General features: G+C 40.0%; 4 protein-coding genes across 5 annotated transcripts; all 4 read left to right on the top strand.

Moving 5' to 3' along the window:
• The first annotated feature begins 30,470 nt into the window (after positions 1–30,470).
• On the top strand, positions 30,471–33,046 carry LOC121508720. 2 transcript variants are annotated; one of them, XM_041785753.1, is made up of 4 exons: positions 30,471–30,553; positions 31,088–31,128; positions 31,234–31,343; positions 31,771–33,046. In XM_041785753.1, exons 3-4 carry the CDS (start codon positions 31,234–31,236, stop codon positions 32,333–32,335), a joined length of 675 nt encoding a protein of 224 aa, XP_041641687.1. In that variant the 5' UTR covers positions 30,471–30,553; positions 31,088–31,128; the 3' UTR covers positions 32,336–33,046. The 2 variants fall into 2 exon arrangements, with proteins under 2 accessions (XP_041641687.1, XP_041641688.1); XM_041785754.1 differs by having other exon boundaries at positions 30,486–31,128.
• Positions 33,047–42,110: 9,064 nt separating this feature from the next.
• On the top strand, positions 42,111–57,500 carry commd1 (copper metabolism (Murr1) domain containing 1). Its single transcript, XM_041784307.1, has 3 exons — positions 42,111–42,291; positions 47,386–47,676; positions 55,528–57,500. Exons 1-3 carry the CDS (start codon positions 42,118–42,120, stop codon positions 55,633–55,635), a joined length of 573 nt encoding a protein of 190 aa, XP_041640241.1. The 5' UTR covers positions 42,111–42,117; the 3' UTR covers positions 55,636–57,500.
• A 1,824-nt stretch (positions 57,501–59,324) lies between these two features.
• Positions 59,325–73,673, top strand: b3gnt2a (UDP-GlcNAc:betaGal beta-1,3-N-acetylglucosaminyltransferase 2a). Its single transcript, XM_041784521.1, has 3 exons — positions 59,325–59,605; positions 65,513–65,636; positions 71,716–73,673. Exon 3 carries the CDS (start codon positions 71,733–71,735, stop codon positions 72,921–72,923), a length of 1,191 nt encoding a protein of 396 aa, XP_041640455.1. The 5' UTR covers positions 59,325–59,605; positions 65,513–65,636; positions 71,716–71,732; the 3' UTR covers positions 72,924–73,673.
• Positions 73,674–79,148: 5,475 nt separating this feature from the next.
• Positions 79,149–91,220, top strand: zgc:66455 (uncharacterized protein LOC393502 homolog). The gene is made up of 10 exons (XM_041784333.1): positions 79,149–79,341; positions 79,449–79,479; positions 81,702–82,285; positions 83,894–84,296; positions 86,300–86,341; positions 87,799–87,896; positions 88,022–88,083; positions 88,238–88,401; positions 90,424–90,579; positions 90,716–91,220. The coding sequence occupies exons 1-10, from the start codon at positions 79,267–79,269 to the stop codon at positions 91,081–91,083; spliced, it is 1,983 nt and encodes a 660-aa protein (XP_041640267.1). The 5' UTR covers positions 79,149–79,266; the 3' UTR covers positions 91,084–91,220.
• The last annotated feature ends 52,959 nt before the right edge of the window (positions 91,221–144,179 follow it).

Raw genomic sequence — 144,179 nt, 5'->3', positions numbered from 1 at the left:
GTGTCCCCGGCCTGTCCACAATCCCCCCAAGAATCAGAAAAATCCAATCCTTCCCCCCTCTTTCTACACCTTCAGAAATGTGTGCTGAAACAAGCCGTTCTCAGATTTTTCCTCTCATGATGTCAGGTGGGGAGTTAGCCCTGCCCCCAGGTTTGATTGAAAGAAAGCCGTTCTCCTCTCCTGATCCTTCACTCTGTTGGCCACATCCATTAAGCCTCATCCATTTCCTATGAGGAGCGGAGTCAAACAGCTCTTTAACATTTAAAGCCACAGACACAGAGACAGCTCGTTCTGAGCAGGGCTAAAACAGAGGGGATTTTAAACATGCAGAAATCCAATACTGGAGTGTTTTTTTTAAAGCAACAAACTTCAGAGACATGTTTAGGGGACCTCTGAGACCAATGTAAAATTGTCTGAAAGGGGTTAAATATGTGACCTTTAAGGTAATGACAACACAAAATTCTTATAATTCAAAATCTTCATCTACACTCTTCTTCCATTACATTACACTTCAATTGAACTGAATCTTGCAGACATTAATCATGAAACAAGTTATTTTGGATCAAATCACCTTATGATATTTCCATCTGATACTGTTGTCAGTACTGTTGTAATGTTCTTTTTGTTTCCTGGTGTAAAGCAGTAAACATTGTGCTGTTTCTGATTAAAGCTTGGCTTAGCATTAAATCTGGTCTGTCAGTCCATCATTCGTTCTCCTCCTACAGGACCTCCTTTGGGGTGGCGAGACACTGAGAGGGGGTCACCAGATGCCTGAAAAAGAACTAAGAATATTTTTAAATAACACTGTTGCCACTTTACACCAATGTGACCAAATTTGAGTCCTTTTAATCACTTTTTAACACCAATTTAGCCAATTTTAGTACATTTTTGCCACTTAAAACCTATTTTTGTTCAATTTAAACCATTTCCATCACTTTTTTCTGCCTGTTTTTACCACTTCTAAAACAATTCTTGCCACTTTCTGCCTATCGTTGCCTCTCTCATCCATTTTTTTACACTTATTTTCACACATTTTTGCCAGTTAAAATCAATTCTTCATCCCAGTCCACCTAATTTCAATCAATTTTTTGCACTTAAAAGCCATATCAGCCACTTTTCAAGCCCCTTTTACCACTCTTTGTGCCCATTTTTGCCACTTCTATCCAATTTTTGCCACTTTTAAAGCATTTATGTTCTATAAAAATCCAATTTCATCACCTTTACCAACACTTGTTGCCATAATTAACCAATTTCAGCAATATTCAACCCATTTTAATTATATTTTTAACAAATGAATCTAAATAAAGATATTTGTTTCTTTGATAAGAGTGGTTATTATTCAGGTCAAATACAAAATATGGTTTTCGCAGCTTAACTTCACAATGGACCATGGTTTTGCTGACCTCCAAGGGCCCCAAGTTTGGCTGGGTCCCAGAACGCTCCCCCTTTATGGATGACCTTGTCTGCACATGACTATTCTTGAATGTTCACGGCTGTGTTCAACCACCTTCAGGTACAGTGAGGGTCCCCGGTCTCTAGCACCTTTCTTTTGGGGGTTGCGGGCTGAAAAGGTTGAGAACCACTGCTTTAGCATGTCTTTGCATGTTAGCAAATGAATAACTGCTGAGAGAAGCTGCTTAACCCTTAGATGTGTTACACCCCAGTGAAGGGGAGAAGAAAGGCAGACACATTGTTGTTGGCTCTTATTCAACACTGTAATGAATTTCACATGAATAAACATAACGTATGTGCTCACAAAGTTCCAACATTCTACTCAATAGAACATGCAATCTTCCCCATGACTAAAAACTGAAAATATCTGTATTACTCCTAAGCACATAACAATTCACATCTTGTCAGTACAAAACTAAAGAATTGTGATTTTAACTTCATGGCCCTATATAAATACTCTTAGCAGCACTATTGTTAGCAAACAAATTAATACTAAACAGAAAATACACACACTCTTGCAAGGTTGTGCTGAACTGCCACCCTCTGATTAGTTAAGCTAGCAAACACGCTCTGCTCAGATGCTGCCTTCAAATTTCAAACACTAAATAAATGTATTTAAACAATATAACATTGACTTATTTTACTGTTAACATGTTCCTTATATCTACAGTAACCTTGAACACAGTTTAATTTGTGTTTAACTGCATGTTTACCTTATGCAGAAGAAAGACACGCTGTTGCTGAGTCTTACTCGACAGTGTAATGGTTGAGGGACAGGCAACCTGCTCCCCCTAGTGGCAAAACCCGGAAGTACACCAAAAGAAACAAATCTCAAGACAAAACAAATTAAAGCAAAGAAATAAGTTTAAAAAATACAATAACGTTTTTACATGACCAGTTTTAACACATACTGTTATTTCAGCCCCTTTCAATTCAGTTTTAAGGCTTTTAAACCTAAAATACCACTTTTAAATGCTTCTTCACATCTGAGTTAGATTCTTTATTTTAGTGATGGTTTTATATCCACTACAGATGTGTGAGTGACTGGACCCTCCACTCCTCCATAAGTGGGTCAAAAATGACCTGTGTTAGAATCCATGCGTTTTTCTGCCACTTTTGTCATTTTTGGTTCAGAATTATCATCTGTAATATATTTTTGTTTAATTTCTCACTTGTCACACCGCACACACCTTTCTCAGTTCTAAAATGGAGATAATACTTTCATGTATCAGCTCTCCCTGTGTAAAATAATCTTCTTGAGGGCTGAACCTTTTGATATAGTCTGTGTGGTCCACAAAATATATATTCCTGACAGTCGATAAGAGTCAAAGGCTTTTATGTAATTCCATAAGAAATGAATGCGGCTCATTTTGACCCACTTTTTGATTAATAGCTGGAATATAAAATGATAACAACTTTTCATTACAAAGATACTGCAGGAAAAATGAGCGTCAAATAGAGTAATGCCTTGGACAAGGAATGAAAACATTAGATATTTCACGAAAATTAATCCAGATCAATGTATTGTGAAGAAATTTGTGTCTGATTCAGAGCACAGACGGGTTCATGCAGAAAAAGGCATAATGAGGAAGGTTTTTGACAGACAGATTCATCAGATTAAGAGAGCAGATGCTAAAATGTCATTACAAAGCAGCAAACAGGTATTTGAAGCTGCTGGTGCCCCTGGAGTCCCACCAACCTCGAGGTGGAGGATCCAGAGGCTTGCAGTCGTGCATAAAACTACTATTCAGCCCCCCCTAACCAATGCTCACAAGCAGGAACGGTTGCAGTGGGCCCAGAAATACATGAAGACTCATTTTCAAACAGTCTTGTTGACTGATGAGTGCCGTGCAACCCTGGATGGTCCAGATGGAGGAGTAGTGGATGGTTGGTGGATGGCCACCATTTCCCAACAAGACTGTGACATCAGCAAGGAGGGGGCAGAGTCGTGTTCTGGGCTGGATTCATGAGGAGAGAGCTGGTAGGCCCCTTTAGGGTCCCTGAAGGTGTGAAAATGATCTCAACAAAGTATATAGAGTTTCTGACTGACCACTTTCTTCCATGGTACAAAAAGAAGAACTGTGCCTTCTGTAGCAAAATGATCTTCATGCATGACAATGCACCATCTCATGCTGCAAAGAATCCCTCTGAGTCATTGGCTGCTATGGGCATAAAAGGAGAGAAACTCATGGTGTGGCCCCCATCCTCCCCCGACCTTTAACCCTACTGAGAACCTTTGGAGCATCCTCAAGCTAAAGATCTATGAGGGTGGGAGGCAGTTCACATCAGAACAGCAGCTCTGGGAGGATATTCTGACATCCTGACATCCTGACCTCCTAATGCTGCAAATTCAACAAATGACCATTTTCAGTTCTTTACAACCAAAAAATATTTTAAAAATTCTTTTGTTCTTGAAAATGTGGAAAAGTGCATTTTGGGGGTTTTATTTGAAAAAAAAAAAGGTTATCATTATGAAGTTTGTTCAGAAACATTTGAATTATGCTCTAACGGCTGATGACTTGAAAAATATTCTGTCATTTGCATTAACATTTAGGAAAATAAGAGAAAAATGTAATTTGCTTAATAATGTGGAAATGGGTGTAATGTTGTGTTCACACTGAGTAAAATCATTCGCCTTAATTCATTAATTACATGTACAGTCAATGAAAAGCCACAAGTAGACGTGAGTTCGCCTCAGGCAGGGGCCTCCCTCCATGTGTTATGTCTGCACTGACCAGTGTTTCTAACTCTAATTATTATTGTAAAGATGAGTTTAATGAGGGCATGGAGTCGTGGTGGGTTTGACCATGGTAAATCTAACCTCTTACAAAAACCACTACCATCTGTGACTGCAGTCACGGCTCCTTTCACTGAGAACCAAACACAGACGACACCTCCACTGAAGCACCTGCATCCTCTAAAGCAGGTAAGGTTTAGACCGGTTTAGTAAACAGTAGAGCTGTTAATCACATCTACTTCTGTTCTGATTTTGTTTTCCAGTGATCATTAAAGATAGCAGAGGTTAGACTAACTGTCCCACATGCCTTGTGGATCTCTGTTAGTTAGGAGTGTTAAAGGGTTCAGAGTTTGTTGTTTCATTTTGGCCCCTGGGTCCGTCACCACTACCTCAGAAATACAGTCATTATTCTGATTTATACAGCCTTATTTTGTCATCCGATTTTATTTATAGCTTTTGTTTTTTTATTGATGGCTTTTGTTATTGATCTCAGAAATCTGACTAAGACTCAGAGAATGGACCCTGATAATCCCAGAGAATGGACCGTGGTAGACTCAGAGAATGGACCCTGATAATCCCAGAGAACGGACCTTAATAAACCCAGAGACTGGCCCCTGATAAACCCAGAGAATGGACCCTGATAAACCCAGAGAATGGACCCTGATAAACCCAGAGAATGGACCCTGATAAACCCAGAGAACGGACCCTGATAAACCCAGAGACTGGACCCTGATAAACCCAGAGAACGGCCCCTGATAAACCCAGAGAACGGACCCTGATAAACCCAGAGACTGGACCCTGATAAACCCAGAGAATGGACCCTGATAAACCCAGAGAATGGACCCTGATAAACCCAGAGAACGGACCCTGATAAACCCAGAGAACGGCCCCTGATAAACCCAGAGAACGGACTCTGATAAACCCAGAGACTGGACCCTGATAAACCCAGAGAACGGCCCCTGATAAACCCAGAGAATGGACCCTGATAAACCCAGAGAACGGACCCTGATAGACTCAGAGAATGGACCCTGATAAACCCAGAGAATGGACCGTGGTAGACTCAGAGAATGGACCCTGATAATCCCAGAGAATGGACCGTGGTAGACTCAGAGAATGGACCCTGATAAACCCAGAGAATGGACCCTGGTAGACTCAGAGAATGGGACTTGATAATCCCAGAGAATGGACCCTGGTAGGCTCAGAGAATGGGACCTGATAATCCCAGAGAATGGACCCTGGTAGACTCAGAGAATGGACCCTGATAAACCCAGAGAATGGACCCTGGTAGACTCAGAGAATGGACCCTGATAAACCCAGAGAATGGACCCTGGTAGACTCAGAGAATGGACCCTGGTAAACCCAGAGATTGGACCCTGGTAGACTCAGAGAATGGACCCTGGTTAACCCAGAGATTGGACCCTGGTAGACTTAGAGAATGGACCCGTGGCCATTTTTATTTCTTTGTCTTCAATCATCAATCAAATATCAACTGAACTAATGATACATAGATTAGGAATAGTTTAATGTTTATTTGATTTCGTTCCAAAAAACTCAAACAAGGACAAGAGCCAATTTTTCTTTATTTGATTTTAAAAACAAATATTTGAATAACGGGGCCCTTGTCATTTATTTGTTTTTATATTATCAAGGAAGCGTTCTATTTTCATGAATGTATGACCTGCTGCAGGGGTTGAGAAAAAAAAGAATGTTACATCACCAGTGTTCTGTTGTTGATCTTCCTTTTCTGCTCAGAACTCAAAAACAATTTGATTTAATGTCTTGATTTCCAGTTTAACAGGAAGTGCCTGGAGGAGCCAGGGGCAGGTTTTTCATGTTTATTCACCACCTCTTTAACAGTAGTTGGGATACAGCTTGTTTCTTGATTTTGGATTCCTCATCACAAATTAAATATCTTTTAATTCGATATTTCAACGGCACAAATGTCATCGATTTATTTCAGCTTGAATAAAGATGGTTTGACAGTCCTGATTAAGACTAAAGTCCATGAAGCTAGCTGTGGTGTGGTGGTGAACCCTCCCTTTCATAAACATGTTCCAGTTCATATTGATGCCATCATTATATTCCATGATTGTTCTCCTCTATGCTGATGATATCAGTTAAAATCCTCCAGATGGCGTCCCCGTGCTGGATGGCATTAACGCTGACCTTGATGCTCTCTGCTGGAAACTGTTTAGCTGCTATCGACCTCAACAAACTGGCGGACATTGTGATGGAGATCTTGAACATGTGAGTATGTTCTTTAAAATGTTGCTAAAAAGAATGAAGATGTCAGAATTTTAAACTATTTTCATTATAAAGAAAATATTTAGGTTTATCATGACCTAAAAAAACACAATTCTGGTTCAAGAAAAGAGGTTTACATTTAAAAAGGCTGGACTTTTCTTTGATTAGAGTTATTATTCAGCTTAGATATTTAATATGGTTATCACAGCTTAATTCTAATATGGACCAGGGTTTTTTGACCTCCATGAGCCCCAGAAAGCTCTCCTCTTCTCACCTCTTATGGGTGGCCTTGCTCATGTAAGGTCCGTTTCTAAAAAGCAGTTTGGTTCGGTTCAGTCCAGTCTCTCTTTAGAGATCCAGATCATGTGGCTCAGCTCAGTAGAGCTGGTTCTCTTCAGTTTGTCCTTTTAAATGTGGATTAAATAAGAACAGAAGATGGAGGAAAGGAAAATGGCACTCAAACAGGAGCTAGCTACAGTGGCTCACATTAAAGAGTCGTTTTGCAGAACAGACTCGTTCATGAACGACTCATCCTTCGTCACTCTCTCAGCCCACAAGGTTAATTCTGTTGATAGTACATCAGCGTTTACATTAAAGCATGTTTGAGACTAAATCTGGATTTTTAGATGTTAAAGGGGCCAGTGTTAATTTGGCTGACAAAAACTCTGACTAAAAATGTTCACCAACAGCCTTTGTTCCATGACAAAAACAAGACGAAGTCTAACAAAAATAGATCTGTGATGACTAAAACTAGACTAAGACTAACAAAAATAGAACTGTGATGACTAAAAATAGATGAAGACTAACAAAAAAAGATCTGTGATGACTAAAACTAGACTAAGACTGAGAAAACTAGATCTGTGATGACTAAAACTAGACTAAGACTGAGAAAACTAGATCTGTGATGACTAAAACTAGACTAAGACTAACAAAAAAAGATCTGTGATGACTAAAAATAGATGAAGACTAAGAAAAATAGATCTGTGATGACTAAAACTAGATGAAGACTAACAAAAATAGATCTGTGATGACTAAAACTAGACTAAAGCGTAATGTATTTTTTGTCAGACATTCAAAATCTGTGATATTTCTCCACTGTGGGAAAATCTGTCAAAAACAAAAGCTGCCTCTCAGCTGTAGAAAGCAGGGATCCCAGGTTTAGCAGAGTGCAGAGAACACACTACCATGATTTGGTACCAGATTTAGGCAAGAAAATAAATGGAGGGACTAAAAGTAAAGACTAAAATGTGAGGACTTTCTATGGACTAAAACTAAAAAGGATAAAAATGACTAAAATGTGACTAAAACTAAAATGCATTTCATTTAAAGACTAAAACTAAGACTAAAATTAAAAATAGGTGCCAAAATTAACAATGAAAGGGGCTCAGCTAGCTCTTAGCTCAGGACGAGACTCCTCTAGACTCTAGCAGGTCTGCAGGACTAAGGGCCTCGTTAATGTAAACGCTGAAGTCCTATCAACAGAATAATCCTTGTGGCCTGAGAGAGTGACGAATGATGAGCGGTTCATGAACGAGTCTGTTCTACTAAACGGCTCTTTAATGTGAGCCACTGTAGCTAGCTCCTGTTTGAGTACCAGTTTCCTTTCCTCCATCCTCTGTCCTTATTTAATCCACATTTAAAAAGACAAACTGAAGAGAACCAGCTCTACTGAGCTGAGCCACATGATCTGGATCTCTGAAAAGAGATGAGTTTCCCGTCACAGTGAGAGAGACTGGACAGACATCAGCTGAGGAAACACCGGTAAGATCAGAGTTTAAGGAGCTAGACCAGGACAGAACTGGACTGGACCAAACCAGACTGTTCTTTTTTTTCTTGGTGAGGCAAATATGAAAAACCCCAAGCCACCCCTGTCAAAATCTGCTGACGATAAAACGATCATTTTAATGTCTATCATTTCATGAAACGGCCACGTTAGCATGACACGCTTTGGCAGACCTAGGGAAAAATAAAATGCATGATTCTGGCACAGTGCTGTCTCAAGTCTGTTCATTTACTGACCCTGACATGATACCAGCAAAAGGACATTTCAGACAATTTTAAACTTTATGCTGAGTTAGCTAATCATCTGCATATTCACTGTGACTCTTTGTTGAAGTTAAAGTGATCTGAAGGCGCTGTAGTAGAGAAATAGATGATGCTTGGAGGTCTGCAGGACTGAGTATTTTTGATATAGATCTATTTAAATGGCCTCTTTCTAATACGCTGTTGGTCTCTTCATGTTCTTTGATCTATCTAAATAAAACGCTGATACGACAAAAAACTTTTGCGTATATTCATGAATTCGTCTCTGCGTGGACGGGGCCTAGGACGACTGGGTTTAACTTGCGCTGTATGAACTGATAAACTGCAGGTTTTATTTTCTGTCTGCTTCCTTTAACAGGAGATTCCCCATGTTCAGTGTGGCCGTCAGCGTCCCATACGACAGAGAGTAAAATGTTTGACATTAGTGGAGTCACAGACTCTGGGAACGCTGTGAGAGAAAGCATCCTAAAATGCCAAGTGTACAGCAGCTCCAGGGTGGTGGCAGCCACTGTTCTGAGATGGCCCAACGTCACGTACCAGTGTCCGTATGAACACGTACAGTGGCGATTGGTCTGAACAACGTATTCCGCTGCAGAGAGCGTAGAGGGAAAATGACGTGTACGAGCTGTTTGAGTGATAACCAAGTGGCTCACTACTGCGTTTCAGACCAGCTTCAATAAGGACAGGTACCAAAGAATCAACAGGTCTGGTAACAAAGCCAGAGCTCGATAGTCAAACGCTTTATGAATCGGTTAACCAAAACTTTAGTCACCAGAGAAAAGTGTAGGGCTTTGTTCTTAGGTTTTTGAAGAAACAACAAAAATCAAAAATGATTTCTGGCAGTGGTGTATGATTTGTCTTTATCCCAGGTGGACTATGGGGGAGATCAGCTTTTCCCAGATAAAAGTACAAGAAGAAGGCAAGAGTATCTTGCTGCAGACAAGATGGCCAACATACATCCAATCATACCGGAAGTCTTAACCGGAAGTCTGTACGTCTAAAGTTAGGCTTAGGCATTAAAACCCGAGTGGTTAGGTTCAGGGTGAGGCAGTGGGGAAGTTGATATGTTTGAGATCCAGCACCAAGGGTTAGCTGAGTTCAACATGAAGAAGACACTTCCACTTGGGACTTCCGGCATCGATTGGATGTATAGCGACGCCCATGTCGGCCATCTTGACTGCAGTTGGGTCCCTCTTGAAGAAGGGGCGCACAGATGGTCGAGTGGCTTAAAGCCACACCATGTACGCAGGTGGCCCGGGTTCAAATACAGCCTGTGGCCCTTTACCGCATGTCTCTCACCACTCTCTTCCCTGTTTCCGAATCTATCCACTGTCCTCCTCAATCTTGAAAAGGCCCAAAAATAAATCTTAAATTAGAAAAAAAATAAAAAAATAAAAAAAGGGGAAAGAAGAAGTAGAAGACGTGGAAGAGGCTCAGAGAGGCAGAGGGCCACAGAGGTTTACATCTGAGAGTTTAGGTACTCTTTAAGAGGCTTTTACCCTTAGAGCTCCAGCGATACGGATCCACAGACACAACCCTTTGTAAATTGTTTGGTAACTTTTTTGGTAACCTTTCTATATTATGTTTGTCATGCATTCGTAGCTGTTACAGAACATTTTCTAGTGAGCCCTGAACTTGGCTGACTTCCTGGGGTCTCTGAAGAAAGGGTTGTTGTAAACAACAAGAAGTGACACAGCTTAGAAAAACGTTCATAACTTTTGAACCATAAGTCATAGATGCTTACTCTTTTTTTTCTCTGAACGCTGAGCATTTTACCATTCGTTTGCTACCCTTGATGTCTCTGTAGCCCTTAAGAACACCGTTCTAGTGAGCCTGGAACTTTGGTAACATTTCAGGGTCTTTAAAGATTAAATCAATGGCGTTCGATCCGACAATAAGTGTGTTTTTGCCCATTTTTAATCCATTTTCGGTCCTATACTCAGGCTTTTTTCGGTGGGTAGTGCCATATTTGTTGAGGGCAATGTTTACATGCAATGCATTATGGGAGGGGTAGTCAACCAGTTGCTTCTCTACTGCTTAAAGGAATGGCACAAATGAATCTAACTGCAAAAAAGCACACGGACTTTTTTTTTGTATATATGTAGATATTTTGAAAAGTGCTAGTCACAGACTGTTTATTTTTTCTCTGTTTTGTCCCTAAGAGATGGAGAACAAGTCTGTGCAAAGAAAATGCTTAGTCACTACTGTTTACTGTGTGTTATCAATAAAAATCTTTGAGTTTCAAATACCGATTTGTTTTATTCTTTTGTCTTTAGAGTCCAATAACTTTTTAAAAATGTAAGTGGCATTACTGTAGTAGATATATTTTTAAAGCCCAGGTTGTCCTGGAAAAAAAAAAAAGATGTAAATATAGAGCGTGACTGTGCACCACAGAGTTTTTTTGTTTTAAAGCTTTTCAAGATGAAAAGTCCAGACGAGACATGATGGTGAAAAAAATAGCTGTGAGCTCTAAGGGTTAATTGACTCATGTGATTGGGCTGCAGAATGCCACTTGTTTTGTGGAAAGTCAGTTTCTATGGTTTTGATCATGGGAATTGTTGTCAGACTCCAAGTGCACACATCTAAAAGATAGCTGGCTGCCCAAACCTGTGTAAGATCAGCCAATAAGATATGACACACATTCTTCTCCTGGCACAGACTGCAGGAAGTCAGCTCTTCAAACTTGTTGGGGGTTTTTGTTTCTAAATTTTTTGGCCTACTCTCAATTCAGAGAATAAAAATGTTTCTCTACTATAAGAGCAAGAGCGCAGTGTCTTCCTTTATCTGCTGCTATGCTGAATGTTTTTGTTCACATATCCATGTTCTTAGAGTTTATAAAAATCTTGTCTCTGATATCTAAAACGTAATAGCTCCCCTCCCCCCAACCATGATGAGGAAATGCAAATCAGGGACAATTTGTACCAAGATAAATTCCTGGTGTTGGGGGAATGGGTGTGCCGCTGCTCTTTAAAAATGTTGTTTCTCCAGACTGGTCACAGAGTCTTTCTTCCTCCTGAGCCTGAACACAAGATGGATCTAGATTCTCCTGAGCATGTCTCTCAACTCTGAAAGGGTAAAGTTTGACCATTAAAACCAGCAGGATTAGAGATGAACAGATAGTGAAAAAGGTTTAGTGCAGAGTAAATTAGTTTTTTGTCTTCATAGAGTTGACCCACTTTTGAATAAAGAATATGTAAATAAAGAGTAGACCCACCTCTACACCTCCACCTCTTAAAAATTTCTCTCATGTTTGACTGTGAAAACAGATCAGAGTTTATCCTACAGGTGTTTTCCTGTACCCAGTAAAAGACTTTCCTCTATGGATCAGCAGTTTGTTGTGTATGTAAGTCTGACTCTTTTCTGATGTTTTATTTGATCAGATGGACGGACGATGGATGACTGTGACGCTGGTGATCCTCGTGTCTAATGGATGTTCAGCTGTTGTGGACCAGAATAACCTCGCACAGCTGATGAAAGGAATCACAAACCAGTGAGTGTTAATCTACAGTTTCTTTAAAATAGACGCTTATTTCTTTGGGTTTAATGATTTATATATTTTCAGCAGTTAACTTGGCATTAACATGGAAAAGGACAAGGGCAACTTTTTATTTGTTTTTGGAGATGCAACCGTTCTTTTTTGTAAAAAACTTTTAAGACAAAAATCTGAGACTTCTGACTTCTCAGAATTCTGATTTTGATCTCAGAGTTCTGGCTTTGAACCAGAATTCTGACTTTGATTTCAGAATACTGACTTGGATCCCCGAAATCTGAGTTTAATCTCAGAATTCTGACTTTGGACTAGAATTTTGACTTTGTTTTAGAATCCTGATTTTGATCTCCAAATTCTGACTTTGATCTCAGAATTCTGTATTTGATCTAAGAAGAATTCTGACTTAGTTCTCAGAATTCTGACTTTGATCTTAGAATTCTGACTTTAATGTCATAAATGTAAAATTTATTTCAGATTGAAAGAGAGTATTTTGAGTTGTTTTTCCAGTAAGCAGATTATTTTTATAAACCGAAGAGAGTGAAATATTTTAAAATCCAATGAATGATTTCTGTAGTGCAGTGATTTTTTTTCTCTTTATAAACCCAAGCAAGTTTAAAAGAATCCTAATATTATTTATTCCTGCCAACAGTTACAGCATTTGTGGTATGTACAGTCTGGCTCTCAGCATCCAGAGTGAAGACCCAAGAAACCTGCAAAACATCTTCCAATGTAACCCCAAGGAGGAGGTTCAACGCGTGATTTCAGATGAGCAGGTGTACAGAGGATATCGTCTCAGTGTGGCTCAAGTCAAAAAGCCTGAACACGCCGAGTATCGACTTCTGAACGGCCTACAGCTCGACAGCCAAGATGGTGACTTGTTGGTCCTCTTTTCTTATGCCTCCTCTTGTCCCACTACCTGTACCAACAGGGAGAACCGTTACAATATCCTTGGTCTTATCAGAAACCTCATCAACAGTGGCAGATGGAGCAAGCGTGTCTTTGTGTTTGAGAAGATATTCAAGCCTCACAACAGCCCTGGTATTGATAAAAGTAAACTGATACAGGCCATTAGAGAGCTTGGAAATTCTGGCATTGGTCTGGAGAACATATATCGCTGTTATAAACCACAGAAACCCAACAGTAGTTTTCGGTGCACCAGCTGCTCAGTGAAGGGGGAGGTGGCAGAGGAGTGTGTAGATTATAATGAAGAGTGTAGGGCAGAGTACACACCGGCCTGCAGAGTACACCCTTTTATCTTTTAGCCACCATAGAATTTACCTTCCCTACAAAAGAATGTATGATTTTAACTTAGAACCACAACTGCAGACATCACTACACCAATGCAAAATGAACAAACCTGGCCCTCCCATTACTTTATAATAATAATAACCAGCTTCTGTATGACATGGATGCAAATAAAGACATGGTTACTAAAGCTTGCCTCTCTTTACTGTTACTATTGTGGACTAGCGACGTGCAAATAATTAAAGGCCTGATTTTAGCTGATTTTCTCCCACTCAACAGTCAGGGGTGGGAAGGCTGAGCCAAGTTTAACAACAGTATTGAATAGTCTTGAAGACTGTGATATCAATGACAGCATGATACATAAAAAAGACCAAAAAAATAATAAATAAATAAATTATATATATATATATAAATATATATATATATATAAATTTATATATAATATATAATATATATAAATTTGAGCCGGCTCACTGGGCTTCTCTGAGAAGCCAGAAATGAATCAAGCATAACATTCAACCACTAAAACTCATTTTTCTGTTCAGGAATGCAAGTAAATAACTATAATTTGACATATTAATCAAGAAATAATAGTGTGCTTTACTATTTTTTCAGTTTTTTTGTAAATCAGTAAATTTGAAAATTCATGGATAACAATAATAAATATTTTTCAGCATAAAACATCACAATGATGCTCTGGTTTCGTGAATCAAATAGAGTGGTGCAGGAATGAGTCCTAAAAAGCAGAAGTAAATTAGCATTTTAGCACTTCTGGTTCCCTCGTCTGAAAGTCTATGGGAATTTTGAATAGGATGTCGGTTAAATGCCTGAAATAAGGTCTGTGGTGAACACAAGCTCAAGAGAGATTAACGTTTGATCCTACAACATAAAATACATCTTAAACATGCCCCATCTTTGAATTGTGTATCTTTCCACGTCTTAATAAAGGCGGTTGCTAAAAGACAGCTAACAAGGACTACAGCATACTATACGTCATCATCTGAAGCACGGCAACTGAGTCGTTCAGTTGTATCTGCGGGTGATAATGTTAAATTCAGTTGACCATGTTGTAGTTCAATACAGACGTTAGCTTTTTACTTTCGCCAGTTAGATTAACGAACCAGATATGATGCTTATGTTATCAATTTATGAAGATTATCTTTATGAACAAGACGTGTAAATTTCAAAAACTGTTAATGGACACAGAGCTTATCTCAGCGATAATCTAAAAACCTATTGAAAAATCCCATAGGCTCAATGCTAAGGGAACCCATGTGATGCTAACTTCCGGGTTTGCCTACAAAATTATGTCACAACTGCACCACTCTATTAGAAGCACTTATGACATCATCATTAGGAAGGGACCGCCCACTGGGACATCAATGCCAATACCATCATAAAGATCAAAGCACAATGATGTCATAAGATCAAAGCCCGATGACATCATAAGATCAAAGGCATCAAAGCCATCCAGAGTATATATACAGGGCCAGCGTCTGCTTGTCTAAATGACTCTGATCTAGACTTCAGACCAGACTGTCGACTGTCAGAGAGAAAGAGGGACGACCATTTATTGATCCAGAAGGAAATTTAGTGCATTTTATCACTATATTCATTGGAAAGATGTTCACTCTATTCTCTTTCAAATCCGTTGCAATCGGATGTGCTGTGGGCATCGGTGCTGCTGCCATTTTTAAAGCTGCCAAGATGCTCTATGACAAATACATGGCATCAGAAACAAAGACAGGGAGCAAATCCACACATTTAGACCCAAAATGCCAAGCAGACGATGCCACAGCAGGGCCTTCATATCTGTTTATGGACCTTTGTACTGACAAGTGCAGGTTCCTCAATGGATACAACACCTGTTGGTTAAATGCATCCATTCAGGCGATGGTAAACCTGACAAGCGTGCGGCAAAAATTACGAAGCCTACCGATGAACCATCTTATAGGACTGTCAGGGACACCGCTATTAGCAGAGCGGTTCTTGGAAAGACTCCATTACCCAAGGAGGAAATTCTCTTTGGATGAAGATTTTATGGTTTTGGAAGAACTGCGCTACATGCTGCCGCATTTTTATCAGACTGGACAAAATCACCCTTTAGATTTACTGGACTCCTTACTGCTGTGGTTGGACAAGTGTGGGGTCAGTACTCAAATCAGCATCAACCGTGGCAAGTGTATGAGCTGTGGGTACACTACAAACAGCAGGAAAAGCTCAGTCCAGATTTATCGTTTACCACCAGCAGTTGTGTGTGGCACATCTGTCAAGGCTCTCCTTGCATCAGCGATCCATGGCCTGAAGAACACAGAGAGATGTACTCAGTGTGGATCAATGCTTAGAGACAGATACTGGAACACCCCGGACATCCTTGCCTTTCACCTGCCAAGAGCAGCGGCTGATGGATCAGAGCACAGAAAACCTGTGCTTCCGGACGATACTGTAGCTATTCCTATAGAGGATGGGGGATCAGAGATTTACAGCCTGTCCTCAGTCATTTGCCAACAAGGGAACGAATTACGCTGCGGCCACCTATGGACCTACAAAATTCATGGCAAAACTACCATCAGACTTGAGAATCAGAACATGTTTGTTGTTCCAGGGGAAACAGCTGACAAATGGGAAAATGGAATCATGTACTTCTACGAAAGATCTGTAAAAAAAAAAAGGTCCAACAGGGACATTTAAGCCACTCAAGCTCCAAGCTAGTTTTCAACCATTTAGTCGCTCCTGGACTTATTGTCAAAAAAAAAAACAAACATTGTAAAACATCAACCCTGAGCGGGACAGTGGACAGAATCAGAAACAGGGATGAGAAGGAGGGAAAGTGCCATAGGCTGGACTTGAACCCAGGCAGACTGCATACATGGGGCAAGCCTCTAACCACTAGGCGGCCATCTGCGAACCAAACATCCTGTTTATCAAGACAACCTGGGCTTTAGGAATATCTGTGCTCCAGTAATGCCACTGGAATTTTTAAAAAGTTATGGGACTATAAAGAAAAAGAAAAACTAACCTGAACACTAAACTACTAAAAGATGGCTAAAAATGTGTTCAATGGCAGATTTAATGGTGTGGATTTCATCTTTAGATACTCCAGAAAGTCCCCCGAACTCCAGGCTCACTAGAAAAGGCTCTGTAAAGTCTGCAAAGGCATGAATACCATCATTAGGACGGCACAATGGCTAGCTTCAAGATGAAAAAAAAAAAAAGTCTGAGGCCATGATCTATGGTTCAAGAGTCATTGAACTTCAGTGGTGCAGATACCCAGAGGTTAGGTTGTGCCCCGTGTACGCAGCCAGCCCAGGTTCAAGTCAGCACGTCTTTCCCTACTCCTGCATCCCTGTTTCCTGCCCTATCCACTGTCCTATCTCTAGTAAAGACAAAAAACCCCAAAATAAAGCTTAAAAAAAGAAAACAAACTTTTAATAACCTGTGTCTCTTTTTGTTGTGAATGTCAGTGTTGGTCTCTGAGGGTTAAGGTCAGAGCAGACTCTTCACATTTAGCCTGATTTTGACCTGATTGCTTGGTTGATCAAGTTGGACACCTTTACCTGAAGTTAGCTGCACATATCCTATCATGATGTTAACCAGTTAGTAAGTGTGAGTGAGGAGTTTACACTCATTTTACTTTAACTGTAAACCAAATTAAACTACATGAATAATCTAAAAACAAGCACGTTATGGTTGATTTTCACTGATGTACTGCACAATAAATTCATTACAAAAACTAAACAGCTAAATTTTAATACTAGACCAAGATAACCTGAGGCATGTTTCAGATGTAATGTTGTAAGATAAAATATCAAACTCTCTTAAGCTTGTGTTCACCGCAGACCTTATTTCAGGCATTTAACTGAAAACCCATTCAAAAATCCCATAGACTTTCAGATGAGGGAACCAGAAGTGCTAAAATGCTAACTCACTTCCGTGTTTTAGGCATCACTGAGACTTGCCCCATCTTTGAATTGTGTATCTTTTCACGTCTTAATAAAGGTGGTTGCTCAAAGACAGCTAACAAGGACCACAGCGTTTGTCGGGAAGACTTTACGTCATCATCCAAAGCAATGCAACTGAGCTTGCCGTTCACTTGTATCTGTGGGTGATGACGTAAATTCACTTGGCCGTGCTGTAGTTCAATATAGCATGATGTTAGCTTTTTACTTTTGTTAGTTAGATTAACGAACCAGATATGATGCTTATATTATCAATTTGTGAGGATTATCTTAATGAACAAGACGTGTAAATTTCATGATCTTTTAATGGACACAGAGCTTATTTCAGCAATAATCTAAAACCCCACTGAAAAATCCCAAAGGCTCGACGCCGAGGGAACCAATGCAACACTAACTTCCGGGTTTGCCTACAAAATTACGTCACAATTGCACCACTCTATTAGAAGCACTTATGACATCAGCATTAAGAAGGGACTGCCCACTGGGACATCAATGTCAATACAAGCAGCACCACTCAATGAAACAATGACGTCATAAGATCAAAGGCATCAAAGCCAATCAGAGTTCATATAAAGGGCCAGCGGCTGCTTGTCTAAATGACTCTGATCTAGACTTCAGACCAGACTGTCGACGGTCAGAGAGAAAGAGGGACGACTGTTTATTGATCCAGAAGGAAATTTAGTGCATTTTATCACTATCTTCATAGGAAAGATGTTCACTCTATTCTCTTTCAAATCCGTTGCAATCGGATGTGCTGTGGGCATCGGTGCTGCTGCCATTTTTAAAGCTGCCAAGATGCTCTATGAAAAATACATGGCATCAAAAACAAAGACAGGGAGCAAATCCACACATTTAGACCAAAATGCCAAGCAGACAATGCCACAGCAGGGCCTTCATATCTGTTTATGGACCTTTGTACTGACAAGTGCAGGTTCCTCAATGGATACAACACCTGTTGGTTAAATGCGTCCATTCAGGCGATGGTAAACCTGACAAGCGTGCGGCAAAAATTACGAAGCCGACAGGTGGACCATCTTATAGGACTGTCAGGGACACCACTATTAGCAGAACGGTTCTTGGAAAGACTCCATTACCCAAGGAAGAAATTTGTTTTGGATGAAGATAATGTGGTTTATTCATATATATATATATATATTTTTTTTTTTTTCATGTATTATGTATTACATGTTATATTATTATATTAATAATATATAAATATATATATATAGATTATTATATTGTTATATATTATATTATATATTCATATATTTATATATTTATTCATAATATGTTGAGTGTCAAACCTCCTGTCCTCTGCTCTATTCTCCTTTGAACTGTATGGTGGAAATTTCTTCATATGTTTCTAAAACTAATAAAAATACCTTGTTAACCCTTTAAAACCTACCATTGTGCAAGTCCACCAGGACATATTCTTACATTTTTACATACTGAAGTGCCATTTTTGGGAGTATGTGTATTTGTATATGTGTAGTATATGTACTTTTAATAATATGTATTGACTTTTGTCTTAACTACTACAACAAATTGCTTAAAAGTGAAATTAACCTAAAAAATAATGAAAATTGTTTTTTGTTTTTTCACATATATTTCAAAATACAAATATTGCACAGCTGTATCCCTCACATTTGTAAATGTAAAAAAGTTGCACAACATCGTTTGGAACCACAGGAAATTTATTTGGAGTCTGTATATAACTTGCTTTTTGAGATATAGTTAATTTTTTAACCAGTAAAAAAAACCCAAGTCAGATGAGTAGTTGGACTCTATTCAATGCTGAAATAAGTTCGAAAGCTTCGCGCCAGCTCTAAAACTGTTTGGCACGACAAAAACACTCAGACACACAACCCACACACACACCAGACATCCATCACACACACCTTTGACACACTTCCACACACGTAGTTATGGATTCACAAAACACAAAATATGCCATGTCACATTTAATTAATTCATAAATTACACATTTAATTAATTCATGACACATTTAATTAATTCATGTCACATTTAATTAATTCATAAATTACACATTTTATTAATTCATGGCACATTTAATTAATTCATGGCACATTTAATTAATTCATGGCACATTTAATTAATTAATCAATTATATATTTCATTTTGGCACTCTCAGTCCTCCATACATGCCCACAATGTGATGACGTTTATTTCAACGTAGGAAGTGCTGCAAATACCTGTGGTCTCATTTATAAAGATTTTTGTTAGGTGCATTTTCTTGTGTATTTTTACAAACCCATCACTGCAACAAAAAAGTGCTCTGAAACATGTTGAATGTGTGAAATGTTTGTGTAACTCCCCAGATTTTATATGCAAAAAGAATGATCGATTTATCTTACCCGGATTCAAATCTAACGCCGATCAATAAATGGATATGCTTATCGTAGCGCCGGCACTATGCTGGGTTCTATAGGGTTAAATAATAGATGACAGATATTTGGTGCATGAAGCTCACATTTAGAGAACATTAAACAACTGTAATGTCTGATGTTTAATATTAGAAGCAAAAATATCCCTGTTTAGTTGAGTTCTCTTTGACTCCTAAGTGATCAGTTAGTGACTTTTATCCTTCTGTCTGTTTCTCACTGCCTCAGTTAACTGGTTCAAAGTTTCAGAGTTTCTCTAGTCTTTTATATCTGTTAATTATTATATGGCAAATCAAAATACAAACGTACCAGAGGTTTTAAAAACGTTTCGATTATGCACGCATTTGCTGAGGTTTTATCGTTTACAAAGAAAGAATATAAATGGAGTATTAATCCAACAATATTCAGACACACTGCCCGCCCTGGCTCGCATGAGCGACAGAGACAGACAGCTTGAGCACACACACAAACAGCACGGACGCGCTGATCCTCCATGACAGAGAGAAGCTTTAAAGCAGAAGGAGAACGTTCAGGTCTGAGTTTATCCTCAACATTCTGAAACATTTCCCCTAAACAGAAAGAAACCTTCAGTATACATTACCAGCACATTAGCGTGTGTGTCAGTAAATGTGTGAGTGTCGCGTTTGTGTGTCATACTGAATCAAAGCCCTTGGTGCTGCGTAAAAACACACAAATAGATGAAGAGACCAGCTTTTTCAGTTATTTTAGAGGGAAATTTGAGCCTTTATGTGCCGGAAGCCTCTCTGTAACAAGCCTGAATCATAACAGCTAACAGACAAGCACGGTCAGAGTGAAGCATTAGTTGTGACACTGATAAATTCAACCCGCCATCGTGGCTAGTTAGAGTCACACTGCTACCCGTCATGGCCAAAATCCACCCGCATTTGGCTAGTTGGCGTGTATAAAGGCCTTTGCAAACTGGGTCCAATTGTTTCGTCCAAATTTTTCACACGTCAAAAAAGAAAATCAAGCTCACGTTGTTCCAATGACGTTTGCAGACTGACGTCCAAATTTTCGTCCGTCATATTTTTATTCAGAACAGGTTTGATTTTATGCGAAATTTCTCATCAGTCCCAAGTCATTTAAATGGGTGATGATGATTCAAAACAGTGCCCGCTGCTTCCTCCTCGCTCACCTCTGCCAGACCCTTCTCTCTCTCCCCTTATCTCGCACCAACCTCACTTTAAACACCAAAGTTTGCTCATTTATTCTGTGGATATTAACCACTGAAATAAAACAGATAGATGGGTGATTCATGATTCTACGGTGGCGTATTGCATTCACTTGAAAATAAAACCTCCTGTTTTTACAACATAACTATCTCATAATAACAGGATTTTTTAATTTATTTTTGATTTTCCTGTTTTTATGAGACAGTACCTCAATTAAAATCAAGTATGCGGAGGCTACAAGTAGCCTACGATGATGCTCTGAGATTATTACTGAAAAGACCAAGATGGTGCAGTGCAAGTGAGATATTTGTAGGTGCAGGAGTTACTACTCTACATGCTGTATTAAGAAATCTTGTATATAAATTCATGTGTCGACTTGATTCCAGTGTGAATGAAATTATTTTGGCCTTGACGAACATCAAACATAGTGCTGTTAAATACATGTCACCACTATGGAAACACTGGTACAGATGCCTGTTTTTAGTGTAATTTTATTTTTTGTGCTTATATTGAATCTGATTCATTAACTTATTGTGCTGTTACGGTAACATGCATGTATTGTTCTGTCCTTTTTATGTGTTTTGTACTGTATTGTTTTGTTTATGTTCTTTTTTATTCTCTGGACCTAGAATCTGTAATAAAGTTTTGAATTGAATTGAATTGAATTGACCCTTCTTAAACAGACTGACATCTTTTCCGTGACCACAGGATGTGTCTTTCGACATGGTTAAGAAATGAGAAGTTACTCATTGCATCAGCTGGAGTTAAATAACTTGTTGCCAGCTAAAAGATAAATGCCTATGCAGTAATTATCCAATAGGAGGCTCGTACCTATTTGCTTAGTTAAATCAATGTGGCAACTTTTTTTTTTTTTTTTTTGGCCAGGCAGTGTATTATTATTACATCCTATATATTTTATCCTTATATTATTATTATTATTATTATTATATTATCCTCTCTATCTGTACCTGGATAGTTTCTGCCCGCAGCACTGAAGGACTCCGAGAGTGACGTTGGTCTCACCCTGGCAGCACCTGTCTCTCTCCTCTCCTGCTCTCTGGATCGCCTCATCATATTCTGTTTTATGATTCTCAGATGTTTAACGGGGTTTGTGGTGTTGCCACAATACTTAACTGTCTTCACACACACGTCACGTGCCGTATCGTTGCTGTTTGTGGAGCTGAAATGTCCACATTCGACTGCGTTTTAGCGAGCAGCAGCGTGCTGTGAATCTGAGACGCTCTTACAGAGCCGTATGACGCATGTGACAGACAGGCGAAAGAAGAAGTAGTTCCTACCAACTGGGAATGGTTACAACAAGTTCTTTATAGTATTTTTACTTTCTATTGTGTTCCTGATAATGGTAAACCATACATTTGTCCACAGTTATTAAAATATTGATATTTTCAAATAAGAATCAATTCTTGAACATAAATCTCTGGTATTGGAAGGATCAATATATCAGTATCGATCCGCACATCACTACCGGCTTTAACATGTGTGCAGACGGAACTTCCGGTTTTCCCGCAGCCAGCCTCAAGTGGACAGTCGCGGTGTAGCAATTTTTTGCATTGGCTTCATTTTTTAGGACTGGAGGTTGCCGCTTGGTTTTTACGCAGATGCTATTTGTATGGCTCAAGCAATTATAACCAACACAGAGAACTTGTGGGGATTTTTGAGGAAACAATATGCACTGGATCAACATCTTTCAGGATTTAAAAGATTCTGACTTCTTCTTAACCCCGCATCTCTAATTACTGGATGATTAATGCAGCAACCATTCATGCAGGAGAGCATCAGAGGGAATCCTGTTTTTATGAGACAGTTATTTCGTAAAAACAGGAAAATCAAAAATAAATAAATTCCTGTTTTTACGAGATACTTGTCGTAAAAACAGGAAATTAAAAAATTAATATATTCCTGTATTTACGAGACAGTATCTCATGAAAACAGGAAATTAAAAAATAAATATATTCCTGTTCTTACGAGATAGTTATGTCTTAAAAACAGGAGGATTTTTTTATTTTCAAGTGAATGCAACACGCCACCGTTTGGTTCAGATCAGCGCCTGTTGCTTTGTTTCTCTCTCGCTCACTCACCCCCATCCAACTCCTCCCTCTCTCCCACTCACGAACTCTCACTGCAAACACCATAGTTTTCCAGTGTATTATGTTAGTGATAGGAAGTTCGGCTCTTTTGGCTCGGCTCCCAGAGAAGAGCCGGCTCTTTCAACTCCCAAACTGCTCTTTATTTATGATCTTTTGTAGCCCTATATTTTACCTTAACTTCACAAAAATAATGGTTAGTGTGTTGAAAACCCTTTTGCATTCAGTGTTTTTATGAGAAGCCTTAAAATTGCCTAATTTATGCATTTATTCTGTTACAAAACCATTCTTACTTTTGTTTAATATTTTAATCAAACTTTTTGTTGCACAAATGAACAAAAAAGCTGCAAACAAATCCACAGAACAGAACCAGAACCAAACTCAAATAAACAGTATAAATGTCCTCAGTGCAGGTTGGCATTCAGAAAAATCAGTTGCCTCAGCTTGGATGGGTAGATCCAATTTCTTCTCTCCGTGAGTATCAGCCCTGTTTTTGAGAAGATTCTCTCAAAAGGATAAGTCAAAACAAAGTTCTGACCGGAGCTGGGGCTGAGCACTGTGAGAGCTAAGAAGTGAAAGGAAAAAAATACTGGGAGCCGGCTCTTCTGATTCACTACAAGGCATCGGCTCTCAGAGCCGCAGCTTTTGAGCATGACCCATCACTATATTATGTGGATCTCAGCTGTGGAAATATAACAGATAAAGGCATACATTGTAACCTACTCACAGCTCTTAACAGAAACAGAATTATAGAGTTGTTCTCTCCATCTCTCCAGCTTGTCTCAGCACTATTATGCATGAATGCGTGCTGAATGAAGCTCTGTGTCAGGATGGATCCAGCGGGATTTTAAAGGAGTGACAGAGACGCCAGGCTTGCAGTACTAAACTATTTACCACATTCAACAAATTTTCACAATGAAAGCAAAAAAAAAAACCCCCAAAACAAACAAAAAAACGCATTGGATCCAATGGCAAGGTCCAAGTGCGTCACATTTTTTCAGATAACGGATCTGAAAAAAAAAAACGCATCTGAAAAAACGCATCCGAAAATAACGGACCCGGTGTGCAAAGACCTTTAAATATGGGCTTTATTCACAACTTTACGATTTCTGTTAGGCTACGATAAAATGATTTTATTGAGTAACCTTTATGTCTGGGAAATGTTGGGTATTAACTTTCCTTCCCTGAAGGAAATGAGAGGGTATTTCTGACTGAAAGAAGCAGAGAGTAAGGCCATGACCGTTGGTTTTCCTTACACACCAAACAGCAGTTTGGATTACACCTACTTGGAGTCTGGGTGGGGTCCTGGAGAGAGTCCAGCCTCTGGATGGGACAGTCCTAGTGGGGGATGTTAATCCTCATGTGGGCAAAGAAGAAGAAACTTTGTGTGGTGATTTGGAGGAATGCTGATCTGAGTGGCGTTCTGTTCAAGCGGCAACCTCCGGTCCTGAAAAATGAAGCCAATGCGGAAGTGCAAAAAAAAAGCTATACTGCGAGTGTCAACTTGAGGCTGGCTGCAGGAACACCGGAAGTCCCGTCTGCACGCATGTTAAACAGCCGGTTTTGACCCTAGAAATAAACTGGTTTACAGCCTTGTTCAAAACAGCAAACGTGTCTCATTAGCTAGTGTCTTATTGTGCTCCCACTGTACGGGGTGTGAATTTTTTTGTACCATGATCGTTTGGATTATATTTAATTGACAGATAGCTCGGTGGGCAGAGGCTACGTTGCTGTCAACCGGAATGCTAGCTAGCAGGCCGACAGGAAGTAAACATGTTCTCAGCAGGAGTGGAGAAGAGCTGGTCTGGACTGTTGACCCAAAGATCACTTTGAGGAACTCCTTAATCTACCTGGAGAAGTCCTACAATCATGTCCCTCAAGGGATCACGTGGGGAGTACCATGGGAATATGAACCCTGGGGCTGTGAGCCATCCTGTCTCTCATAGTAAAAGTTATGGCTGTGTTTGAAATCAGTCCCTTTTCACTGTATATAGTGTACTACCTATATTTAAAAAAACCAAAAAAAAACCCCACCATGTTGTAGTGGGGTCCGAATTCTGAGTGAGTATTGTTATTCACTATATGGTGCACTCATTTTATCCCACAATGCAATGTGAAAAGTAGTGAATAGCCGATGGTCACTAGCCAAGCAATATTTACCATCAAGCATCGCGGTTGCTGCTCTCAAACATGACGGACAAACGAGAGGAGCGCAGGAACACATATAAAAACTTCTTTTTTGTTTTTTGGTTTAACCAAAACATTTAATCTGTAAGAAAATGTTAAGGATATAAAATGAATTAACTTTTCCCCTATGAGGATTAAAAGACATGAGACCATCATCTTTATGTGAAATAAAGAAATAATACAAAAAAAAATCTACGTTTTTGCCACTAAAGTCACAAAACTTTTGTTCTATTTGTACTTTTATTTTTGTGAACACATGCTGCGTTCAGCATCAGTTTTCAGTGAAATGCTATCTTTAATTTTGATCCTCAGCCGTTGTGATCGAAATCGAAATTTTAATTGTGAGATGGCAATGATGTGATCCACCGCGGTTGGAGTAGTGTCTGGAATCATTTTTGTGTCTGTAGTTGAGTCCACTATATGCTGCTCACTATTTAGTGGATAGGGAGTAGGGCTGGACGATATCTCGAGATTTTAATTTATATCGATATATTTCCATACAAGATATGACACAGGACAAAATCCTTTTTTCGAAATAATTAATTTTACGTTAAATTACGCGAGTTGGCCTACTTCTCTTGACTCTGTGTTGCTGTTTGTCCTTTCCCGCCTCCCTTCCCCTCCGAAACTTCACAAAACTCAATGCCCCACGCCCTCACCACAATAACAGAGAGACAACATGGAGACCGCTAACAAAATGGCTGGTGTGGTTCGTTTGAGGTGTGAAGCAAAGCGGACCAACTTGTGACCCAAAGACAGGAAGAGGGATAAAGCATAATAATACACGGATTTATATGTGATTTAATACACTCAAATACATGTCAGTACCTCACTTGGTGTCTGTGATTAGCCATAACAACACATCGTACTCTGTGCTGATTTATTCGTATCGTGTAAAGAACAACATGCTGGACAGCTCGACGCCTCGCTGGCTGCTCACAATGCCCCAGTGCAAAAGCAGAAACCCTAAGACAGCGTAAATTATGTGTTTTTTCATTGTTTACGTGGAAAAAATAGACTAGCAGAGGCTGAATTTCCGGTTTCGCCTTCCTTTACGCCGTCTTTTCTTTGTGGTCTCCGTTTATTTGTGACAACAGCACCTCTAACAGGCACATATTTCCTGTTTTGTGAGCTCAACACAGAGAGGCATATTTGTTACATTGCCCAAGTCAGTTTATTAAAACAAAATATTTGAATGTTCAGGACTCAAGCCTGTTCACAAGAGAAAGCACTTTTAATAGAAAGAACTACCAATCTCAGAGAAAAGCTACTTTGTCAGATGTAGTAAATGTTATTTGTATTTTGTATTATCTCTTTCTACATTTTGCTTATTTGCACAGGTATATGTATTTGGTTTTGCAGAGAAGAAATGTACTTTATATAAATACTTATTACTTTACTTGACTTATTACATTGATAATATACTTTATTGGTTTAATTTATTTAATTCTTTATTAATTTATAAAAGTTAGTTTCTTTTCATGTAACTAATGTACATGCCAACCTGTGCAACTGCTTCAATAAAAGACAGTTTTCAGTTCATGTGGATTTAACTTAACCTTGCAAAGCAGATGGATATGCCCGTTTACTTGTTTTTCACTGGCGAATCCATCTTGTTAAGCACCCGTCTGAACCGTTTGGGCCCGGTTAGCCAGCAACAGGACCAATCAGTGATGAGGGGCAGTACTTTCGGCTGTGGCATTACGCAAACAAGCAGCAGCAAGAACTGGTGCAGTTATGGAGGAAGAGATTAGCGAGGATGCTGCTAAAGCACCAGTTTTATCAGAACCTGATGACATGTCTTCATGAAAAGAAGAACAAAGATCAGCAGTGAGTTGTTTTCTTTTTAAAAACGACAAAAGTCGAGTACTAACATGGTATGTTTGCCATGTTTTGTGTTAATCCTTGGTAGCAGCTAGATAGCTGCTACGTCACGTATTTTGTTGCTCTGTTTGGCCCGTGGAGATGTGACAGAACGTTCATCCAATCACACTCAGTTTTTTTCAAATCCTCTGCCTTTTCTCAAACGTTTCCTATTGAAGCTTTCCCAGATGGATGTGTGAAACACATCCATCTGGTGTGTCAGGTTAGATTTAACTCACACTGAATCTGTTTTAATTCCTTCTTCACGGACAAATATATCGAGATATATATAGAATATCGAAATATAGCTTAAATATATCAAGATATACATCTTGGTCCATATCGCCCAGCCCTAATAGGGAGTAGCAAATGAGCGAGTGGTTTCAGACACAGCCTATGTCTGCATCCTTGGTACTAGTCAGACACGGTCCTGGTGCGTGTTGGCCCTACCAGGGCTGTCCCATGTCAGTGATTCTGTATGTGATGTTCACTGATCACACCAGAAGATGTGAGTTCAGTACAAATATTTTTGTTGTCAGGTAAGTTTGTCAATAAATAAGTAAATGAATAAACAAATATATAAAATCAGTTCAGTTGATCTTTTTGAATATTCTGTGTGATGTCAGTATAACATCCTTAAACAAAAATGGCCTTTAACCCCGTAAGAACAACATAGTCAGGTGGTGTAACCACCGTTATTCATCAAAATATTAAAATATAGAGAAAAATGAATATGGTATGGAAAGAACTATTCTATCACAAGGGGATCAAATGGTTTTAAACCTAATTTGGAAAATTTGCCACCAGTTATTTAGAATATGGAGATGTTTTTAGGCACATGCCCCCCTTCAGTATTACATAAATGCATTAAATTCAAATTTAATGTTCTTGGATAAAATCTATTTTCATGTGATATTTGAGGATGAGTTACTTGTTTACATGAGTACCTTTGAACACACCATAGGGTTACAAAATATTAAATAATTGCAGTTATTTTATGGTTACACCATTTGACATTTTAAGTTCATTTTAGTCTAACTTTTTGACAAAAAATGTAAAAACTGTATTTTAAAGTACCTGAAACCAACCAAAATACAAAATGTACATTCAAACCAAATGCATGCTTTAAAAACGAGTTTTTGGGAAATTTCTTTTTTTTTTTTTTAATCTTGCGAAACCTTGTTTGTCACTGACCTGCAAACTTCAGCGTTGGTCTCTGAGGGTTAAGGTCAGAGCAGACTCCACACATTAAGCCTGATTTTGACCCGATTGCCGGGTTGATCAAGTCGGACACCTTTACCTGAAATTAGCTGCACGTATGCTGTCATGATGTTAACCAGTTAGTGAGTGTGAGTGAGGAGTTTACACTCATTTTACTTTAACTGTAAACCAACTTAAACTACATAAATAACCTAAAAACTAGCATGTTATGGTTGATTTTCACTGATGTACTGCACAATAAATTCATTACAAAAAGGCAAAAACTAAACAACTAAATTTTAATACTAGACCAAGATAACCTGAGGCATGTTTCAGATGTATGTTATGTTGTAGGATAAAATATCAAACTCTCTTGAGCTTGTGTTCACCACGGACCTTATTTCAGGCATTTAACTGAAAACCCATTCAAAAATCCCATAGACTTTCAGATGAGGGAACCAGAAGTGCTAAAATGCTAACTCACTTCCGTGTTTTAGGCATCACTGAAACGTGCCCCATCTTTGAATTGTGTATCTTTTCACGTCTTAATAAAGGCGGTTGCTCAAAGACAGCTAACAAGGACCCCAGCATTTGTCGGGAAGACTTTACATCATCATCCAAAGTGATGCAACTGAGCTTGCCGTTCACTTGTATCCTTGGGTGATGATGTTAAATTCAGTTGACCGTGTTGTAGTTCAATACAGCATGATGTTAGCTTTTTACTTTCGTTAGTTAGATTAACGGACCAGATATGATGCTTATATTATCAATTTATGAAGATTATCTTTATGAACAAGACATGTTAATTTCACGAACTTTTAATGGACACAGAGCTTATTTCAGCAATAATCCTAAAACCCCACTGAAAAATCCCAAAGGCTCGACGCCGAGGGAACCAATGCAATGCTAACTTTGCCTACAAAATTACGTCACTGCATCACTCTATTATCCTGCATTCAATTGTACGCGGAACTCAGATAAATCTGACCTCCGAATCGGAAAAGTGCAATAGAACCACCGTTGAGGTCAGGACTCCGACTCGGGATTTCAGTTGGATCCAAGCAGCCCGAGTCGGTCGGAATGACATAGCAACATGGCGTTGCACACCGTGAGAGTCACTTTCTCCTCAACTTTTACTTTTATGTGTCGTCTAATTTAGCATTTGTGTTACTACAGTACAGGCCTCTGCACAGCTTGCTTAGAGCATGTGACATTTCTCTTTCTCTCTCTCCCTCAAGTAGCTAATAAATTTCCCCAACAGTAATTTTTGATCCTCGAAAAACATCAAACAAACATTAGCTTGCTGCTGCCAGCCATGTTTTCTGAGCTTACGCAATAAAACGCATTTACCTCGGAAGTCGAAATTTCCAACCTGGATCTTTCTGAGATCCAAGTACAATTGGACGCAGCATTAATGCTGCATTCCAGAAAAGTGGGAAGTTGGAGTTTTCCAATCTCCGACCAGGAAAAGTGCACTGGAATGCCACTCAAACTGGGAGGTACTAGTCGCAAAGTCGGAGAAAAAATATCTACCCCGACTTCACGGAGTGGCTTGAATCTGACATCACTCGACAATGGCGGCGCCCATGGAGACACAGACCGCGAATAGTAAAACAAAATTTGCTAGATTATAAAAATATATATCGTCGTTTTTCCTCCTCTTTTTGACTGATTGCGAGAAGGCAGGTTTGCTGGAGGTCAAAATGTCTTTTGAGAAACAAAACAAAAAACAGCTTATTGTGATCAGCCATCTTTGGTGTTTACATTCGTCTGGAACGCTTTGAGGTCGCAACTGGTACAATCCGAGTGGGATAAGTCCGACTTCCCACTTTTCTGGAATGCAGCATGATTCTACCTTCATCTATCAGCCTCTGAGGAGGGGGAGAGGACACTCCATGATGTCTGCAGCTGCGTCACAGGTAAAGTTATCCTCAGATTTAACACGGCTCTAACCTCTTTATCCGCCAAGATGGGCTGTGAAAAGTTCTCCCAAACTTTGTAGTAGGTCCCACTGGTTAAAAAAGTAATCCAGTGCTGACATATGTGTTGAAATCAGCAGGATATACGCTAATTAGCATACTTAACAAGCTAACACGAGGTTGTATGATGATGTGTTCAAGTTGGCTGGGAAATTTTGGGGTTTAAATAATGGGTGTATTTATCGATATTTTATTCATTTAACACCTTTTTGAAAAAGGGTGCAATGTTATTAATAATTTAAATGTAATTATTAAGCCTATTGACTTATTATAATATAACACCCCCGCCCCTCTCACCCACGATGACGAAGAACAATGATGGTGATGTGTTGGTGGCTTAGCTGTGATGCTGCGTTTTATTAATGCTGTCTGTCCAGCCTGTTCACACTCTCCTTCTGAGCGTGAACACGAGTCGACTCCAGATTCTCCTGAGCATCTGTGTGGGCACAAACAGGTAAAGATTGACCATAAATACCATCAGGATTAGAGATGAGCAGGATGATACTGGTGTGTAATATAATAACTCAGCTGATTACTGGTGCCAGTGTTATAGCTTATTTATGTGGATGACTCCTGGAATATTAAAATCTCTCTTATGTATGCACAGATACTGGTGTTACACTGATGCATTGGTGCATCTCTATCTGGCTGACATTTACGGCCATAACGTCTTTAATGTCCTTCTGGTCTGGCTGTGTGATGGTGGAGAGTATAAATGTTTTATTTTTTCCACACAAATCCTGATGTGAGATTTTGATTGTGATTGTCTCCCATGATTAAAGAGCAAACATCTGAGACAAGTTTAGCTTTCATTCTAACATCCAGGATTTGGTCTAAAGCTGTACATTTGTCTTTGCATGTGCATCATGGAGGTTCTGTAGTTTTCCACATGAATTGGGGGGTCAAGAAGTTTTTAACCTGATTAGGAAACAGACAGAAGTTAATCAGTTGAATTTCTGGTTATGATTGTTTGTCATCTCTTTCATAGGTTCAACATCAGACGAAAATTTTACAGCTCTTGGAACAAAAGTGTGTTTTAATTTCTATGGCATATTGTTCATTATAAAATGAATGAAACCTTTCTTCATCTCTTTAAAGCCAGTCTTTCTCCCTTCTGATGTTTTATTTGATCAGATGGACGGACGATGGATGACAGTGATGCTGGTGATCATCGTGTCTAATGGATGTTCAGCTGTTGTTGACCAGAACCAGCTCGCACAGCTGATGAAAGGAATCACACACCAGTGAGTGTTAATCTACAACACCTCTAAAAGAAGATGCTTATTTCTTTGGATTCAACATTTCATATTTTCAGCAGTTAGCTTGGTATAAACATGAAAAAGAACTAGGGTGACTTTTTATTTGTTTTCAGAGATGCGTCTTTTTAAAAACTTTTATTGAAGACAACAATTAGAGAATTCTGATGTTGAACCAGAATCATGACTTTGATCCCAGAATTCACACTTAATATCATAAATGTGACATTTTTTTCAGATTGAAAGAGAAAATGTTGAGTTGTATTTCCATTAAGCAGATTAGTTTTTAAAAAGTGAAGAGTGAAATATTTTAAAATCCAATTAATGTTTGCTGTTGTGCAGTGAATTATTTTTTTTTCTTTATAAACCCAAGCAAGTTTAAAAGAATCCTAATATTATTTATTCCTGCCAACAGTTACAGTATTCGTGGTATGTACAGTCTGGCTCTCAGCATCAAGAGTGAAGACCCAGTAAACCTGCAAAACATCTTCCAATGTAACCCCAAGGAGGAGGTTCAACGCGTGATTTCAGATGAGCAGGTGTACAGAGGATATCGTCTCAGTGTGGCTCAAGTCAAAAAGCCTGAACACGCCGAGTATCGACTTCTGAACGGCCTACAGCTCGACAGCCAAGATGGTGACTTGTTGGTCCTCTTTTCTTATGCCTCCCCTTGTCCCTCTACCTGTACCAACAGCAGGAACCGTTACAATATTTTTAATCTGATCGGAAACCTCATCAACAGTGGCAGATGGAGCAAGCATGTCTTTGTGTTTGAGAAGATATTCAAGCCTCAAAACAGCCAGGGTATTAATAAAAGTAAACTGATACAGGCCATCGTAAAGCTCGGAAACTCTGGCATCGGTCTGGAGAACATATATCGCTGTTACAAACCACAAACACCCAACAGTAATTTTCAGTGCACCAGCTGCTCAGTGGGAGGGGTGGTGGCAAATGAGTGTGTCAATTATAACGCAAAATAAAGAGTCAGACCATCGCTTTACTGTTAATGATAAAAGCAGCCGCTCCATAAGGGTGATGCAGATAAAGGAATGGTTACCAAAAGCTTGCTTGTCTTTATAGTTAGCATTGTTACGGTGGCCTGGAAGTGACAACACAGAATGACAAAGTCTGAAACACTTAGCTTTAAACAAATCACATTAACCAAAACTTTTTACATTTCATAAAACATATTTACATTAGAAAAACATTTTTACAAAACTGAAACACTTTCACAAAACTTGAAACAATTTTACAATGTCTATAGAAAATAACAACGTCCAAATTTTACTTCTGATGAAAAATGACAAAGTCTGAAACACTTTTAAAAAAACCCACTTTGTGTTAGAAATTGTAAAAATGCTCTACAACTTGAAAATTCATGTGAAGTGTTTTTTAAATTTGTCTAATATAATATTTTTTAAAAAGAACTAAGAAACAAACTGGTTAATTTTAATTTTGTTTCAACCTTTGTTAAAATGTTTCAGATTTTGTTATTTTCTACAGCACTTTGAGGCCACCATACAAACCAACATGAACTGGACTATTTTGTTATCTGATTAAAAATGCTTAAATCCAAACAGCTTTATCAACATTTTAACATTTGCTTTCTTTTAATTTGATGATTATGAGTAATGAAATATTTCTGAACCTCTCTGTAATGTCCTCTTTGAATAAAGCTTTGCCAAGCATCAGTTTTTGTCATGTTGGTTTTCTGTTGATCAGATCACATCCTCTGTGCTTCTAATAGCTGCCTTTTATATGTGTTAGCAGATACTGGGAGGGTAATAGAGAGAATGTTTTAGAACAACTACTAACTTATTTTGATGTTAATGATTTAAGCTCTAGCTATCAACAAGCCTACAGGCCGGGCCATTCTACATGAACAACAGAAATGTAGTAATTGCAGTTATCAGATCTTAGTTCAACATTTCATCTTATGGATCATTCTTTATTTTAAGGGAAGCTGAGCCATTCTGGATTAACTATGACTGATTTAAAATGGAGTGCTAGCTGAAAAACAGGACAGGTTTCTTTGATTGTCAAAAATGAGACACAATAAATGGGGAGTACCTCAAGGTAGCTGTTAGAAAACTCTGTTTTAGCTGTTTAAGAACTAGCAAGAATTTCTCTTCACCAGTTCTACTGACCTTTACTAAAGTTGCCAACTATGGACTGACTACTGTTTGTGAGAAAATGGAGGGAAAAAATGCCCAAAAAAAACAAACAAACAAACAAAAAAAACACATCCCCAGCTTCAACAACATCCCATCTTCTGCCTTTGATAAGCAGGCTAATAAATCTTTCCATCTTTGCTTTTAAAAATGATGTCATCCTTTAAGGATAAAAAACATTCCATATTTACCTTTGATGATGATGTCATCCTTTAAGGCTAAAAAAAATTCCATATTTGCTTTTGATGATGATGTCATCCTTTAAGGATAATTAAACATTCCATCTTTGCCGTTGAAGATGATGTAATCAAAACCGTCCCTCATCAGAACTGAGACTCCTTCCATCCTGATATCTGAACATGTCTGTTGTCCAGGTGGAACAAACAAAATAAAAACTATGCTCAGCGTTGGTGATATATCACTTCTTCCGGCACTAATCAGACATCTGGATTTACTGATCCCTTTTACCACACAGTTGTCTACTATTTCATTGTTCCAGTCCGTCTAAAGAGATCTACTGTTCTGTCATTAGACTGATATGAAGAGATTTGGGGCTTTTTGAGGGACTTGGACCATGGTGCTGGGGCCAGGGGTCCCAACAACAAGTCTACCTCTGATTGTTATGACAGTCTGGATAAGGATCAAATCCACTCTGAGGAGAATGAAGAGGATTTTTATGTCCACTAACACACTGTTGGCCTCTATCAGTATAAGAATCTTGTCTATAATGAATCTTAGTCATGTTAGTGCAGATTGCATCAGCAGACATTCAGTAAACATTTGTCATGAACAGAGGACGGCATATAAAGAAGAAAAGAGGAACGCTCTGGTTTTTCGCTTAATCATCAAGTCACCCATCACACAGGAGTGGTTGTCTTATTTTGGCGTCTTCCTGTTTAAGCTGTGAGGGTGTCAAAGCTATCACTTGATGATGTGTGATAACTGCAGTTGTTTACCTCCACAGAAACACTTCTTGTTAGTTAGCTGATGCTAGCTCTACTGACCTTTCCAAAAGTTGCAACTATGGACTAACTATATATTTAGAAGAAAAAGAAGGCAAAATGACCAAAAAACCCCTGCATCCCCAGCTTCAACAGCATCCCATCCTCTGCATTTTAAAATTATGTTTTCAAACATTCCATCCTCTGCCTTTGAAGATGATTTCCACCTTTTAGGGCAATGAAACATTCCATATTTGCCTTTGATGATGATGTCATCTTTTAAGGTTAATAAAACATTTTTTTATTTGCCTTTGATAATGATGTCATCCTTTAAGGATAATAAAACATTCCATATTTGCCTTTGATGATGATGTCATCCTTGAAGGTGTATAAACATTTTTTATTTGCCATAGATGATGATGTCATCCTTTACGGATAATAAAACATTCCATATTTCCCTTTGATGGTGATGTCATCCTTTGAGCTTTTAAAAAATTCTATCCTCTGCCTTTGAAGATGATGTCATCCTTTTAGGGCAATGACACATTCCATATTTGCCTTTGATGATGATGTCATCCTTTAAGATTAATAAAACATTTTTTTATTTGCCTTTGATGATGATGTCATCCTTTAAGGTTAATAAAACATTTTTTTATCTGCCATAGATGATGATGTCATCCTTTAAGCTTTTAAAAAATTCTATCCTCTGCCTTTGATGATGATGTCATCCTGTAAGGCTAAAAAAAATTCCATCTTTGCTTTTGATGATGATGTCATCCTTTAAGGATAATTAAACATTCCATCTTTGCCGTTGAAGATGATGTAATCAAAACCGTCCCTCATCAGAACTGAGACTCCTTCCATCCTGATATCTGAACATGTCTGTTGTCCAGGTGGAACAAACAAAATAAAAACGATGCACAGCGTTGGTGATATATCACTTCTTCCGGCACTAATCAGACATCTGGATTTACTGATCCCTTTTACCACACAGTTGTCCACTATTTCATTGTTCGAGTCTGTTTAAAGAGATTTACTGTTCTGTCATTAGACTAATATGAAGAGATTTGGGGCTTTTTGAGGGACTTGGACCATGGTGCTGGGGCCAGGGGTCCCAACAACAAGTCCACCTCTGATTGTTATGACAGTCTGGATAAGGATCAAATCCACTCTGAGGAGAATGAAGAGGATTTTTATGTCCACTAACACACTGTTGGCCTCTATCAGTATAAGAATCTTGTCTATAATGAATCTTAGTCATGTTAGTGCAGATTGCATCAGCAGACATTCAGTAAACATTTGTCATGAACAGAGGACGGCATATAAAGAAGAAAAGAGGAACGCTCTGGTTTTTCGCTTAATCATCAAGTCACCCATCACACAGGAGTGGTCGTCTCATTTTGGCGTCTTCCTGTTTAAGCTGTGAGGGTGTCAAAGCTATCACTTGATGATGTGTGATAACTGCAGTTGTTTACCTCCACAGAAACACTTCTTGTTAGTTAGCTGATGCTAGCTCTACTGACCTTTCCAAAAGTTGCAACTATGGACTAACTATATATTTAGAAGAAAAAGAAGGCAAAATGACCAAAAAACCCCTGCATCCCCAGCTTCAACAGCATCCCATCCTCTGCATTTGAAAATTATGTTTTCAAACATTCTATCCTCTGACTTTGAAGATGATTTCAACCTTTTAGGGCAATGAAACATTCCATATTTGCCTTTGATGATGATGTCATCCTTTAAGGTTAATAAAACATTTTTTTATTTCCCTTTGATGATGATGTCATCCTTTAAGGTTAATAAAACATTTTTTTATTTGCCATAGATGATGATGTCATCCTTTAAGCTTTTAAAAAATTCTATCCTCTGCCTTTGATGATGATGTCATCCTTTAAGGCTAAAAAAAATTCCATATTTGCTTTTGATGATGATGTCATCCTTTAAGGATAATTAAACATTCCATCTTTGCTGTTGAAGATGATGTAATCAAAACCGTCCCTCATCAGAACTGAGACTCCTTCCATCCAGATATCTGAACATGTCTGTTGTCCAGGTGGAACAAACAAAAATAAAAACGATGCACAGCGTTGGTGATATATCACTTCTTCCGGCACTAATCAGACATCTGGATTTACTGATCCCTTTTACCACACAGTTGTCCACTATTTCATTGTTCCAGTCCGTCTAAAGAGATCTACTGTTCTGTCATTAGACTGATATGAAGAGATTTGGGGCTTTTTGAGGGACTTGGACCATGGTGCTGGGGCCAGGGGTCCCAACAACAAGTCTACCTCTGATTGTTATGACAGTCTGGATAAGGATCAAATCCACTCTGAGGAGAATGAAGAGGATTTTTATGTCCACTAACACACTGTTGGCCTCTATCAGTATAAGAATCTTGTCTATAATGAATCTTAGTCATGTTAGTGCAGATTGCATCAGCAGACATTCAGTAAACATTTGTCATGAACAGAGGACGGCATATAAAGAAGAAAAGAGGAACACTCTGGTTTTTCGCTTAATCATCAAGTCACCCATCACACAGGAGTGGTTGTCTCATTTTGGCGTCTTCCTGTTTAAGCTGTGAGGGTGTCAAAGCTATCACTTGATGATGTGTGATAACTGCAGTTGTTTACCTCCACAGAAACACTTCTTGTTAGTTAGCTGATGCTAGCTCTACTGACCTTTCCAAAAGTTGCAACAATGGACTAACTATATATTTAGAAGAAAAAGAAGGCAAAATGACCAAAAAACCCCTGCATCCCCAGCTTCAACAGCATCCCATCCTCTGCATTTGAAAATTATGTTTTCAAACATTCTATCCTCTGCCTTTGAAGATGATTTCCACCTTTTAGGGCAATGAAACATTCCATATTTGCCTTTGATGATGATGTCATCCTTTAAGGTTAATAAAACATTTTTTTATTTGCTTTTGATGATGATGTCATCCTTTAAGATTAATAAAACATTTTTTTATTTGCTTTTAATGATGATGTCATCCTTTAAGGTTAATAAAACATTTTTTTATTTGCTTTTAATGATGATGTCATCCTTTAAGGATAATAAAACATTCCATATTTGCCTTTGATGATGATGTCATCCTTTAAGGTTAATAAAACATTCCATATTTCCCTTTGATGATGATGTCATCCTTTGAGCTTTTAAAAAATTCTATCCTCTGCCTTTGATGATGATGTCATCCTGTAAGGCAAAAAAAAATTCCATATTTACCTTTGATGATGATGTCATCCTTTAAGGATAATTAAACATTCCATCTTTGCCGTTGAAGATGATGTAATCAAAACCGTCCCTCATCAGAACTGAGACTCCTTCCATCCTGATATCTGAACATGTCTGTTGTCCAGGTGGAACAAACAAAAATAAAAACGATGCACAGCGTTGGTGATATATCACTTCTTCCGGCACTAATCAGACATCTGGATTTACTGATCCCTTTTACCACACAGTTGTCCACTATTTCATTGTTCCAGTCTGTTTAAAGAGATCTACTGTTCTGTCATTAGACTGACATGAAAAGATTTGGGGCTTTTTGAGGGACTTGGACCATGGTGCTGGGGCCAGGGGTCCCAACAACAAGTCTACCTCTGATTGTTATGACAGTCTGGATAAGGATCAAATCCACTCTGAGGAGAATGAAGAGGATTTTTATGTCCACTAACACACTGTTGGCCTCTATCAGTATAAGAATCTTGTCTATAATGAATCTTAGTCATGTTAGTGCAGATTGCATCAGCAGACATTCAGTAAACATTTGTCATGAACAGAGGACGGCATATAAAGAAGAAAAGAGGAACACTCTGGTTTTTCGCTTAATCATCAAGTCACCCATCACACAGGAGTGGTTGTCTCATTTTGGCGTCTTCCTGTTTAAGCTGTGAGGGTGTCAAAGCTATCACTTGATGATGTGTGATAACTGCAGTTGTTTACCTCCACAGAAACACTTCATGTTAGTTAGCTAAGGCTAGCTCTACTGACCTTTCCAAAAGTTGCAACTATGGACTAACTATATATTTAGAAGAAAAAGAAGGCAAAATGACCAAAAAACCCCTGCATCCCCAGCTTCAACAGCATCCCATCCTCTGCATTTGAAAATTATGTTTTCAAACATTCTATCCTCTGCCTTTGAAGATGATTTCCACCTTTTAGGGCAATGAAACATTCCATATTTGCCTTTGATGATGATGTCATCCTTTAAGATTAATAAAACATTTTTTATTTGCCTTTGATGATGATGTCATCCTTTAAGGTTAATAAAATATTTTTTTATTTGCCATATAAGATGATGTCATCCTTTAAGGTTAATAAAACATTTTTTTATTTGCCATAGATGATGATGTCATCCTTTAAGCTTTTAAAAAATTCTATCCTCTGCCTTTGATGATGATGTCATCCTTTAAGGCTAAAAAAAATTCCATATTTGCTTTTGATGATGATGTCATCCTTTAAGGATAATTAAACATTCCATCTTTGCTGTTGAAGATGATGTAATCAAAACCGTCCCTCATCAGAACTGAGACTCCTTCCATCCTGATATCTGAACATGTCTGTTGTCCAGGTGGAACAAACAAAAATAAAAACGATGCACAGCGTTGGTGATATATCACTTCTTCCGGCACTAATCAGACATCTGGATTTACTGATCCCTTTTACCACACAGTTGTCCACTATTTCATTGTTCCAGTCCGTCTAAAGAGATCTACTGTTCTGTCATTAGACTGATATGAAGAGATTTGGGGCTTTTTGAGGGACTTGGACCATGGTGCTGGGGCCAGGGGTCCCAACAACAAGTCTACCTCTGATTGTTATGACAGTCTGGATAAGGATCAAATCCACTCTGAGGAGAATGAAGAGGATTTTTATGTCCACTAACACACTGTTGGCCTCTATCAGTATAAGAATCTTGTCTATAATGAATCTTAGTCATGTTAGTGCAGATTGCATCAGCAGACATTCAGTAAACATTTGTCATGAACAGAGGACGGCATATAAAGAAGAAAAGAGGAACGCTCTGGTTTTTCGCTTAATCATCAAGTCACCCATCACACAGGAGTGGTCGTCTCATTTTGGCATCTTCCTGTTTAAGCTGTGAGGGTGTCAAAGCTATCACTTGATGATGTGTGATAACTGCAGTTGTTTACCTCCACAGAAACACTTCATGTTAGTTAGCTAAGGCTAGCTCTACTGACCTTTCCAAAAGTTGCAACTATGGACTAACTATATATTTAGAAGAAAAAGAAGGCAAAATGACCAAAAAACCCCTGCATCCCCAGCTTCAACAGCATCCCATCCTCTGCATTTGAAAATTATGTTTTCAAACATTCTATCCTCTGCCTTTGAGGATGATTTCCACCTTTTAGGGCAATGAAACATTCCATATTTGCCTTTGATGATGATGTCATCCTTTAAGGTTAATAAAACATTTTTTTATTTGCTTTTGATGATGATGTCATCCTTTAAGATTAATAAAACATTTTTTTATTTGCTTTTAATGATGATGTCATCCTTTAAGGTTAATAAAACATTTTTTTATTTGCTTTTAATGATGATGTCATCCTTTAAGGATAATAAAACATTCCATATTTGCCTTTGATGATGATGTCATCCTTTAAGGTTAATAAAACATTCCATATTTCCCTTTGATGATGATGTCATCCTTTGAGCTTTTAAAAAATTCTATCCTCTGCCTTTGATGATGATGTCATCCTTTAAGGATAATTAAACATTCCATCTTTGCCGTTGAAGATGATGTAATCAAAACCGTCCCTCATCAGAACTGAGACTCCTTCCATCCTGATATCTGAACATGTCTGTTGTCCAGGTGGAACAAACAAAATAAAAACGATGCACAGCGTTGGTGATATATCACTTCTTCCGGCACTAATCAGACATCTGGATTTACTGATCCCTTTTACCACACAGTTGTCTACTATTTCATTGTTCCAGTCTGTTTAAAGAGATCTACTGTTCTGTCATTAGACTGACATGAAAAGATTTGGGGCTTTTTGAGGGACTTGGACCATGGTGCTGGGGCCAGGGGTCCCAACAACAAGTCTACCTCTGATTGTTATGACAGTCTGGATAAGGATCAAATCCACTCTGAGGAGAATGAAGAGGATTTTTATGTCCACTAACACACTGTTGGCCTCTATCAGTATAAGAATCTTGTCTATAATGAATCTTAGTCATGTTAGTGCAGATTGCATCAGCAGACATTCAGTAAACATTTGTCATGAACAGAGGACGGCATATAAAGAAGAAAAGAGGAACGCTCTGGTTTTTCGCTTAATCATCAAGTCACCCATCACACAGGAGTGGTTGTCTTATTTTGGCGTCTTCCTGTTTAAGCTGTGAGGGTGTCAAAGCTATCACTTGATGATGTCTGATAAGCTATTTACCTTCACAGAAACACTTCATGTTAGTTAGCTGATGCACCAATACCACACATGGTTTCAGTTATTCTCCACATGTGTAATTAGAAGAAGAGTCATGTTAATGATCCTCTATTGCAGGAGTTCTCAAACTTTCAGCCCCTGACCCCCAAAATAAAGGAACCAGAGACAGGGGACCCCCACTGTACCTGAAGGTGGATGAAGCCATAAGGGGGGGATAAAGGGAAGAATTTTCTAGGACCAAGCCAAACTGGGGGCCAGCAAAATGCCACACTGTCATTTAGCAGATGCTTTTATCCAAAAACAACGAACATTTGAGAGCAAGGACAAAAAAATCATGGTCCATTGTACAGTTAAGCTGTGATAGATATATTTTATAGTTAACCTGAAAAATAACTTGTCCTATCAAAGAAGAAATACCTTTTTTTAATCATTTGTGCATAATAATGGCAAAAACATGGTGGAAAAGATGTTGAAATTGGATATTAAAAGTAGCATTTCGGTTAGAAGTGGCAACAACTAGATAAAATGGCAAAATTTGGTTAAAATGGGCTTAAATAGTGATAAACTGGAGTTAAACAGTGGCTGAAATGACTTTAAATTGACAAAAATGGGATGAAAAATTGATATAAACTGGCATAAAGGGTCAACTGGAAAAGAAAACATTGGCAGATAGTGGCAGAAATTGGTTAAACTAGCAAAGATGGGTATATCAAACAGGTAAATGTGGTTTAAATGAGGAAATTGGGTGTTAAAAGGGGTTCATAGTGGCAATAATTGGTCAACAGAGACAACATTAGACTTAAGTGTCAAGAATTGGTTTAGAAGTGGCAAAAACAGGCAAAAAAAGTGGTGGAAAGGGTTTTAAATGAACAAAATTAGGCATTAAATGGTCAAATTGGTGGGAAAATGGTGGAAAGGGGTTATTTTTGGTAAAATTGGTACGAAGTTGCAACAGTGAAATTAAAACATTCTCTTAGTTTTTTTAGGGCATCTGGAGACCCCCTCTTACCGTCTAGCGACCCTCAAGGAGGTCTCGACCCCTCGGTTGAGAACCACTGCTCTGTGGAGGCTGAGCAGAAACATGAAGATGAGACTTAATGTGTCCTTTTAATATTAAACTCTGCAGATGGGCCGGAAACGTCTTAACACCATAGGACTACGACTCCCATAGTCCCGTTCTAGCTTAGGCTTCACGTGATCATGCCCATGCGCGTCATGTGACCAGTCACAAGGAAACATGGCGGATGTGGAAGCGACGAAGTCCCTGAGCGGACTGTTGAATGGAATAGCTCAGAAAGTTTATTACAAGAACCGAGAGATCACCGAGGAGCTGCTAAAGACTGAGCTGTATCCGGATCTACCGGAGGAGGAATTCAGGGCCCTGCATGAGAAAATGAAGAGCCTGTTAAAGGTACAAACACACATTCATGGGAGAGAAGGGGAGGAAGTAAACAATCATAATAGTCCTTCATCATGGACGTTAGCTAGAATATAGCAGAATAAAACAGCTCCGTTACTGTTGAAGCTAGCATATTAACAAACATCCATCATGGATGACTGAAGAGAAAACAGTATAGCTCTACACCATCATAGGAGGTACTGAGCAGAGCTATTCTAACAGGTTCTTTTTAGGAAGGACAAATATTAAAACATTCCTCTAACTATCACGTTTCTATCTATCTATCTATCTATCTATCTATCTATCTATCTATCTATCTATCTATCCATGGACCCTCTGAAATTCTCTATTTTCTGCATTAATGGCTCATCAGATGTGACCTGACCTTCACTGAAGTCAGTGGTTCTCAACATGGGGTCGTGAGACACTGAGAGGGTGTCCCCAGATGGCTTTATAAAACTATGAATATTTTTCAAATAATTTCAAATTGTATTTCTGACCCATTTTTATAAAATAAATAATTAAATTAATTAGATGTAATATAAACATGGCCATTTAGTGAGATTTATGCTGAAATCAAAGTAACCAAAAAAGCTATAAAAAAGTAAATCTGCACCTGATAAACCCAGAGAATGGCCCCTGATAAACCCAGAGAATGGCCCCTGATAAACCCAGAGAATGGCCCTGATAAACCCAGAGAATGGCCCCTGATAAACCAGAGAATGGCCCTGATAAACCCAGAGAATGGCCCTGATAAACCCAGAGAATGGCCCTGATAAACCAGAGAATGGCCCTGATAAACCAGAGAATGGCCCCTGATAAACCAGAGAATGGCCCTGATAAACCAGAGAATGGCCCTGATAAACCCAGAGAATGGCCCTGATAAACCAGAGAATGGCCCTGATAAACCCAGAGAATGGCCCTGATAAACCCAGAGAATGGCCCTGATAAACCCAGAGAATGGCCCTGATAAACCCAGAGAATGGCCCTGATAAACCAGAGAATGGCCCTGATAAACCCAGAGAATGGCCCTGATAAACCCAGAGAATGGCCCCTGATAAACCAGAGAATGGCCCTAATAAACCCAGAGAATGGCCCTGATAAACCCAGAGAATGGCCCTGATAAACCAGAGAATGGCCCTGATAAACCAGAGAATGGCCCTGATAAACCAGAGAATGGCCCCTGATAAACCCAGAGAATGGCCCTGATAAACCCAGAGAATGGCCCTGATAAACCCAGAGAATGGCCCTGATAAACCCAGAGAATGGCCCTGATAAACCCAGAGAATGGCCCTGATAAACCCAGAGAATGGCCCTGATAAACCCAGAGAATGGCCCTGATAAACCCAGAGAATGGCCCTGATAAACCCAGAGAATGGCCCTGATAAACCCAGAGAATGGCCCTGATAAACCAGAGAATGGCCCCTGATAAACCCAGAGAATGGCCCTGATAAACCCAGAGAATGGCCCTGATAAACCCAGAGAATGGCCCTGATAAACCAGAGAATGGCCCCTGATAAACCCAGAGAATGGCCCTGATAAACCAGAGAATGGCCCTGATAAACCAGAGAATGGCCCTGATAAACCCAGAGAATGGCCCTGATAAACCAGAGAATGGCCCTGATAAACCCAGAGAATGGCCCCTGGTACACCCAGAGAATGGCCCCTGATAAACCCAGATTTTGGAGCTGAAAAGTGAGTCCACTAAAACTTCCAAGTAGTGTTGTGTAGTTTCAAGGTGCTGTTTGGCAGACTTCAGGAGTGCAGTGATGTTTTTAGGAAAGCAGCAGCTTCCTCCGTGGACTCCTGTTGGCTGTTCACTCGTCAGCATGTGGTAGACTTATGAACAGAGATGTTGGTTGTTCCAATAATCTCTTTAAGCCTTGAGCTTTTACTCTAGGGTTCTTTTTGGCCTCTCTGAGCATTCTAGGTTGTGCTCTTAGAGTCCACCTGGCTTGGTGTCCACTTCTGGGGAGATTAACCGCGGTACTGTATTGTCTCCATTGGTGGAGACTTTGTCTAACTGCGGTCTAGTGAAGACCTAAAGATGACTTTGGAACCCCTCCAGTCTTATTCCATTTCACTCTGAGTGTTTTTATTGGTCACAGTAGCACTACACCTGGCTCTGACCTCCTTTCATTGATTGGACTTCAGGTGTGCTAACTCCTGACTCAAATGAGCTCCTTTAGAGTCACTAGCATAAAGGTTCACTTCCTTTTTCCAGCAGCTCTGTGCTCAGTAAAGACTTTGAATATTGAATTAGCCTATTTGTTATTAGGTTTAACACATTGGTTTTTAAATTTTGTATATATTATAAATTTTTCAAAGCTTCAGTACATTCTAATATCACTGATCATTAAAGTAACGGATTATGCATTTTTTAAATTTATTTATTTATTTTTAAAGACACATTTGAAAAGATTTGAGAATGTTGACAATCTTTACATAGACTAAGGTGAAAATTCTCATTTAGGCTAATTATCTAAACCAGGATATATTAGAAGCAGCCAGGTATCAGTGAACTCATATCAAGAATATGACAGGTAACAGAAAAAATAGAGAAAATAGAGAATCAGATGCATTTTTGTTTTTAGCTATGTTTACATATATATAACAGAAGGCCAAGACATCTGGAATGGAGTCATTTTTTAGCTTTAATTTTAAAAAATCATTTGCAAAATCCCCAACACAGTTTAAAATGCACTGATCCACTAGTTATGTTTAGTTACTGAAACATTGTTGGACAGTGTTATGGCTAGTAGTCCAGTTTTACCAGCCTGTAAAATCATGCAGCTGCTCTTTGTTTGACTTCAAATATGACTGAAGATGTCGAGTGTTCATGAAGATTTTTTCATTTTTTTTTATCCTGTTAATCAGTCAATGCAATCTAGATTTAATTGTTCCCTTTATGAAAATACTAAAATAGTGAAAATGTGGACACCTGCAGAGAGAAATGTATATTTTTATTCTATGGCTGGTCCTGTATTTTTTATGTTTTGCCAGCAGGGGGCAGCACTGACATATGAATGCTGTTCTCCTGCTGTGCTGCAGCCTGCAGACTGGGACAGATCATTGAGATCAGGTTTGATCATGTAAAGCAAGGCTGGGACATTTACATCACATTTACTAAACAAACAAAGACCTGATTCAAGGGTTTGCCCATGCATCATCACTGTTCAGACTGAAGACGAGGAGGATAAAACAAGTCAAAACATGACCTGCAGAGTCCAGTCAGAGTGAAACTAGAGCACACACTGGCTACTCAGTAATCCTGTTTAAATCCACCTGGGAGTTGACGTGCAAAGGAGGCTCTGGATGTAGAAGTGTTTATGTACTTTTCCCCTACAGAGAAGGTTGACCTCAGCTCACCTGGTCTGCACAGCAGAGTCACAAAAACACTGATATTCTTCAGTGTTAGGGTGGATGATTATTTTGCCAAAGTTTTCCTTTATATTCATAGAACAAGTGAAATTATGATCAAGGTGATCTGGACAATAAATTTAGGCTATAACATTCTGCAGCGCTGCAGAACGTTAAAGCTGAAAACTAGGAAATCCTCATTGGAAATAAAAGTCCTTTTTTAGTAAGAAAACATCCTGAGAATGAAGATGATCAGATCTACAGCTCCTTTAACCAGAACAGGCGTGCATTAGGGCTGGCAATTTAGCAAAATTTGGATGAAATCTAAATGTCTCTACTTGCAATTCAATGCAGCCCACAGGGGGGATAAAGGGGGAGCTCTCTGGGCCCTGCCCGACTGGGGGCTCATGGAGGGCAGCAAAATCCTGGACCATTGTAAATTTGAGCTACTGATAGCCTTATTTTATATTTAAGTCGGGGCAACACTATATTGCCTTTTCCTCTAGATGTCACGGGGGGCTCTGTGCAAAAAAGGCACTTATTTGGCAACAAGAGTCGAAGTCTGTGTTTATGCCATCAATCAGACACTCAGTGGTAAAAACATGGTGAGTAACTGCCAACATGTAGCAACACATAAGCTTTATTCAAGGCGTAGTCCTCATAACTTCATTTATCCTTAAATAAATACCTGATCATTGAAGATCTTGAGCTAACGTCCAGTAAACTCACTCAGGATGAAGAGCTACAAACTATGGAAACCATGGATGTGTAAGATTCACAGAAACAGGGAGAGTGTCAACTTAGGAAGAAGGAGAATGTCCTCTCCTAGCTCTGATTCAGGGGACTTTAAGATTGAGTCCACATGGTTATGGAAGAAGCTGCTCAATTCAGGGACAATGAAGTGTTGCAACTTGGTACTGGTTTGTCTGCAGCTCTGCAGAAATCCCTCTTTGTGGTGCCCCTCCTTATCCTATTCTTAACCTCCCTCACCTAAAGTCAGAATTCTGAGATTAAGTCAGAATTATGACATTAATGTCAGATTTCTGAGAAAAAAAGTCAGGTTAAATCGTGAGGTTAAAATCAGAATTCAAGATCAAGGTCAGAATTTTGAGACAAAATGAAAAGTCTTAGATCAAAGCCAGAATTTTGACATTACAGTCAGATTTCTGTAAAAGTTAGAATTCTGAGATTAAATTAGGAAAGTTTAGATCAAAGTTAATATTCTCAGATCAGAGTCAGAATTCTCAGTCAGAATTCTGAGATCAATGTCAGAAATCTCAGATTGAGAATTCCCAGATCAAAGTCAGAATTCTTAGATCAAAGTCAGAATTCTCAGATCAAAGACAGAATTCTCCGATCAAAGTAAAAAATCTTAGATAAGAGTCAGAATGCTCAAATCAAAGGCACAGTTCTCAGATCAAAGTCACAATGCTTAGATCAAAGTCAGAATTTTTAGATCAGAGTTAGAATTCTCAGATCAGAGTCAGAATTCTGAGATCAAAGTCAGAATTCTCAGATCAATGTCAGAATTCTGAGATCAAAGTCAAAATTCTCAAATCAGTGTCAGAATTCTGATATCAAAGTCAGAATTCTCAGATCAGAGTCAGAATTCTGATATCAAAGTCAGAATTCTCAGATCAGAGTCAGAATTCTGATATTAAAGTCAGATTTCTCAGATCAAATACAGATCGCTGAGTTTTTTTGGGGGGCACCCCTGCTTATTTACTTCTTCTCTCCGTCACTCAGTCCATAGCCACTGCTGATATGGACCACGCCCAGCTGGAGGCCTTCCTTACAGCACAGACGAAGAGGCAGGGCGGCGGTGGGGTCACTGTTGAACAGGCGGCAGCTCTCTCTCGGTTCTGGAAGAGTCAGCGAGCCCGGGTGAGGGAGAGTCTGCTGGCTCAGAGCCGCTGGGAGCCTGGCCTCAGGGGCCTCTCCTGGAGGGTGGACCTACAGACTGCAGCCAGCCGGGGGGACACAGCGCACAGCAGCCCTGTCGCCCTGATGGAACTGGAGTTGGGCAGAACGGGACAGGTGAGACAGACGGCCAGCGTGGCCGCCATTAAAAACCAAACTTTAACTCATGAATGAGGGCAATGAACAGGTCTGTCTCAGTCCTGTGTAACGGTATGTAGAGTGATCGCTGTCATTAAAACACTTACCAGTGTTTCATTCATAGTTTTCAGTCATATGACCAGAACGGAGGCCTGAGGGCAGAAAGAGCTTAGGACAGTAGTAGCTGCTATCGACCATCAAGTAGAGCTGCACCTCTGGGCATTCAGCTTAGAAAACATTTCCTCCTTTAAAGCTTGTAACACATTCCATTCCTGCAGAAGATGATGTCATCTATCAAACCTAGAAAATTATTCCATCTTGCCTTGACAGATGATGTCATCCTTTAAAATCCATTAAACTCCCCATCCTTACCTTTTAAGATTTCATCTTTTTAAGCTTATAAAACATTTCATCCTTGCCTCTAAATTTGATGTCATCTCTTAAAATTTAAAGAACATCCTATGCTTTAAAAAGATGTCATCCTTTGAAGCATAAAAAACATTCCACCTTTTTCTTTAGAGATTTTTTATTCTTTAGAGTGTATAAACCATTCTATCCTTGCCTTTTAAGATGATGCCATGCCTTAAGCTCCTGCAACATTTCATCCTTGCCTTTACCATGATGTAATCTTTTAGAGCTTATAAAGCATTCCATCCTTTACTTTTAAGATTTTCATTCTTTAAAGCGCATAAACCATTCTATCCTTGCCTTATTGGATGATGTCATCCCTTGAAAATAAAACATTCCATCTTTGCATCAAAGCTGTCATCCTTTAAAGCTTATAACATGTACCGTTATTGCCTTTAAAGATGATATCCTTTAAAGCTTTAAAACATTCCTTCATTGTCTCTAAATATAATGCCATTTTTTGAAGTCTAAAAACATTCCACCCTTGCCATTAGATATGAACTCATACTTTAAAGCCTTTAAATATTCCATCCTGGACCTTGATAATGCCATTCATTAAAGTTTATAAAACATTAAATCCTTGCCGTAAAAGATTGACATCCTTAAAAACGTATAAAGCTTTCCATGCTTGTCTTTAAATATAATGCAATTTTTTGAAGTCTATAAAAGTTTCAGATTCAGACAACTTTATTCATCCCAAAGGGCAATTCAGTTTTTGCAGTCTACCCAGACCATACATACAATCACAAACAGCAAACAGAGACAATAATAAATAAAAGTCAGTACATGACAGATGCTCACTGACACATTGACCCTCATGTGACCCTTTTAGTAATGACACACTCAGGGTCAGGCAGATTATAATGCACATTTAAGAATAGCAGCAGATAAAAAAGAACATAAATAAGATACCCAAAGGTGCATTACAGATTACATTATGAGTTTACATTCATAGAATGTACGAGCGAGCCACCAGAATTAGCACACAGTTTTAACCACCAAGTGGTTCGGCACCAAACAAGGAAAAACACAATAATACAAAGCTAGCAGTCCATGAGACTACCATCAAGGTTTAACAGCCTGATGGCAGAAGGAATGAAAGACTTAGAATAACGTTTTGTTCTCCTACAGGGCGCGATAAAGCGGCGGCCTGAGGGCATTAAAGTAAACTCAGAGCCCAGGATGTGGTCATGTTGGGAAGTGATTCCTTTAGCTGTCTTGACCACCTGTCTCTCCTACAAAGAGCGCAGATCCCTCTGCTGGACTGCGATTATTTTGGAGCAGATTTTAACAATACAATACAGACTGTTTTTGTCTTTGACAGGCAGACCATCAAACCAACAGACAAAAGAGAATGTCAAAAGACTTTCAATAAAGGACTGATAGAAAATAGCCAGCATTTGTCACAGACATTTAAGGACTTCAACTTCCCCAGTAAGTGGATTCCCTGTTGACCTCGCTTAACAATACTCTCAATGTTCACATCGAACTTAAGCAGAGAGTCGAACACAGTTCCTAAATACTTGTACGAGTCAACAATCTCAACATCCTTACCATGAATAGAGCTGGCTTTAGGTTTAACACAGTTTCTCCTAAAATCAACAATAAGCTCTTTAGTTTTTGACACATTGAGGTCAAGGAAATTTTCATCACACCAGTCGATAAAAGCAGGAAGGGCACTACCATGGTCTGACTCTGAACCTTGAAGAAGGGATAAAAGTGCTGTATCATCAGAGAATTTGACCAGGTAGCTACCCTCTTTATCAGACCTGCAGCTGTCTGTGGACAGAATAAAAAGAAGAGGAGACAGAACACAGCCCTGAGGAGAGCCTGTGTTAGACACCAGGACATCCGACATGACTCCATTAACAAAGACCTGCTGTTTCCTATCAGTTAAGAAGTTCACAATCAACAGTAAAAACTGATCAGGCACCTTAAAAAAAGTGTAAAGGTGGTCAATTAGAATGTGCGGTTGCATCTTGTTAAAAGCTGAAGAGAAGTCAGCAAATAAGAGTCTAGCATGTGACTTGGGCTTCTCTAAGTGCTTAAAAATTTTGTCAAGGATGAAGAGTTTTGCGTCCTCCACTCCTTTACCAGCTTGATAAGGAAACTGTAAAGGGTCAAGATTTTCAAACACCAAGGAAACAAGTTCATCTTTTAGAATTCTTTCAAAGGTTTTCATTACCAACGACGTTAAGGCAACAGGTCTAAAGTCATTCAGTTCTTTCGGATTTTTGGATTTAGGAACAGAGATTATAGTTGAAGTTTTCCATATCACAGAAAGCTGGCAATGATCAGCACATGTCCGAAAAAGTGTAGAGAAAACTCCACTAAGCTGATCAGCACAGTAACGAAGAGTGCGACCACAGATAGAATCTGGACCAGCTGCCTTCCTCATATTAGTTTTCTTCAGTAATGCTGTCACCTGATCCTGACATATTACAAAATCACATTGAGGTACAAGAGAATCTTTAAGCATGTTAACATTACAAGTGAAGTCAGACCTTTCAAACCGAGAGAAAAAGAGATTGAAAGTGTTTGACAACTCAGCATCAATGACTCCATTAATGCCGATGTGCTGCTTGGTCTCACTGGCATTCTTATTTATAGAAGCCATTGACTTCATACCTTGCCAGGCTGCTCTAAAGTCACCAGAGCTGAACTGCATTTCTATTTTATTTTTATGATTAGTTTTTGCTCTGGCTATTTCTCTCTTCACCTCTCTGGAGACAGCCTTTTTCTCCAGAGGATCTCCTGTGTAAAAAATCCTTTTCTTTTTGTTGATAACCGTTTTAAGTTCCTTAGTTACCCAAGGTTTGTTATTTGGATAAATAACAACCTTTTTTGTTGGTAAAACCGAGTTTACACAAAAAGAAACATAAGAGGAGACAGTGTCACAAAGTTCATCAACATCTTCACAAGAATCATAGAAGCAATGGCAGTCCGTGCTCTCAAAGCATGCCTGAAGAGACGAGATACCGTCCTCAGACCAGGTTTTAACCTCCTTCTCTCCACACTGAAGGCGTCTGAAGGACGGTTTATACACAGGCAATCGAATAACACTATTATGGTAAGATGCACCGAGAGAGGGCATCGGCACAGACTTGTAAGCGTCGCTCAAAGAGCCGTAACATAAGTCAAGGGTGGAATTTTTATTAGTCGTGGCGCAAGTCACGTACTGTTCGTAGGTCCTCAACGTCCTGCTCAGGGTGCAGTGATTAAAATCACCAAGGATGAATTTAGAAGCATCCGGGCAGATCGAATCTAGTCTGTGTGTCACATCCGCGATCAGCTGTGCCGCTGCAGATGCGTTTGCTCGCGGGTGAATGTAAACAAGCGTGAAAAAAAAGTTGTTGAAATTCACGCGGCAAGTAATAAGGGCGCAGTGAGACAGACAACAGTTCAATATCAGGGGTACATAAATTTTCCAACCACAACGGTGTTACAGTACCTCTGGTTAACGTAAAAGCACACTCCTCCTCCTCCTCGGCTCTTCCCCGTAGTCTCCGGGGACCGGTCCAGCCGAAATGGGCTACCGAACCCACTTATGGACAGGTCCTCGTCCCGGTCCGTTTCACTGAGCCAAGTTTCAGTGAACACTAACATGCAGGTTTCCTTGATTTTGTGCTTGAATTTGGCCCATGTCTCCAGCTCGTCCACCTTGTTCCTGATGGACTGGACGTTGGAGAGCAGGACCGTAGGCAGTGGAGGAAGCCGGCGCCGGTTGTCCAGGCTCAGGTGCTTCAATCTCCGACATAACCTTTCCCTCCGTCCTCTTCTGCGTCTGGTCCGGAGAGATGGACACTTTTCTGGGCTGTACGGACTGAAGAGTTCTGCTGGTATTCCCACTGGGACGTCTCCTTTAGCCCAGGTCCGCAGAGAAAGTAGTAACTCTCGGCTGAGAGTGATGCTGCTCCCAGGGCTGCTATGGTGTCTAGCCGCTCAGTGACAAAGAAGCGCCCATGACAGCGTCACGAGGCATGATAGTGCATATAACTGTGCAAATGAGCCCAAAGTCCACATACCGAGACATACACAAATCACCACGCACACACAGGACAGCTTAAAAACATTTAAAACCAGCTAAAATTGGTTAAAAAACGTTAAAAAACAAGCCAGGTACAGCTGCTTCGGGTCGCACGCTGTGAAGCGCCCCGGAACCGGAATAAAAACGGAAAAATCCATCCTTCCCTCAATAATCATTCTGTTACAGGCTTTAGAAAGATATTCTTTAAAACGTATTAAACATTCCATCCTTGCCTTTAAAGAATCATTCCGTTACAGGCTTTAGAAAGATATTCTTTAAAACGTATTAAACATTCCGTCCTTGCCTTTAAAGAATCATTCCGTTACAGGCTTTAGAAAGATATTCTTTAAAGCTTATTAAACATTCCATCCTTGCCTTTTAAGAATCATTCTCTCATAGGCTTTAGAAAGATATTCTTTAAAATGTATTAAATATTCCATCCTTGCCTTTAAAGAAAATATTATCCTGTCATAGGCTTTAGAAAGATATTCTTTAAAACTTCTTTAGGCATTCCATCCTTGCCTTTAAAAGATGATGTCATCCTTTAAAACTTATTAAACATTCCATCCTTGACTTTGATGATGCCATCCATTTAAGCTTATTAACATTAAATCCTTGCCGTAGAAGATTTGCATCCTTGCCTCTAAAGAATGTATCAATCTGTCATAGAATTTAGAAAGATATTCTTCAAAACTTGTTAAACATTCCATCTTTGCCTTTAAATATGAAGTCAGCCTTTAAATATTCCATCTTTGCTTTTAAAGACAATGCCATCCTTTAAAGCCTAAAGCCTTCCATCCTTGCCTTATGCATGTAGGCCAGTCAAGGCCTCCAGTTGTCATCCCAGTCCAACCAGTACACCATAAGGGTCATTGTCTAAACAGTAAATCACTGTGTCCTTGGAAAGCATGTTAATAACATGAGGGAGAAAAGCTGCTGGCTAACTGGCCCCCATTCATTCCTATTGGGGATTGGGATACAGAGGCACAGAGATGATGGAGACAGACTGTTAATGCAGAATTCTGGTACATGGATTTAAGTGGAGCAATGTGATATCTGATTGACCAGAACAGATCCAGAGTAATACGTTGTTTAAAATCCATAGATCTTGTGGCCCCCTTGGAGCCTGCGGGCAGATGCCTGCCTTTGCCTGGTAGTAAACCCCTGATTATCCTGACTGTAGACCAGTGTCACTCAACCCTGCTCAGCCAAAGAGCCAAACTGTTGAAAAATAGCTTTGCGAGAGCCACAGTCTAAGTGGTGAAAAGTGGCAATTAAAATTAGTTAAGTGTGGCAAAAATGGTCAAAAAGCGGCAAACACTGGGAGAAAAAAGGCAAAAATGGGTGGGAAATGACCAAATAATGAGTCAAAAGTGGCAAAAATGTTGCAAAAAATGAGTGGAAAGTGGCTTAAATGGGCAAAAACTAGAAAAAAGGTGAGAAAAATGGGCAAAAAGTGGCATTTAATCGCAAAATGCAGCTTAAATGGGCAAGAAGTGGCAAAAGAGGCAAAAAATTTCAAAAAACAGGATCAAATTGACAAAAAGTGGAGAAAAGTGACAAAAATAGATGGCAAAAATTTGCTTAAAGCAGCAAACACTGGGAGAAAAGTGGCAAAGAAGGGGTGAAAAGTAGCAAAAAAAGAGTAACGGGTGGCTAAAATGGTCCTAAAGTGGCAAAAATGTGGAGAAGAGTGAGTGACAAGTGACCAAAATAGGCAAAAATCAGAAAAAGAAGGTGGGAAAAATGGGCAAAAAAAAGAAAGATTGGCAAAATGGGAAATTTGTGGCATTTAATTGCAAACGGCAGCTTAAATGGGAGAAAAAAGGCAAAAATGGGTGGGAAATGACCAAGTTATGAGTTGAAAGTGTCAAAAATGTTGCAAAAAATGAGTGGAAAGTGGCTTAAACGGGGCAAAAATCTAAAAAAAGTTGAGAAAAATGGGCAAAAAGTGGCATTTAAATGCTAAAGGCAGCTTAAATGGGCGAGAAGTGGCAAAAAGAGGCAAAAATATTCAATAACAGGATCAAAGTGACAAAAAGTGGAGAAAAGTGACAAAAATAGGTGGCAAAAATTTGCTTAAAGCAGCAAACACTGGAAGAAAAGTGGCAAAAAAGGGCAGAAAGTGGCAAAAAATGGGTGAAAAGTGGCAACAATGTGGAGCAAAGTTAGTTAGTTAGTTAATTAGTGACTAAAATGGGCAAAAATCAGTAAAAATGTGGGAAAAATGGGCCAGAAAAAGAAAGATTGGCAAAATGTAAAATTAGTGGCATTCAATTGCAAAAGGCAGCTCAAATGAGTGAAAAGTGGCAGAAAAAGGGCAAAAAATTGCAAGAACCTGGATAAAAGTGTCAAAAATGGGCTAAAAGTAGTTAAAATGGAAAAAAGAAGCAACAAAAATTGCAAATAAGGTCAATGGAAATATACCTACAAAAATAGAGGTTGACAATTAAAGCCTACTGTGTAAGTGTGGGGAAACTGATTAATGTTACTTGCAATGGATAATTTCTGAGTTAAAATTTTCCTTTTTAAGGTTTCCTTGGGGAATAATATTTCAAATTAAGACATGAAAGAGCCACACGTTGAGTATCACTGCTGTAGACGGTGAAAGAGCGGGATCATGGGATGGATTTTATTGAAACTCCTGTATAGGGGCCAGCCTTTAATCATGTTCTATTTTGAATGTTTAGGATGGAGTTAAATCCCTTAATTCCATTTTCCAGGACAAATTTGAGGAACATTGTTTTTTGGTTTGTAAAATGATATGGATGCTATGCAGCCAGATGTTGGCAGTATTATCAGATTTTCTGTTGTTTTTGGTAGAATGTAGGAGCTTGTAGATATTCTAAACATGCTGACCACTAGCAGACCTCCATGCTGACGCTCAGAGGTCAGAGGTCAGATCAGCCTCCTGCTGTCGAAAGTCTGAGCTGAATATCAGGGATTGATTCTAATTCACTCTCAGACGCTCTTTTTCTTCTTACATCCTTGAACATCAGAAACAAAACTGCCTGAATATCTCTAAAGGTCTCTGTGGGTCTGTTCTTGATAGGGACTGGTAGAGTCCGGTAACAGGATGGATGTCTCATGTGCCAGTTTAATGATGCTGGTGTTTTTACATCATTTCTGCAGCTGTAACGCCCCAAAGTGCAAACATTTTATCTTTTACCATGAAAACAGACCGGCGTGTGTCTAACTGGTTACTCCTTCTGCCCTTAAAAGAAGATTAACTATTTAGGCACAGCAGATAACATTGATCACTGATTGATTTGCATATTTGCTCATGTTGGCTCTAATGTTAAACTGATGCATCAGTGCATCCTCTGTCCAGACTTCTCCTTGTTTCATAACATGAAGAGTTAAACGTCTCCCTCCTCTGTCCTTTTCTCTCTCAGGAGTCTGAGTTCGTGTGTCTGGAGTTTGATGAGGCCAAAGTCAACCAGGTGCTGAAAAAGATGGCCGACATCCAGAGGAGCATCGACAGCGTGGTTCAACGTACCTGAGGCTCTGAGAGAGCGTTTATGGCTGAGAGAGACATGCGGTCCTTCATGGAGGGTGTTTCCTCTCTGCGTTCCTGTTCAGCCTGTTCGACAGCTTCTCTCACCACTCAGACTTGTTCAGATCTGAAAACCTCCACATCCAACAGACTCAGAGAGGATCTACCGTGGATGTAGGTCATGTTTAGACCTGTTCCCAGCTGACTCTGATGGCTTTTCTGACTCTTTAATGGACCAGAAACTGTTTTTATAATGGGAACCTTCACTGTCCTCCTTTTTCAATATAAAGTGTCCTGCCTCTCCCTAACAGCGAAAAATACCACTCAGTCTTTTAAAGTGAAAGGGAGGGGAAGATCCAGTTAGAGCAGGAGGTTCTGGATTAAAGGCCTTTGCACACCATTGACAAGTTCATTTCCTGAAATTACTCTCATGTAATTAGCTTTTTTTCATGTTAGCATGTTAATACAAGCCTCTCTTAATGTTGATTTTTCCAAGACAGAACTCACCTGTTTGTGTAAGTAAAGTGACGCACAGCAGTGAGGTCAGACCTCTCAGAGTCTGGAGTGTGTAATAGCAGCAACATGCAGCGAGCGGCTCTGATCGGCTCTGATTGGCTCTGATTGCCCTGTCAGTTTATATTTTAGTTACTAAAGCCTTTCTGTGGCCTGAACAGTCTTGATGTGTGGATGAATTTAACTGAATGTGGGCTCAAACCAGGTTTAGTTAGTTAGTTTGATGTTTTTGGTTGGTGTTCAGGTTTAAGGCTGAAGAGGAGGGTGATGTTCCATCTCATAATTCCTCCTCTGGATGTGCAGGATTATAATCCAGTGGATGTTTATGCTGTGGGATTATTGTGATCTCATATCCAGGATTCTCTTACTAATGGGATTTAAAGCTTGGATGCTGAATCAGAGGTGTGTCTGTGTTTTTAATCTGATGTTTTTATGGTTCTTCTTCATGATTTTGATTTTAAAGGTGCAGTGTGTGATTTTTAGATCTTGGTATGAATGAGTCCGAGTATGTAGAAGTACCCATCCATCCAGCTTCTTGCACCTATCCGGGCTGGGTTGCAGTGACAGCAGGCTAAACGAGTCCTCCCAGACCTCCCTGAGGGGTTCCCAGACCAGACTGGAAAAGTAATCCCTCCAGCATATTCTGGGTCTACCAAGAGGTCTCCTCTCAGCCGGACATCCCCGGAATAACTCCAGAGGAAGGCGCCCAGGAGGATCCTGATTCACCTGAACCACCTCAGCTGGCTCCTTTCTTTGTGATGGAGCAGCTTCATCCTCATGGCCCAGATATTAACAGACCTGTATTTAAGATCATTTCAAAAACCTTTGAGCTCACTCACCAATAGTCAAGAAAAAAATAGCTGTAAAATGTCTTAAGAAAGCATTCTTTATTTAAAATATCAGATTATCAGTGAAATTACCTTGGTTATAAACTCAACCATTTAATCATTATTAATATCCTCATCTATGAAGCTCCAGATCTGTTATTAGCTGATAACTGAGGCTCTTTCACATACTCCACCACTGACCTCTGTGAGTTTGTGCTGATTTTTTTCAGTTTAACAGGAACAATAACCAAACTTCTGCCTTAGTGAGGTCATAATTCTGCCAGATTATAACATCCTGTATAGAGCTGTTAGGTGCATAAACATAAAGATTATTGAATCTTTGTTTAAACCTCCTGTTGTCTCCGGGTTAATTTGACCCAATTGTGAAAATTAAAATATAACTTTGGTTTTATCCAAATAGTTGCCTGGAAATGACATGGATGATTCCACTTTATTCTCTTTGCTAGTAAAAGTTAATTTTTAACATTTCTGTTGAACTGTATGTGTTCAATAAAAGTTTATAGCATCTGTAGTCTTCCTGGGTTTGACCCAGCCACATTTAGTAGTGCAATGGATGACACATTACACTTTCCAGCACAAATACATACAAACACACACACACACACACAGAATGACCTCAGGCAGACACACAACAGGTGTGACTTTTCTCTGGTGTTGAAAAGTTTTAAATGGCTTCAAAACAACATCCTGACTAAACTTTGACATTTACCAGGCTGAGATATTCATCAGCTAGTGTGACTCCGATCATCATAACCATTGTTGAGATAATTCAGAATTTCTGCTTTTTAACTTAAAGAAGAGGTCTATCATACCATAAAGAACAAAAACAAATGTAAAATACATGTTAACCTGTTGGAAACAAGATTACTATAAAGGTGAAACTAAAAAATTGGTGATCATTTTATACCTCCTGCTTTATTAGCATTCAAACAAGACCGGGTCAATTTGACACAGGAGGACAAAAGGAACATAATTTAGTAAATGGGAGGACAGTACGAGGGTTAAGGGTTTGATTTCAGGCAAATAAGTTCTGTAAGATTAAAAAACCAGTCAGAAACTGTGCAGAGGTGCAGCTTTTCTGGCTGATGCTGCACATCCAAACCGATCACATAACGGCTGTGGTAAAAAGACTTCCACGAAGGATGCACTGGTGTGTCCTCGGTCTAAGCTCCTCCAGGAGCCTCCCCTCTTCTCCATCCTCGCCTCCTCTAGGAGCCTCCTCTCCTTCATCTGCGCCTCCTCTCTCCTCCATCCTTGCCTCGTCCAGGAGCCTCCTCTCTCCTTCATCCTCACCTCCTCTCTCCTCCATCCTTGCCTTCTCCATGAGCCTCCTCTGTCCTCCATCCTTGCCTTCTCCATGAGCCTCCTCTCTCCTCCATCCTTACCTTCTCCAGGAGACTCCTCTCTCCTCCATCCTCACCTCCTTCATGAGCCTCCTCTCTCCTCCATCCTTACCTTCTCCAGGAGACTCCTCTCTCCTCCATCCTCACCTCCTTCATGAGCCTCCTCTCTCCTCCATCCTCACTTCCTCCAGGAGCCTTCTCTCTCTTCCACCCTAGCCTCCTCCAGGAGCCTCCTCTCTCCTCCATCCTCCCCTCCTCTCTCCTCCATCCTCGCCTCCTCCTTGTGAATTTAAGTTGTTGGAAGATCCTTCCCCATGGCGGAGGGAGAATGATTTCCAGGTCAGTGGAGGAGAGAGGAGGTGAGGATAGTGAGAAGCACCCTGGGTCTTTGTATGTGGGTGTCAGACCCCTATCAGACCTCCTCCAACTGAGAAAAAACCAACCAGTCTCTATCTAGAGCTGCAGACCAGCTGAGGGATCAGGAGCTCATCAGTTGATTTACTTCCTGTTCCTCTCAGCCGTGTTCCACTCATTCAGTCTCCTCTGGTTTCAGTTCTGACTTCCTGTGATTATTCTTTATTTTTCATAGTTTTATTTACATTTTTATCTTTTGTTTCACGTTTGAAATCAAAATTTAAAAATATCTGAAATTGTATCAGAATCAAATAAATACTGGGGGGCCTCTGCTCCTCCCCTAAAAATATCCAAATGGTATAGTCCAGTGCTGCAAAATAATGCTAGTAAATTCAGCTTAACCATCGTAAAAATATTGCTCATAAATGGAGACATTATGCTTCAAAAATGCATTAAAATTCACAATTATATGTAAGAATGATGCAACATTTGTTGCTTGGCGAGATTTTTTTTTTTTTGGGGGGGGGGGGTAATATTCTTTCTGGGGGACGAAGATCCCTAGCTACACCCCTGGATGTGGGCCCCTGCCCTCCAAAGTCCGCTCCACGTGCCTGGTTCAGACTTTAGGGAGCCTCGGTTTAACCTGAGGGAGGAGTCAGGGCGGTGCAGCACGCCGAGAGACTGACGCTGACAGCGTCCACATTAGCGCACCTTTGGGACACAACGAGACTTTATCTGTCCATGTGGGAGACTTTAGGACTGATGTAGACTCTGCTGAGGTTGTAGAGAAGGTTACTGCGCGTGCAGCTCTCCAGGAAGCGCCGCCAAAGCACGCGGACAGCCGTGGTTCCTCCGTGGTTCCTCCGTGGTTCACCAGGTGTTGGAGCAGCTGCTGGATCACCGAGGGAGGAGCGGAGAGGTGAGGAACTCGGGACAGGGTTTACTGGAGCTGGGTTTGGACTGTAGAGGAAACTCAGAGTCTGAATGACAAGATCCTCTAGAAGTCTGACTGTAGGAGAGGAACGAGCCATGAGGGAGGGCATCCAGGAGACCAGCTTTAGACCAGACCTCCTCGGCGGGGTCAGATCCTATATGAGCCAGATCAGAGGGTCTCAAACAGGGACCAAAGCATTAGTAGCTTTTTTTGTTGCTCTTTATTCGATTTTAAATATGATCAGTTGAAGAAAAGTAAACACAGGAAGAGGAGGTCCAGGGTTCCCTCAGTGGTGGGATCAGGATGTGTGAGGTCAGAAATAATCAGAGCGCACGTGCTGAATGAGCACAGACACTTAGACACCCTGGTTAGTACTTCCTGTGATTACTCTGACACCTCTGTCTGTGCCACACACTCAGCCCAGCTCTGGAGCCTCCTACTGGACCTCAGTAATGGTCCAGTCCAGTTTCCCAGACTTCAACAGCAGACATTAACCCCTTAAAGCCTGTTAATTCAAATAAAAGCTAGAAAATTCTCATGTGTTGTAACTGGAAAATTCATTCAACCTTCTACCCCTCCCCCGAAAAAAAAAAGCCAAAAAACGACATATGTATTTTTTGTATCACATTTGATACATGAAGGCGTTTTTGGCAACGATGATCCACTGTAGGGCTTTTTTTATAATTTATCTGCATGTATTAAAAATATTTTAAAGTAATTTATTGATCATTTTTATTACATAGAGTTCCCATAAAAGTGTTTATCATATATGATACAATAGGCATGTAGGGGTTAAATGTCATTTTATTTTTATTTTCTTCAACCTTTATTTTGTTGTCCACATATTTCCATCAGATTTATGAAAGAGAGAGCATGAATGATAAATATCACTGATTCTACAGGAACAGGTTCAGAATTTGGCGTTGTTATTTTGTTTACTTCAATAATCTTTTTCTCCCAGCTGAATTTTTAACTAGAACAGGTTTTAATTCAAAATTTTTCCAAATTTCTGCCAGTAATATCTGGATTTTTGTCATGTCCATTTGGCACACTAAAATGCATTTAATTTTTATTTCTTCATTTTAAGGTGAATGTAAATTTTTCAGTTAATCTAATACTGGTATTTAGTAATCATATTCAGTAATAGAATGCATTATCTTCACGTCTTCTTTGATTTCACTCATCTAACAAATCTTGAATCTAACTTTAAGTTTTTCTAACCATACCATAAAAATGTTAAACCACAATAAACACACCTTTTTAAATAAAATGGTTGTATATCCATTTTAATTAGCTGGTATTTTGTCAAATATGCAAAAAACAAAACAAAAACAAAAATATAAAAAAAGCTTTTTTTTTTGGGAAAAATAACACAACCATAATCTCATAGAGTTGATTAACATCTGATAGAGTTGACAAACATCTGAAAGAGTTGACAAACATCTGACAGAGTTGACAAACATCTCAAAGAGTTGACAAACATCTGATAAATTTGACAACCATCTGATAGAGTTGACAACCATCTGATAGAGTTGACAACCATCTGATAAAGTTGACAACCATCTGATAGATTTGACAACCATCTGATAAAGTTGACAACCATCTGATAGAGTTGACAACCATCTGATAGAGTTGACAACCATCTGATAGAGTTGACAACCATCTGATAAAGTTGACAACCATCTGATAAAGTTGACAACCATCTGATGGAGTTGACAACCATCTGCCAGAGTTGACAATCATCTGATAGAGTTGACAATCATCTGCCAGAGTTGACAATCATCTGATAGAGTTGACAATCATCTGCCAGAGTTGACAAACATGTGATAGAGTTGACAATCATCTGATAGAGTTGACAACCATCCGATAGAGTTGACAAACATCTGCCAGAGTTGACAAACATGTGATAGAGTTGACAATCATGTGATAGAGTTGACAATCATCTGATAGAGTTGACAATCATCTGATAGAGTTGACAATCATCTGATAGAGTTGACAATCATCTGATAGAGTTGACAATCATCTGCCAGAGTTGACAATCATCTGATAGAGTTGACAATCATCTGCCAGAGTTGACAATCATCTGATAGAGTTGACAATCATCTGATAGAGTTGACAATCATCTGCCAGAGTTGACAATCATGTGATAGAGTTGACAATCATCTGCCAGAGTTGACAATCATCTGATAGAGTTGACAATCATCTGATAGAGTTGACAATCATCTGCCAGAGTTGACAATCATCTGATAGAGTTGACAATCATCTGATAGAGTTGACAATCATCTGATAGAGTTGACAATCATCTGATAGAGTTGACAATCATCTGATAGAGTTGACAATCATGTGATAGAGTTGACAATCATCTGCCAGAGTTGACAATCATCTGATAGAGTTGACAATCATCTGATAGAGTTGACAATCATCTGCCAGAGTTGACAATCATCTGATAGAGTTGACAATCATCTGATAGAGTTGACAATCATCTGATAGAGTTGACAATCATCTGATAGAGTTGACAATCATGTGATAGAGTTGACAATCATCTGCCAGAGTTGACAATCATGTGATAGAGTTGACAATCATCTGCCAGAGTTGACAATCATCTGATAGAGTTGACAATCATCTGCCAGAGTTGACAATCATCTGATAGAGTTGACAATCATGTGATAGAGTTGACAATCATGTGATAGAGTTGACAATCATCTGATAGAGTTGACAATCATCTGATAGAGTTGACAATCATCTGCCAGAGTTGACAATCATCTGCCAGAGTTGACAATCATCTGATAGAGTTGACAATCATCTGATAGAGTTGACAATCATCTGCCAGAGTTGACAATCATCTGATAGAGTTGACAATCATCTGATAGAGTTGACAATCATCTGCCAGAGTTGACAATCATGTGATAGAGTTGACAATCATCTGCCAGAGTTGACAATCATCTGATAGAGTTGACAATCATCTGATAGAGTTGACAATCATCTGCCAGAGTTGACAATCATGTGATAGAGTTGACAATCATCTGCCAGAGTTGACAATCATCTGATAGAGTTGACAATCATCTGATAGAGTTGACAATCATCTGCCAGAGTTGACAATCATGTGATAGAGTTGACAATCATCTGACAGAGTTGACAATCATCTGATAGAGTTGACAATCATCTGATAGAGTTGACAATCATCTGCCAGAGTTGACAATCATCTGATAGAGTTGACAATCATCTGATAGAGTTGACAATCATGTGATAGAGTTGACAATCATCTGATAGAGTTGACAATCATCTGATAGAGTTGACAATCATGTGATAGAGTTGACAATCATCTGATAGAGTTGACAATCATCTGATAGAGTTGACAATCATCTGATAGAGTTGACAATCATGTGATAGAGTTGACAATCATCTGCCAGAGTTGACAATCATCTGATAGAGTTGACAATCATCTGATAGAGTTGACAATCATCTGCCAGAGTTGACAATCATCTGATAGAGTTGACAATCATCTGATAGAGTTGACAATCATCTGCCAGAGTTGACAATCATGTGATAGAGTTGACAATCATGTGATAGAGTTGACAATCATCTGATAGAGTTGACAATCATCTGATAGAGTTGACAATCATCTGCCAGAGTTGACAATCATGTGATAGAGTTGACAATCATCTGATAGAGTTGACAATCATGTGATAGAGTTGACAATCATCTGATAGAGTTGACAATCATGTGATAGAGTTGACAATCATCTGATAGAGTTGACAATCATCTGATAGAGTTGACAATCATCTGCCAGAGTTGACAATCATGTGATAGAGTTGACAATCATCTGATAGAGTTGACAAATGTGATGGATTTGACAATGGGGACTAAACATAATTGCTTTTATTTGTATTCTTAAACCAAAATAATCATTTTCATGATTTTTATAGATTTGTCAGTTATTATTGGATGTTAGATAAACAGTGTTTTGAAGAGCATGGTCAGGTTTGGGACGAAGGCTGAAGTCCATTAAGCTTTAATAGTTTAGCTGTAGACAGAGAGAATTTTAGCTTAGAATAAGTAGAATTAGGGAGAATTAAGAGTCTGCAGCTAACAAAAGCAATTCAACAGGAATCAGTGAAGGAGAGTGATGTGTAACGCTTTAATCCTTCTTCTGAAATGTGTTTAGTTATGGATTTATTCAAATGAAAATAGTCAGCTCCAGCTGAACATGAGGAAAACCATGTTTGACTAATTCAACAGAATCACAAGTTTTAATCTGTTTATTTAAAGGAGATGGAGCAAATTAAGGAACATAAGTCTAAAACACATAAGAAAACATGCTGGAGTTAGCAAAAGTGCTCTTTTCCATCTGTAGTTCTCTAGCATAGTGGTTCTCATATGGTGTGGCAGGGCACACTAGTGTGCCTAGTAGTGGCAAGTCTAGGTGTGTCCTGGGAATTTGTTCAACCATTTGCTATTAGTACAACTTTATGGCAAGTACTGTGACCAGGCTTGAGCACAGATCTGACTTGGCCCGTGAGCAAAGAACAAAACAAAACAAAACAAAACAAAACAAAACAAAACAAAAAAACAGAGAATGGGGCCCTCCCATGTATTTATTGATATCGGTGTATGTGTAGGGGATCAGCAGCATTTTTGCCATTTTTTTCATCACTTTTAGCCTCTTTTTATCAGTTGTTTGCAACTTTTAATCATTTTACCACTCTTTTGCTACTTTAACCAATTTTTGCACATTATGCCAATTTTCACCCATTTGATTCTTACCTTTGTTTGGCCACTTTTTTGTCCTATTTTGCCCTGTTTTTCACTTTTAACCTATTTTTACTCACTTTTTTGCCAGTGGTAACCAATTATTGCAACCTTTTTGATATTTTCACCAGTTTTTGCCACTTTTAACCCATTATAGTTGGGAATTTTTTTGCCCAATTTTTCATCACTCTTAATCCCTTATAACCACCATTTTGCAACTTTGAACCCATTAATGCAATGTTGTGCCATGTTTGCCTATTTTCACCTTTGTTCTGACACGTTTTTTTCCCATTTTTGCCACATTTTTTCATTCAGTCTTTTTACCTTATTGACACTTTCAGTACATTTTTGCCACTACTAACCCCTTTTTTGGACACTTTTTGCCAATTTTTGCCCATTTTTTACTTTGTTTAACCACTTTTTGCCCACTTTTGCCATGTTTTTCCATCACTTTTAACAATATGAATATGGTGCGCCTTGAGATTTTGACTTAACCTTTGGTGTGCCTTGGGCAAAAATGTTTGAAAACCACTGCTCTAGCAGGTACAACATTTACACTGTACAGTACTAAACTTTAACACTCTGACCTCTGACCCTGCCTTTTTACTGTTTACGTTCACTCCATAATACGTAACAAATGCGTCTTTCTTATTCAAGCTTCTAACACAGTTGTTTTCTCCAGTTGCCCTCTTTCAAAATAAAACACCATTTTAATCCAAACATGGGGTGGAGTAGTTATAGCTAAAGGCACAATGAACACAGCAGAGCTACGCGGCTAACGCTACCCTGTTAGTGTGAATACATGTGAGTTTACATCAGGATTAATATGTTCAGAATAAATGCTAGCCTTCTGATCTGTCTGTAAATGTTAACCAGGATGAATGCTGGCGGTGGGTAATTGGTCGTCAAACATTTCTGTCATGAAATGTGGTCTGATCTCTCTCTGGAGTTACAGTATTTGTTGTCACTTTTCAATCAAGGAACTATAAAATCACAACAGAGTCAGAATGTGGACATTTATAGGACAATCAACGGTATGGCGGGCTTACAACATTTGAATGCTACGTTACTTGAACAAGGTCGTGAGGGGATTTGGTCTGTTGAAGCCTCTTCTGTCCTTAATCCTTGTGTTCTTTATTTTAGATGGCTGCAGCAGAAACATCCGTTCTTCATGAGGACGTTCTTCTTCTATCAGCTCCTCCATACGAGTCTCAGTGATGTCACGATATCCAACAACCAAACTGACCAATCATTGCTTCTACTACAGGTAAAATAACAGATCAAAGTTCACAAAATAAAACACATCACCATCAGCCCCTAATCTAAACAAGCCAGAGACACATTGAATCCATCTCTGTCTTTTAAAGTGACACAGAAGTTAAATCTTTCCAGAAAACAATCCTTTAAAAATCCAGTGACACGTTTTTTTAGTGGCTATGAGAGGGTCTGCCCACAGAGTAGGCCAGGTCCCTGATAAACCCAGAGAATGGCCCCTGATAAACCCAGAGAATGGCCCCTGATAAACCCAATGAATGGCCCCTGATAAACCCAGAGAATGGCCCCTGATAAACCCAGAGAATGGCCCCTGATAAACCCAGAGAATGGCCCCTGATAAACCCAATGAATGGCCCCTGATAAACCCAGAGAATGGCCCCTGATAAACCCAGAGAATGGCCCCTGATAAACCCAGAGAATGGCCCCTGATAAACCCAGAGAATGGCCCCTGATAAACCCAGAGAATGGCCCCTGATAAACCCAATGAATGGCCCCTGATAAACCCAGAGAATGGCCCCTGATAAACCCAGAGAGTGGCCCCTGATAAACCCAATGAATGGCCCCTGATGAACCCAGAGAATGGGCCCCTGATAAACCCAGAGAATGGCCCCTGATAAACCCAGAGAATGGGCCCCTGAAAAACCCAATGAATGGACCCTGATAAACCCAGAGAGTTGACCCTTATAAACCCAGAGAGTGGACCCTTATAAACCCAGAGAATGGGCCCCTGATAAACCCAGAGAATGGGCCCCTGAAAAACCCAATGAATGGACCCTGATAAACCCAGAGAATGGGCCCCTGAAAAACCCAATGAATGGCCCCTGATAAACCCAGAGAATGGACCCTGGTAAACCCAGAGAATGGCCCCTGATAAACCCAGAGAATGGGCCCCTGAAAAACCCAATGAATGGCCCCTTATGAACCCAGAGAGAGGACCCTGATAAACCCAGAGAATGGACCCTGATAAACCCCAATTTTCTTTTAGTGTAAACGCCTTTTTTGCTGCTCTATCACCCCTTTCACTGCTGTAGCAGCCCATTTTTTTTTTTTTTTAACTTTTTACACATTTTGACACCTGTAATCATTTTCTGGCACATTTTAACCCCTTTGTAGCATATTTCTGCCTGCAGCCTTTGCTAAAAGATGCCTAAAAATCGATACAGAAACCTCCAATTGCAATGCAAACACAATGACCCACAAAGCAAACAAGCTGCAATCAATGACGTGATCGATTATCCTCTGTTGTCATTTTTAATACATGTAAATCCTGGTGATGAAACTGTATCTCAATATCAACATGGCTGCAGCAGCCATGTCCCTGCATGGACTCTGAGACGCCAACTACAACCTTCTACCTGCTGCCAAATCTAACGTACAGCTCAGAGGGTGAAATGAGCCCATGCAGCACGGAGACGACAGTTTTGGAGACGTTTAGAGTTGATTTCATAACTCTGCCTGTACTTGAGCAGGGTAGCTCCACATACCGGGCTAAAGTGCACATAAATGGTGGGGATGCTGAGTAAGCATCCACGCTATTGAAATTTGCGTCGGCCATTTTGTTTATTATTACTCTTCTGCGCCGGCTCTTTCCTCCTTCATACTTCGTCATATCGACACAGTATGAACTTTAAAAAAATTCTGTTTTTTCATCATTCGACTGCCATATCTTTTCTCATTTCTAACTTTTATAATTTTTAAAATATTTAGCTTTGTTTGACAATGTTAAACAGATGGAAAAATTTCACAAATCTGCACTTTTCTTTTTAACTCTTCATAACTTTGGCATTCCTGGGGCTATTTTCACTATTCTGCTGTCATATATTTTGCTATTCTTGACTGCTTTTTGCCCATTTGAGTCACTTTTCACTAATTTTTTGCCACATTTGGACCATTTTATGTCACCTATAACTCATTGTTGTCACTTCTCACCCATTTTTGCTATTTTCTGACCCCTTTTCCACTTTTCCTCACCCCTTTTCACCTATTTTTGTTGCTATTTGACCATTTTTGCCACCTTTAGCTTATTGTAATTTCACTTCAAGCTGTTTTTATCCTTTTTTAGCTATTGAATGCCATTTTCAGCTACTTTTATGCCATTTGATGCTATTTTTTTGCTATTTTTAACTATTTTAAGGCTACTTTTAGCTATTCTTAAACTATTTTCAGCTATTTTTTGGCTACTTCCAGATATTTTAGGTCATTTTCAGCTTATTTAGGCTACTTTCAGCTGTTTTTATCCTTTTTTTAGCTATTGAATGCCATTTTCAGCTACTTTTATGCCATTTTATGCCATCTTATGCTATTTTTATGCTATTTCCAGCTGTTTTTGTGCTTTTGGCTATTTCCAGCAGTTCTTCCACAATTCAGCTCTCAGCATCCCCATGCAGTTTCAGCTGAAATTGCAGTTTTGATCTAGTTTTCATGAATAAAATCACCCTGATGTTAAGATATAGAAACGGTGCAGACATGACGGATGTCCCTGCTGACATCATTAATGCTCCTTAAACAAGGATGTGATGTTTCCTGGAGGAAAACTGATAGAGATCTGACATTTTCACTGCTGTATAAACCCCGTTGGACCGACTCAGAGTTAATACGTACATGCTCCTCTCAATAAACAATGACAGGGACGGCTGCCAGCAAACTACAGTCATGTGGACGGCTGAATTAGAATGGTATGATTCCTGACTGACGCTGTTAGAGGAGGAGGAGGAGGAGGAATGTTCTGGAGCCATTCCTGCAGGATTAGAGATTTAAAACAGCAGCCTGTCTGAGCTCTGAAACTGTGGGAAAAAGAGAAAATGACTGTTCTTTCTGTGGTTCCTCCACTTTTATTCAGGCTGCACCTCTCTAGTTTTTCACCCTCATTAAGGACAGTTCATAACACCAGTGCTGAGTCATCAGATACCAATTTACTGCTTTTGAGTATGTGTCTATTTATAGTTTATTTTAATGTCCCCAGTGAGAACAGAACCAACCTCCACCACTTGAATAACCTCCCATGTAACATTTCTGTGGCTTAGCCTTCCCCAGGTTGATGGGGGTGATGCCAGCATCTCTGATACTTGTCTTTAGGGTTGGTAGCTCAGTTAGAGATGCACCGATAGTGAAAAATCAGAGTCAGTTCTCATGTTTAACATTTTAGACAATTGCATGTGTCAGAGTAAGGCTCGACAGACACTACAGGATCTTCGGCCTGGTTTCAGGTAAGAATTTCCTCTCTTGACGATTGTGGGGGCGTATCCCAAGCGGAGCCTTGTCACAAACGATTATTTCTCTGAATAACCCTCGTGTGTGTGGTGTCAGGACGATTTTTACTGCTCCAAATCACGTTGTAGCCTCCAAGATCCCGAATTGTAAATATCAAACATGTTTGATTGTTTGTAAAAACAATGCCTTAACTGTGAACTCCTGGATGACCCGATGATAAAGAACATGATAAGGTGCTCTATCAGTGGACAACACTGACTAAGTGCCCTCCTTGGTTCAAAGTTCACTTTGCTATCCCTGTGAAGAGCACTTTAGTAGTCAGCAGTCAAACATGTATCCAGACAATCATGAATGCAACATAAAGACACCCTAAATAACTACTCAGTAAGACAGTCGGCAATTACAACAACACTGACAGCAGTAAATGTAGCGCAACAAACTCTGTTATTGAGCACTTTGTTCAATACCAAAAGTGAAGATATAATTCTTAACAAACATGCGGTTGCAGCAGGCAGAGCAGACACACCCTCATCAGCTCAACAATGTGGTTTTCAACATGTTTTTGCCCTCGGCAAACCTGACAGCAAGCCAAGATCACACGGCACACCATATTCATATCTATAATAATGAGCTCAATGTCTGCCTTTACAAGCCTCCCAGGGCCTGCTGCTGAGAAGTATCCCCACAGCATGACGCTGCTGAGAAGTATCCCCACAGCATGACGCTGCTGAGAAGCATCCCCACAGCCTGATGCTGCTGAGAAGCATCCCCGCAGCCTGATGCTGCTGAGAAGCATCCTCACAGCATGATGCTGCTGAGAAGTATCCCCACAGCATGATGCTGCTGAGAAGCATCCTCACAGCATGATGCTGCTGAGAAACATCCCCGCAGCCTGATGCTGCTGAGAAACATCCCCGTAGCCTGATGCTTCTCAGCAGCATCAGGCTACGGGGATGCTGCTGAGAAGCATCCCCACAGCCTGATGCTGCTGAGAAGCATCCCCGCAGCCTGATGCTGCTGAGAAGCATCCTCACAGCATGATGCTGCTGAGAAGTATCCCCACAGCATGATGCTGCTGAGAAGCATCCCCGCAGCCTGATGCTGCTGAGAAGTATCCCCACAGCATGATGCTGCTGAGAAGCATCCCCACAGCCTGATGCTGCTGAGAAGCATCCCCACAGCCTGATGCTGCTGAGAAACATCCCCGCAGCCTGATGCTGCTGAGAAGCATCCTCACAGCATGATGCTGCTGAGAAGTATCCCCACAGCATGATGCTGCTGAGAAGCATCCCCACAGCCTGATGCTGCTGAGAAGCATCCTCACAGCATGATGCTGCTGAGAAACATCCCTGCAGCCTGATGCTGCTGAGAAACATCCCCGTAGCCTGATGCTTCTAAGCAGCATCAGGCTACGGGGATGCTGCTGAGAAGCATCCCCGCAGCCTGATGCTGCTGAGAAGCATCCCCGCAGCCTGATGCTGCTGAGAAGTATCCCCACAGCATGATGCTGCTGAGAAGCATCCCCACAGCCTGATGCTGCTGAGAAGCATCCTCACAGCATGATGCTGCTGAGAAACATCCCCACAGCCTGATGCTGCTGAGAAGCATCCCCGCAGCCTGATGCTGCTGAGAAGCATCCCCGCAGCCTGATGCTGCTGAGAAGTATCCCCACAGCATGATGCTGCTGAGAAGCATCCCCACAGCCTGATGCTGCTGAGAAGCATCCCCGCAGCGTGATGCTGCTGAGAAGCATCCCAGCACAATGATGCTGCCACCATCGTGCTCCACAGTGGGGATAGTGTGTTTGTGTTTCAGCTATTTTTAGGCTATTGTAAGCTTTTTTAGGCTACTTTCAGTCATTTTTATCCTATATTTAGCTTTTGAATGCCATTTTCAGCTACTTTTATGCTATTTTATGCTATTTTTTCTCTATTTTTACCTTATTTTATGCTACTTTCAGTTTTTTTTAGACTATTGTCAGCTTTTTTGGGCTACTTTCAGCTGTTTTTATCCTTTTTTTAGCTATTGAATGCCATTTTCAGCTACTTTTATTCTTTTTCAGCTATTTTAAGGCTACTTTCAGCTGTTTTCACTTTTTTTTAGCTATTGAATGCCATTTTCAGCTACTTTTATGCTATTTTCAGCAAGGCTATTTTCAGCTATTTTTAGGCTACTTTCAGCTGTTTTTATCCTTCTTTGTCTATTGAATACCATTTTTAGCTGTTGCATTGTGTGTTTGTGGTGATGTCAGTGTTTGGCGTCTTGTCTGATGGTCTAAAAGCTCCATCCTGGTCTCATCAGACCAAAGAACTTTCTTCCTCTTGACCATGGAGTCTCCCACAGTCCTTCTGGTGAACTCTAGTCCAGATTGAATCTGAGTTTTCTTCAACAGTGTCTTTCTCTTTGCCACTCTCCCATAAAGCTCTGACTGGTGAAGAACCCAGCCAACAGTTGTTGTCTGCAGAGTCTCTCCCATCTCAGCTGCTGAAGCTTGGAACTCCTTGAGAGTAGTCATAGGTGTCTTGGTGGACTCTCTCACTAGTCTCCTTCTTGCACGCTCACTCAGTTTGTGAGGACGGTCTGATCTAGGCAGATTTACACATGTGACATATTCCTTCATTTCTTCATGATGGATTTAACTGAACTCTGGAGGATGTTCAGAGACTTGCAGATGTTTCTGTCTCCATCCCCTGACTTAGACTTTTCAATAACCTTTTCTTCATGGTAGCCATGAATACTGATGAGCCAGTGACTGGTCCTTTTAGACACAGGTGTTTTTATACTACGACCACTAAGACAATTTCACTGACCTCAGGTGATCCTCATTTCTCTAACTTATTTTTATTGTCGTCATTTTTCAGGTGCAGAGGCGGCCAGCATGCCTATGACCTGCAGGAAAGCGATCTTTCTCTGTGTGATGTTCTTCTGCCTCTTCATGGTCGTCACATGGATGCACAGGCAAGACCAAAGCGGCCAGAAGATCCGCATCCCAACTGAGAGGTTTTGGCGCCAGACTGTCCTTAGCAAATCCTTCTGGAACCGAGAGCAGCAGCTCCTGGACTTTGCCTACAACTCCATCTTAAACTCTGCACACTCTGATGGTGATTCTGTCATCGAGCTGCCTGATTGGCTGAATGATACTGGACCGCTTGACAGCTGTGCGCCAGACCACAGAATCCCCATGCAGGTCCCAGACTACAACACCCTGCCTGAGCGCTTCCAGGATTTCCTGTTGCACATGCGCTGCAGGTCGTACCCTCTGCTGATAAACCAGCCACACGTCTGCGATGAAAATCCCTTCCTGCTTCTTGTGGTTAAGTCTCTGACCTCGCACTTTGATCGGCGCCAAGCTATCAGGGAAACCTGGGGACGAGCGGGCGTCTTAGCCAATCACACTGTAGCAGTGGTCTTCCTGCTAGGGAACACTATACCCTCGGATCACCAACCTGACCTGCAGGAGCTGCTGGTCCACGAGGCGGCGCTCCACAGAGACATCCTTCAGTGGGACTACAGGGACACGTTCTTCAATCTGACCGTAAAGGAGGTCCTCTTTCTACGGTGGTTCAACCAGCACTGTCCCCACGCCAGGTTCGTCCTCAAAGGTGATGACGACGTCCTCGTAAACACGCCACAGATCATGGAGCTCCTGCAGAACATGTCCGACAGCAGAGTGAAGGATTTCTTCATAGGGGACGTCATCAAGAACGCCAGCCCTCACAGGAACCTGAAACTAAAGTATTCTGTCCCGGAGAGTGTATATGTAGGGAGTTACCCGCCCTATGCTGGAGGAGGAGGGTACCTCTTCTCTGGAGAGTTGGCGTTCCGCCTTTACACTACATCCCAGCAGGTGGCGCTGTATCCCATAGACGACGTCTACATAGGGATGTGTCTGCAGAAACTCGGCGTGGTCCCTCAGAAACACTCAGGCTTTAGGACGTTTGGCATCGACAAGAAACACAGAGACAACCCGTGCGTTTACCGCGGACTGATGCTGGTTCACAGCCTGACGCCGCAGGAAATGCTGAGCGTCTGGCCGTGGATCATCCACCCTGAGCTGGACTGCCAGTGAAGCTCTACATTCATCGGGCTCTTTCTGGATATGACTACCGTCAGCTGAATCTGTTGTTGCTCACCACAGATTCTAACATTCTTTTCTGTTGCTTTTGGCTGGTTTCACTTGAAAACGATGTTGGGCAACAGAGCCTCTGGTTGGTGACACTACCCAGTCTGCTTGGTCTCATTGGCTATTCAGAGTTTTTCTGTCAGAGTTAGTCTGGACTCATAAATATCAAATATGTTTAATACAGTGCTTTCCAAACTTTTTGCCCAAGGCACAGCTAAGGTTAAGCCAAAATGTCAAGGCACACCATATTTAAATCGATACAAAATAGACTTTTTAAGTAATGTTACAGTCAAAGTGGCCCATAAGTGGAGATAAAGGAGAGAGCTTTCTGGGGCCCAGCCAACTGGGGGATCATGGAGATGGCAAAAGTGGGCAAAAGGTGGCAAAAATGGGTTAAAAGTGGTGAAAAAGCATGAAAAATTGGGTGAAAATTGGTAAAACAAAGCCAGAAATGGGTGAAAATTGGTAAAAAAAAAGTTGCCAAAAAATGGGTTGAAATTGGCGAAAAATTTGTTGAAAGTGTCGAAATAGCGACAGAAATGGGTAACAAGGGCCCTGATGAAAGGGTTTAATGTTGTAAATAGGTGGTAAAAATCAAAAAGGGGCAAATTGGGCAAAAAAGTGGTCAAACAAAGGCAAAAGTGGGCAAAATTGGCAAAAAGGTGGCAAAATAGATCACAGGTGGCAGGAAAATAGCAAAAAAGGGGTTAAAGTTACTAAAAAGTGGTAAAAAGGGGTTAAAAGTGGTTGGAAAAAATGGCCAAACAATAGCAAAAGTGGGTGAAAAGTGGCCAAAAAGGTAGCAAAAATGGGTTAAATGTGGTAAAAAGTTCCAAAAAAGTGGCAGAAATGGGTCAAAAGTAGTAATAGGAAGTGGCAAAAATACAATAAAAAAAACAGCAAAATTTTGTAAGTTGACAAAAGAAGTGGCAAAAATTGGTAGAAAAATTGGTTAACTTGGTTGAAAATAGCATGAATTAATAATTTCAACCCAATAATAGCTTGCCATGCTTTTCAGCTCTAAATGAGGTAACTGTTAGCCAGGATGCTAGCACCAGTGCTACTGATCCAACACACATGCACTGATATCAATAAATCCCAACTGGGAAGGTCCCATTCTCTGGGGTCCGGCTAGATCTGTGGGCGGGCCTGGTTACTTGTCATAAAGTCATAGTAATGGTATGGTACAAATTCCCACGGCACATCTAGACCTGCCTGAAGGCACACTGGTGAGCCTAGACACACCATTGGAGAACGACTTGTTTAATAGATTACACACTGGATCGTTTCTGTTCTTCTTAAAAGTTTTCACTTCCTTTTTGCCTTTTTCTTCTTGTATTTTAAAAAGTAAACAGTGGAGTGAACTTTTTAATACTCATATTAGGGCTGCACCCTGGCCTATGTGGGGAGGGGGGGTGCAGCTGCAGGTGTGTCGGGATAGTTGGGTTAATGTGCTGCATCAGAGCACAGAGAGTGAGAGAAAGGCTGAGAAACCGTTACAGGTGTTTTGTTAATCAGCTGATTGGAGCTTTTTTCAGGACTGAAATAACTGTCCAGAACTGGCCCTGTTATTTCCTCTACTCATTTTCTACAGCTGATCATTTTTGGGGGTCTAGGTGGTGAGATGTGGGGGTCTGGTGTGGCCCTTGGGCCCTCAGTCACTGTTGTAGCGTTTAAACACACAGGTCTATTATTGATTATTATTATATTAAGATTTATTTTTGGCTTTTCATGCCTTTATTACATAGAAGAGGACAGCTGATAGAGCTGGAAACAGGAGAGTGGAGAGAGACATGCGGCAGAAGGCTACAGGCCGGATTTGAACCCGGGCTGCCCGGGCACATGGGTAGCACCTTAGACCAGTGGTTCTCAGCCTTGGAGTTGGGACCCCTTGGGGGTCGTGAGACCCTAAGAGGGGGTCTCCAAATGCCCTAAAAAAGAAGAGAATGTTTGAATTACATTGTTGCCCCTTTCCATCATTTTTTCTGCCTTTTTTGCCACTTCTAAACCAATTCTTGTCACTTAAGCCTAATGTTGTCTCTGTTGACCCATTATTGCCACTATTAACCCCATTTTAACCACATTGACCTAACTGATATAACTATTTTGCCAGTTTAACAAATTCCTGTTATCTGCCAAGATTTTCTTTCTCAGTTAACCTTTTTTTTGCCAGTTTATATCAATTTTTCAACCAATTTCACCAAGTTTCCACCCACTTATGCCAATTTCAAGTCATTTCAGCCACTTTTGAACTCCCTTTTACCTCTATTTATGCCCATTTTTATCAAATTTTTGCCACTTCTAACCCACTTGTGCCACTTTTAAAATCCAATTTCACCATCTTTTCCACCATTTTTGCCATTATTAACCCATTTTAGCTATTTTTGACCTATTTTAATTATTTTTTAACAAAGGGAATTACATTTTTGAGGGCTATTTACTACACAAATGAGTAGAAAATATATTTTTTCTTTGATGAGACTGGTTATTATTCAGGTTAAATATAAAATATATTTATCTCAGCTTATCTTTAAAATGGACCGTGGTTTATTTGTTCTTGCTCTTTTGGATAAAAGCATCTGCCAAATGGCATTGCTGCATTTTGCTGGCCCCCAGTTTTGTCTGGTCCCAGAAAATTCTCCCCTTTATCCCCCCTTATGGGTTCATCCACCTCCAGGTCCAGTGGGGGTCCCCAGTCTTTAGCACCTTTGTTTTGGGGGTCTTGGGTCGGAAAGGTTGAGAACCCCTGCCTCAGACCACTAGGCTATCTGTGCACCCGACAGGTCTATTCAGTACTACAGTGGAGAATAAATGAGCCGTTGGACGACGTCTGCAGATGAAAACTCCCCGTAGATAAACATTATGTAAGAAGAACAGGAAGATAACCTCTGCTCTCATTTACACAGCTCTCTGTAAACACACCGCTGAGCCAGCGTGGATCAACACAAACACAACTACTGTTCAGGAAACAGGATCTGATGTCTGTGGAGGGTCTTCCATGCTCAACTGAAACATGGTCCATAGGGGGACCAGTGGACTTGATTAGGGTTCCTAGAGATGTTCCTTTCCTCCACAAGGCTCATGAGGTCTTCAGTTCAGTCCAGTTGGCCCCTTTGGACCAAGTTTAGGAGGATGTAGTGTTTAAAATTGTGCACTTTGACAACAGTGGTCCAGAGGAGTTGATCATGGATTCCATTATGCATCAGGATCAATCTACGCCAGTGGTTCTCAACTGGTGGGTCGGGACCTAAAAGTGGGTCACAAATGTGTGCCTAGAAAAAAATGGTTGCAACAAAGCAATGACGTACGGAAGCCTTAAGCAGACACGAGTCCATACTTGATTTAACTTTTTCTTGTGATGTATATTTCAGGCTTGTTCTCAAGATTTTTACTTCTCTTCTTTTCTCAGGATAAATCTTCCCGAGGTATTTTCTCAAGAAGTTGCCAAAATTACCGTAATGTCCTAAAAGTGGAGTAAAATAAAATATATGCACTCATTTCCTTTGTAACTGTGATTTTTAGAGAGTAACTAAAGCCCAGATTTCAACCTGAGGTCATAGACCGTAGAAAGAACTGGACTAACCCCGTGTGATGTCAGCCATCTGCTTACAACAGGCGGACTCAAACGGCTCTTTAAGTCAATCCACGGAGGCTTCCATATTGACATCATGGTCTCAACTGAACTTTGGATCAACCTAACAACCCGCCCACCAAGCTTGACTTCCTGTCAGCTAGCTAGCTAGCATTCTGGTTGGCAGAAACGTAGCCTCTGCCTGTCGAGCTATCTGTCAGTCAAATGAGACGCACCAATCAGTCCGCAGTGAGGTTTTTCCTAAATATCATCTAAAGCAGCGTTACTAAACCTGATCAACCAAAAAGCCGAATCGCTGAGAAAAAAAAAATTAACAAGAACTGCAATCTAAGTGGTAGTTAAAATTAGTTAAGGTGGCAAAAATAGTCAAAAAGCGGCAAATACTGGGAGAAAAGTGGCAAAAATGGGTGGGAAGTGACTAAATAATGAGTTAAAATGGTAGAAATGTTGCAAAAAATGAGTAATAAGTGACCAAAATGGGCAAAAATCAGAAAAAAGGTGGGAAAATGGGCAAAACATGGCATTTAATTGCAAGGGCCAGCTTAAATAGGCGAGAAGTGGCAAAAAGGGGCAGAAATTGAAAAAAGCAGGATAAAAGTGACAAAAAGAAGTGGCAAAAACGGGCTAGAGCTGCAAACACTGGGAGGAGAATAGCAATAAAGGGCAGAATTTGACAAAAATGGAAGAAAATTGTCAAGAAATGGTCCAAAAGTGGCACAAAGTGGAGAAAAATGAATGAAAAGTGACTTAAATGGGCGAAAATGAGAATAAAGGTATCAATATGGGAAATTAGTGGCATTTAATTGCAAAAGGCAGCTTAAATGGATGAGAAGTGGAAAAAAAGGGGCGAAAAAATTGCAAAAAGCAGGATAAAAGTTTCAAAAGGGGGAGAAAAGTGACAAAAAGAAGTGAAAAAATGGGCTTAAGCGACAAACACTGGGAGAAAAGAGGCAAAAAAAGCAGAAAGTGGCAAAAAAGGGTGAAAAGTGGTAAAAAAATGAGTTTAAAGTGACAAAAATGGTCCAAAAGTGGCAAAAACTTGAAGAAAATTGAATGAAAAGTGACTTAAATGGGCGAAAATGAGAATAAAGATGGAAATTAGTGGTTTTTAATTGCCGAAGGCAGCTTAAATGGGCGAGAAGTGGCAAAAGGGGAAAATTTCAAAAAGCATGATAAAAATTTAAAAAAGGAGTGGCAAAAATTGCCTGAAAGTGGCAAACACTGGGAGAAAAGAGGCAATAAAGGGCAGAATGTGGCAAAAATGGGAGAAAATTGTCTAAAAAATGAGTTACAGGTGACAAAAATGGTCAAAAAGTGACAAACATGTAGAAAAAAGGGTGAAAGTGACTTAAATGGGCAAAAGTAAGAATAAAGGTGGAAAAAATGGGAAAAGAGTGGCATTTAATTTCAGAAGGCAGCTTAAATGGGCAGGAGGTGGCAAAAAGGGGCAAAAAATTGCAAAAAGCAGGATAAAAGTGTGAAAAGGGGGATAAAAGTGACAAAAAGAAGTAGAAAAATGGGCTTAAAGTGGTAAACACTGGGAGAAAAGTGGCAAAAAAGAGCAGAATGTGGCAAAAATGGGTGAAAAGTGACAAAAAATGAGTTACAGGTGGCAAAAATGTTCCAAAAGCGACAAAAATGTGAAGAAAAATGAGTGAAAAGTGACTTAAATGGGCAAAAATGAGAATAAAGGTGGAAAAAAATGGACAAAAAACATCAAAGAGTGACAAAACGGGAAGTTAGTGGCATTTAATTGCAAATGGCAGCTTAAATGGCCGACAAGTCAAAGACAAGGTGCAAAAAATTGCAAACAGCTGGTTAAAAGTGTCAAAAATGGGCTAAGAGCAGTAAAAATGGGTAAATAAGGGCAATGGAGGTATACAGAGAAAAAGTAGAGGTTGACAGTTAAAGTCTACTCTGTAAGTGTGGGGAACAAACTGATCAGTGTTATTCGTAATGGATGTTTTTTGAGGTCAAATTTTCCTTTTTAAGGTTTTCTTGGGGAATAATGTTTAAAATTAAGAGTTGAGTTTCACTGATCTAAACCATTGTGGTATCCCAGATGTCTTCATCAGAGTTCCTCCCATCCTCAGTGAACAGGTGGGTGACAGAGTGGTAATGATCAATAAGTCCACATGTCTGATTAGTGTGAGACATGCCCCTAATCCTGAGCATCTATTTTTATTTTCTGAGCTCCACCTGGACTACAGATGTGTCCAGGTATTAGGATGGAAGGAGGTTGAGTCCTGATGGTCCTCAGAGCTGATGAAGAACTGTTGGCTGTTTAGATTTACCATGTGGGTTTGTCCTGTAGGTCTCCGGCTCTGGGACCTGGGAAGAGATGCCTCTAAACCCTTTAAACTGGTTTTAGATAAATGGAGAAGGACCAACATTAGTCCTGATCTGGGGCCTCCACATATCTGAGATATGTACTACACTAGATCTCTGTATCTAAACACCAGAGATTAAAGGTTAAATCAAATGCAGTCAGGCTTCCTGTTAGGACTGTATTTATAAATCCAACAGTGCCCCCTGGTGGACAGACTGTAGTACATGGATGAAAAAGAAACCCAATCAGTGACCTGATGAGGTTCAGCTGCTCACACAGAAAAACAAACACAGCTAGACTGAAGCTGAGGATCAACTTGATTTTCTGACAGAGATTTAAAGTTTCAGAGAAAATATTCAGGCGGGAAAATGCCACAGAAGAAAAACTTTGAGAGTATGTGGCTCATATTTCTGCTCATATTTTGGAAACACTGCAGCACACAGGTACGTTTCTCCTTTTCACTGTTGAATCAGGCGCACTGGTTGAGTTTTATAGTATAATGTGTCATACTTTTATTCTACTTATTTATTTTTACCGTTTGGTGTTTTAGGTGAGGGGTGAAGAGGCTAATGGACCTCCAGGTGAGCACACCAGTTCTTCTTCTTCTGTTTAACTGTGAATGTTTCCTTTAGTGCTCTTATCTGTGCAATTTATATTCAATAGAGAGAATCTGATAAAAAAAAAAAAAATTAATTAAAGAAAATATTCAGTCCACCAGAGATGTAAACTTTAGTTACCAAAAGGAAAACTTTGATTTTAGACTTATGAATTGTTTGTTCCTCCACATTAGACCGTTATTATTACAGAAGATTTGGCACAAACACAGTCAGTGTAGTCTACAGATGGGTTTTCAATTCCAAAATTAAGAAATAAGCTGTTTCCAAATTACTGTTTAAAAATAGGAAACAAAACAGAAAAAACTGACCCCAGGTAGTTCAAGGAGGATAAAATAAGTAGATAATAAACCATTTTTACTTTCTTGATTTTCATTTTAGATAAAAATAAATAAATAAAAAATGAAAAAGCAGTTTTTCTCGTCATATTGTTTTTCTCTGATTCAAAGAGGGAGATCAAAGAACAGAACAGTGGTAACCTAACATTCTTTAGTTCACAGTGTCTGCAGTGGGTCACACATGATGGAAAAAGAATGTTACATCACCAGTGTTCTTTTCTTTGATCTTCCTATTTGGATCAGAAAATAAAACAATAAGATGAAAAACAAATTGTTTTTTGGAATGATTCTTTTTCAAAAACATAAAAACAAAACAAAACAAAACAAAAAACCCCCAAAAACAAACAGTTTTCTGTTTCCCACTTAAGTGTGAACAGCCTGACACAGCTACGGGCCGGCTTCTCCAGAAATAGGAAAACTGCTTGTTTGTAGATTTTTGATTTCTCATTCCAATGAAAAATAAGTTTGCCATAAAAACACTGACCAATTACCAATTTACCAGCATCAGCAATAATAAGCTATAAAAAGAATAAGAATATCCTGAACAATAGGAACAATAATTACATTTAACCCAATAAATAATGATCGAACTCAATAATGATCCATGGCTGGATTGTCCATATAATCGTGTTCATCAGAAATAATTACACCAACTTTTCTGCAACTTGAGGAGATTGTGGAAAGGCCAGGGGCAGAGAATCCTGATTTCTGCATGTCCTCTTTCATCTCAGAAATTTAACTTTTACTCTCAGAATCCTGACTTTACTCTCAGAACTCGAACTTTTATCCTAGAATCTTGACGTTGATCTTAGAATTCTGACTTTGATCTTATAATCTTGACTTTGATCTCAGAATTGTGACTTTGATCTCAGAATCCTGACTTTGATCTCGGAATTCTGACTTTGATCTTATAATCCTGACTTTGATCTCAGAATTGTGACTTTGATCTCAGAATCCTGACTTTGATCTCAGAGTTCTGACTTTGATCTCAGCATTCTGACTTTGATCTTGGAATTCTGACTTTGATCTCAGAATCCTGACTTTGATCTCAGAATTGTGACTTTGATCTCAAATTGTGACTTTGATCTCAGAATTGTGACTTTGATCTGAGAATTCTGACTTTGATCTCAAAATTCTGACTTTGATCTCAGAATTGTGACTTTGATCTGAGAATTCTGACTTTGATCTGAGTTCTTACTTTCATCTCAGAATTCTGACTTTCATCTCAGAATTCTGACTTTGATCTCAGAGTTCTGACTTTGATCTCAGAATTCTGACTTTGATCTCAGAATTCTGACTTTGATCTCAGAGTTCTGACTTTGATTTCAGAATTCTGACTTTGATCTCAGAATTCTGACTTTAATCTGAGAACTCTGACTTTGATCTCAGAATTCTTACTTTGATCTTAGAACTCTGAGTTTGATCTGAGAATTCTGACTTAAATCTCAGAATTCTGATTTTGATCTCAGAATTCTTACTTTGATCTCAGATATCTTACTTTGATCTTAGAATTCTGACTTTGACCTCAGAATTCTTACTTTAATCTTAGAACTCTGACTTTGATCTCAGAATTCTGACTTTAATATCAGAATTCTGACTTTAATATCAGAGTTCTGACTTTGATTTCAGAATTGTGACTTTGATCTCAGAATTGTGACTTTGATCTGAGAATTCTGACTTTTATCTCAGAATTCTTACTTTGATCTCAGCATTCTGATTTTTTTCTGAATTAAAGAAAAAGGGGACCTCAAAAAGTGTTTTTCATGGACCTTACTCCTCTGCGTTAGTAAAGAAGTTATAGCTGTAAATTCTTCTCCTTGTTTGTCTGACGCTTTTGGGTCTCCGCCACAGATGACCTCGGAGCTGAAGAAGGCGGGGCTTTCTTCGCCCTGAGGAGCTGCCATCAGCTGCTGCACAGCGACAGCGGCGAGTTCTTCTCCCCAGACTACCTCTGCTCCAACCCTCCCCTGTGGTGTAACTGGACCATCAGGGTGGATCCTGGTAAGAGGATCCACCTGCACCTGGAGGACCTGACCCCGGATGACACCTGCCACCTTAAACAGGACCAGGTCCACGTGGACGAGCCTGCCGGACCCTTCAGGGTTCACAAAGTCCTGCTGAAGTGCTGGAGAGAGGTCAAGTTTACATCCTCCTCCAACACTTTATATGTGATGCTGCTGATCAGGGGGCATCCCAGCCCACCATACAGGGGCTTCTATGGGCGCTACCAGGCGTTTGGACCACCGGTGGTTTTTCACCCACAGGACGGCTACATGCTGAGACAGACAGGGTCTGTTATTCAGAACGGTGAAGACGGGGAGTCAGACCAACACGACTATACTCAGATGGTAAATCCTGATCTAATGTATGATTATTACGATCAACACGCTGACGTGACGCCAGTGCTGCCCTGGGACGAAGACGAGGACATGGAGGTGAGAGTCAAACCTTCAGCTGTCAAGGTCTTTTCAGCTAGGCCAGACATTAGCTGATATAATCTGATTCAAACAGAGTTTTCCTCCTCTGCCCCCAACAAGAATCCCATCATCATGAAAACACAACAACACTGTTTTGTGCTGTAGAGCCATGTACACTACTGCTTACACACCATGTAAACAGTAGTTCATTCTTTACCCTGCAGGTGAAGCAGCTCACTCACAGACACCAGTATAATATCATCATCAAAGGCAAGGCTTGAATGTTTCATAAGCTTTAAAGTAGGACGTCATCAAAGGCAAGGCTTGAATGTTTCATAAGCTTTAAAGTAGGACGTCATCAAAGGCAAGGCTTGAATGTTTCATAAGCTTCAAAGTATGACATCATCTTAAAAAAGAGAGGGTAGAATGTTTCTTAACTTTAGGAATGACAACATCATCAAAGGCAAGGCTTGAATGTTTGATAAGCTTAACAGAATGATATCATCTTAAAAGGCAAGCACTGAATATTTCAAAACATTAAAGAATTACACTATCTTCATGGGCAAGGCTGGAATGTTTTATTAGCTTTAAAGGATGACTTCATCTACAAGGGCAAGTCTTGAGTGTTTTACGAAATGTAAAGGTTTACATCATCTTCAAAAGCAATGCTGGAATTTTTTTAAAAGCTTTAAAGTATGAGATCTCAAACAACAACAATGCTGGAATGTTTTAAGACTTTGCAATGGTGTGAATGTTTTATAAACTTTAAAGTAGGACATCATCAAAGGCAAGGCTTGAATGGTTTATAAGCTTCAAAGTATGAAATCATCTTAAAAGGCAAAGACAGAATATTTCAAAACATTAAAGATTTACACCATCTTCAAGGGCAAGGCTGGAATGTTTTAAAGGGATACTCCAACAATTTGGCAAATTCGCCCATTGCCATAATCCCTATAGTCTTAGTAATAGGTACGTTTCCTTTAGTTGTTGGTGCAAGCTGTTTCTAGATCTGGGGGAACCATTAAACCAGAGCACCGCTAACCCTATGCTAGCAGACGGAATTTTTGCTTTCCCTCATCAAACTCATCAAATACACAATCCAACAACTCCAAAACACTCTAGTGGACAAGTTGTGACCTGCACATTCACCACGCTATGAAAAAATAATGTATATATATTTGTAACATTACGACACATGAAGCAAATTCTCAGAACTATTTCTTGAGTGAACCACTGGGTGGAGTGACACAGTGCAGCAGCCATGTCTGGAGTGTAGCTTTGCATTTAACTTTAAAACATCTCCGTCTTGTAATGTTCCATGATTATTTCATAGCGTGGTGAATGTTGGTTAAGCTTGGCATGCTGTGCCCTTTAACCCTCCAATTTTCCATGTTTTAGGCCATGGTTGTCTCTTTGATAACACTGCACCTTTGGTACATGGTTATGGATTAATTATTAACCATAATCCAACAGCAGTGGACACAGGACAGGATGTTCTCTCAGATTATGAATTCTGGATTGTATTCAGGCATGAATCATCCCAGCCTCCAGTGTCCTTTTAACCCTATCCCTGTCCTTTAATGTTTATTTTTTCACATACTCCTGTATCCTCCATCCTCTCCTTAGGTGGGTGAAAACCAGCATGCAGCCTTCATGAATTTCAGCCACATCCACTCGTTCAGGACTGAGCCCACCGTGCCAACGTTCACACAGGAGACGTCCAGATCAGGACGAGGAGCTGATCGAACACCTCCACACCCACCTGACCTGTCTGAGTCTCCACAGCAGGACCATGCCAGTCAGGACAATGAGGTACAGCCCACCACCCTGACACCAACAGTCCTATGGAGGGATGTGGAGGTCACCTCAGAAGTATCAGAGGGGGCTACAGTTTCAGAGGAGAACAGGCCAGGGGTCAGTGAGGCCTTGGACCAGATGCTTTCTGCTGGTGTGGGACCAGAAAAAGAGCCCGAGCCAACCCACCCACAGCCCAACATGGTGGAGCAGCTGTCCGACCACAGAGGACACTGTGAGTACATCAGTGATCTTTACACATTAAACCAGCCAGTCTGTTTTGACTTACTGTTAGCTAGTTTGGACTGTCTCCATGGAGATACACTGGACAGGGGTATAGTTTAAAAGGATGAATGTGATGCCTGTGACACGTTCCAAAAATGAAGACAGGAGAAGTAAAGACTGGGAAAGTTGTGGAATACTCTCTGACAACATTCCACAGGAAGGTTAACTGGAGATTGGAAATCCTGTGAATTCAGCAGGACAATGTCAAGATACATTCTACAGAAGTTACAACAGCATGGCTTCACAGTCAAAGAGGGCAGGGCCTGCATGCAAAAAACAAGGATGGAATGTTTTATAGGGTTTAATAGATGAAATCATCTTCAAAGGTAAAGATGGAATGTTACCATCTATAAAGGATAGAATGTTATAAGCACTGAAGGCCAGAATGTTATGAAGTTTAAAGGATGGACTGCTATGAGTTTTAAAAGGTGGAATGTCAAGATCTACAGGACAGAATCCTTTACAGGATTAACTGATATAAGCTTTAATGGATGGAATGTTTAATCTTTAATGGATGGAATGTTTTAAGATTTGGAGTACATAAATTGATAAGCTTTAAAGGACGGAATGTTATGAGCTTTACAGGACTGATTGATATAAGCTTTAATGGATGGAATGTTATGATCTTAAAAGGATGGAATGTTATAAGCTTTAAAGGATGGAATGTTATTAGTTTAAAGGGTGGAATTTCATAAGCTTTACAGGATAGAATGTTGTAAGCTTTAAAGGGTGGAATGTTATGAGCTTTAAAGGGTGGAATATAGTAAGCCATGGAGCATGTACATTTATTAGCTTTATAGATGGAATGTTGTGAGATTTACAGGATAGAATGTTAAAGCTTTAAAGGGTGGAATGTTATGAGCTTTAAAGGATGGATTGTCATGATCTTTACAGGGTGGAATAGGAAGGAATGTTATGGGCTTTAAAGTGTGAAATGTCATGAGCTTTAAAGGGTGAAATGTTATAAGCTTTAAAGGATGGAATGTTATGGGCTTTAAATTGTGGAATGTTATGAGCTTTAAAGGATGGATTGTCATGATCTTTACAGGGTGGAATAGGAAGGAATGTTATGGGCTTTAAAGTGTGAAATGTCATGAGCTTTAAAGGGTGAAATGTTATAAGCTTTAAAGGATGGAATGTTATGGGCTTTAAATTGTGGAATGTTATGAGCTTTAAAGGATGGAATGTTATGGGCTTTAAAGTGTAATGTTATGAGCTTTACAGGACTGATTGATATAAGCTTTAATGGATGGAATGTTATGATCTTAAAAGGATGGAATGTTATAAGCTTTAAAGGATGGAATGTTATTAGTTTAAAGGGTGGAATTTCATGAGCTTTACAGGATAGAATGTTATGAGCTTCAAACGTTGGAAAAGTTATGGGCTTTAAAGAATGGAATGTTATAAGCTTTACAGGCTAGAATGTTATGAGATTTAAACGTTGGAATGTTATGAGCTTTAAAGGGTGGCAGGTTTAATAACAGGGGTTTTTAACAGCATGTGAGTATTGACATCACATTGCATTGTATGCTTGATGTCTACACTTGATCTGTTGACAGTTGCCATTATCTTTCACAGGCAGAGGATGGAATGGTCATGAAGCTGGGGATGTTGTGGGCTTCACCTCACTTTCTTGCTAAATATAAAACCAAGTTGCACCCACTTTTACAAAGTTGATATGTTATGTTAAGGTTATTATTGCAGCCTCACCCAGGCATTTTGGCCCACCAACACAACAAACACTACCTATTTTTACACCCCCCCTTCATTTATAACAAGTATTGATCATAAAACATATTTGTAAAAGGTGTCATGCTATTTTATCTGAAATACCTGTTAATCATCATAAAATGTATGAAAATCGATGCTTTGACATCTATTGTGAACTGCAGCGCCACCATGAGGCCATAACTGTTCTCATTTTTAATGTTCTTATTTGTTTCTGTCATTCAGATGAAATAAAAAATCACTCTGGAAACCCTCACCTTCCTGGTGGTGAGTATCACATCTGTGCTATGTGGACCCAGACTGCTTAAACGTATCCATGTATTTCTGTTTATGTAGTCAGGGATAGCCTCTGTATTTCTGCTCATGTAGTCAGTGATAGCCTCTGTATTTCTGCTCATGTAGTCAGTGATAGCCTCTGTATTTCTGCTCATGTAGTCAGTGATAGCCTCTGTATTTCTGCTCATGTAGTCAGTGATAGCCTCTGTATTTCTGCTCATGTAGTCAGTGATAGCCTCTGTATTTCTGCTCATGTAGTCAGTGATACCCTCTGTATTTCTGTTCATGTAGTCAGTGATAGCCTCTGTATTTCTGTTCATGTGGTCAGTGAAAGCCTCTGTATTTCTGTTCATGTAGTCAGTGATAGCCTCTGTATTTCTGTTCATGTAGTCAGTGATAGCCTCTGTATTTCTGTTCATGTGGTCAGTGATAGCCTCTGTATTTCTGCTCATGTAGTCAGTGATAGCCTCTGTATTTCTGTTCATGTGGTCAGTGATCGCCTCTGTATTTCTGCTCATGTAGTCAGTGATAGCCTCTGTATTTCTGCTCATGTAGTCAGTGATACCCTCTGTATTTCTGTTCATGTAGTCAGTGATAGCCTCTGTATTTCTGTTCATGTAGTCAGTGATAGCCTCTGTATTTCTGTTCATGTAGTCAGTGATAGCCTCTGTATTTCTGCTCATGTAGTCAGTGATAGCCTCTGTATTTCTGTTCATGTAGTCAGTGATAGCCTCTGTATTTCTGTTCATGTAGTTGGGGATAGCCTCTGTATTTCTGCTCATGTAGTCAGTGATCGCCTCTGTATTTCTGCTCATGTAGTCAGGGATAGCCTCTGTATTTCTGTTCATGTAGTCAGGGATAGCCTCTGTATTTCTGTTCATATTTCTGTTCATGTAGTCAGTGATAGCCTCTGTATTTCTGCTCATGTAGTCAGTGATAGCCTCTGTATTTCTGCTCATGTAGTCAGTGATAGCCTCTGTATTTCTGTTCATGTAGTCAGTGATAGCCTCTGTATTTCTGCTCATGTAGTCAGTGATAGCCTCTGTATTTCTGTTCATGTGGTCAGTGATAGCCTCTGTATTTCTGTTCATGTAGTCAGTGATAGCCTCTGTATTTCTGTTCATGTAGTCAGTGACAGCCTCTGTATTTCTGTTCATGTAGTCAGTGATAGCCTCTGTATTTCTGTTCATGTGGTCAGTGATAGCCTCTGTATTTCTGCTCATGTAGTCAGTGATAGCCTCTGTATTTCTGTTCATGTGGTCAGTGATAGCCTCTGTATTTCTGTTCATGTAGTCAGGGATAGCCTCTGTATTTCTGTTCATATTTCTGTTCATGTAGTTGAGGATAGCCTCTGTATTTCTGTTCATGTAGTTGGGGATAGCCTCTGTATTTCTGTTCATGTAGTCAGTGATAGCCTCTGATTCTCTGTGCTCCTTCTCTGCTCTCAGATTATCTTTTTGAGGTGGCTGTTGAAGTGAACTTCCAGCAGGACTTTGAGTCTTCAGAGCAGCTGTCCATGGCCCTGCAGCAGCCAGTGAAGGCTCTGGTAGGTGAATGAACCACAGAGCAAACTTTAAAGCTGGTATATGTCACAGGGTTTATGGATGGATGATGTGCAAAAAAAAAAAAAGAGAGAATTTCCAGTTTTAAACTGTATGACTGTCTCTGTAGATCACCAAGAAGCTGGAGGCTCTGCACTCACTGCTGTCACTGTCTTTTAAGAGAGTCAAAAGGTCTGCAGTCTCCATCTTTCCTTCTCACTGATGAAATGATAATGCAAGAAAGACAATCACGGATATGTTTTAATGAAATAAGTTTCCCCGCTGAACTCTGAAGAGAAGCATTGCTGTGAAAGTGTACCTGAATTAATCCATGCTGTTTGTGCAGGATAAGCGTGGGGGCATTGTGCATCCTCTGGCTGCAGGTCAGACACAGACCAGAAGATCTTCAGGTCCGCAGGGTCATGAACTCACTGCACGAACTCACCACAGACATGATCAGCCTCCGAGGAAGGACTGAGAAAGGAATCATCATGTCCATGTCGATAGCTGGTACGATGGACTTTGATAGAGAATCACCGACTTTTGAGGGTGCAGTAACAGGGATTTGAATCCGATTTAGAGCATGCAGACACCAAGTAGTAATCCTGAATCCTTTTTTTGGAAATATCTCTATCCTAAGAACAGTGTGAAATCTGATTGATATCAAACCTCATAGCTTGTTATCCTGAACTGAGTTGACATTTTGTTTGATTATTAGAACATAACAACAATCTCTTTATGTTGACCGTCCTTTGGAGGAAACCCTCGCTCCCCTCCAGTTCTGCACACTTTTCCAAAAGTTACCCTCTGTGGCTGTCTATTTGGCAAAAATGAAGCAACACAGTCCCCAACATACCCAGCTTCACCAACATTCAGTCCTCTGCTTTTGACATCATACTTCAAAGCATTTAATTAGCTTTAGCAAGAAGATAACATCCTTTAAAGTTTCACCAACATTCCACACTGGCCTTTGAAGATGATGTCATCCTTTAAAGCTTCACCAACATTCCATTCTCTGTCCTTGAAGATGTCATCCTTTAAAGCTTATGACATTCCATCCTCACTTTTGAAAGATGTCATCCTTTAAAGCTTTGGCAACATTCCATTCTATGTCTTTGAAGCTGATGTCATCTTTTAAAGCTTCACCAACATTCCATTCTCTGTCTTTAAGGATTGTGTTGCCTGTAAAGTTTCACCAACATTCCACACTGGCCTTTGAAGATGATGTCATCCTTTAAAGTTTCACCAACATTCCACACTGGCCTTTGAGGATGATGTCATCCTTTAAAGTTTCACCAACATTCCACACTGGCCTTTGAAGATGATGTCATCCTTTAAAGCTTCACCAACATTCCAGTCTCTGTCCTTGAAGATGTCATCTTTTAAAGCTTATAACATTCCATCCTTGTCTTTGAAGCTGATGTCATCCTTTAAAGCTTCACCAACATTCCATTCTCTGTCTTTAAGGATTGTGTTGCCTGTAAAGTTTCACCAACATTCCACACTGGCCTTTGAAGATGATGTCATCCTTTAAAGCTTCACCAACATTCCATTCTCTGTCCTCGAAGATGTCATCCTTTAAAGCTTATAACATTCCATCCTCACTTTTGAAAGATGTCATCCTTTAAAGCTTTGGCAACATTCCATTCTATGTCTTTGAAGCTGATGTCATCTTTTAAAGCTTCACCAACATTCCATTCTCTGTCTTTAAGGATTGTGTTGCCTGTAAAGTTTCACCAACATTCCACACTGGCCTTTGAAGATGATGTCATCCTTTAAAGTTTCACCAACATTCCACACTGGCCTTTGAGGATGATGTCATCCTTTAAAGTTTCACCAACATTCCACACTGGCCTTTGAGGATGATGTCATCCTTTAAAGCTTCACCAACATTCCATTCTCTGTCTTTAAGGATTGTGCTGCCCTGTAAAGCTTCACCAACATTCCATCCTCTGCCTTTGAAGATGTCATCCTTTAAGTTTCAGCATTCCTTCCCCTTCTCTGAAGATGATGTCGCCCTTTAAACCTTCACCAACATTCCGTCTACTCCCTTTAAAGATGATATCATTCTTTAAAGCTTTTCCATCTTTACCTTGTGCATGCAGGTCAATCTAGACCTGCAGTTATCTTTCCAGTCCAACCAGGACCTATCAAGATTTATTTACAAAATAATATAACTGCGTGTCCTTTAAATGCATGTTTATGACTACATGAGGAGAAAAGCTGTTAAAGAGGCTCTGCCCCTTTGCTGGTGGTTTATTTGGCCTTTGTTATTCTAATCAACATGCAGGGATACCAAGCCACTGTCAGACAGCCACAGAGAGGAATATGAGGAGGGACAGAGAGCTCTGATATCAGGTCAGCTATGAGGACAGGTTGCTAAAGCAGAGTCTGGATCTGAGTGCAGTTAACGTGGAATCTGAAAACAGAGTCTAAATGAAAAATGTAAACACGGGATTCAAATGTATGACTCAAGGTAGAATCTGTAGTTGAAGGGTGCATGATGATCTCTGTGTGTCTTCTGCGCCTCAGATGTAAACGAGTGTGGGACCATGATGGTGATGTGTGACGTTAACGCAGACTGTGTGAACAAATTTGGTTCATACGTGTGCCACTGCAGGCCAGGCCTCAAGGACGCCTCCCGCCTGGGATCAGGAGGAACGGTCTGTGTGGATGTGAAGGAAACAGGTTTGGAACTGATGTATTTGTTCAGCCCTGTAGGACTGGGTGGGTAGGACTGCTGCTGTATCAATCACTGGGAGCCGTAAATTTTGGCAAAGTCTGAAATGGGTTCCATGGTGATCCTCCTGTCGTCTTCCTGCAGGTTGCAGCTCCGGTCTGTCTGCAGAGACTAAAGGCGTCTACGTGCTCTTTTTCCTGCTCAGCAGTCTCATCCTGATGCTGCTGGGGGCAGCCGGCATGCTCTACCACCGTCACCACCGGGGGGCGTTCCTGGTCCGCTGCCATAGCAACCTCTCTCATACTGACCCCAACAACAACCACCACCATCAGCATCATGAAGGTGACCCTGACCTGACACCCCCGCCCCCTCCACCTCCCGCCCGGGGCTTCAGGGAGGGCTGGCCTCAGATGAAGGAGCACCTCCCCCCCGTCGACCTGCCGCTGCTGCGCTTCAGCCCGCTGCTGCCTCCAGACGACTACACGGAGCCACAGGAGGGCGGGAGGAAGTGAGGGGACGAGGACCTGGAGCTGGGATTCTTTACCGTATCTACACTCTACACATGGAAATGTATTTTATTTTATTTTATTTCAGTTGTATATCTGCGGTATTTACTCTGATGGATTAAAACCACAAATTATCTGCATCAGCTCACTGTCATGACATCATTTCAAGACTGCCAATGAGGGGTTTAGGGGGTGAGAGTTCTCTCTGGCCTGGCCAAACTGGAGGTCCCATAGAGGTCAGCAAAACCATGGTCCATTGTAAAGTTAATCTGTGATAACCATATTTTTAACCAGAATAACAACAACAGGCCTGTCAAAAAATGTTAACCTTCTACTGGGGATGTTAACAACATTGGTGGGAACACAACGATTAGGGAAGTAATGTTAGACCTCATAGCTGAGCCATAATATGCACAAATGTGAGGATACCAGAGAATAAAGAAGAAAGTGAGACAACTTTAAGGAAAAAGGATTGGAATCATTCTGAAAAGAGACAAAAAAAAAATGAGAGAAAAGAAACCAAAAAGGTTAAAAAGGGCAAAAGTAACAAAAAGTGTCAAAAATGGGTTAAGAGTGGCAAAGTAGGTCCAACAGTAGCCAAAATGGGTTAAATACAGCAAAAATTGGTTAAAATGGTCACAAAGTGGAAAAAGGATTGATTATTGGTAAAACGGAGCAAAAAGAAACTAAAAGTGGCAAAAATTGGTCTTCACTGGCAAAGTAGATAAAAAATGAGCAAAAATTGGTAAAACATGGTAAGAAGTGGCAAGTTTGGCCAAAAGGTGGTAAAATAGTACCAAAGAGTGTCAAAAATGGGTTAAAAGAGGCAAAAATGAGCAAAACAGCAAAAAGAGGTGGCAACAAATGCAAATAGCATACTGCATAGGTCAAACAGAAAAAATGGGTTAAGTGTGGCAAACATTGGCATAAGGTGAAAAAGTGGGTAAAAGGTTGCAACCACAGGTGAAACATGGCAAAAGTTGGTTGAAAGTGATTTTAAAACAAGCATAAAGGGACGTGACTGGACAAAAGAAGTGGAAATTGTGTTTAAAGTGGTAAAAGCATTCTTGCTCTTGGATTTTTTTCTCTGGACCAGCCAATAGGAAACAGGAAGAGGATGGACCAATCAGGTTAGATGTGCCCGTTGTTGCTATACCTTTCTCCAGGAGACATTTGCTTTGACCTCACTGAGAAAGTCCCAACATTCTATCACACACTCATTGTAAAAGTCTGGGAGCCAAAAATCATCATCAGACTTTTACAGTTATAAATAAAAAAATCTGTCAAAGATAGCACAAAAGGTGAATCCAGCATAAACAGCTGAATAATTGTTTTCTTTTTAAAGCCAAAATGAAATCTGTAGGAGGAGCTGGGGTGGAGTTATATGGCTTGGAAGTGGACAGAGATGACATGTGTGATAGAATGTTGGGACTCTCAAAATGTTGGGACCCTGAAAGCAGATGTCTCCTGGAGACATTGGCTGGTTTGGACTGGCTTGTTCTTCTAAGAATGTAAGAGCAGAAATACTCTTAGAGTGCAGAGAAAGTTTCCGACGCCGCCGAGAAAAATCAGAGAGGTTCAGTTAAACAAATGAGGAAGATGCAGAAGAAACACCCCAACAAATGTGTTTTTATGTACACCTGGGCCAGGAAGACTCTACTTGTACTTTTGTTTGTTTTGTACATTCACTCAGTGTTAGTCATAAAACCTGGAGAGAGAAACGTCTGAATTATTTCGCTTTCTAACTCTTAACATGCTGTGTCTATGATAACACCGTGGTGAATTTACCGCATTAAAAATGAGCCAGAGTGTCTCAAGGACACTCCAGCAGGGTCCTGGGCATGTAGGGGGCCAGGGTCCTGGACGTGTAGGGGGCCAGGGTCCTGGGCGTGATGGGGGTCTGTGACCTCTGCGTTTCAGTCCGGCCACCCTGTGTGTGAGGAGTGAAGTAGTCTGTTCCTGCCCCCCTCGTCCAAACGGCTTTAACGAGCTTATGACGGCTAATCCAGGCGGTGTGCTGTCACATGGGGAGTCTGCTGACCAGGCTCTGTTTTATGTCATGCTGCTCGTACCCTCAGCTGGAGAAATGAAGCCTTTCTTTAGCATCCTAAATGTCATCAGGCCTCTTCCCACTACCATCCACCCTATGTTATCTATGACAGGATGGATAATGATGCTGGTTGATAATAATAAAAACATAATGTATGGTCTCAGACACAGCAGTAAGGCTGGTTTTCTGCACATTTCCTGCCCACAAATAACAGATATAGTCATAAAATCTCAAAGTGACCTAAATGAAGACAGTATTTCTGTGTTCTATGTGAAGGCCAGCAGGGGGCGACTCCACTGGTCTCAATAAGGCTCAGCTTCCTCCCTCTGCTGGCAGCCAGAGGTCGAGGAGGCCGTCCTTCCTCCCATCCACCCCCACCCATCAATGCTGAGATTCACCTGCTGGGTAGTAGCCTCTACCCATAATCCTCTGCTCCCCACTGCTCCTCTTACTTATATAAAAGTGTTCATGTTGTAGGGATCAGCTGTGGCTCTAAAAACATGAATGACTCATCATCTCTGAGATAAAACACACCTGAAATGTCTGATTCTTGATTTTACCTGTCCCACTGTACTCCAGCGTTCCTGTGTGTATCAGTGCTCATGTGTTTATCTAGCTTTGTCTTATAATGAATTTAACATTAACTTACCTACTTGAAGGATGACATTTTCTCCTCACCAGTTCAACCCACGTTTCCAGGAGTTACTAACAATAGCTTACTCAGCAAAAATGGAGGGAAAAAGGCCCCAACAACCCCAGCTTCACCAACCTTCAGTCCTCTACCTTTGAAAATGATGATGTCAAAGCTTTTAAAACATTCTGTCCTCACCCTTGGAGACTCTTATCAAACCTAAAATATTCTATCCCTACCTTTGAAGATGTCATCATAGCTTATAAAACATTCCATCCCTGCCTTTGAAAGTTTCTTCAAAGCTTATAAAACGTTCCATCCTTACCTTTTAAATGATGCCATCAAACTTATAAAACATTCAGTCCTTATGTTCGAAGATGATGTCATCAAAGTTTATAAAACATTCCATCTCTTCCTTTAAAGATAATGTCTTTAAAGCCTGTAAAACATTTCATCCCTACCTTTGAAAATGATTTCATCAAAGTTTTTAGAATATTCCATCCTCACCCTAGAAGGCTTATCAAATCTAAAACATTCAATCCCTACCTTTCTAAATGTCATTATAGCGTATAAAACATTCCATTCCTACCTTTGAATGTGTCATTATAGCTTAAAAAACATTCCATTCCTCCCTTTGAAGATGATGTCATTATAGCTTCTAAAACATTTCATCCCTACCTTTGAAAATGATTCCATCGAAGCTTTAAAACATTCCATTCCTACCTTTGAAGATGATGTCATCATAGCTTATAAAACATTCCATTCCTACCTTTGAATATGTCATTATAGCTTATAAAACATTCCATTCCTACCTTTGAAGATGATGTCATCATAGCTTATTAAACATTCCATTCCTACCTTTGAATATGTCATTATAGCTTATAAAACATTCCATTCCTACCTTTGAAGATGATGTCATCATAGCTTATTAAACATTCCATTCCTCCCTTTGAATATGTCATTATAGCTTATTAAACATTCCATTCCTCCCTTTGAATATGTCATTATAGCTTATAAAACATTCCATTCCTACCTTTGAAGATGATGTCATTATAGCTTATTAAACATTCCATTCCTACCTTTGAAGATGATGTCATCATAGCTTATAAAACATTCCATTCCTCCCTTTGAATATGTCATTATAGCTTATAAAACATTCCATTCCTACCTTTGAAGATGATGTCATCATAGTTTATTAAACATTCCATTCCTCTGCCTTTGAAGATGATGCCATCAGTGCTTCTAAAACATTCCATCCTTGCCTTTTGTATATACTTCAGTTCAAGCCCTATGCAGTGACCTTATGAGGCCCCTCCCCTTTTCTTTTAAATCAATAAACCAAACATTCTGATGCCTCTCATTTTAGAGAATGTCAGTGTGTTTTTTATATAGTAAATCTAAATCTCCAAATATCTAACAGCCCTTCATCAGGACTCAGACTCCTCTTATCCTGATATTTGAACGTGTCTCTAATCCCGGTGGAACTTAGAAAAATAAAAGTAGATGCTCACTATTGGTGATATATCTGTTCGTCTGACACTGATCAGACATTTGGATTTTTTGATCCTGTTTAACCCACAGTAATCCACCAATGATATTTTCTGTCTACATGGATCTACTTTACCATCATTAGACTGAGATGAAGACATCTGGGGCCTTTTGAGGGTCTTGGACCTTGATGCTGCAGCCAGGGGTCCTCCACAGGAACTTTTTATATAATTAAAATGTATTTTGATGCTGTTGATTTCACTATTAGTCCCTTATTTACAGCAAAAACACACATTTGAGTCATTGTGAGATGTTAATCTCCTATTTGATGCACACCTAGAATGACTTTATCTTGAGGGCCCTTGGAGCACGAGGCCCCAGGTGACCACCTACCTTTCCTGACGGTAAAACCACCCATGGTTAGAGTCACCTTTAGTCTGTCCTTTGTCCCGTTGTCTCAGTGTGAGGCGGCAGCGGTCTGCGTCTCTCTGTGTGCAGTCTCAGGGCCACCGTGCTGCATGTTTTTAGACCACAGAGGAAGAAAAGCAGTGATGTGCTCCGTTAGAGCCTCAGAGCTCCTGTCCTCAGAGCCGGGCCCTAATGAGCCTCTGCTGGTGGCTGGGTGGTCCTCAGAGCTCTGATCGTGGTCATATGTTTGACACTTCACATGCTCTGCTGTCAGGCCCTCATGAATGTGGCCATTTAAAGGAACAATTCGGAGGATTTTATTGGCTTGGTGGCTCTGGCCCCTGCTGAAGGCCTCTGGTTTGTCAGGTTAATGTTTCTCACTAAATACAGTATCAAAAATGCTGAGCTGGCATTTCTGCAGAGCTCCATGTCAGCAGATGGACTGGAAGCAGGTCTCCTCTGCAGTTTATTTTTCTATTAGCTGAGTGTGTGAAGTGTGATTGGCCGCTGAGCTGCAGGTCTGATAAGAGGACAGCTGGAGATCCTGAACGCAGAAATGCTGTGACCCTGCTGTGATTGGTCCTGATATTCTAGGCAGAGATAAACTGGCTAAACTGCTGTTGTAGATTTCACCTTAACAGAATCAAGTCGTCTACACATGCAGACTGTAGAAAATACTGGACCAAGCCTGAGTGACACCAGGTGTTTGGTTACTGAAGCCATCTCTGGAGTCCAGTCCAGGGTGGCGGCCATATTGAAAATGCTTGAAAAATCTGCAGACATCATCTCTCTGTCATCGTTAGAACACAGGCATACCAACAATCTTCCCCCTAAGATGACTGTTCTTTGTTGGCAACTTTTGGAAAAGTGGTGGAACTGGTGAGGGAAACCCACGCTCCACTCCTGGTCCGCTCACTTTCTCCAAAGTTACCAACTGTGGCTACTTCCTGGCAAAAAAGGATGAATGAAGGCCCCAACATCCTCAGCTTCACCAAAATGTCATCCCCTTCCTTCAAGGTGATGCCATCATCTCAAAGCCTATAAAATGTTCCATTGTTGCATTCTAAGATGATTTCCATCCTTCCGTTAAAGACAGTGTCATCTTTAAAGCAGTGGTTCCCATCCTTTCTTCCTCTGAGCCCCTCCTACTTGTATCTAAAAAAACTTGAGCCCCCAGGACTGACATGAAAGAAAAGTAGTGATACTTTCTGGCCAAAATTAAGATAAATTTTAATGATTTTTTGTGTAAATCCAAACAAAGTAGCCCTAAACACAAATTCTTTTAGCCAACAAACACTGTATGAATTAATTATAAGTGTTATATTTTTACTTCTGTTAATATGAGCAAACCTAATTTTAAAACCTAAGGGCAGACAGAGCCTCCCACCCCCTGAGATCTCTGGTGCTCCCTTAAAGGGGTCCTGGACCCAAGTTAAGGCTTTAAAGCATACAAAATATTCCTTCTTTGCCAAAATTACATCATCTTTTAAAGCTTGTAAAACATTCCATCCTTGCCTTTAAAATATGTTGTCCTCTTCTTAAAGCCTATCAAACATCCCATCCCTGCCTTAAAGATGACGTCATTCTTGAAAACCTATAAACATTTCATCCTTGCCTTTAAATGATGATGTCCTACTCTCAAAGCCTAACATCCATCCTTTTCTTTAAAACATGATCCATCCCCTCAAAGCTTCTAAAAAATTCTATCCCTGCCTTTAAGACTCTTGTAATCGTATAAACATTCTATCCTTGCCTTTTCAAGATCATGCCATTCTTTCAAAGCTTAAAAAATGTTACATCTTTGCTTTCGTAAGATAATATTGCCCATTAAAGCTTATTCAATATTCCATCCTTGCCCTTAAGTCATGATGTTTAAATGTCTTAATTTTCCTCTAAAACATTCCATTCTTTGGATTTGATTCTGTCATCCTTTAAAGTATTTGAAAGACTTTAAGCAGGTGATAATAACCTTTATTTTTTCTAAACATTCCATCCTTGCCTTTTAAAGATTTTGACATTCTCACAAAACCTGTAAAATATTCAAATTTTGCCCTCAAAAGATGGTGCCATCCTCTAAAGCATGTAAAACGCCCCATCCTTGCCTTTGAATAATTATGTTATCCTCTCGAAGCCTATAAACATTCCATCCTTGCCTTTTAAACATGATGTTTTAATATCTTGATGCTCCTAGCATACATTGTATTCTATGCATTTGATTATCTTGTCCTTTAAATTCTAAAAGACTTAAGGAATGTTCCTTTATAGTTTTGAAACATTCCATACTTGTCTTTAAAAGATTTTAACAATCTCACAAAGCCTATAAACATTACGTGCCCTGCCTTTCATAGATGATGCCATCATTTAAAACATACAAAACATTCCATCATTGCCTTTAAAGATGACGTCATTCTTACAAGCTTATAAAACATTCCATCCTTTCCTTTTGCATGCATCTCTGCCTTTCTTTAAAGACTCTGCCTCTCTAAAATGCTCCTTTTATACCCAGTCATGTGACTGACCTGTTGACCTAATTTGCCAGCTGTTTTTCTGTTGTACCACTTACCGTTTCAGCCTTTCTTGCCCTGTCTCTACTTTTTTGAGATGTGTTGCTGCCATCAAATTCAGAATGAGTTAATATTCTCCATTAAATGGTAAGATGTCTCAGTTTAATGTCTGATATGTTGTTTATGCTCTGTTGTGAATCAAATATAAGTTTATGAGATTTGACAATGATTTGTTGTACTTACACTTCACACAGCGCCCCAACTTTTTTGGAGTTGAGGTTTCACATTAAATCTTTTGGTGCAATAGATGGCAGCATCTGTGTCTTCAGAGCTGAACCCCAGCCTTGAATCAAAGAGTAGTAAACCCAGCCCTGCTCTTTAATCTCCAACTGGGCCAAAACCAGAAAAGCCAGATTCTCCAACAGGGGGCAGTGTGGAGCCAGGCCCCAGCCTGCCTCTCTCCTCGGGCTTTAATCATTCGTCAGGCACAATAAGAGAAGCATTTATAGTCATATCCCTGTAATAAAGGAGCTGTCTCTTTGTCCCTTTTCATTCAGCACATTGTCACAACCCAGAGGCTTAATCCTGCAAACTGACGGACAGTTGCATCCTGGGAAAAGAGCCGCATGCCATTGTTTGAGTGAGTCAAATCTGTTAAGCCCTAATTCTTTTGTGGGCATTTGCATACTCGGAAGTATTCTTTTACTGGAGGGCCAAATCCTCCTTGTGTGTGATGTGAGGCGTTTTTAGTATCATTTGTGGAGTATCTACATGCACTATTAGCGCTGCATAATGCCCACGTATAATACAGCTGCATAATCTCACAGATAAGCAGGGATTTTTTTAAGTGTAGCCTCAAAACGGGATGAAATGCTGCAGATTCAAACAGGCTCAAATGTCAGCAGAAATGTCAAGAGCCTCTGCAGAGCCGGGATACCGAGACGCTCATATTTTTATCGTTCCATCGCCATCTGATTCCTCAAATTTAGCCGGAGTTGAAAGGCCTGGCTTGGCTCAGAGTGCCGGGATGTAATGGGCCTGGTGTAATGAGAAAGATGGTTACCTTTAACTCACCTGGCCCCTGTCTTCCTCTTTTTTATTCCTCCATCAGTTTCTCCGTCTCACTGATAAACGGTCTGTTATCTGCGTGAGGCGGTGGCCACGCTGGGGTTCACTCGTCCTCGTCCTCTGCGGGCCGTTTCCTTGCCGCTTTCTGGAGTCCTTTCTGTGGACGCTCTGATAAGATTGTGGAGGTGTGATGGCGTTTTTTGCTTTCCCCAAAAAATCTCCTGGATGTCTGACTGCCACATTACATCTAAGAGACTTCTGAGGCCGCACAGAACTGATGTACAGTATATGCACGCCATTTTTGAGAGCTTTGCATTATCGGTTATACTCGCTGGATCATTTGGAGCCTTCTTTAATCAGGATTGGAGAGAAGTGGAATGATTTAGTAATTTTCACATAGTCTGTCTGCATTCAGTCTGTGCAAATTGCACCGTTCTAGTGAATCTTTAGGTTTCTGCAGCACACCCTATGGTGCGCCTCCTACACGTGCCAGAAGCACCGCCATGGTCAGCTGGAGATGTTAGCCAGGTCTGTTTTTGCTGACAGCACACGCCAATCCGAATAAGTGTTATCCTGTTTTGAATTTTATAAATCAATCATGGTCATTTTAATTACAAAATTACACACTTAAAATCCTTCTGCTTTTTATAATGGCTGTTTTTAAGCCATTATTCAGAGCACTTCCTGTCTGCAGAGACCCAGAGGGCCACATCACAGACTCTGAGGACCACATCCAGACTTTGAGGGCCACGTCACAGACTCTGAGGACCACATCCAGACTTTGAGGGCCACATCACAGATTCTGAGGGTCACGTAACAGACTCTGAGGGCCACGTCACAAACTCTGAGGGCCACATCACAGATTCTGAGGGTCACGTAACAGACTCTGAGGGCCACGTCACGGACTCTTTTGACCACGTCACAGACTCTGAGGGTAACGTCACAGACTCTGAGGACCACCACACTCTGGTGGCCAATGCTTAGCTAGCTGCGGAAACAATCAGAAACTAGAGCTGCAAGCAGCACTGACGGGCCCGCGCACCCCGGCGCACGAAGGGGTGTGGGCCATTGGCCCCTGTGTTGTTACAGTGGGGTGTAAGCAAACTCGTGCAATGAGCAATGAGTCTGCCCAAGTTTCAACTGAAATAATGAAGAAACCCCCTGTTACCACAGCCTTATTGCACCTTAGAGGGATAGTTGGAGACCCCACGATATATCTGGAGCAGTAACACGGCAATCTAATGTGGACTTTCAAAATAAAAGCCTTCGTCTCATCATGATACATATGTGTACCAATTTTTGTGCACATAGGTATTACCCACAGCCCTATCTCACTTTTGACGTCCCCTAGAAAAACCTGTGTAACGGACTTAGAGCGTTCCACCACCACGGTTTTTCCTCGGGGGGGGGGGGGGGGGGACAATTTTTGAGAAAAAAAAAAGGACTTTTTACATCTATTGAGGCCCCGAAAATGGGCCTCGACTTACCTGAATTCCAATAGGGTCCTCGCCCACCCTTGGTCGGTTAAAGATGTCCCTATCAGAGTTACTGGTGTGGATTTAATTCTTAAAGACTCCAGGCTGCATGAGAGCTAAGAGGATAGCGTCGCTAGAACGGCACAGCGTGAGCTTCAGGGGGAAAAAGTAAGTACGTATACGACAACTTTGATCAAACAGGGAGTTAGAATTATGTCACTTAATGGAATTTTTCATGTATTTAAAACACATAAAACTGAGAAAGAGGCCAGATTAGTTTTGAGTGTAGAGGCTTGAAGACCAGTGGAGATACAGGGCAGATGGACTTTGGCAGCATAAAAAGTAAAGGGACACAAACAGTCAGGAAATCTTGTGTAAGGGAAGTCTGGTTCCTGAAACGACCCCAACACCACAGAGATAAGAGCTAATCTGTGATAAAGCTGAATTATCCTCCTGGATTAACAGCAGAGCTTTAAGAGGACCTTCTCTCCTCCTATGTAGATTTCATGTTTGGCCCGCGTTCGTGCAGAGTCTCTGTCTTTGTGCTGAAGATGTTTCAGCGTGTTGCACCATCACTCCAAAGTCACAGACATGATCCGCTCTGCATCTGTTCTCTGCTGCTGTTTGTCTGTTTGTTTTCCTCCCTCCTCCTGTGTGTTTAAGAGTCAATTTTCACCAACGAGGGACGCATGAGAAGAGCCACGGCACGAACAGAAAACAAGCCCTCAGAGACCGAGACCACGAGGAGGAGGAGGAGGAGGAGGAGGAGGAGGAGGGACGGTCCAGGAATAAGCCCAGATTAAACCACAAAACAATCAAAACTGCAGAGATGGAGAAGAGAGAAAAGACACAACAATGTACGACATCAAACAGGGGGGAGTGTTTATGAGGATGGAGAGGGAGTCTGTGAGCCTGGAAGTCTGGAATCAGGAAGAAGAGTTTGATTTGGTAAAAAGGAAGTGTGTCTTTGTCTAAAGCAGTGGTTCTCAAACGGTGTGGCAAGGCGCACTAGTGTGCCTTCAGGCAAGTCTAGGTGTGCCGTGGGAATTTGTACCATACGTTATTACTAGAACTTTATGGCAAGTACTGTAACCAGGCCTGCCCAAAGATCTGGACCCCTGAAAACCCCCAGAGAATGGGACTGCCCCAGTTGGAATTTACTGATGATATCAGTGTATGTGTGTTGGATCAGTAGCATTGTTGCTAGCATCCTGGCTAACAGTTACCTCATTAAAACATGAAAAGCATGGCAAGCTATTACTGGGTTGAAATTGGTGTTGAAATTATTAATTCGTGCTATTTTAAACCAAGTTGACCAATTTTTCTACCAATTTCGCCACTTCTTTTGACAACTTAAACCATTTTGCTGCTTTGTGTTTAGCAATTTTGCCACTTCTTATTACTACTTCTGACCCATTTTTGCCACTTTTTGGAAGTTTTTGCAACATTTAACCATTTTTGTTACCTTTTTGCCACTTTTCGCCCAATTTTGCTGTTGTTTGGCCACTTTTTGCAACACTGTTAACCCATTTTTACCACCTTGTAGCAACTTTAACCCATTTTTTGCCATTTTCCTTCCACTTGTGATCTATTTTGCCACCTTTTAGCAGCTTTCAACCCATTTATGCCCGCTGTCTGCTAATTTTTGCCCATTTTTGCCTTTGTTTGACCACTTTTTGCCCAATTGTGCCATCTTTTAAAATCATTTTAACCCCCCCCCCCTTTTTTTCACCACATTTTTTACAACATTAAACAATTTAAGGCCACTTGTGACCCATTTCTGCCACCTTTCTGCCAACTTTTGCCCAATTGTGCCCCTTTTTTAAAAAAACATTTTCATTTCATTTAATTTCATTTCATTTTTCAACCAATTTTTGCCACCTTTTACAACATTTAAGCCTTTTAGGCCACTTGAAACCCATTTTTGCCACTGTTTTTATACTTTAAACAAGTTTTGCCAATTTCAACCCATTGTTTGGCCACTTTTTTAAACCGATTTTCACTCATTTCTGACTTTGTTTTACCACTTTTCGTCCAATTTTGCCACATTTTTTTTTCCCCACCACTTTTAACCCACTTTTACCACCTTGTAGCAATTCAACCCATTTTTTGCCATTTTCCTTCCACTTGTGATCTATTTTTCCACCTTTTAGCAGCTTTCAACCATTTATGCCTCTTTTCTGCCAATTTTTGCCCATTTTTGCCTTTGTTTGACCACTTTTTTTTCCCAGTTGTGCCCTTTTTAAAAATCATTTTCACCCCCCATTTCATTTTAACCACCTTTTCACAACATTTAACAATTTAAGGCCACTTGTGACCCATTTTTGCCACCTTTTTGACAATTTCAACCCATTTATGCCACCTTTCTGCCAACTTTTGCTCATTTTTGTTTGACCATCTTTTGCCCAGTTGTGCCCTTTTTTAAAAATCAATTTCAACCCACTTTTGCCACCTTGTAGCAACTCTAACCCTTTTTGGCATATTCCTTCCACTTGTGATCTATTATGCCACCTTTTTGCCAGTTTTTGCCAACTTTTGCCTTTGACCACTTTTTGCCCTATTTTCCCCCTTTTTTTAAAAAAAATCACTTTTAACCCATTTTTACCACCTTTTAAAAATAATTATCCCTGTTAGATAACTTGTATCCCATTTTTGCCAATATTTCGACACGATTTCAACGAGTTTCGGCCCATTTTATTCCCATTGTTTGGCCACTTTTTTACCAATTTTCGTCCATTTCTGTCTTTGTTTTACCACTTTTTGCCTAATTTTGCCATGATTTTTCACCACTTTTGACTAATTTTTGCCACCTTTTTACGCACTTTTGCCATCTCCATGATCCCCCAGTTGGCTGGGCCCCAGAAAGCTCTCCCTATTATCTTCCCTTATAGGTCACCTTGACTGTAACATTTTTTAAAAAGTCTGTTTTGTATTGATTTAAAAATGGGTTGCCTTGAGATTTTGGCTTTACCTTAGGTGTGCCTTGGGCAAGAAAAGTTTGAAAACCACTGGTCTAAAGGGATCCAAGCGAGCAGGAGCCAGGAACTATAGATGGAACTTTGGTCAGAAAAAGAGAGACATCATGACTGAACGTCAACCTGCAGCATATGACAGAATGTTTCACGTCTACATGAGATTATTTCACCTCAAAGACGGTGTTTGGAAAGGACAGAACCTTTCAAAATAAAACTCAGCGTGATTAGACTAACGTTCAGTCTGTCACATTCATTACTGGCCAATCAGAACAAAAAATCATGACGCAGTAGCGTGCACCACCACTGTCGTCTCATTCTTGTCCAATGTAGTTTCTGAGAAGAATTTCACATTTGCATTCCTCTGACCACAGAACAGTTTTCCATGTTTCCTCAGTCTATTTTTTGGCCCAGAGAAGATGGCGGTAGTTCTGGCTTCTTCTCTCCATGATCCAGAAACCTTCATCCAAGCGTTCATCACCTCCTACCTGGATTACCATAGTGGAGTCCTGTTGGGGGTACCTAACAAAGCCCTGGTCAGGCTCCAGAACCTCCAAAACTCCAATGCCAGGGTTCTCACCCACACTGGACCCTGGCAGCACATCACCCCTACCCTCATCCACCTCCACTGGCTCCCAGTTAAGTTCTGTATCTAATACACGATCCTCCTTCTTACCTACAAAACCCTCCGTGTCAGTCAGTGTATTTCCTGGCAGATCCTTTTCCTGGTTGAAACCAGACTCAAAAAACAGGAGAAACTGTCGTTATTCCGTTTTTTTTTTTCTTTTTATTTTTTTGTAATGTTTTTGACCAAAAAAGGAAAAAAACAAAAAAAATGACCCACTTTTCTGTTTTTCAGCTTTAGACCAAAAAACGGAAAAAAAGTTGTTTTTCCATTTTTTCATTTTGGTCATAAAAACGGAAAACCAAAAAGCATCTTTAAAAAAGGTTCCAATTTTTGTTTTTAAAATTCTGTTATTTTGTTTTCTTCATTTAATAAATTACTTGAGGAAAAGGAACTCATTTGACCAACTGGGAAGTCCATGCTCATCTTGAAGGGTCGTCCCACTCTTATTGGAAGATTTCACCACCAACCCTTCTATCAGTTTTCAGGGACTAGGGTCTACCAAAATCAGGGTTGAGGGGTAAAACTTAAACACAGGACTGAGCCTGACATAAGACCGCTTCAGTAAAATAAGTCAGGGTACGCCCCTGATTGAGGAGTCAAATATGGCTGCTCTGCTCTCTCAGAATGAGCTGATATTACCGAGGAAGTGAAAGGGCAGCGTTTATCTTAATTTGAAGCTCATGAATAAATTTGTCTCGTCCTCTTCCTCGTCTCTCTCGTCCCTCGTCCGTCCCTGTAGAGGAGCAGCTCTGGGTCGGCTTTTTCTGTTCTGGTTCAGCAGCTCTCTGACGTCCCAGCTTTTATGACACATGAGGACCTTTAGTGTGTGGAGGCAGTGGAGCTGCTCGTCTTAATTAGCACTTTGTCTCTGCTCACTCTGACCTTTTCTCTCCTCTACAGGGATAAATTGACTCCTTCTTCTGCGCTCCGTGTTTCTGTGATTTACATGACTGCTCCTCTGAGGCCGTGGCGGTCTGAAGTCCTGACCACCACGGCAAACTTCAGCCCCGCCTTCGCCACTGTACACCGTTTTCTTCAGTATAAGGTTGACAGGGGGAGGTAGAGAGCTTTATGCCAGAAGATCCCTGGTTAGTAGATGCTAAAGAGAAATTCAGTTCAATAAATATTATACAGTGCTGTTCCCCTTCCTGACATGTCTTTGGTCCATATCTGTCACACTTCAATGTTTCAGATCATCAAACTATTCTAATATTAGACAAAGTTAACCTGAGTAGATACTAAAGGCAGACAAAGCTAAGAGTTCTCCAACACATCATGGAGCCATCGAAAGAAATTCAAGAACAGATGACAAACAAAGTCTCTGACATCTATCAGTCTGAAGGGTTACAGAGACACCTCTAAGGCTTTGGGGCTTCAGCCAACCGCGCTGAGAGCCATTACCCACAAATGAAGAAAACTGTAAACAGTGGTGAACCTTCCCAGGAGTGGCTGGTCTACCAATATGACTCAAAGAGAACATAGATGACTCATGCAGGAGGCCCAAGAAGAACCCAGAACCACATCTAAAGATCCTCAAAGGTCTGGAGGAAATGTTTGTAAGCTCTGATGACATCATCTTCAAAGGCAAGGATGGAATGTTCAGGAGAATTGAGAAATTCATCCTAAAAGGCAAAGATGGAATGTTTAAAAGAATTGATGACATCATCTTTAAAGGCAAGGATTGAACGTTTAGAAAAAATGGTGACATCTTTAAAGGCAAGGATAGAATGTTTTAGAAGAACTGATGAAAAAGTCTTTATAGACAAGGATGGAATGTTTAGAAAAAAATGATGACATCTTTAAAGGCAAGGATGGAATGTTTAGAAGAATTTATGATGTCATCTTTAAAAGCAAGGATGGAATGTTTAGAAGTATTGACATTGTCATCTCTAAATGCAAGGTTGGAATGTTTAGAAGAATTGTTGATATCTTTATAGACAAGGATGTAATTTTTAGAAGAACTGATGACATCATTAAAGGCAAGGATGGAAAATTTAAAATATGTGATGACATCATTCAAGGAAAAGATGAAATGTCTATGATCTTTGATTGAATCATCTTAAAAGGCAAGGATGGAAAGTTTTGAGAGCTTTGATGACATCATTCTTAAAGGCAACTATGGAATGTTTAAAAGATTTGAGGAAATCATCTCTAAATGCAAGAATAGAATGTTTTAGAAGATCTGATGAAATCATCTTTAAAGGCAAGGATTTAGAGTTTTGATGAGGATTTGATGTTTATAAGCTGTAATAAATCATCTTAAAATTCAAGAATGGAATGTCTTATAAGCTTTGATAGCATCTTTTTTAAAGGCAAGAATGGAATATTTATAAGCTTTGATAGCATCCTTTTTAAAGGCAAGGATGAAATGTATTACAAGCTTTGATGGCATCCTTTTTAAAAGGCAAGGATGGAATTTGTTATGAGTTTTAATATTATCATTTTTAAAGACAAGGATGGAATGTTTTACAAGCTTTGATGACATAATCTTTAAGGCCCGAGAATGGCATGTTTTATTGCTTTAAGGACATCATATTTATAGGCAAGGATGGAATGTTTTACAGCTTTGATGACATCATTATCAGAGTCAGGGGATGGAATTTTAGTCAAGCATGTGGCATTTTTCCCAGAAAAATTAAAACCCTCCAATGTGGCCACATTTAACCAATTCTGCAAAGAGTAATGGGCCAAAGTTCCTCCACAGACATGTGAAAGTCTCAGTGACAGTTATCACTTGCTTGCAGATGAGGCCAAGGTGGAATAAGTTTTATTAGGTTAATGGGTCAATGACTGTTTCACAGGGGGGTTTGGATGGATTTATCCCTCTTCAGCCATGCAGTCTTGGAGTCATGTTGGTAAGCCAGCCACTCCTTGGAAGGTTCACCACTGTTCAGTTTTCTCCGTTTGTGGATAATGGCTCTCAGCGTGGTTGGAAACAATGACATCAGTAACTTTCCAGGAAGAACGGCGGCGTGGTTTCAGCTTCATCGGTGAGTAATGATCCCACTCATGTGACTAATGCATCTGAAGTGACAGCACCCTCCTCTCCAACGGGGCCTCCTCGTCCATTTGGGGAATCAGAGATGACCTTTTGCATGAATAAAGTCAAAGAGGATTAGAGCTGCAGAGACCCTCCAATGTCGGCCGAGGGGAGAGCCGAGCGGCGTCCTCCTTTGAACGTGGGCGGAGTGTCGATGTGCCGCTGCCTGGAGGAGAAAACACCTTTAAGAAGCTGTGAGAAATAAATGACATTTCATCGTCTGTTTCTACCTCTGAGATTCATACTCTCAGCAGATCAATATCAAACATAATCCATACTTTACAACATGTAAACACAGAACCTGTCTACTCCAGTATAAAATACGTCCATCACAGCAGGATTACACAGATTATCTCAGCTGTGCTCAGCTCCATCAGGATTAAAACAATCTCCTCCTGTCATTATTACCTGTGCAGCAGGTGTTACTATAAAGCTGAATAATGGACAGAATCATGTAGTAAGAGTTAAATCTGGAGTCAAAAGACAAGCATTCATTTTAGCAGATGTTTCAGAGATTCAGTGTTTAAGATCCAAACACAGCGGGCTTTGTCGTATGACTAGAGTAAAGCATCTTGGTGAGCAGCGCAGGTGTCTTTTCTGTGTCCTCATTTTTGAAAAGACATATTTTTAGGCCTTTTATTCTTTCTTTGTCAGAGATTTGATGTCTAACCCTAGACCGGGGCATAACATGATTTGGGGGCTCGTCCGGGATGAACCTCAGATGCCTCTGGCAGTGGATAGAGTTTAACTACTGTCACTAGTAAATTATTAGCCTTTAAACTGATTCTACCAACATCACCATCATGGGTTCAATAAAAGTGTTGCAGCGTGCATAATAAATACCTCTGTTAGCATAGCAGAGTGATAAATGACAGTCCACAGCCCAGTCCGAGTCCTCAGCGGGTTTCACTAAACCGTCTAGTGGCAACAATGGATCAAAGATGGAAGCTCTGCTGCTAGAGGTGGATTCAGCCGATCAAACTCTGGCTGTAGTTACTCTATAAATCGAACTCTGGATTTAGTTACTCTTTAAAACAAACCCTGGCTTAAGTTACTCTGTAAACCAAACTCTGGCTGTAGTTACTCTATAAATCAAATTCTGGATTTAGTTACTCTGTAAACTAAACTCTGGCTTTAGTTACTATGTAAATCAAACTCTGGCTTTAGTTACTCTTTAAATCAAACTCTGGCTTTAGTTACTCTATAAATCAAACTCTGGCTTTTGTTACTCTTTAAAACAAACTCTGGCTGTAGTTACTCTATAAATCGAACTCTGGATTTAGTTACTCTGTAAATCAAACTCTGGCTTTAGTTACTCTTTAAAACAAACTCTGGCTTAATTTACTCTATAAATCAAACTCTGGCTTTTGTTACTCTTTAAATCAAACTCTGGCTTTAGTTACTCTATAAATCAAACTCTGGCTTTTGTTACTCTTTAAATCAAAGTCTGGCTTTAGTTACTCTATAAATCAAACTCTGGCTTTAGTTACTCTATAAATCAAACTCTGGCTTTAGTTACTCTATAAATCAAACTCTGGCTTTAGTTACTCTATAAATCAAACTCTGGCTTTAGTTACTCTATAAATCAAACTCTGGCTTTAGTTACTCTATAAATCAAACTCTGGCTTTAGTGACTCTCTAAATCAAACTAAGGATTTAGCTACACTGTAAATCAAACTCTGGATTTAGTTACTCTATAAATCAAACTCTGGCTTTAGTTACTCTATAAATCAAACTCTGGCTTTAGTTACTCTATAAATCAAACTCTGGCTTCAGTTACTCTATAAATCAAACTCTGGCTTTAGTTACTCTATAAATCAAACTCTGGCTTCAGTTACTCTATATATCAAACTCTGGCTTCAGTTACTCTATATATCAAACTCTGGCTTTAGTTACTCTTAAATCAAACTCTGGCTTCAGTTACTCTATAAATCAAACTCTGGCTTCAGTTACTCTATAAATCAAACTCTGGCTTCAGTTACTCTATAAATCAAACTCTGGCTTTAGTTACTCTATAAATCAAACTCTGGCTTTAGTTACTCTATAAATCAAACTCTGGATTTAGTTACTCTATAAATCAAACTCTGGCTTTAGTTACTCTATAAATCAAACTCTGGCTTTAGTTACTCTATAAATCAAACTCTGGCTTTAGTTACTCTATAAATCAAACTCTGGCTTTAGTTACTCTATAAATCAAACTCTGGCTTTTGTTACTCTATAAATCAAACTCTGGCTTTAGTTACTCTATAAATCAAACTCTGGCTTTTGTTACTCTATAAATCAAACTCTGGCTTTAGTTACTCTATAAATCAAACTCTGGCTTTAGTTACTCTATAAATCAAACTCTGGCTTTTGTTACTCTATAAATCAAACTCTGGCTTTAGTTACTCTATAATTCAAACTCTTGATTTAGTTTCTCTTTGAAGACATTTTCTTTTTTTTTGTTAGCATCAAGTTTATAATGTTCCAGTTTAGAATATTTTTGGTTTGTATTTCTTAAATAAATGATGGACCATGTTTCTCCAACCCTCATGGATTTCCCATGTTACTTTGCTCTAAGAGGCTCTCTCCTTTACCACCCTCTTGTGAGCGACATCCATTCAGAGAAACTATGCTTTGTTTATTTCAGCATAAATACGACCTGCTGCAGCCTGAAGATGAACAAAAAGTCAAATTAGTCAAATCTGCGGGTCTCTCCTCCCCCCACAGACCTGGGGCCGTCACTGAAACCTTTTCCTAGATCACTTACCAGAAAAACAAAAGAGGGACAGAAAAGTTTGGAGCAGGCGTCCACAGCCCCGGGGATTATTCCTCTAGTGTTACATGGATTATCAGCAGGCCAACCTTTGACTCCTGTTAGGGACGACTTGACTTCTGTCTCTGTTCATCATGGGGAGGGGCCCGCTCATTATGAGAGCATGTACACAGAAATGAGCCTCAGTCAGAGAGGAAAATATGCTGTAGGCGTCCCTATGGAGTCTGAACAGGACCTACAGCAGCCATACTGGGAGATTCATCCATGCTTCAAATATGTTTCTAAACTTCTCTGAGTGTCAGCAGCACCACCATGACTGACTCCTACTGTAGTATGCTGACAGAAATGCAGCATGATGTGGCTATCTCTCCTCTATTGCCCTGTTTCTGTTTTCCTTCTCTCGCTCACCTTCATGCAAACAAGGAACGAGGAAAAGGGGAGAAAACAAGGCTCAACTGCTAAGACTTATGGGTAAAAGACTCCAAGTCTGCTGATTCCATAGCTGAAGAGTTCTGAACTTCCACTGAAATTAATGTAAACACTGAAACTGCAGCAGGAGCTTCATGAATGGGTTTCCATGGCAACAGCAGCATGCAAGCCTCACATCACCAAGTCCAATTGCAAGCGTCAGATGGAGTAGAGTAAAGCATACCAATACTGGACTGTCATGGTTTGCAGAGAGGGTTAAGACATCTCTGATGCAGTTTAAAGATGCAGATATGTAGAGGGAGAGAGATCTGACTACTGGTGTGCATGTGAGTGCTCTGCTCAGGCTCTGTTACAGTGTCCCACTCTGAGTCTACATGGCCAGTCTGGGTCCTTTATCAACGTACAGAAGTGCTAATTTACCTGAGACACCACTGCACCCTTCATAAATCAGGAGTATGATGCAGCGCTGTAGAATTTATAAACTTCATAGAGCAATTTAAACAAAAACACATTTTTTTTTTTACATCTCAGAGGGAAAGCATGTTGACATTCTGGATAAACAAAAGTTTATCTAAAGGTTAACTGTCAACTAATTTGACCCTCAGGTCCTCCTTTAAATAATCCCACTCTCCCTCTTAAAGCCCTTTTAGGACATTGGATATATTTAAAAGTGTTAAAATGAATGAAAAACCTTTTTTTTTTTTTTTAATTTTTGGTCCTCAACTCCAGTCCTCATCATGTATAGCAAATGTGAATTATTTTTCAGAATTTTAACCCTATAAATGGCAATTTATTTATATCATGCCACATTTTCTGTCACACACACACACACACACACACAAAAAAAATAAATATATATATATATATATATATATATATATATTTTTTTTTTTTCTATTTGAAAAATGCAAAGCTGATTTCTTTTTGTGCAGGGATTATCAGTCTTGGATATGTCAGTGATTAGCCCTGACACTGATTTTGACATACTATTAAGTTTTGTGTAATTACAAAAGTAAAATAAAAAAAAAAAAACAAAACAAAACAAAACAAAAAAATCCCACTCTCCCTCTTAAAGCCCTTTTAGGACATTGGATATATTTAAAAGTGTTAAAATGAATGAAAAACCTTTTTTTTTTTTTTTAATTTTTGGTCCTCAACTCCAGTCCTCATCATGTATAGCAAATGTGAATTATTTTTCAGAATTTTAACCCTATAAATGGCAATTTATTTATATCATGCCACATTTTCTGTCACACACACACACACACACACACAAAAAAAAATAAATATATATATATATATATATATATATATATATATATATATTTTTTTTTTTTTTTTTTTTTCTATTTGAAAAATGCAAAGCTGATTTCTTTTTGTGCAGGGATTATCAGTCTTGGATATGTCAGTGATTAGCCCTGACACTGATTTTGACATACTATTAAGTTTTGTGTAATTACAAAAGTAAAATAAAAAAAAAAAAACAAAACAAAACAAAACAAAAAAATCCCACTCTCCCTCTTAAAGCCCTTTAAGGACATTGGATATATTTCAAAATATTAAACAAGAAAAAAAACCTTTTTTAATCTTTGGTCCTTAACACCAGTCCTCATCATGTTTAGCAAATGTGAATTAGTTTTCATAATTTTAATTTTTCACCAGACTCTGACATCCATAGAAAACACCCAAAGTAGTTTTAGCTGAAATTATTAATTCCACTGGCCTACAGTCACTGATATATCCAATCAGTTCAAACAAGGTCATTATCTCCCACAATGCATCTCTCCACACATTGAAATATGTTTGCATTTTTTTAGTGTGCAAATATTTTTACCTCTGAATGACTGAATTACAGGGGAATTAAAGGATTTCTTATTTCTGTATTGCAGTGGCAGTAGAATGAAAATGAGTGGTTTTAATGGTAGTCAATGAGGCCTAAAAGGGCTTTAGGAGGGAGAGTGTGAGTTTTTTGTCTACACAGTGGAAAATTCTGTCAACACAGTGTGGATGATGGAATTTCAAAAATTCATTAAAAAATGAAGATCTATGTCAAATATCATCTTCTTAGCATGATAACTGCCGAAGTAAGAGCAAAAATATGATCAAAAAGCCCTAAAAGGGCTGTAGGAGGGCCTGAGGGTTAAAGCTGCCGTTCAGCCGATGTTGGATGTTGATCTCTAAATCTACAATAATCAGTCCAAGCAGAGCTTCCTGCATTCATGGCTGCAGTTGCCCTTCACATGCAGACATCATCCTGTTATTTATGACCCTAATTCTCCGTTTTCCAGTGTGCAGGACTCTGAGCATGCTGGTGTGTTCAGCTGTGGAGTAAACCAGCAGAGATGGATCACACATCTCTAAATACCCGTGCTCCTGTCTATAGAAACAGTTTACAAAGCCGTGTAATCTTCCTTTTTACGGCGCTCCTCGTTTCGTCTGCAGGGGATTACTGTACCACTTTTTCTGTGAGGAATCTGCAGGAGGAGGAGGGACGGACAAAATGGCGGAAAAAGGAAAACAAATTGTAGCGTAATCTCTGCAGAGAAAGGACGGCAGAGCGAGGGAGTCCCTGGGACCCTCCATCTTTTTGCAGGGCCAGAAAATCCCATAATCCTCCATGTTTGATGTCTCAAAGCTAATGGCGTTTATTAGGACTGCCCAAAAGGCGCTTTGTCCGCTGTGCTGCTGCCGTTGAGGTTTTGAATGACAGTGGAGGGAGAGAGCCGGTAACTTTAGCTTAATCTGGGCTTATCCGGCCCCGATGCACGCACAGGTGTGTGGCCCTAAAGCCCCGAGGAGGCCGGGCGCTCCTGTGCGAGCCAAAGATCAATGCTGCTGCAGGGGCCGAGGACGTCCACGCCCTTAGACTCGGCGGGCTTTAGCCTCGCCATGAACCGCTCCGCCTTTTATCACATTTTAATTAAAGCGGCACGCCGTCCCAGATACCTGCACAGGTAGATTCAAACTGGCTCTTCCTGATTCAGTTCATGTTTCATCGACAGTCACACTGCTTCACTTTTATTTTCATCCACAGAGGCAGCCGAGCCTTACCCAGGGGCCACACTGAGAACAGACAGACCTAACATTCTGTCACACACATCTTCATCTCAGTCCAAGCCCATAACTCCACCTCAGCCCCTCCTGCAGACTCATTTTAACTCTATTCATACGTTTCATTTTTACAAAGTTTGTTCTGCCAAATGCTACAAGGCCAAAGATTACGTACTGTACCTTTAAGAAGCCTCTGTGAGAGCAGAGAGTCTGAAGACATTACTGATAATTTAACAGTTACAGAAGAAGAAAACTTCAGCAGAGTTGTGATTTTACACAACTAACACGCTTCAGCTGTTGTTCTCTACCCCTAAATACAACAACTATAAAAGATTTTATAAATCAGTCATGGTAACGTAAGTTTACTTTATTGACAAAAATACAACAAACCCCTCTTTAATGTCAAGGTCAAAACAGATTTCTACAAATAAAATACAAATCGGCAATGTAAAAGAAGTTCAGCTTTCTCTGTATGCTTCAGCTCATTGGAAAATAAATCTTCTCTAAGCCGTAGTTCTCTGTCAGACTGAGGAAGATTGTCCTCCAGGATTCATTTTACCCTCTACCTTTACAAACCTTCCAAGGCTGGCTGCCGAGAAGCACCCCCACATCACGATGCTGCTGAGGAGCATCCCCACAGCATGATGCCGCCGAGAAGCATCCCCACAGCGTGATGCTGCTGAGGAGCATCCCCACATCACGATGCTGCCGAGAAGCACCCCCAGGAGAAAGAAGAAATGGAGAGCAAGACGAGGATGATGGAGGAGGGGAAAGAAGGGAAAATGAAGGTTTATTTCTGAGGGCTGTGAATAGGAGGAGAGGTTCATAAAGAACCAAAAGTGATGTAGAAATACATACGCAGTATTGTAAGCATTTTCCTAGTGTAAGAGTAAGAAAGCTAAAATGGTGTACTGTGTCATACTTTGGGAATAAGCTAATAAACAAAATATAATGTGAGGGATCTGGTACAAATTATTTTAATCCATCTTAAAATACTGCTCATTAAAAAAGTGGAATTATTGTTCAAAAATACATTAACAGGCAGGATATTGGTAAAACAACGTAACATTTTTATTTACTTGGCTGGCCGGCTAAGGGGCCCAAAATTTCCACCTACACCCCTGACAGTGGGGATGGTGTGTTTGTGGTGATGTCAGTGTTTGGCGTCTTGTCTGATGGTCTCAAAGCTCCATTCTGGTCTCATCAGACCAAAGAACTTTCTTCCTCTTGACCATGGAGTCTCCCACAGTCCTTCTGGTGAACTCTAGTCCAGATTGAATCTGAGTTTTCTTCAACAGTGTCTTTCTCTTTGCCACTCTCCCATAAAGCTCTGACTGCTGAAGAACCCGGCCAACAGTTGTTGTCTGCAGAGTCTCTCCATCTCAGCTGCTGAAGCTTGGAGCTCCTTCAGAGTAGTCATAGGTGTCTTGGTGTCCTCTCTCACTAGTCTCCGTCTTGCACGCCCACTCAGTTTGTGAGGACGGTCTGATCTAGGCAGATTTACACGTGTGACATAGTCCTTCATGTCTTCATGATGGATTTAACTGAACTCTGGGGGATGTTCAGAGACTTGGAAATGTTTCTGTCTCAATCCTCTGACTTACACAGGTGGGCTTATATGACCGTGGTCTCCCACGTCCTGATAAGAAATCCTATTGTGCATTGTCGTCTAAGGCAGGGGTTCATTTCATTTATTTATTTATTTATGTGCCTCAGACCATGTTGACACAGTATAGAGAACAAACAGAACTTACAATACAAATAACAAAAAGATAGCACACGGGATATATATCACAAAAAGCTTTACTCAAATAATGGAAGAGTATTCTTCAAAAAGGCACCAACTTTACAAACTAACTTTCGGTTTCTCTGATTGCAACAAACATATTAGTTTAAACATAGAAGGGCAGTTTTGATAACACTTTGGTTTATACCTTTCTCAATAACTCAATATGCTCACATTCTTACACTCAAACAACAAGTGGTACTCATCACCTGGACGATTATCATTACAGAGGTTACAGATCCTTTGGTTTCTGTCAGCCTTTTATATCTCCCAATGACCTGAGGGATCCTGGAGTTGTTCAGTCTAAGACTGCAGATAGCTGTTTATACTTTTGATTTCCACATGATAAATACTTCTCCAGTTTGATCTCTTGTTTAAATTCTACATATAAATCACATGAGGTCATCCTTTTCAACTCACTTTGCCACTGTTGCAGGAACTGGTCTTTGAGCCTTTGTTCAACAGTCAGTTTAAGCCAGTTAATGCCATGACACTGTTGAGTGATCCAAAGATAAGACAAACCACAGTCATTCAGTATCTGCAGGATCCATGGTGATGCATAAACATCTTTTTCATGAAGGCTGAGCAGATGCTTTTACATTACTGAGCTGAATTTAGTTTCTTTTCCTCCTATCAATCTCCCCCAGTAAGCAATAACTCTTTTCTTGGCTGTGATACTGAGTGGATATCTTCCCAGCTCTCCATACACCATGTTATTGCATGTTGACATTTCAATTTTTAAGATGTACTTAAGAAATTTAAGGTGCAGTTTTTCAAATAAATCTATCTTTTCGTTAACCCACAAGCATACAACATAACTGGCATAACTAGCTTGTCCAACAGCTCTAGAGCGGCATCTACAGGTAGACCATGCTTCCTACATTTACAGAGCATGGCGAACATCGCATGGGAAGCTTGCCTGTGCAGCTCCTCCAGCGCCCTTTTAAATGAGCCATTGTAATTAAAAGTTACACCAAGATATTTAAAGTGATGTACAATCTCTAAATTTTCACCGTTGCATACAAACTTCAATTTACTAACATCAGCTTTTCTCCAACCAAAAACTGTAACCTTAGTTTTATCACCATTAACTTTTACATTCCATTTCTTGCAGAATTCAAACACACAATCCAGAGCTTTCTGTAAGTCTTCTTTTGTTGTAGACATGATAATTGTGTCGTCTGTGTACATCAGTATCATAAGTTGAATGTAGTAATCAATAACTATGTCATTAAGGGTGATTGGTTGACAGCCATTCTGTTGTAAATATTCTTCAAGGTCATTAATAAATAATGCAAACAGCAGGGGTGATAAGTTTTCACCCTGTCTGACTCCTGCCAGGCTTGCAAAAAAATCTGATTTAGCACCGTTAACAAAAACACATGATTTGATATTCTCGCACATGCTCCTCTCGTACAACTTTAAGAAATTTACCATCATTTCCTAGTTTTAACAATTTCTACCAGAGTGCATCCGTCCAAACTGTGTCAAAAACCATACTATAATCAGTAAAGGAGCAGAACAGGCGTTTCTTTATATGACAAAACAAATCAACTATTTGTTTCAGTAAGAAAATATGATCAATAGTGGAGTAACTTTTCCTAAATCCTGCCTGGGCTTCCGTGAGTGTAGAATTTTCCTCACAGAAATTACATAATCTCACATTAAACACGGTAAACAATTTACCTGAACAGCTCAGGAGTGTAATGCCCCTGTAGTTGTTACAGTCCTCAGGATCCCCTTTTCTCTTGCAAATTAGTACAATTAAGCCAAGAACCCAGGTCTCAGGAATAATTCTGGACTCCAAAATGTTGTTAAACAAAGAAACATAAAGGGGGGTTTTGGCCCCTTGGGGGTCGCGAGACACTGAGAGGGGGTCTCCAGATGCCTTAAAAAAACTAAGAATAGTTTTGAAAGCACACTGTTCCCACTTTTTTGCCACTTCAAACCCATTTTTTGTCAGTTTTAAACCCTTTCCATCACTTTTTTCTGCCTGTTTTCTGCACCTTTAAACCAATTCTTGCCACTTTCTGCTTATCGTTGCCTCTGTTGACTCATTATTGCCTCAACCACTTTTTACTCTGTTTACCCTTTTTGTCCATTTTACCAGTTAACCCATGTTTGCTTTTTCATCCCATTCCATAATTTCCACCTATTTTTTGTACTTTAAAGCCATTTCAGCCACTTTTTAATCCACTTTAACCACTTTTTGTGCCGTTTTTTTGCCACCTTAACTTATTTTCAGTTATTTTTTTTTTGCCATTTTTATCAAATTTTTGCCACTTTTAACCCATTTATGTTCTTTAAAAATCCAATTTTCATTCTGGCAGCTTTTAAATTCCTTTTTAGCCATTTTTGTGCCCATTATTGCCACTTAAATCTATCCATTTTCTATACTGCTTATTCCATCCCGGGTCACGGTGGGGCTGGAGCCTATCCCAGCTGTCATTGGGCGAGAGGCGGGGTACACCCTGGACTGGTCGCAAGGCTGACATATAGAGACAGACAACACACTCACATTCAGACTTACGGGCAATTTAGAGTCAACAAATTAACCTAATGTTTGGTGGTCGGAGGAGGCCGGGGCACCCAGAGAGAACCCACATGTGCACGGGGAGAACATGCAAACTCCACACAGAGAGGCCCAGACCGGGAAGTGAACCAGCGACCTTCTTGCTGTGAGGTAACAACGCTAACCCCTGCACCGCCGTGCTGCCCCACTTTAACCCATTTTTGGTTGTTTTGCCACTTTTAACCCCTTCATGTTTGTTTAAAATCCAATTTCACCACCTTTTCACCACTTTTTTGCCATTATTAACCTTTTTCAGCAACTTTTAACCCATTTTAATGATTTTAACAAAAATCATTTCATTCAAAGAAGGCTAAATGAATAAATAAAGATATTTATGTACTTTACAATGGACCATGGTTTTGCTGATCCCAGTTTGGCTGGGTCCCAGAAACCTCCCCCTTCATCCCCCCTGATGGACGGCCTTGTCTGCACATGGCTTTTCTACAATGTTCACTGCTGTGTTCAGCCATCTCCAGGTACAGCGGGGGCCCCGGTCTCTGGCACCTTTATTTTGAAAAGGTTGAGAACCACCGGTCTAAGGTCTGTGATGTCGGGTTAGACTCAGAGAAGCAGAACGCCAGCGTTTTATCGCTGATCTGTTTTGGGTCAGTATTTAGAAACAGACTTCCTTTACACCGTTTTCACGTTCCTGACCCAGTTTTGGGAGCAGAAGGACGTTGCTGCTGCCTCTGAACAGCTGAGGCTCCCTGACTGAGGGCTGCTGAAGGCCTTATTGGATTTAGACGCCGCTCCTTCAATAAAAAGAATGAATTTCCCATAATTCAATAACAGAAATCAAGGCCAGCGGCCCAGTGATCCATAAACACTACGATGATGAGGTCATTTCTGCTGCACGCTGGAATATTAGAGAGGATTCAGAGAGAGGCGTGGTTGAAACGGCCTATTTTAGAGGAATTTCACCTGTTTGAGGCAGACAAGGAGGATCAATAACAAAGACTGGACTCTAGGCATGTTTTGCCATTTCCACACCTTTGGGCGTCCCCGTTATTTACACCAAAACCCTTCATGATGCTTCCAAACCCTACATTTCTTCAATTGCTACCATCATCGCTCAAATAACACACTTCATGCTTTGATTTTCCTGCAGGGGGGGATTCTGGCCCCGCCGCCCTGCAGGTCACGCTCCCCGCCGATTCACAAAAAAACCCTCATTTTCTTTTTTTTCCAACACACGGTGCCGTTTGCATGAACACAGACCGGGTCCAGGATCCCAGCTTCATTAGAGTCTGCTGATGTTTGAGGAGCAGCTCGTCTGCTGCTCTGCACCTTTTTAGGGCAAAACAGGACGGTCCTCTCACTCACACTTTAGAGGATGCCAGGACGGCCAGCAGGAGGCGCCGGCATGCAGTGAGATGTTTGTGTGTGATGTTTGAGGAGCAGATAGAGCTGCTGCTTTAACCCTTTCTACCCCAAAGACCCACAGACAGAGAACAGAGGGACGGCAGAAAATAACCTGAGTTAAACCGTTAAAGAATATAAAACCAAGCCAGGTCAGCATTTTGCTTTTAAAGCTCTCATTAATCATTAACAGGAAATGGGAGGGGGCTCCGTTTAAGTACAGTCAGGGATTTTTAACCTCAAAGCAGAAATACTAAATCTAGAAATACAAAAAAACATCAGTGTGCTTTCAGGAAACTCAGCGACCAAAATGATGAGCCATTTTACCTTTATTTGTTTTTGTTTTTTACATTTTTATTAAAAATAAATTTAAAAAAATAAAAAAATAAAAACTGACATACCAACTGTTTCCCCAGTTTTTTTTTTATCATCATGAAAACAGAAACAGAAAATGGAATTCAAAATTTGGTTCTTAATTTTATTCATGTTGGTTTTTTGTTTTTTTATATTTTTATTTTAAAAAATAATACATAAAAAACTGAAAAACTGACATACTAAGTGCTTTTATTAGTCATCAAAAAACAGAAAATCAGAAAATGGAGTTCAAAAATTGGTTCCAAATTTTATTCATGTCAGTTATTTTATTTTATTTTTCATTTTTATTAAAAAAAAACATTAAAAAAAACTGAAAAACTGACATACTAACTGCTTTCCATTTTTTTTTATTATCACAAAATTAGAAAAACAGAAAATGGCGTTCAGTTCTTTTTATTTTTTTTTCCTTTTAAAGAAAAACTTGAAGAACTGGAAAACATGTGACCTAATGTGAAAGTTAAACATTTCAAAATAAAAGGCTGTACATCAAAATAAAAGCCTACATGGTGACTTGGTGGATAGCAGGCCTGTTTGCTCTGCAGCTAATGTCAGTGGTAAATGTACTGCTGAATTAGTGCAGGGGTTCTCAACCTTGGGGTCCGGACCCTATTGGGGGTCGTGAGACGCTGAGAGGGGGTCTCCAGATCCCTTAAAAAACTAAGAATATTTTTGAATTATGCTGTTGCTACGTTACATAAATTTTACCACACTGTAATCCTTTTTTTATCACCTTTTAACACCAATTTTGCCATTTTGAGCACATTATTGCCACTTCAAACCCATTCTTGTCAATTTTGAACCCTTCCACCACTTTTTTCTGCCTCTTTTTGGCACTTCTAAACCAATTCTTGCCACTTTCTGCCTGTCGTGGCCTCTGTTGACACATTATTGCCTCTATCAACCACTTTTTACACCCCTTTTGCCCATTTTACCACAGTTATCCCATGTTTGCCAATTTATATCAAATTTTTATCCCATTCCAACTAATTTCCACCAAATTTTTGCCCTTTAAAGCCATTTTAGCCATTTTTAATCCTCTTTTACCACTTATGTGCAGGGTTTTTTTTTGCCACTTTAACTTATTTTTGGTTATTTTATCACTTTGATCAAATTTTTGCCACTTTTAACCCATTTACATTCTTTAAAAATCCAATTTCACCACCCTTTCTACTATTTTTTGACATTATAAACCAATTTTAGCCATTTTTATGCCAATTTAATTCTGTTTTTAACAAAAACTATTTTCATTTAAAGAAGGCAAAATTAATGAATAAATAAAGATATTTGTTTCTTTGATAAAAGAGGTAATTATTCAGGTCAAACATAAAATGTGGTTTTCACAGCTTAACGTTACAGTGGACCATGGTTTAGCTGACCTCCATGGGCCCCCAGTTTGGCTGGGTCCCAGAAACCTTCCCCTTTATCCCTCCTTAAAGACAGCCTTGTCTCCACATGACTATACTTGAAGGTTCCTGGCTGTTCAGCCACCTTCAGGTACAGTGGGGGTCCCTGGTCTCTGGCACTTTTATTTTGGGGGTCGGGGCCTGAAAAGTTTGAGAATTTTTAGTGGACTAAATTGTCCTGAGATGAAAAATCATTTAATATTACTAAATAAGAGTGGAGGTATTCATCCATGTACACTTATTTATTTATTTATGTATATATACTGTGAAATTTAACTATATGGCATTTAACTCTGTGCGCTGTCTCCTGTTTGAATATTGACATGCTTTTATTTTGAAGGAAGAGAGACCTCCAAGATCTAGCATGAACTGAACCAGCATGTCACTGTGTGTTGTTGTGTTTCCATGTGTCTGAAGATGTTTCTGAGAATGGAGTGTGTGTGGATGGGATTGTTTTTTTAAAATGGAGGAGGATAACCTGGTTTTGAAAATACCCGTGTGTGACTGGACCTGACCTGAGGCCGTTAGTCAGCACCTCGTTATAAAGAAGCTTCCCTTGTAGTATCGTTGGCTGTCTTACAGACAGACAGGAGGATAACGGGCTCCTGGGTGTGTTTGTTTGTGATGATGACTGTGTGATGAGCGTGCAGCTCTGCAGCCTGATTGGCCTCTTTAAGTGGAAAATATTTGAGTGAGTATGACGCATCGATGAGCTGGAAGCAGCCCACCAACACCATGCCTGATTTTATCAGGACTGTATGAAGAGCGAACAGTCCGATTAAGAAGAGAGCAGGATGGAGAGTCAGAGGGTCAGAGGAGTTTTTGAAGTGTCATCATGTCATACATGAACAATCTGTTCTGGTCATTCAGAGCTGACTTCACTGTAGTCCATGAGATCATCGGTACTGACCTTATATCAGAGCTCTCTGTCCCTCCTCTGAGTCTAACAGCAGTCCATCCATCCTCTCTGTGGCTCTGTCACGGTGGCCTGCTATCCCGACATCCTGATAAGAATGAATGGGGCCCAATAAGCCACCAGCTAAGAGGCTAGCAGTGCCTCTTTAACCGCTTTTCTCCCTCATGTTGTCATAAACATGCTTTTAAAGAACACGCCTATACAGTTTTAGTTTTATGAACTTCACAGGATGACATCATATTTTAGGCAAGAATGGAATGTTTTATAAGCTTCACATGATGGCATCATCTTTAAAGCTAGAATGGAATGTTTTATAAGATTCAAACGATGACATGCTCTTCAAGCAAGAATGGAATGTTTTATAAGCGTCAAATGATGACATCTTTGAATCAAGATTGGAATGTTTTATAAGCTTTACATGATGAAATCATCTTAAAAGCTGGAGTGGAACGTTCTATAAGTGTCAAATGATGACAATATTTTTAAGCTAGAATGGAATGTCTTATAAGCTTCAAAGGATGACATCATTTTTAAAAGCTAGAATGGAATGTTTTATAAGCTTCAAGGGATGACATCTTTTTAAGCAAGAATGGAATGTTTTATGAGCTTCAAATGATGAAGTCGTCGTTAAAGCAAGAATGGAATGTTTTTTTAAGGATGACATCATCTTTAAATCAAGATTGGAATTTCTTATCCTATAGTCTTCAAAGGATGACATTATCTCAAAGCTAGAATAGTGTTTTATAAGCTTCAAAGCAAGACATCATCTTTAAGGCAAGAATAGATTGTTTTGTAAGACTTAAAGAGGACATTGCCTTTAAAGGCAAGGATGGAATGTTTTATGAGCCTCAGAGGATTAAGTTTATTTAAAGTCAAGGATGGAATGTTTTATGAGCTTCAGAGGATTACGTTTAAAAGCAAGGATGGAATGTTTTACGAGCTTCAGAGGATTACATTTAAAAGCAAGGATGGAATGTTTTATGAGCTTCAGAGGATTACGTTTAAAGGCAAGGATGGAATGTTTTATGAGCTTCAGAGGATTATGTTTAAAGGCAAGGATGGAATGTTTTATGATCTTCAGAGGATAATGTTTAAAAGGCAAGGATGGAATGTTTTATGAGCTTCAGAGGATTATGTTTAAAGGCAAGGATGGAATGTTTTATGAGCTTCAGAGGATAATGTTTAAAAGGCAAGGATGGAATGTTTTATGAGCTTCAGAGGATAATGTTTAAAAGGCAAGGATGGGATGTTTTATGAGCTTCAGAGGATAATGTTTAAAAGGCAAGGATGGAATGCTTCATAAACATCAAAGGATCATATAATCTTTAAAGGCAAGGATTGAATTCTGTGTATGCTAAAAGATGCAGCATCTTTAGGCTAGTGCTGAATGTTTTATAAGCTTTAAAACATGTCATCATTTTTGTGGCTAGGATCGGAATTTTAAAGGATGACATCATCAAAGGCAGAGGATGGAATGTTGGTGAAGCTGTGGATGTTGGGGGATTTTTACTCTTATCATAGTTGGCAACTTTTAGAAAAGTTGATGGAACTGTTCCACCAGCTTCTTCATCAAAATACAGTCAACACGAGGGAGAGGATGCTGGTATCCGTGTGTTCTAATGACAGTAATATTTGCGGGTAAATTTAAATGTCCTTTTCCCTTTTTTTTGTGGTTTCAAAGACATGAAAAGTCAAACTGGTACCAAATGAAGATCTGTTTGTCCCTAATCACTTCAAACAGAAATAATCTGGATCCTTAAAAAGAGCCCTAACTCCCTGAGGAGGGCCTGAAGAGAGTTTCATATCTCCTCAGTATCTGAACAACCTAATCAGACATAAACCCCTGCTGATCTGTCCTGTAAACGTGGTTAAAGGAGCACGTTGTGTTGTTTTGAGTCCTGCAGGTGTCCATGTTTTTTTGAGCCGCCGGTCCTCAGAAACAAAAAGTCGCCTCTTGAAGGAATCTGACCACAGAGGACCCAGCCGCACTTCAAAGGAGTTTGTGAGGCGTTCGCCCTCCGACAGCGAGGTCACCGTCAGCTCTGAGGAGTCACCGCTCCGCCATTAACTCTGGGTGAGCGTGGAGGGGCTCTGTAGTCGGTGAAAATCAAACAGAGCCCAATTAACGTGATTGTAACATGTCAGTGATCAGCTGGACGCTAACTGACCCGATGTAACATCCTCAGGAATTCACGCTGTCATGTCCAGGGAGCCTGCAGAGGAATTTACGTCTGGATGACCACTCTGAAGACACGCTGCTAAACTTCGGCTTCAGGATTTACCCAGGGTTCAAAGAACTGGGGGTACACTGTGGGTTTTATTACCCAGAGATGTCTCAACATTTTTAAAAAAAGGAAAATGTGACAGCAGACTCTATAGAGGCTTCAGATCAAAACAAACATAGATGAGAAAGTCCATCAGCAGGACTAAAGCAAAGATCCTGGATTATTTCAGGTTCCTTCAAACATCAGAGTTCAGAGGTTTGATATGCAGGAAAAAGAAGGTAAAACACTGCAGCAACACCAGTCTTCCTCTACACATAACACCAGGCTAATTCACAGTTAGCAACAACAGCTAGCATGTGCCGCCAGTCAAAATTTCCAGCAACTTCTGCAAACGATCTGAAGATCACAAGCAGCACTTCATGCTATCCTTAGATGTCAACCACATAGCATACATCAGTGGTTTTCAAACTTTTTTCACCTAAGGTTAAGCTGAAATGTCAAGGCACACCATATTTAAACCAATACAAAACAGACTTTTAAAACAATGTTACAGTTAAGGTGGCTTACATGGGGAGATAAAGGGGGGAGCGTTCTGGGGTCCAGCCAACTGGGGAATCATGGAGATGGCAAAAGTGGGCGAAAAGTGGTAAAACAAAGCCAGAAATGGGTGAAAATTTGGTAAAAAGTGGCCAAACAACGGGTTGAAATTGGCACAAAACTACTTGAAAGTGTCAAAACAGTGGCAGAAATGGGTTTCAAGTGGCCTAAAGGGTTAAATGTTGTAAAAAGGTGGTAAAAATGGGTTAAAAGTAGGGATGCAACGATATCAAAATCTCATGGTACAATATCGTCACGGTATTAGGCCATGGTATGGTATTATTGCAGTATTGTCAAAAAAAAGATGACTTGGAAAAAATGTCATAGTGTGGAAAATTAAATGCCAGGAATGTTCAGGATAAAACACACTAACTGTAATTGAACACCAACAATGGTCTGGCAGTGTCTGCAAACAGTTTTTTGCATGTCCGTCCTGTTTACTCTTCGATCGTTTTTGTTGATCGCAAAACCAAAATGCGTCGATACTTCTGATTTAAACTTCCCAGAAGGTTCCACGAGTATAATTTTTTGGCTCTGCTCCCCCTCCATGCTTTCTGCCATGTCTTCCTATACTGCACAGGGGATCATGGGAGATGTGGTTTGCTTCTCAGACCGACCCACTAAATAGCGCTAGAAAAAAACTACACAAGTGGGAGTACTCCAAGTTCTTCATCTCCTTTTTTTTTTTCTGGCAGTGTAGACGCTGCAAGGCGTATTACAGCCCTGCGAGTTCTTGTTCGATACTGTCACATGCCACGGCATTATTGCGAGAATTTTGAAACGGCGATACTGCGATATTTACAATACCGTTACATCCCGAGTGAAAAGTAAACAAAAAGAGGCAAAATGGACAAAAAAAAGTGGTCAAACAAAGGCAAAAGTGGGCAAAAAGGTGGCAAAAATAGATCACAAGTGGCAGGAAAGTAGCAAAAAAGGGGTTAAAGGTTACGAAAAAGGTGGTAAAAAAGGGGTTAAAGGGGGTGGAAAAAAATGGCAAAAAAAAATGGCCAAACAATAGCTAAATTGGGCAAAAAGTGGCAAAAGGTAGCAAAAATGGGTTAAATGTGGCATCAAGTTCCAAAAAAAGTGGCAGAAATGGGTCAAAGGTAGTAATAAGAAGTGACAAAAATTTGGTAGAGAAAATGGTTAACTTGGTTGAAAATAGCATGAATTAATAATTTCAACACCAATTTCAACCCAATAATAGCTTGCCATGCTTTTCAGCTCTTAATGAGTTAACTGTAAGCCAGGATGCTAGCACCAATGCTACTGATCAAACACACATGCACTGACATCATCAATAAATCCCAACTGGGAAGGTCCCATTCTCCGGGGTCCAGCCAGATCTGTGGGCAGGCCTGGTTACAGTACTTGCCATAAAGTTCTAGTAATAATGTATTGTACAAATTTCCACAGCACACCTAGACTTGCCTCAAGGCACACTGGTGAGCCTTGTCACACCATTTTAGAACCACTGGCATACATCATAACGACAGCTGATTAAGGGGGAGGGGTCTGCAAATACAGCCGATAAAGCTTGGGGGAGGGGCTGGTGTGTTGGTGTGTAAATAAAGCTGAGTGTCATCGGCATAGAATGACAGCTGAGACCGTGTTTGCTGATGTTGGGACCAGGAGGTCTGTTATATCTGGTATATCCGGCCTGCAAGATCGTATCATATTTCTATTCTAACTGGCCTACCAGTATGAGATGAGGTCTGCAGATTTCCTCCAGTGTAAAAATGTAAATCTTACCTTGATGGTTTAAAATATCCTTAAGTCATGAAAATCTGAAACAGTAAAAACATTCTTATAAAAAGTCAAGAAAGTGGGAAAAGTGATTAATTTGTGTATTCATCTCATATTTGCATCTCAAAAATAAGACTGAAACTTAGTGTTTTGAATTTTTATTTTATACTTTGACCCTTTTAACTCATTATTTTTTGTTTTAAGTCATATTTTGACCTTTGAACTGTTAACTTCAGCTTTTTAATCCCATATTTTGACCTTTTAGACTTACAATTTTATGGTTCAGTTTTAACCCTCTCAGGCCCTCAGGTCAGGCTTAAATCCAGAATCTGACCCCTTCTGTGACTGAGTTTGACACCCCTGATGTAAAAGAAGCGGTTCGAGGACAGAGCCCTGAGGTACGCCTCTGTTTACTGGGGCTGGGGGAGAGCGGGACGGGTGGATGGCGACTGAGAGAGCTGTTCCAGAAATGTCCAGGGGTTGGGGCAGGTGTTTGAGGAGGATGCTCCTGTGAGGAGGTCGTTGGTGATTCTGATGAGACGGCCCTATGCTGAAGTGATAATCATCACAGCTTTCCATTCATGCTGACGAGGCCTATAGCCGTCATTGTTCAGGGTTCTGGGCTGGTTTGGAAGGCTGACTTCTCCGTGTTTCTCTCCACCTATTGCTGCTGTTTTTCTGCCTCTACAGCCGTGACGTCAGCGTGAGGTCACCTCCAAACTGGTCGTCTTTTACTGTTTAAGTTTTGATGCTCTCATTGGTAGATTAATTCCCTGAGGAGCAACAAAAGTTTCATTACTTGACTAAATGATTTTAACTGGCTAATACTAACAGACGGGTTCTGTCCCAGCTTTTATGAAGGTCAGATGATAATTTGAATCAAACGTTTCTGCCTTTGCATCAAACAGAAACACAAATAAGAGTCATCCATCCCTCAGTCCCCTAATTATCAATTTAGCCGTGGCGGGGGGCCCTGACATCACAGGCACCCCTCTCTGGTGTCTGTATGGATTATAAAGCCCTCCTACAGGGGTCGGCCGCCAAACAGTACAAAACAATTAAGGCTACAGCGCCGCTATCAAAGGCCGGCAGAGCAAACAGAGAGCCACGCATGGATGGAGCCGCGGCTGGACGGAGACAGAAATGAGAGCAGTCACATCAAAAAGCAGCAGAGCGGGAGTCTGACTCCTAACAAAGGGATGCAATTAGCAGGAGACATGAGGAGCACAACGCAGGGAGACTCCTCACTGAGACTGTTTGGGACACACGGGACCAGAGTCCACCTGGAGGACAACGTCCCTCCTGGTCTTGGGAGTTTATTCACAAAGACAGCTGAAAATGGGGTGACAAACCAGATCTGTTAGTTTCTGAGTCCTCCTGCTGCAGACGGATGATCCAGGTCCATGTCTGTCACCAGGTGGATCTGCCTCTGAAAGCTCCAAGCTGATTCACTTAAACTCAGTCAGAGTGACCGGACCAATCAGCATCAGAGGAGGAAAGAGGCGGTGCCTACAGGTGTGGTTTAGGGGAGGATGTGCACTTTTTATTTTTTAATGATTTTTGCTCTGTTCATGGATACGGCATGAATTTTGGAGAGGTTGTGTTTTTTTGATCATGTTATTTCCAGCTCAGCTCTGACATCCATCCATTTTTCTATACCACCTATCCTGTTGGGGTTCGGGGGGGGGGGGGGGGGTTTATGGAGCCTATCCCAGCTGTCACTGGACGAGAGATGGGGTACATCCTGGACTGGCACCAGTCAATCGCACAGCTGACATATTGAGACAAATAACACTCACACCTACGGCCAATTTAGAGTCACCAATCAACCTAACGAGCATGTTTTTGTTGGTAGGAGGAAACCAGAGAACCCAGAGAGAACCCACGCATGCACAGGGAGAACATGCAAACTCAGCACTGAAATGTCCATACTGGGAAGCGAATCAGGAATTATAGGGATTGTTCCTCTTTGCAGATTAATATTGTGCTTTGATATTTAGCCTCTTTTCATTTTGGATGAGTAGTCATACGTGAGCTTAACCTTCGACAGCCCACATACCACTTTATTTCCATTTACTACTTTGGAAAACCGTTGTACTGTGGTCTTCTTACTATAAGCTAACAGCTTAGCCTCCGCCTGGATGTTTACATCCAGGGAAAGGGTCAGAGAGGAAGGCTGCGGCCATTAACTGAAGCTACAGCGGTCTCTAGTGGTGGGTTTATTAAAGAGCATTATAGACAGGGACTTCAAGCCCATTTTTTGGATAATGCTATTTATTTTTTAGCAGAAGTTCAAATAAATTTGTTTGGAATACATTTAAATTCAATTCATTTTTGTAATTTTTTTTCTTTCAATAAAAGGAGCTGGGTGGTTTACTACAGCCTCACGTAACCTCACACATTATACCAACAACAATAATAATTGTTAAAAAAAAAAAAAAAAAATATATATATATATATATATATATACAGTGCTTAACAAATGTATTAGACCACCTGTCATATTTGTCTCAGAGACCATCCAGCATCATGAAGTGCTTTAATGCGGACTCTTTCATTTTCAGTCAGCTCTCCACGTTTTACCATTTTGAACAGGAATGAGGAATTTCAAACTGAATTCATCAAAATTTGAGCCGGCTCACTGGGCTTCTCTGAGAAGTCAGAAATGAATCAAGCATAACTTTCCTGCACTAAAACTCATTTTTCTGTTCAGGAATGACAGACAACTATAATGCTACTATAATGACAACTATAATTTGAAATATTAATCAAGAAATAATAATTTGCTTTACTATTTTTTTTTTTGTAAATCTGAAAATTCATGGATAACAATAATAAATATATTTTAGAATTAAAAATATCATTTGGGTTAAAGAGCTTCTACATATTGGTGTATTAACCATTGCAGAAACATAAAAAATGATTTTGGTAATTACCAATGCTGTTAATTTAGGGCAGCTGTGGAAAAAAAAAGTGGATCGGTGCATCCCTACCAGGAACCTTCTTGCTGTGAGGCAACAGTGCTAACCCCTGCACCACCGTGCAGCCCTCAGCTCCCACAGTAAGTCTAAATAAACTGTTTACAAGCAATAGTTACACTCAGAGCAGTTAATGCTCCATTGAAACCCATTCAGAATGACATTTTTGATCTCACTTCCATGAAAGCATACATGCATTTTATTCTGTCTGGGTGTCAATCTGGGCTTTTGCCCATCATTTTCACTACTCTCCACCAGATGGCGTCATTGTGACCATATTTTGCATATGGAGAGAAAACATGCTAAACATTCGGGCTGTCAATATTTATCTACAGTCACATTAGAATTTCGTTCATTATTTTTTACAGATTTTGAATTCTATTCAAATGTTTATGCTTATTTTTATTAATATGTATGTAAAACATTCAGTTGCTTTAATCATCGTGTAGTTACACTTTTGGCCACTAGAGGACCCTCTAATATTACATTACAGATTAAAGTGAGGAAATAATGAGCTAAAAGCAAAAGTAGTTCATGTTAATTTTTATGTTTAAGCTATCTGCACCATTTAGAGGCCTTTAACAGGTATTTTGGTACTGATGGTCAACTTTAAAATGAACGAACGGGTTAGACATTAAATGTCAAACAAAAATGAATAAAAATACACCGCTTACGGCAGTTATGACATCATATTTACAATGAACAAAACATTTAGAAATGTTGGCACTATCTTGTCCCTACATGTTTTTACCTAAAATCACGAGGCAATTCACATCTTCTGAATCAAGAACAGAGCGTTTTTTGTTCACTATGTCTCCGCCCTGACGGAGGTGCCCGTCAATTATTGCTTTGTTCATGAAAACCATGGTGGCATCTAGGGCTGAACAATTTTAGAAAATAATCAAATTGCGACTGTTCCTTCACTTTTAAGGGCTGAACAATTCTTTAAAAACATTGAATTCTGTATATCTCGACTCATATTGCAAATTGGATATGAATTCTTGCATTGCATGGTTTTTGTCATTCTCATATTTAATAAGAAAAAGTACAAAAATAAGAAGGTTGGATTTTTTTGTAGAGGATTCTAAAAAATGACATTTGAATGATTGCATATGTCAGGCATAATGTCACTGCTACAAAAAATAACAAATAATAATAATACTTTTTCATTGTTCAGATCTAAAGGTAACCCCACAAAAAGGCCTCCCTATCTAGAGACCTCTACATGAACTATTCATAGGTGTTTCATCCTGATTTAAGTGAATATGAGAGAATCTCATTTTGGCAACCTGAAAGCAAACAGAGCCTCACGCCCCCCTGAAATCTCTGAGACCCCTCAAAAGGGGTCCTGGACCCCAGGTTGGGAACCAGTGCACTAGGTCATATGTGTTGTGTCCTGATTGGTCTGTAATGAATCTGGCAGACAGAATGTTTGTCCAATCACCCTCTGCGTCTTATTTTGAGGTTGTGCCTGTCCACTGTCTACAGGAGGGTTAAAAACATGGATGTGAACACTCATCCAGTCTGTCAGTTCACTTTTTAGACTGTAACATATTATTTCTGCTGAATCCATCCTGTATCTTCATGAATCCACAGAGGAATACATGCAAACTGTCAGAAGGATGCAGGAAACAGCGTGGCGCCTGTTGCTGCAAACATTCCTGTATCATTCGTCCTCGTTTCTGTCCAGCAGCTCCGCCTACCACCAGGGAAAGGTCAAAGAGAGAAACCACGCCGTGGATCCTGTGGTGAAGTGGACAGGCGGGACGGTCGGCTCCGCCCGGCGCTTCGATCCTCAGCTGAGGGGACGGAGGACGCCAATCTGCCTGACCGACCCCCCTTGCCAACAACCTTTGATCTGCCTTCAACACAATCATGGACACCAAACACCCCGATGGCCAGGCCCTGGGCCCCCAGAGTTAGAGCAGATTCCACCACAACAACTAAAAGAAAAATTAAAAACACGGAAAAACAACTCTAATATCTGTCTGTCGTCTCTCATTATTAGAACACAGATATACAGCAATCTTTCCCTCATGGTGACAGCCCTCAGAGGGAAACTTCTGGAAAGTTGGTTGGAAGCACCTGCTTTTACTAAAGTTGACAATGATGGTCGAATACTTCATAAAAAGAGGAAAAATGTTGGGAGGGCCTAAAAAGGCAATGCTCTCTTTGAGTCTTTTAAAATTCCATCCTTGCCCTTGAAGATGATGTCATCATTTGAAGCTCATTAAACATTCTATTCTTGCCATTAAAGATGATGTCATCATTTGAAGCTTATAAAACATTCTATCCTTGCCTTTAAAGATGACGATGTCATCATTTGAAGCTTTTTAAACATTCCATCATTGCCTTTAAAGATGATTTCATAATTTGAAGCTTATTAAACATTCTATCCTTGCCTTTAAAGATGATGTCATCATTCGAACCTTATAAAACATTCAATTGTTGCTTTAAAGATGATGTCATCCTTTGAAGCTCATAAAACATTCCATTCTTGCCCTTAAAGATGATGTCATTCTTTGAAGCTTATAAAATATTCCATCCTTGCCTTCAAAATTGATGTCATCATTTGAAGCTTATTAGACATTGCATTCCTGCTTAAAAGATGATCTCATCATTTGAAGCTTATAAAACAATCCATTCTAGCTTTAAAGATGGTGGCCTCCCTGAAAGTTAATAAAAACATTTCATCCTTGCCTCAAAGATGATGTAACTGATAGAAGCTCATAAAATTTCTCTCCCTACCTCTGAAGATGCTGCATTATTTTAAGTTTATAAAACATTCCATCCTTTCCTCTCCAGTCTTTTGGCCCCAGCCCAACCAGAGCCCACAAGGTTTACTGTCTAAATAGTAAAAGGTGTTTCTGACAACATGAGGGAGAAAAGCTGCTAAAAAGGCACTGCTAGCCTCTTAGCTGGTGGCTAATTGGCCTCCATTTGTTCCTTTCAGCATGCAGGGAAACTAAAGCACAACTAAAGAGCCACAGAAATCAGCCAATCAGCTAACCACAGCTGCTTCTGGAAGTTTAAGATGAAGTCTCGGTTTCAGCAGCTGTGCGGCGAGCTCAGGAAATCTGATCAAACAACTAAAGACTAGAGATCAGGAGGACATTTAGAGCTGAAGCAGAAAAAAACCTAGGAACAAGGAGGCAGTTAAGATCTGAGCCCAAAAACATCATGATCTGAGAAGAAAAGGTGCGGTAAATTATCTGTAAATAACAAATGAGACCAGTCAGGTCTATAAAGGTGACATTTCCTGTTATGAGCAGTAGAGAATTCTGGGTACTGTAGTCCCTTCCTCCTCCTTTTTGGGGCCTCCAGGATTCCATCTCCCTCCTGCTGAGCATCCCTCCCCTCTCTCTCCTCGGCCTTCCTCCAGCCTCGTACCACTCCAGTCTCGCCGTATCATGGTCTCGCACTCTCACCGCATCATAATTAGGCCATGTAGCGAGTTCCCCGATAACGCGTACAGTTTATTTTCTGTCTTAATTCCTTATCAGCTGCATCGATCGCAGCGCGTCGACTGATCTGGGGCGGCTGTCTGGAGAGCAGCGATAAGCCCTGAATGTGTCTCGCTCTCTGTGGGGGGTGGAGAAGGGGGGGGGGCAGCCTAGGATTAACACCTTATTAGCTCCACAGCCTCAGCCTCCTTTAAAAGGCCCACACCTCCATGGCTGACAACTACAAAGCAACAAACTCTGAGGAGTTGAAACCTAAAGACAGACAGATTCTACACGAGTTCAAGATGGCACACACACTAAGGTTTTTAGGAAAAGTAAGAATATTTTATTTTAGATTTATTTTCCAAGGCTACCCTAAAAACTGTCCTGGCCCCTGATAAACCCAGAGAATGGCTCCTGATAATACCAGAGAATGGACCCTGATAAACACAGAGAATGGCCCCTGATAATACCAGAGAATGTACCCTGATAAACACAGAGAATGGCCCCTGATAAACCCAGAGAATGGGCCCCTGATAAACCAGAGAATGGCCCCTGATTACCCCAGAAAATGGGCCCCTGATTACCCCAGAGAATGGCCCCTGATAAACCCAGAGAATGGGCCCCTGATTACCCCAGAGAATGGCCCCTGATAAACCCAGAGAATGGTCCCCTGATTACCCCAGAGAATGGCCCCTGATAAACCAGAGAATGGCCCCTGATTACCCCAGAAAATGGACCCTGATAAACACAGAGAATGGGCCCCTAATAAACCCAGAGAATGGCCCCTGATTACCCCAGAGAATGGCCCCTGATAAACACAGAGAATGGCCCCTGATAAACCCAGAGAATGGACCCTGGTAAACCCAGAGAATGGCCCCTAATAAACCCAGAGAATGGCCCCTAATAAACCCAGAGAATGGCCCCTGATTACCCCAGAGAATGGCCCCTGATAAACACAGAGAATGGCCCCTGATAAACCCAGAGAATGGACCCTGATTACCCCAGAGAATGGCCCCTGATAAACACAGAGAATGGCCCCTGATTACCCCAGAGAATGGCCCCTGATAAACACAGAGAATGGCCCCTGATAAACACAGAGAATGGCCCCTGATTACCCCAGAGAATGGCCCCTGATAAACACAGAGAATGGCCCCTGATAAACACAGAGAATGGCCCCTGATTACCCCAGAAAATGGACCCTGATAAACACAGAGAATGGGCCCCTAATAAACCCAGAGAATGGCCCCTGATTACCCCAGAGAATGGCCCCTGATAAACACAGAGAATGGCCCCTGATAAACCCAGAGAATGGACCCTGGTAAACCCAGAGAATGGCCCCTAATAAACCCAGAGAATGGCCCCTAATAAACCCAGAGAATGGCCCCTGATAAACCCAGAGAATGGACCCTGGTAAACCCAGAGAATGGCCCCTGATAAACCCAGAGAATGGTTTATCAGGGAGAATGGACCTGCCTGAAGGCACACCAGTGTGCTTTCAGGCAAGTCTAGGTGTGCCATGGGAATTTCTACCATATGTTATTACTATGACTTTATGGCAACTACTGTAACCAGGCCTGCCCACAGATCTAGACCCCTGTGAAAACCCCAGAGAATGGGACCTTCCCAGTTGGGATTTATTGATGACATCAGTGTGTGTGTGTTGGATCAGTAGCATTGGTGCTAGCATCCTGGCTAACAGTTACCTCATTAAGAGCTGAAAAGCATGGCAAGCTATTACTGGGTTGAAATTGGTGTTAAAATTATTAATTCATGCTATTTTTAACCAAGTTTTCTACCCATTTCCCAAATCCTATAACCCTTTTATTTATTTATTTATTTTTTTGTAAGCATTTGCCGCTTCTTATTAGTACTTTTGACCCATTCTTGCCACTTTTTTGGAACTTTTTGCCACATTTAACCCATTTTTGCTACCTTTTTGGCCACTTTTCCCCCAATTTTGCTGTTTGGCCACTTTTTGCATCAATTTAACCCCTTTTTACCACTACTACTTTTATCACTCATTAAAAGAACAGAAGAACCCGTCACTCTAAACATTTGTTGATTTTAACCTGTTCTTCTTGGATCCATCACCTTCAGGATGAGGGATGTTGATTCCTTGACTGACATGTCAACACTGACCCATGGTAAATATGTTTATTTCCTGCTGATATCCCAGAATGCACTGCTGGGCTGCTGCTGTTGGAGCTCATGCAGGCAGATCTAAAGATCTTCATTCAGCTCTACAATCCCAGCAGAGAGACTAATTACGGCCATTTCAGCCATTTCCATGTTAATGTTCTGTTTGTTTCCATTGTTGGAGAAGACAATGAGCAGAGATGCTAATGGAGGAGAAGCAATAACACCGTCCTAATGGGAGTCCTTCACAGCCACAAGCCCACAGGCCGCCAGGAGATGCCCCCACCTCAGCACCCCCCTCCCTAGTCCCTCGGGGTCGAGGTGGGACGTTTAATCAGGAATGACTCAAGATAAAGTTCTAGTGATCAGACAGGACTGACTGCATTTCTGTTTCATTCATGTCAGACTGTTGAGATCAACAAGTAGTGGTGGCTGTGTACTCCTAGGTTTGTCTCCTGATCACCTTCCTGCTGAATGATGGCAGTGTTTAACCCAGGTAATGATTTAAATCACCTTTATATTGAGGCAGAAATTTTAATATTTAAACCTCCACAGCAGCAGCAGATAGCTATGAAACCCTGCTGATGACCTGCAGCCTTGCTCTATGCTAATGCCTACAGCAAACAGAGACGGCAAATATGGAGGCAGACTTGGTGGCGACGTCTATTTGTGTACAGTATGTACGTATGGAAATGTTCTAATGTTAAATAACTGGATAATTAAGGAGACGCTCACACACTGGGAGGAGGAAAACAACAGGAATGCCGTTACTCATGTTTTACATCTCAAGTGTTTGTGAAAATGAAAAAGGTTTACCTAAATTCACTCAGAAACAGCAGAGAGAGCAAAGACCTACACTTCAACATGAAAGCATGTTGCTCTGTGGCCTTTATGTACCCCTCAGTATTACTGCTGCCTCCAAAAATGTGACAGTGACCCATGCCATAGACACTAATACACCCCCACACCATCACAGATGTGACAGTGACCCATGCCATAGACACTAATACACCCCCACACCATCACAGATGTGACAGTGACCCATGCCATAGACTCTAATACACCCCCACACCATCACAGATGTGACAGTGACCCATGCCATAGACACTAATACACCCCCACACCATCACAGATGTGACAGTGACCCATGCCATAGACTCTAATACACCCCCACACCATCACAGATGTGACAGTGACCCATGCCATAGACTCTAATACACCCCCACACCATCACAGATGTGACAGTGACCCATGCCATAGACTCTAATACACCCCCACACATCACAGATGTGACAGTGACAGTGACCCATGCCATGGGCACTAATACACCCCCACACCATCACAGATGTGACAGTGACCCATGCCATAGACACTAATACACCCCCTCACCATCAAAGATGTGACAGTGACCCATGCAATAGACACTAATACACCCCCTCACCATCAAAGATGTGACAGTGACCCATGCCATAGACACTAATACACCCCCACACCATCACAGATGTGACAGTGACCCATGCCATAGACACTAATACACCCCCTCACCATCAAAGATGTGACAGTGACCCATGCAATAGACACTAATACACCCCCTCACCATCAAAGATGTGACAGTGACCCATGCCATAGACACTAATACACCCCCACACCATCACAGATGTGACAGTGACCCATGCCATAGACACTAACACACCCCCACACCGTCATATATTCCCATATTTTGACCTTTGATAATAATCCAGATGGTCCTTTCTCATTATGGCTCTCACTTTGACTGTGTTTGATCCAGTATAGCAGAACTGGAGCTTAATGGTGACCTAGAAACATCAACAGTCTCATTATTATCAACACATTCAGACTAAAATCTAAACACTATCAACGTTAAAATGGACCAAAAGGGGACGAAAACTCAGACAATTTTCATCTAAAGACAAAGATTAAAACCAACCAGCTGCTACAGCTAAGACTGGTTATATTTCCTGGATCACAGGGGCATGACACAAGAACACCTCATGATTTCTCTCAGCCAATCAGAGCCCACCATCCCCTCTGGCTGAAGTTTCACTTTCATGGCTCCAAGATGGCAGCATCTCCTCAAACATCCTAAACTCACAGTAAGTAAAGTTGACCAGTGACATCACTTCCTCTCCTCCTCACTCATCAAAGCCCCTTCTCCTCCCCAGGAGAGGGCGGGGGCGTTTTGGTGAATTTCCCAGCCTGCCTCAGTGCTGCCGGTCTGGGGTTAATAGGTGTTCAACCCTCCTTTTCTCTCTAAGCGTTTGTGACTCAGGGACCGACTGATGTTTACCACTGATATCATATATATGCTAATGTGGACGCTTAATTGGAGGGGAGGGGACGGTGAGCAGGAGGGCGCGGGGTGGCGATCATGTGTAAAATTGATTTGTGAAGGCCGGTATTTGATGGACGGTGGGGGGGCCGGGGCTGCAGGCGGGGGGCTGGAGCCAAAAAACTTTGTCCCCTCTCTCTCTCTCCTCTAGTTTAAGTATTTCTCATATTCTTCATTAAACAGAGCTAAGGGGGAGCATTTATCCAAGCCAACCATAATAACCTTACCAAAGAAACAATCAATGAATTTATTTATTTATGCAAAACAGACTCTTTATAAATGTAAACCCCTTTCCTTCAAACAGATTCAGCTTTTCTTGGTAAGGACTAACCAAGAGACTAACTAAAGTATAGTGAAGTAATAGTAAAAGTAATGCCTATAGTGAAAATTGACAAAAAATTTGCTTAAAGCGCAAAAAAGTGGTGAAAAGTTTTAACAAAGGGGATAAAAAGGTGGCATCAAGGGGTTAAGAAAGGAAAAACAAGGTTAAAAATGACTGAAATTTAGGTGAAAAGCAGTTAAAAATGGACAACTGTTTGTTAAAAGGCCAACAAGTTGCAGAAAAAATGATGAAAAGCAGTTAAAAAGTGGCTTCAAAGAAGCAAAATGAGTTGTAATGTCGTGTGTGCTGTATGATTTCTATATATTATTGATTTTGTAACTGTGGGACAGAGTCTAGGACAAATTCCCCTACGGGGACATTAAATTCTATCTTTTCTTAAAGTGAAAAAGGCAGAAAAACTGTGAAATGCTTTAAAAGTGGAAAATGGGTTAAAGGTGCCAAAAATGGGCAAAAAGTGGTAAATAGAAGCAAAAATGGGAGAACACTGCCCTATAAAAAGGTTTTGTTGATCCTACTTAATGTTATTAATTTTAGCAGTTGCACAGAATATGTTTATCTAGATCTAGATATCATTTTTTTGTTGACTGAACTTAATGTTTTAAGCAATCTCAGATGAATAATACAGGTAAGTTTAACTTAATAATTTTGTGTAGCAGGTGCTAAAATTTTTAAAGAAAAGTCAACTTAACCTAGGTTAAACAGACTTAAATGAATGGAGTTGAATGAACTCAGTTTGATCAATTTTAGCAGTTGCATGAAATAAATTTGCCACAAATGTTTTTAAGTTGACTCAACTTATTATTTTTAAGTAATTCCAAATGAATTTACTTATAGTTTTAGCTCAACAAATTGCCAACACTTGGTTATTACTCAAATTATTGAGTTATGGCAAATCTGCAGTTTTCCCAGAATGCCTTTGGGCACTAAACCTTTATGCTCTCAGTTTGCTGCTGCTGTATAGGCCAGGACACTCTTGAAAAAACATTTTTATTTTCAATGAGAATTTCTCCTGATAAAATAAAGGTTAAATAAAATAAATAAATAAAATGCACCATGAGTGAAGTTGCTGTCTCAATTAAAGACGTCCCTCCTCGAGGGGGCGACGTTACCGTTGTTAATGTCTGGGACAGTGGATCACTAACAGTCTATGCTGCAAATGACTGTACAAGTTAGTCCACCTCGGTCCATCACAAGTTTTTATAACTCGAAAAAGTCAAGTGTAGTTTACTTGTTATTTTTTAGGCAAGGAGTTTCCATATTTTTAAGTAAGCTCAACTCATCTTGTTTTACAGTGTACTAAACTTAAGCTAATACACCTCTAATTTGTTGAACTAAAACTGTAAGTAAATTCATTTGGAATTACTTAAAAATAATAAGCTGAGTCAACTTAAAAACATTTGTGGAATCTAGGCAAATTTCTTTTGCACAACTGCTAAAATTGATTAAATTGAGTTAATTCAACTCCATTCATTCAAGTCTGTGTAACCTCGGTTCAGCTGACTTTTCTTAAAAAAATTTAGCACCTGCTACACAAAATTATTAAGCTAAGCATACCTGTATTATTCATCTGAGATTACTTAAAACATTAAGTTCAGTCAACAAAAAAAAACATCCAGATCTAGATAAACATATTCTGTGCAACTGCTAAAATTAATAAAATTAAGTAGGATCAACAAAACATTTTTTTCAGTGTGTCAGAAATGGTTTTTAAATATAAAAAGGCTTTAAAAATGGGCTGAAAGTAAAAAAAATTGGCTTTAGTAAAAAAAATGGTATAAAAGTAGCAAATATGGGTTGAAGTAAAAACAGGTAACAAAAAAGTGGCACAAAAATGGGGAAAAGCAGTTAAAGAGTTGTAAAAATTGATCAAAGGTGTCAAAAATTGGCAAACTGGTAAAAAAGTGTCAAAAATTGGTTAAGAAAGTCAAAAAATGTTAAAAGAAGAGGGTGAAACGGGTTAAAAGCAGGCAAGAAATGGGCTGAAAAGTGGCAAAACTGGGCAGACAGAGAGGAAAAAGGGTTAAAATGAACCACAAATGGTTACAGGCAAAATGAGTTTAAAGAACCAAAAATAGAAGGGGAGGAAATATGGTGAAAAGTGGTTAAAAAGTGTAAATAATGGGTTAAAGGTGTCAAACATGGGCAAAAGTGGAGCAAATGAGTGTGAAAGGGGTTGAAACAGCAATAAAGTGGAAAAGGTGGATGACAGGTGGTGAAAAGTGAAAAAAGAGGCAAAACTAAGTAAACATGGGTATAGTTAGGCAAAAACAGGCAGACACAGTGTTGAAAAGCAGTTAAAAAGAGCCACGAATACGTAATTTCAACATCAGAACTCAGTGATAGTCTGACAATATTTAACTGTTAGCAACTGTTAGCCAGGATGCTAGCACTGATGCTACTGATCCATCACACATGAATGATATGAATAATCAATCACAGCTAGAGCGCCACCTTCTGGGTTTGTTACAGACTATTGCTAAAAGAAGAGGGGATGCTACACAGTGGTAAACATGACCCGTCCCTACTTTTCTGAGACATGTTGCTGTCATAAAATTTAGAATGAGCTGATATTTTCCTGAGGTAGTAAAATGTCTCAGTTTAACATCTGACATGTTTCTGTTCTACTGTGAATCAAATCTGGTTCACGAGGTTTAACACTCATTGACTTGTTTTTATTTTAAACACCGACCCAACTTTTTTGGAATTGAAGTTTAATAAAGTGTGAGATCTTTTCTGACTTAAACTTTCATTCCTGAGATCATGGGCTTGATTTTAAAGCTCAGTCTTTAGATTTCTAACATTTTTGGTCGAAGATTCTCTGGTTTGATTTAAAAACGCTCCTGTTTGGAGGAAAACCCTCGCCGCTCCTCAGATCCAGACTAAAATGGCGTCCATGTTCAAAGTTTGCTTCTTAGCGTGTAAATCTGTTTCCCTTTGATAAGTTGGATTTCTCTCTCTGGCTCATTCAGGCCTCAGACGGAGGTTTTAAGCCGGCGTACGTGATCCGCATGGCTAAACGGCTGCTGGCTCTGAAACAAACAGCCCGCCAACGCTCTAAGTATATTATCAGCCAAGTTCTTTTAGGAACGTATTGCTAAAGGAGCTTACCATTTAATTAATGTAACTTCAGCGAGATTACAGCCGGCCCAGCCGTGTAAGCAGAGGCAGACTCTTATTGACCTCCATGCAAGAGCTTAAAGACACAAGAATGGCGTTTTTACTCAACTTTGATGGGATAACGGGTATAATCTTTCACCGGGGAACGCAGGAATAAAGTGTTTTAAACATAATACCCTCTGCAGTGTCAGAGGGCCGTGTGGCGTTCGAGTGGCGCTCTGACGCAGCAACATTTCATCAGCGCTGACTTTTTAATTCTGATTAATTTCCTTCATGATTGACTCAGAGAGAGGCGGATTATTCAGGGCTTTTATTGTGAAAGGATGCAGACAAAGCAGATTTATGCCTAAATGAAATCAGAACTGATTTTTGGATCAAACTGAAAAAAATCTGATGGAAATCAGCAGAAACAACTGAGCTGTGCTCACTGATAACACATTTCTGTGAGCTTATTTAATAATCCATGACTTTTAAAAACATTGTTCTGCAGGTTTCTGCAGGTTTGGGAGAGCATTTATGAAGCATTATTATAAATCTGTAGGATAAAATCATCTTTATCAATGAGAGAAATAAACATGCAGCTTTATTCATTAATAAACATTTTTAACAAACAGGCCATTAAAACAGGCAAAAATTACATTAAATCATATTTCAGAACAACGAGCAACGGAAGGCAGAAAAAAAACCTGAAATAGAAGAAATTAATACTTTTCTAACACACTAACAAAAGCAAAACATCAACAAAAACAATAATTAAAAAAATATATAAAATAAAATCTGAAGAGTGCTCTAGAAGCAAACGTCTTTAAATGCACTCTGCAGTAAAAATACTAAAACAACATCTGCATAAATCTGTGATCCGGAGGAGAAACAGGGCCACTGAAAAAACAATCCTTAGAGATGCAAAACTAAAGTCAGAATTCTGAGATTTAAGACAGAATTCTGAGATTTAAGACAGAATTCTGAGATCAAAGTCAGAATTCTGAGATTTAAGTCAGAATTCTGAGATCAAAGTCAGAATTCTGAGATTTAAGTCAGAATTCTGAGATCAAAGTAAGAATTCTGAGATCAAAGTCAGAATTCTGAGATCTAAGTCAGAATTCTGAGATCAAAGTCAGAATTCTGAGATTTAAGTCAGAATTCTGAGATCAAAGTCAGAATTCTGGGATCAAAGTCAGAATTCTGAGATCAAAGTCAGAATTCTGAGATCTAAGTCAGAATTCTGAGATTTAAGTCAGAATTCTGGGATCAAAGTCAGAATTCTGAGATTCAAGTCAGAATTCTGAGATCAAAGTCAGAATTCTAAAATTAAAGTCAGATTTCTGCGATCAAAGTCAGAATTCTGAGATTAGAATCAGAGTTTTGAGACAGTGTTAATTTTGAAAGCACTAATTTAGTTTTATTTATATTCTTTTGCCAAAAATATTTTTTAGTTTTAGTCATAATTTAGTCATCTAAATAGTTTTAGTTTTAGTCTAGTTTTAGTTGAAGAAAACTTCCCAACATTTTAGTTTACGAAATTTATAGTAAATTTAGTTGACTGATTGGATCTCTCCCCAACTTACCCTGCCACCGCGCAGCAAAAGCAGTTTTGATTAGATCTCCCTCGTATCTCGTCCCACCTTTCACCACAGCCAAAGTAGCTGTGATTGGATATATGCCTAACTTGCCCCTAATTTCTACATGACGAAATTAGGTGTGATTGGATAAAGTCTCTGTCAAACATTTTCACCTTGTTTTTATTAGTTGACTTAAATGTCAGTTAATTTCGTTTTCGTTTTTTTGCATGTGCGCTTGTTTTTAGTAGTTCCTGTCTCGTTTTCATCAGGGGAAAAAAGGACATTAACGAAAACTATAACGAAAAAAATTAGTCAACAAAATTAACACTGTTCTGAGATTAAAGTCAGAATTCTGAGATTATGTGTACATTTTTGGTCGTTTACACCCTCAGTGTGACAATTTATTAAAATCTTCAAATTTATAAAAAAAAAAGCATTAAAAGTTGCTGCTCATTATCAACATAACGATAGCTGTGATAATCCCCTCACAAAATCATGTTTACATGTAGAGCATGAAAAATATTTTGTTTGCAAGCATCTGAGTTTTTGCATTTTGACTGGCATTGAAAGGGTTAAATTTCTAAAAGTTAATAATTCATATTAATGATCAGGTCTGATCTTGATTAAAACATGTAGTGTTAAATATCAATGAAAATAATTTCTTATAGATATCTTTGAATGGTTTTAGTCATGAACAGCCTGAGTGTAATCTTTGTTTTGCTCCATCTGAGGGTTAGAGCTGTTTCGCTAATTTTTCCTGTTTCCTGGATTTTATGGACATCTGAGGAAATTTAAAGGTTTTTATTGTCATACAGCAAAATCACTGCTATGTTTGTTTATTTCATCTTCATGACTGTTTTTTTGAATACACTTTACTGCCTTTACATTGATGTATAAAGAATGTATAAATGAACAAAACTGTTTCTAACAGTAAAATACTGAAGCATCAGCAGAGATGATCTTCATCTTTAATAAACACATAAATATGTCTAAACTCTACCCCACTGATTTTAAAATAAGTCTGCAGACGTAGATCAGTAAATCTGATAGTCTTTCACATTTCTGAGTTCAAACACTTGAAGCATTTATATTTCACATTTAATCGACATATTAAAACACATTAGTGCTTTAATTTATAATTCCTGCTTCCCTACTTTTCCTGTATTATTTATTATTGGTCATTTGCTTTTATTCTAATTTTCAGAATTTTCCATCAACTTTATTCATATTTTATTACTTTTGTTTTGTTTTGTTTTGAAAAATAATTTATATTGTGTTTCTGCCTGTGCATTTGAACCTTTCTGAATCAAATGGCAGTAATAATAATAATAATAATAATAATAATAATAATAATTCAATAAAGTTGCTCATAAAATAATCATTCATGTTTATTTTTATCATCAATAAAGACGAGAATATTTCAGATTGATTTAAACTCTAAAATATAAAATTATCTCCATAAAGGCTCAAATTCATGTAAAAGTGTGAAAACCTCAGGTTGTATTTACCTATTCAAGGTTTTCTTAAGGTTTCATTAAAAACAGTAAATTTTAAATTTAACAGACACTTTAGTGTTTATTTATTAAGGGTTTATTTATAAAAATAAATTTTAGAACTGCTTTAAATGATCTATACAGCCTACAGTGGATTTAAATGGATTTATTTGAGCAAAGACAGAATAATAAAGATGTTTAA

The sequence above is a fragment of the Cheilinus undulatus genome, linkage group 4 (assembly GCF_018320785.1).
Source record: "Cheilinus undulatus linkage group 4, ASM1832078v1, whole genome shotgun sequence".
NCBI classification, from domain to species: domain Eukaryota; kingdom Metazoa; phylum Chordata; class Actinopteri; order Labriformes; family Labridae; genus Cheilinus; species Cheilinus undulatus.
The sequence above is the reverse complement of the archived record's forward strand: the minus strand, read 5'-3'. Positions and strand labels throughout refer to the sequence as shown.

Coding starts and splice junctions, on each gene's coding strand:
- LOC121508720 (XM_041785753.1), top strand. CDS start 31,234: ATGGACGGACGATGGATGACAGTGATGCTGGTGATCATCGTGTCTAAT. Junction 31,344..31,770: donor ATGAAAGGAATCACACACCA/GTGAGTGTTAAT, acceptor TCCTGCCAACAG/TTACAGTATTCGTGGTATGT.
- commd1 (XM_041784307.1), top strand. CDS start 42,118: ATGGCGGATGTGGAAGCGACGAAGTCCCTGAGCGGACTGTTGAATGGA. Junction 42,292..47,385: donor AAATGAAGAGCCTGTTAAAG/GTACAAACACAC, acceptor TCCGTCACTCAG/TCCATAGCCACTGCTGATAT. Junction 47,677..55,527: donor AGTTGGGCAGAACGGGACAG/GTGAGACAGACG, acceptor TTTCTCTCTCAG/GAGTCTGAGTTCGTGTGTCT.
- b3gnt2a (XM_041784521.1), top strand. CDS start 71,733: ATGCCTATGACCTGCAGGAAAGCGATCTTTCTCTGTGTGATGTTCTTC.
- zgc:66455 (XM_041784333.1), top strand. CDS start 79,267: ATGCCACAGAAGAAAAACTTTGAGAGTATGTGGCTCATATTTCTGCTC. Junction 88,084..88,237: donor TCTTTTAAGAGAGTCAAAAG/GTCTGCAGTCTC, acceptor CTGTTTGTGCAG/GATAAGCGTGGGGGCATTGT. Junction 90,580..90,715: donor TGTGGATGTGAAGGAAACAG/GTTTGGAACTGA, acceptor GTCTTCCTGCAG/GTTGCAGCTCCGGTCTGTCT.